Below are 144,179 nucleotides of genomic sequence, written 5' to 3'. Positions count from 1 at the left end.
ATAATTTTTGATTAAATAAATCAATTCTACCAATCAGGTCACTGAGAAAAAACAAGGCCCATAGTGTGCCTAAAGCGCAACGCTTCATAGGTTTATTAATTTTATTGCAATCGTGACACACCAACCTTACTGGCCCAGTTCTGAGTTATTAACTTGGCTGAGACTTGGCCCAGATATGGTCTGTGTTTGGCCCTTGTCTGGAAGCCAGATTTGGTCCAGTCATGTACCGTAATTCACTGCGGCATGTGGGCTAAGCAAAACCTGATTGTGCGGGCCAGAGCTGGGCCAGAGAAATTTTGCTATATGGGTTCCTTTAGCAAAATATATTATGAACTCAGAGAATGACAATGTATATGTACAACCTTTTTACTTAAAATAATACAGTAGAACAATTTACTTAGTTACTTGCTTTGTAAAAATATGGTTTGTAAATTTCCAAAAAACAAGAAAAAAATCATTATGAAAAAATATACAGTTGAAGTCAGAATTATTAGCCCCCCTGTGCATTTTTCCTCAATTTCTGTTTAACAGAAAGAAGATTTTTTTTTCAACACATTTCTACGCATAATAGTTTTGATAACTCATTTTTAATAACCATGATGATAGTAAATAATATTTTACTAGATATTTGCATTTGAAGTGCAATTTAAAGTCTCAACTAGGTTAATTAGGTTAACTAGGCAGGTTAGGGTAATTAGGCAAGTCATTGTTTAACAGTGAGTTGTTCTGTAGAGTGGTCCTTAACCACCGGGCCAGTCCGTGGATCAGTTATTACCGGGCCACACAAGAAATCATTCATTTTTTCCATTTTATTTATTATTTGAGCTTTAACGATCTTTTATTTTGAAAAATCTTTTATTTTTAAAACTCTTTTATTTTGAAAAATAACCATTCTCTCTTGCTTACATCCGATCACCTAAGTGCCAAAATCTAACCCAGAAGCTAGCAAAATTAGTAAGAAACAGACATCTTTGGAAGGTTTCTTTGCTAAGAGGAAAAGGTCTAGTTAAGGAGCCATCAAACTGCCAAGGAATGTATCTGCAACCCATTTTTCAACAAATCAGATGAATCCACTATGTCTGTGCAAGAAGATCAACAGCTGGAGAGATCGCAAATAATGGCAGCCTTTTAGGGGCTGTTCTCAAATCACGTCTTTTCTAGAGTTTGCTCAAGTTTGTTATTTCTAATGGAGGTGCACATGCATGTGGCGTGACGCGCCCAGTTAAATGGCCACGTGGACCGTACCACGACCGCACCACGAATCACGTGACATGAACTGACCGTTCAGCTTGTATGTAATTATCTTAGACAAACACAGAACACTCAAACACTGCAGTGCTTTGTATATTTGTCCATAAATAAAACCTTTATCAGTGTTCAATGTTCAATATGATTTAGGTCTGGGCTCTGGCTGTGCCACTCAAGGACGTTCACAAAGTTGTTGTGAAGCCACTCCATTAATATTTTGGCGGTGTGCTTTGGGGCATTGTTCTACTGAAAGATGAACCGTCGCCCCAGTCTGAGGTTAAGAGCACTCTAAAGCAGGTTTTCATTCAGGATGTCTCTGTACATTGCTGCATTTATCTTTCCCTCTATCCTGACTTGTCTTCCAGTTCCTGCTGCTGAAAAAAATCCCCACAACATGATGTTGCCACCACCATGCTTCACTGTAGGGATACTATTAGCCTGGTGATGAGCGGTGTCTGGTTTTCTCCAAATGTAGCGCCTGGCATTCACTCCAAAGAGTTCAATTTTAGTCTCATGAGACCAGAGAATTTAGTTTCTTATGGTCTGAGAGTCCTTCAGATGCCTTTCGGCAAATTCCAGGAGGGGAGTGGCTTCTGTCTGGCCACGCTACTATACAGCCTGATTGGTGGATTGCTGCACAGATGGTTGTCCTTCTGTAAGGTTTTCCTCTCTCCACAGAAGAACGCTGGAGCTCAGACAGAGTGACCATAGGGTTATTGATCACCTCCCTGACTAAGACCCTTCTCCCCCGATCACTCAGCTTAGATGGCCGACCAGCTCTAGGGAGAATCCTGGTTGTTCCATACATCTTCCACTTACAGATGATGGAGGTCACTGTGCTCATTGGAATTTTCAGAGCAGCAGAAATTTTTCTGTGACCTTCCCCAGCCTTGTGCCTCCAGACAATCCTGTCTTGGAGGTCTACAGACAATTCTTTTGTCCTCATGCTTGATTTGTGCTTTGACATGCACTGTCAACCCTGGGATCTTATTTAGACAGGTATATGCCTTTTCAAATCATGTCCGATCTACAGAATTTACCACAGGTGACCTTGAATTGAGCTGCTTTGCTGTGACCCTTTAATGAAGTCACGTTTCCTCAAATGATTCTTCCTCTAAAAATGCCTGACAAGATTTTTGTATAAACAACAACTGTTAAACCAACATTTTAGTGGTTGTCTTCAGTAAATCATGGAAAAAAAAAACATGTATATGATAGTCATTACAAGCATTCAAACTATATGTTTCTATTAAAAGAGCCTGGAATGAAGTCATAATAATTCTCCAAACCCTCCCGGGGCAAGAGGCAGCCATGAAAACAAGCAACAAGATGCTGGGAAGCATATGAGAAGCATACAGTAAGAGCACAGCAGATGTCAAGTAGTAGATCTGGAATAGCTGGCATCTCATTTACAAACGAAAGGTTTCTTTCATTGAGCTGAAGGCTAAAGCGGTTAGGTCAGCTTAGCAGGCCTTGAAAGAAACCCGACTCGCTGCTAAAGACCTTGTTGCCATGGTCGGTGTCCAGAAGAGAGTTTATTTTAATAAGATGTGGCATACCAGTGCAATGAGTACAGAAGAACAAAAAGAGGCTCCGGGCTCTGGAGAATACAGAGATATTTCATACAGAAATACATACACTAAGACATCTGCTACGTACCCCATAACACCCATCTAATAACGATGTTCTTCAACAGATAATAGAAAATGTCCTTCTGGATGCCTGTGAATCTTATAATGTTTAATCAAATTTGACTGTTGACTCAAAACTTCCATGACAAAGAGGTTATGAGAGGTTTTTGTGAATGCTGAAAGCTCTGACCATGATAAACAGCTCTCTGTGAGGCTCTTAAACCAAAAAAAGCCTTTAATGGATGCATTTATACTACCAATTTTTCCAGCATCTGCGTAAGATCTTGGACCTGAGTATGTCATTCAACCATCAGAGGATGAAGAAAAAAATTGAAATCAGAAAAAGTGCTTAAATTGAGCACAGCAACATGGATTGGATCATTAATAAAGCTGCAGTGCCGTTAACAATGCTATTAACCATAGTGGTTTGGCAGTATAGTTGTAATTGGAAAATGCTAACAAAGAGCTGCTTTTACCAATAAGTAGCAGGAAAGCAAATGATTTAAGGTCACTTTGATCGCACACACAGCTTGTGTGAACTGAATGAAATAATAAACAGTGCTTTCTAATTTGTGGATGAGTCATTCTGTAGAGTTGGACATTTTCAGTGAATCAGTTCACTTGGTTTATTCCCGCTGAGACTTATAAATTCTTATGAAATGAGCATTTAAAGTCTCCTGAAGAGACATGATCATTTGACCACATAAACTGGGACGACAAAACCAGTCTTATGTTGCATGAGTATATTTTTGGCAGTAGGCAAAAACACATTGTATGAGTCAAAAATGTTTTATTTTTATTTTACGCCAAAAATCATTATTCAATTCAATTAATTTCACCTTTTACAATGTAGATTGTGTCAAAGCAGCTTCACATAGAAAATCCTAGTAAGTTGAAACAGTGTAGTTCAGTTTTCATTAGAATATTTAGTAGAGATAATATTAAAAAATATATATTTTGCACGTTTTTTATAAACTATAAATACATAAAAACTAGTAATATGCATTGCCAAGCACATTTGTAAAGGTTAAAGGGTGATTTTCTCAGTATCTTGATTTTCTGGAACCAAGATTCCACATACTGTAATAAACTTTACTTAAACAGTTCCTTAAATATTGCTCAATCCTAACAAACCATGCACCAATGCGAAGCTTATTCATCCAGATTTACCAATATTAATTTGTGTTTAAATATCAATCTGAAAATAATAATAATAATTACACTAATAATGTTACAAGTGCCTAGGGTTGTGTGTTGGTAATCTGTGAAAGCTTTGTGTTTGTGCTTTGTGATGTTTGGGAGGCCAAAAATGAATTTCCACACGTGTGGACAATAAAGTTTTCTATTCTTCTATTCTGTTTCTGCTCAATTTTGGGTAGAAGCATTTATCCTATAACTTACTGATAATTGAATCGATTCTAGCTTCTGCGATTATTCACTGACATATGATCTAACAATGAACCTGGCAAAAATATGCATGCTCTTTTGTTTGTGTAAAATGTACAACAAGCTATTACAGATTGCAAAATCTACCAAGCTAAACAATGAATAACCTGATAACAACATAAGGTTATTCTACATATCTACTACTGACTGCAGGTTAGAACACAGGTTTTAACAAATAAGTAACTCCAGCATTAAAATGATTCTTTATGCTTCCAGTCAGTCAATTTAATATGCATAATTCCCATGGTGTATGACAAGTGCATGACAGAATTTGGGGTATAAAAAGGTTAGACTGATGGGGCAAAAGTTTATAAGCACATTTAATGAGTTACTCACGGCTGCAGCAAACTGATCTGGGATATATAAACATTCCATAAACACATTTATATCATTATTAAATTAATTACCTTTACTAATAAGCATGAATTTGTGCATACATGCACAATGTTTAGAGTGACAATGCTGTGTATTAAATATGGTGAATTGAAAGCCATGGAATCAGTTTTAGTGTACATTGATTCCTTCACTGTGGTCCAATTAATTTACAGCAAATGAGTCGGATCTAATGTTTGTGGCATTGTCCAATTCACCTTAGTCAATTGTTTTTCAAGATAGCTCACAGATATGATTTTTGTGAGGGATTTTTGACCTTATATAGAGGAACAGATCAACACAATATCACGGCAATTCGTAACTTTTTTATTTAGTGGCTAATTCGTATGAATTCGCACGATCTGATTCGTACAATTTAGTACGATTTGCTTATCCCCCAATGACGGTGGGGTTTGGGGGTGGGGTTAGTGCCAAGCCTCCTTTTTAAAATCGTACAATTTCGTATGCCTGAACTTGTACGATTTTGAACAAATTAGCCACTAAACTGGCAAGACGTAAAATACTTACGTTTTCTCGTGAGATCAGGCTGGAACAGATACATGCTGCTGTTCATTCCAACAAAAGTACATCATTTTCAATGACATGTAGTTTTAATACATCAAAACCATGTTTCATTTTGTTCATTTTCTATTATATATGTGACCGGCCGGTGGGGCTAGTTTAGAGATGCTACGTCAAGTATACAACTTTATAAATATAAATAAACCGACTACGCCACCCTGGTATAAAAGGGACCAGAGACCCAAAATATTAGCCAAAGCTGCTCAGGTTCGCAGAGACCGAAAGATAAAGGATTCAGAATCTGTGTAATGTAACAATGTTTATTTTTTGCAACACCATAAAATGGACACCATTAAAACGGTTCAATACTCAATTTCTGTAGGTTCCCTTAGAGTCATACACTGCCAGTCCTTCACCTCTCCAGAGCCGGAGTCCCCACCGCTACCAATTCCGAGCACTGCAACACCCGTGAGGATTAGCACTACAAAAATCACAGCACTACACTAAAATCACCCAGTGTGGACGACTCCAACTCAGCAAACCCTCCACCAAACTACGGGTAATGGAGACGAAAATTGTATGCGACTCCGTTCTGGAGAAAGAAGGAACAGGGCATAAATATCAAAACTGGGGAACACACACACACACCACTAAAAGGGATTATTCACTTGCAATAAAAGTGTCCTTGCAACAATTAAATGGCCAACCGTCAGTCCTGGTACAAACAGAAAATACAAACAAACCAAAGATGAACTCCCACAATATCCTAGAAACAAGCGATCAGTTCACATGTAAATAAACACTTTTCTTGTTCGCTCCCCCTACAGTACGAACATGGGAATCCACATTAACAATCTTTACATACACTGAACCATGATATCGGCTGAATTTCTTGTTGGCCCCGCCCCCGATCATAGAGCTGACGGACGTGTCGCAAAGTAAACAAATCGTCCGGCGGTCAGTCGGCACAACCTCTCCTCCAAGAGAGACAGTTAATTAGGAAGAGTTTCAAGCATATGCGCTGGTCAAGGCTTCAAATAGACGCTCACGTGCGAGCAGTTATGCGTCCGCATGTACACTATGGCGTCCCATCTTGAAATGGGAAGGCATCCGCTCCACCCAAAGCGTCACTGCGCCACGCAAACGCAGCGCGACAGAAGGATCGCCCATGCACGGATATAAACAAGGGAAAAGCGTGACTCCTCCAAACAACCTGCTGCACACTGGAGGTGCTCCCAGCAAAGCTGCAATGCTTTACGGATAATACAAGCTTTACGCAATCACTCACTCCCCCGGCTACATGCACAATCTCCCCAGTCTCCTGGTCCACACTGTCTTCAGACCAAACGATACGCTGAAACAACGTCCACCGAGGTTCCCCCAGACATATGGTCTGAAGCTCAGAGAAAAGCCTTTTTATATGCTTCAAAAGTAATTAAAAAGGGTACGCCGCCCTAATCTCACAACAGGTGTGGCATATCACCACATATACTAGGAACCATCTGTATCTTTTTTGATAACTGGATGTCTGGCATCCAGGCTCATTTGAAATGACATGCCTTAGGGATGATTTATCTGCTCTGGTGCAGCCTTCACGCAGTCACATAGCCCTCACTGTAGTTGTTGCCGACACTGACACGCACCTTTCAAAAAATGTAACTATATGTGGCAACGATGCATATCACAAGCTCTGTGATTGGTCAGCTTGGTAGTGATGATGACCGTGGGTGGTACTGAGAGATGCAAGCCTGATGGAGCGAGTGTTTACAAGTGTCGAGTCGCGTGAAGGAGCTCCAGATAGAAACTGTTTTGTGTTTACCTTATGATTAAAGTTGTTACACATCCACGGGTTCCCGCCTCTGAATGAGAGAATTTGAGCTACTTGTAGCATTCAGAAAAAGCAAAACATCCGTGAAGAAACTCAACACAAAGTAACATAAACACCTACTGCCGGCTAGTGTTTCAGAAGTGTATTTGCAGAGTGACACAAACAGCACGCAGAACCAAGGGCGTAGAATTGACATGAAAAGAGGGGATGTGTCCCCACCAATATCAACCAATTACTGAAATGGCTCTACCAATAATTTAATCAACTTAAAAAAATAATAATAATGCTCTGTCAACCCTTAGTAACCTATACGTGCACAAAGTCAAGTTTGTTATGAGTTTACCCTTATACTATTGACTTAGACAGTGCAATTTAGTGAAATTCAGTTTCGATTTTGGCCTCCATGATTATGAGAAACAATAATCGAGATAAAACCGTTAAATTGCATCACACACCTTTCAAAAAATCCTCTTCATTTATACTTCTTAAAGCCCGACTGCAGTAATTCATGTAAAGTGACTTTTGCAGCATGGGACAGGATTGTTATTTGTATTAGTGTTTATTTTATATTATTAAAGTACTTTATTCATGTTTTTCAAAAGCATGAAACAGAATTAGAGCTGTTCAATATAGCTTTAGGGATGTATGTCCCCACAAATGTCAAGCGCAAATCAGAGAGCCCCCTTGCCCTCCACCTAGGGGTCTCTGACCCCAGCAAGCTACCCATGGGTCCACCTCTCTCCCTGGACTTGCAGTTTGGGTTCCAGAAGGCCCCCTTGACCTCCTACTAGGGGTCCCTGACCCCAGCAAGCTACCTAGGGGCCAACCTATCCGTTTCTGGAGACCGCGATTTACGTGGCCGGAGGTACGTATGGCCATGTTTTGTTTTTTTTAATCGAGCTGCTCCGCTCCTTCTCTTCGCGCTCGCCGGCTGACGGCTCACCTCCGTGTGGAGGGCTTTCCCGCCTCAACCAGTTTGTCTGCTTAGCTCGCAGCGTTACGTCGGCGGAGCGGAGGCCCGGAGGGAGGAGGAGCCGGCCACGGCGACGACTGGGATCAAGTTCGGGGAAGAGCGGTTCCAGAAACCAGGTGAGATGAAAAGCAGAATCCAAAAAAATAAAAGCGAACGAGTTCGCGACGGGGCGAGATCCGAAAACGCGGTCAAAATCGGACGAGGGCTTTTGCTTTTTTTTTTTGATGGCTTTTGCAAATCGTCGCTTGGGTTTAGGGAAGGAGGAGGAGGAGAAGGGCGGCTGGGTCGGCCGATTGGGCGCCCGGTCCATCGTTCAGTCATTCAGCCAGTCAGTCAGACGGACGGCCGCTCTACAGTGGCCTCCGGCGGCCTTTTAAGCGAGAACAGCGTGGGCGCGTACGGCACATGCTCCCGAGAGGCGTCCGAGTCGCGAAAAAGCGCGCACAGCGGGCTCTCGCGGATTCGCGAAAACAAAAACTGCTCGAATACGTACCTCCCGGGACGTATTTCGCTGTCTCCAGAAACGTCCGCGGGGCATCGTTTCCACAATGAGCCCGGGTTGATAAATGCACGACTACATGCAAGGCAGGCACCGTAGTCATGCCAATCACTCGACGCAGAAGTATAAACCAGCCTTTAGCCTTTTGCAAAATGTGCAATACGTTGCTGCGGGTAGTTTTGCTGCACATTTCAGATGACAAATCCATTTGAGAGCATTGCCTACTTTTTTTTGCAAATCTTAAATACGTTAGGTAGATTTTGTCTTGTTTCAGATCCTTCTTATACTGTACACTTCCACAAATAGGTAGAACTTGTGAGACAGACACAGATCACCTAGTAAACCAATGACTTAAACCCTTCCCTAAACCCAATCAATAGTGCTTTCAAAAGCAAAGGTAAGAGAAAAGTGCACTGGGACCACGTAGTTTTCCTATGACTTTACGTTGCTTTTATCCCTTTTGTGGATATGTGTTTCACCAGACTTGAACCAAGTGCTTTGGATCAGAAGTACCCACACAAAGTGAGCTACCGAGCAAACTGACCATCCCCGAATAGTCAATATGGAGATAGAAAGGTAAGGTAATTCATTTTTTAAGTATTTATAAGTATGTTTTGGTGTTCTGCAATAAAATAAGGCTATATTTGTCGATAACATTTACTTGTAGATATCATTAGTGTGAAAAGAATCAAGGGCTGGTAGTGTCCTATCGCCATACCAGCATTCATTTTACCTAGAAAAAGCAGTCAAACGAAAGCTATGGCAGTTTCACAAAAAATGTAGGCAGAAGCACATATCCCAATGAGCCTGTGTTGCGTATACAGAATGTCACTGATTATTTAACATTTGTATTACAGTGGATCAATTCATTTGCATGCAGTCACTGTCACTCATCACACTCATAAATTGAGAACAGCTCTGAATGGAAGGCAGTGTTTACACGACTGCTTGTGGGGGGAAAGTATTTGTTTGGACATATGGTTTTGTTCCTTTCTGTAATGCAAACCTTCTCTAGTGTTTCCTCTGGTCATGGCTTTCAGCGTCAGCGTTCTCAAGTAAGACTTGGGTATATGAAGGCCAGCAGAGACCTTTATAGAAACTGTAATGTCCACAGCTGTGCAAAAGGATATTGCCGTCTGACTATGTCCAAGATGTGATTAACATCAGCATCCGTTGATCTATCCATCGTCCACACCAGGTCTAAATCATCTTTTATATGACACGAGTGAATCTGGGATGGATTTAGAACAGCCATGGTAAGGAAATCTGAAATTTGCCACAGCATGCGAAACCGAGGGAACAACACCGGTAGGACAGCTGCTCATATTTATTGGTTAAATGGCTTTATTTATTTAAATGATTGGTTTTCATAAAATAAGGAATAGAATAAAGGTGTGAGGGATGGGTAATAGGTTAGGTCACAGAGTATTGTCACAATGAGTTTAATTAATAAGTAAATTTACATGTACTTTAATAAACTGATCAATCGTGTAATGAACCTTATTGACATTTATGTACGTCAGAAAAACACCACACACGATGTAACGTACAAAAGAGTAAATGCTTTACTTACTTTAAGAACAGGGGCCAATCAGATGCGTGTACCAGGGCGAGAGACATAGACGTCAAAGGCTACACGCAATTATCACGCGTATTCCTTGACACACAGTGAGTTTAACACATTCCTACAACAGTGTTTCGAATAGCACCCAACACCTTAATCTACACTGCACACAAAATAAAGGCGCATCCCATATAATCATATCTCCCCCTGACTCGCCCCCCGCACTGATCATCTTACACGCACATAACAATCACACTCTACATACAACAGGCATAAACACAAATAAAGGTTTAAAAAGACTTCCCTCCTCACAGCCTTTGCGACTTAGTCAAGGAGAAATGCACCAGTGTCATCACACAGAGTAGGGAAAAGCGCACTTCCACAATCAAACAGGCCCGCTATAGGATTCAACCATCCACAGTCTAAAGGCGGGGCCAGCCAGGCTGCTCAGTTCGTTCATAAAATGGGCTAGACTCCATGACTCACCCCAACACATGACTTTGTGATGAGAGAGGCTTAGGCCGAGGTAGTGGTCATCTAAACATTTATTATCCCCCCCTTAACTCGACTACCTCACATAGGAAGCCCTGTCTAACTAACTATCTTCATCTCCGGAGGGCATACTGCCCCCGAGGGACAGCCCAGCGGAACCCACAACTCACCATCACGGAGCTCGTGTCTCTTTCCCGCATGCCTCTTTTAAAGAGTCTCATCAAAAGCTTTCCACAGGTGAACCCATTCAGGAAAATCACATGGTCCTGAGATCTCAACATTTCACAATCGCATAAATCACTTATGCCTAGTTCAGACTGCGTGATTTTAGCCCCGATTTTGGCTCGCCGACAGGTTTTGAGAAATCGCCAACAAATGCCTGAAATCACAGGCAAATCGGTGCTCGTGCACGTGAGTGACAATCACACAGTATGAACTATCAAAGGTGCCATCTGAGAGAATCGCCGATGAGTCGTCGATGCCTGTGAGATATTTGGCGTGCTAAATATCTGGAGCTGTCGGCGATTCAAATCATGCCATGAGAATTGAGTTTTGACTGAAAATAACATCAGCCATTGCCTACAGCCAATGAGAGAGCAGCTTTCACTTGTGTGTGCGTATGTGTATACCTGCTGCAGGCCAGCGGGAGGCTGGAGGAGAAGTTGAAAGCGCTCTTTTTTGGTTTATTTGGACCCACGAAATGGAGGAAAAACTAGTGGAGGTTTGACAGGACTCAGGAGCAACCGTGTCTGTTTGACATTTCATACAGAAAGAAATTAGTTTATCATCAACGTTGAGGAGAAATGGCTAATTCTCTTTAAACCCAGGTGAGCAAATATGGACATTTTCTACCCCATTAAAGGCTTCTTTCTCATTATGTAGTTAATAACAAAAGATATACTACGTGTTTTTGGCTATGAGACGTAATTTGGACGAAGTTGTCGGCGATTCTTCCTATAGTAAAGTCATGCAATGTGAATGTCCCTGTCACCGATCCATCTTGCAGTGTAAACAAAGCAGCGACGAAACACTAGCCCAGATAGTCATGCAGTGTAAAACATCTGTGACATGACTACTTTGAAAATCATGCAGTCTGAACTCGCCATTACTCATACCTGACAAAAATCTTGTTGCAAGTTTTAGGAACAACAAATAATAACTTGACTTCTAGTTGGATCATTTGCAATCAGAAGTGGCTCATATGAAAGGCAAATGCCTCTAGATTACACTTATTTTACCAAAATAAAATATCTTGCCTTGATGTTTACTTATTTAATTAGGACAGTAAAATCTGGCTTTGCTCAAACAAAAGTCTTGTCACTGAACAGAAATAGTGAACATTATAGAATATAAAAACATGTTGCAGTTGAAAAAGAATGAATCCTATGTACTTATTACTACTACTGTGACTTTGCATTTCAATTTGTAATTGTCTTAACCTGTGAATTAGACTAAAAGCTTTATAAAAAGCCTATAAAGTACTGACAGTAATTATTAGCATAGATTGTTAAGGTGTCAATGATGCCACCATTTGGCACAAATCCTTTCTGGCTGTTCTTTCAATAAGAGAATTCGGGAAACACAGTCCAGGCTTGACTCCTCGTTGGTTAATAATGCTGTATTTTACTGCACAACAATTATCTGGCATTTTGACTATTAAAAAAAAAAAGAGCGGGTCAGCAGGAGATAATGTTTTAGCTGCCAGGGGGCGTTCCTCTAATGGTGCGATGTCAATTTAAACATTAAATTAACGGTGGTTGTTAATCACAGCTCCAAATGTTTGAAGACGTAATAGGTGATTTAACTTTTTCACATATTAATCTTGCCTATGACTTGCATGAGATACTGATTAAAAATGCTATTGCTACGACTGTTGATAGGCTTGATGCTTGTTAACACTGTACAAAAAGCCTCCATTTCAGGAGTTCACACTTAGCTTATGAGCCCTGAGCTCATAAGATCCTCGAGCCTGGGGCTCCCTCTTGTTTTCAAGGCGAGAGGGGAGTAGAGCTCAGGTAGATCTCGAGACTACTTACTAGGAGCATGTCTATGGTGCCGATTTGGATTAGTCCATTGTTACGTCCCAGGACATTTTTGTTTCTGTTTTGTATTTTCTTTCTCTCTTTCTCTGCTACACCCTAATAGGTGATGATGAATGTCACCTGCTGCCACTAATGACCCATTCAGTGATTGGAGGACGAGTGAAGTCGTGGGCTTTTAAGCAGCTTGTCTCCAATGGAACAAGGTGTTTTTGTGTGTGTGTGGAGGCTCTTTTTGAGACTTTAAAAATACGCTTTGTTTAATCCTTTAAGCATTATTTGTTGATTAGGAGCTTTAATTTGTTTAAGTTCTGTTGATTCTATTGACCACCTCATACAGCCTTTGTTTCAACCTCTTTTTGATTTTAAGTTTATGTTTTCAATACTAATTTGTTAAACACTCTTTAATCTTTGTTAATCAGGGATTGGGTTAGTAGAGAGGGGGTGCCATTTTCCTTTTTGTAACAGTTTTCTCCTGTTTATGTTAGTAAGGGAGTGAGAGTATTTTTGATGTATTTTTCTTTTCTTTTATAGATTATTTAGTTCTTCCCTTTCTCTCAGTTAGAGAATTTTTGTTTGTTGTTTTGGCTTGAACCCCCTCTTGAAGTTTTTTTTGGAACCCTCCCTTAATCCTTCAATAAATTTTGTTAATCTTCATTCAGGTTGTATTTCTTTTGTTTAGTCCTTTGAGAAGTGTCTCATAGGACCTCAATGCTGACACACACACACAAAACTCCATTAACATTCTGTTGCGTTCCCGTGTCCCCCTAGACAGAGTTGAGGGGAACGTAACACAATTAATTTAAGTTTCATGTTTTTGGATGGTGGGAGGAAACCAGGGAAGCCGGGGGCACAGAGAGAATGTGTAAAGTCCACACAGAAACGTCGGCTGGTTTGGTAAGGACTAGAACCAGTGACGTTTTTGCTGTGAGGCAACAGTGCTAACCACAGGGCCATCATGCCAGCAAAGGGGGAGGACTAGGGGTGGAAGGGGGGATTCTTCAAAACGAAAATGCCTGTTGTATGGAACTAATGGTATTTATAGTGGCTTAGGAATCGTCTGATTGGTAAATCATAAATTGAATAATGTGGCGGCGGCTGCAAGCAATTATAAGCACATGATCCTCTCGAAATTAGTTTATAAATAAACTTCAGTTGTTAACATTTGCAAATTTAACATTAGTGAAATCTTTAAAAACAGTTACTGGTGAGGCTAATTTCTTAGTCAATGACTAATAACCCATTACAACTGTCACTGTTACCAGCAATCCAGCCCCCTCGGATTGCTGGTATTTACACTGATCGCCAAAGGACTACAAAACCCAGTCATGCACCACATGCACACAACCGGTTCCTGATCCTGACTGATTACACTCTCATATCTGAGCTTAATCAGTCAGGATCAGGAACCGGTTGTGTGCATGTGGTGTAATTGTTTTATTATACCAGTTCAATAACCCTTTTTACAGCTAAAATCAATATCATAAAAATATTGTATATTGTATTAGAAGTTTCAGGAATTAATCACAACAAGACAATTTGCAACCGTCAAGTTCAATAAATCATTAATAACCCTTAATGAGTATAGCTCGATGGAAAGACTATGGTTCAAAGAGTAATTGTCTTTATAAGCCTTTTGAATGTAGCACTTTTGTGTCTACTGCATGAGAACACATTTTAATAACTCTGTAATATCTCAAGAAAGTCCCTGAGTTTGTGATATATTTTCTATTCTATTACCACAAATCATTAGCTGTCTCAATGTGCTTAAATCCACAGTTAGGACATATTCCTTCCACATATACTATGCATACTTCCATAAACCTAAAGAGAGCTAAGCTAATGCTAATATAGGTATATAAATCTGTCTGTGTTTATGCTTAATCTGTTTATGCCCTCACTCTGATAAAGGAAAACCAATAAACACATTTACACTATGTGCATTGTCAGCTTAAGGAGCATAATCAGGTTAGGAATGTTTACTGTAAATGCACAGAATGCAGAACTTCAGCAGGCCTGAAAAGTCCTGCCATGTGTTTGGTAGGTGATCCTCATGCACACCGCGACCTTTTAACACACTGTCCACAGCTCCTAAGAGCCTGTTCTCAAGTGTCTCTTGTATGCACACAAGCACATTCACTCACAAAGAGGTTTATTAACCCCTGACCGACCGGCCTTGCGAAAACTCTGACTTATTTTTGTGATGACAGTTTTTCTGCAGAGACATTTATTACCGGATAAACAATAACAAGCCACTCGTTTTATTTCTAGATATTAAATAGATTTAAAAAAAAACAAAAAAACAACAACTTTGTAACACTTTATTTTAATGGTCCATTTGAGCATTAGTAGATTGTCTGCTTATTATCTGTTGATACTGCTCCTTCAACAGACATTTAACTGACTATAAGAAACTTTGCAAGTTACACTAACCCTAACCCCAACCTAACAGTCTACTTATAATTTAATGAGAATTAGCTGACATGTGAATTCAATGTAACAAACGGACCATCAAAATAAAGTTTGACCAAAAATAATAATAAATAAAAAACTATAAAACAACCACAAATCAGAAATGGTTGGAATCTCATAGAGATTTTGGAGCACAATGTGCTGCCTTTATTTCCAGGGACGCCGTGCATAGCATACAGAGGATAGAGGTACTTGACTGACCTGCCTGCAATCCCGACCTGTCTCCAATAGAGAATGTGTGGTGCATTTTGAAGCACAAAATGCGACCACGAAGAGAGCACACTGCTTAATATATATATATATATATATATATATATATATATATATATATATACACACACACACACACAGTTGAAGTCAGAATTATTAGCCCCCCTGTTTATTTTTTTCCACAATTTCTGTTTAACAGAGAGAAGATTTTTTTTTAGGCGCCCTTTGAATTTATTTTTCTTTTTTAAATATTTCTCAAAATTTTTTACAGATTAACCTAAGACTTTAAATGTCACTTTAAGCTGTATAGAAGTGTCTTGAAAAATATCTAGTCAAATATTATTTACTGTCATAGTCAAAGATGAAATAAATCAATTATTAGAAATGACTAATCATAATATAAAACTATTATGATTAGAAGTGTGTTGAAAAAAATCACTCAGATAAACAGAAATTGGGGGAAAAATAAACAGGGGGGCTAATAATTTAGGGGGGCTAATAATTCTGACTTCAACTGTATATATATATATATGTTGATGGTCAGTGAACTTTTGCATATACCTATATCTTAGGGTAAAAATCACATCTACCTAGTCCGATTTCATGTTCCTGTTAAAAAGATGCTAGGCACACTGTGAGACAGTTATATTGTACAGAGGAGATGAAGTGGTCATAGAAAAGTGTCAAATAAAGCTGATCGGTGGGGTTGATCTGTACTGTCATGAGCTCCTTCAGACCAGCCAGAAACAACAAGTCAGTGCCAGAAGAGATGGTTTTCAGCTGACCGTGAATCCTTGTCTCGCATGTCTTTAATACACTGGAGGTGGCAAATGTTCTCAACAGAAGAAAATAAAGTATGAGAGGCAGCTGTTGTTCTCCTGCTGAGATAAAACACTCTTCAGCCTGCTTGAAAAACTGGATCCCGCATCCCGACGGCTCCTTAATGCTACTTAACACTGAATCCCCAGTTGAAGACACTGGTGTATTTGAGGTATGGTGTGTGTTCAAGACACAGATCCTTTGCATTCAAATCACAGCGATGCATGCAAACCATTCAGTATGTGAGGCTGTGAAGTGATCCTTTGCTTCTTAATTTTGATTAACATTCATGAAAAAAAAAAAAACTACAGTACATTGTGCACCGATTTGCAAAATAAATCAAGGCACTTTAAAAAAAACCTTTATTTTAGGGGTGTTTAGTGCTGGGTTTTTTAGAGTCGACAACGATTCTCGACACCTAATTTTGGAGTCAGTGGAATGGACTCCGGAATCGACTCCATTTACATTCACTTAAAGTAACACAAGGATTAAACATCCTGTATCATATTGTGCTTTATACAAAGCTACTGCGTGAATTGCAGCTTTACATTGTGCAGTTCTCCTCTGGTCAGACAAAACCAGCAGTAAATCATCTGCAGCCAAAAAAATAATAATTGCTACGTTTTTAACGACATATTTTAATTCTCTAGTTTAGATAATTTAGAAAATTACATTGCAATCTTGGAGAAAGTTAAAACATCAATTTATTATTGAGATGTTAAATAAAACATGTGTAGCAGTTCATTAACAAAAAGGTAACACTCCAATTGTTTTTTAAATGACAATGTTTTTAAAAAATATAAAATGGTCTAAATACATCGTAAAAGTTCTATACAAATAAAGGTAAATTGAATTAAATCTGTGGAATTCTGCGCGCAAAGAAGAAAAGGATCAATCAGACTATTACCAGCAACAAGTCCTAAAGTCAGGGTCTGTCATGGTATGGGGTTGTGTCAGTGCCCTTGGCAAAGGTAACTTGCACTTCTGTGATGGCACCATTAATGATGAAAAGTACACAGAGATTTTGGAGCACAATATACTGCCTTCTTTTTCAGGGATACCTATGCATATTTCAACAATACAATGCAAAACCACATACTGCACAAATTACTAAGTCCTGGCTGTGGAGGAAGAGGATACAGGTACTTGACTGGCCTGCCTGCAGTCCCGACCTGTCTCCTATAGAGAATAAGTGGAGCATTTAGAAGTGGTAAATGCTTTACTGTTACAAATTTTAAAAAATGTTTTGCAAGAACCAAAATTGGATTTATATATATAAAAATTGCCTTTAAAAAAACTAAATCATGAGAATCATTGTTTTGTCTGCACTAAAATACAATTCAAAGTAAATTTAGAAATCACTTCTTTATTTTTTTTATTTGCGTTTTCCATACTGCCCCGACTTTTTCTGATTTGGGGTTGTCTATTTTAAAATTACACATATTATAAACCGTAAAAATAAATTACTGTTTTGCTAGTTGACTAAATTAATCCATGTTTTTTTTCTCCAGATAAAACTTTTGGGTCCTTTAATAAAAAGCAAAAGCCTATAAATAAAAAGTGATAACAAAATTATGAGTCACACAATATGTTTTTGACTTGAAACATGAAATGCAGACTCCCAAAGGCAGAATAGATGTAGATCCTTTGGGAAAGCCACAGTAGTGTCGATTAAAGGCGCTTGATCACAAAGCCAACCAACGCCTCAACGCAAGATGAAAACAAGAGTACAGATTATCCAGCTGCTGCCCATTTACCTCCAGCTGCTCGGGGACCACAAATTTCACCACCCCCATGACTATGACCTCCTACTATCATGGCCCTTTCACAAAAAACTCTCATGCGAATTGGAGTGGGAGCACAAGAAAGTCCAACGCTAAAGAAATAACACACATCTCTCGCTGGGAGAACTGCTTGTTTGGAAAGTACCAGCCACTCAAACACTAATAACAATTTCCAATGGGCTTATTTTGAGCAGCAGCTATTATGTGCCCTCAAGTCAGTATGCCAGTGTGTGATAACAGCTGTGGGATGGGGACTTATTGCCTGAGAGATAAGACAGCTGAGAGTGAGTGTGAGTGAGAAAGAGTAGCACTGGGGACAGTTTCTTTGAAGTCCATTGGTGGTGTACAGAAACTCATGGATGTTCACTCACCACTGGCTTGACCGCTCGATAACCCTTATAGTTCATGAAAAGTGGCAGTGCGCATGGCATGTTGGCCTTTCAGCAACACTTTTAGACGTTTAGGAGTTGTTTAATGCTAAATTTACCCAAACAAACACCAAATTAAAATGGGGATATAGATTCACTGTTCATAGATTCACTGCACATTTTGATCATCTGCATTTGTGTTACAGACAGAGTGAAGAGTCTGTATTATGGCCCCAATACATACACTTCAAACTGTTTTTTTTCTGTTCTTCGTTCGGAAAGACTTTGTGATATTATACTGTTTTCGAACTCTTTGACACACACATGCTCCAAAAGGCAGGGTTGAAAATGTGTTACGCTGCTCACATGTACCCCTAAACACAACAACAATAGTGGCTGTGAGAGAAAAGTTTCACTTAAGGCCTTGTCAGCAAACATCCGTGTCCAGTCTGTCCCATGAGTTTTACTCTGCGGTAAAACACAAACTGTATTGTTTTTTATTTACCGTGAAAGACATTGAATGGAAAGTATTAAGAACTTTGAAGGTCCCATGACATTAAAATCAAGTTTTTTGATTTTGCTATCAGTATTGTTTGTTTTTAGGTTATCTATATGTTAGTTCGCACCAAAACAGAGACAAAATTCATGTTAAGGAGATATAAACATGTAAAGCTTGTAGTTTGTCTCTTCTGCCTAAATGGATCAATGGTTTTATTCAACTATTCAACTATTTATTTAACTATTTATTTAACTATTATACTATTTATTCAACTATTTATTCAAGTTGCCCTTTGTAGGGCAACTTAACAGTTTTAACTCAAATATGACCAGGTCGCAAGTTCCGTTGTTACAAACATAGTTCATTGATTTGGCATTTCCCAAATCTGTCGTTCCAACGAACATTCGCAAACTGTGTCGCAGACTTGTACGCTTGCAACTACACCTCTAGAGCTGCATTTATAAACATAGTTAATTAATGCTTTTAATTTATAGTTGTTACCACGACTGGGGTGGAGTGACAGGAGACCACAGGAGGTAAGATCCACTATGCAGTTTATTCAATAGTCAGGCAAGCAATGGTCATCAGGTGCAAACAGGTATATACAGGCAGTCCAGGATTGTAGTCGATATAAACAGGCAGAAGGTCAAAAGGCAGGCGGCTTAACAGGATAACTGGGATACAAGGCTAAGATCGAAACACGGAGAAACAAGACAGGGAAACGCGTTGTAATGTTACTAGGAGAACAAGACTCGGCAACCTGGTGGCGTGAGAGAGTGGCTTATGAATGGGATGTAATCAGTCTGTGAACAAGGATCAGCTGGTGTTTGCAATCAGGATACATGAGTGAGCAGGCGTGCGTGTTTGGGAGCAATGCATGTATGAATGTGTAGTCCTGGGGAATGCGGAAATAAAGTCCTGAGTTCGTGTGAGAACCAGCGATCCTCTGGGGAGCGATCGCTGGTTGTGACATAGCCCCCCCTCTAGGAGTGGATTCCAGACACTCCACTTACTGTTCAGGCGGGAGGCGGAGCAGAGGCAGAACAGGGGGAGGGATGGAGGGCCAGGACCATGCAGCTGGGGCGTACCTGGGGCGTGGAGCTGCGGAGGGCCTGGAGACTGGAGCTGCTGAAGACCCGGAGAGTGGAGCTGCAGTGGTCCTGGATCGCGTGGCAGCGAAGGACCTGGAGTCCTGCGAGGAGCTGGCAGGGCTGGAGGCTTGAAGGGAGCCGGCAGGGCGAGTTGTCTGGATGGCGCCGACAGGACGAGGAGTCTGGATGGCGCCGACAGGGCGAGGAGCTGTGGCCGTTCTGGTAGCTCCGGCAGCGGCGGGCACTCGGAAAGCTCAGGCGGCGACGGCGACCACTCGGGAAGCTCAGGCGGCGGCGGCGACCACTCGGGAAGCTCAGGCGGCGGCGGCGACCACTCGGGAAGCTCAGGCGGCGGCGGCGACCACTCGGGAAGCTCAGGCGGCGGCGGCGACCACTCGGGAAGCTCCGGCGGCGGCGGCGACCACTCGGGAAGCTCAGGTGGTGACCACTCGGGAAGCTCAGGCGGCGGCGGTGGCTCTGACTGAGGCATCGGCTCTGGCTGAGGCGCTGGCAGCGGCGTCGACTCTGGCTGAGGCATTGGCGGTGTCGTCTCTGGCTGAGGCGCTGACTGCGACGTTGGCTCTGGCTGAGGCGTTGGCTGCAACGTCGGCTCTGGCTGAGGCGCTGGCTGCGGCGTAGGCTCTGGCTGAGGCGCTGGCTGCGGCGTCGGCTCTGGCTCTGACTGAGGCGTTGGTTGCGGCATCGGCTCGGGCAACTCTGGCGGTGGCAGCTCTGGCGGTGGCAGCTCTGGCGGTGGCAGCTCTGGAGGGTCTGGCAGCACTGGAGGGTCTGGCAGCACTGGAGGGTCTGGCAGCACTGGAGTGTCTGGCAGCACTGGAGGGTCTGGCAGCACTGGAGGATCTGGCAGCACTGGAGGATCTGGCAGCACTGGAGGGAATGGCAGCTCTGGAGGGAATGGCAGCTCTGGAGATGGCCTTTCAGGAGCAGGAACAGACTTTGAACTGGAAGCCATCTTGTGAGCTGGCTGACTGGAAGCGGCCATCTTGTGAGCTGGCTGTGGACAATGGGTCGCAAGCCCCGTAGCCAGCGGGTCTTGCTCTCTACAGCCCCCCCCCAAAAGATTATTTGGATTTTCGTCCACCTCTCCTATGGTGAACGAAGATCCACTCATTTGGAGAGCCAGATCGATAAATTGTGCCAGTGTCCAGTGGGGATTGTGGAGTGGCATGTAGGAGTACAGTGGTTCAGCAAGTCCTCCGCGAAAGAAAATCATTAAACATAACTCACTCATAGATGTCAGATGTGAAAGTTCAATGAATTTCTCCACGTACTCCTCAATTGACCAGGCATCCTGACGGAGGCGTATGATTTGAATACCCGCTGGATCCATGTTCTGGCCGAGTCTTCTGTTACCACGACTGGGGTGGAGTGACAGGAGACCACAGGAGGTAAGATCCACTATGCAGTTTATTCAATAGTCAGGCAAGCAATGGTCATCAGGTGCAAACAGGTATATACAGGCAGTCCAGGATCGTAGTCGATATAAACAGGCAGAAGGTCAAAAGGCAGGCGGCTTAACAGGATAACTGGGATACAAGGCTAAGATTGAAACACGGAGAAACAAGACAGGGAAACGCGTTGTAATGTTACTAGGAGAACAAGACTCGGCAACCTGGTGGCGTGAGAGAGTGGCTTATGAATGGGATGTAATCAGTCTGTGAACAAGGATCAGCTGGTGTTTGCAATCAGGATACATGAGTGAGCAGGCGTGCGTGTTTGGGAGCAATGCATGTATGAATGTGTAGTCCTGGGGAATGCGGTCAATGCGGGAATGATATTAGAAAACATGTTAGCTTTTGTAAGTGATTTTATAAAATTTGTAAAAGAAACAAAGACCCTGTGTGCCATTTACATTTATTTCAATTAATATGGAAAATGACTGCATTAGTTTACTAAAACTAATATTGGATTTTTTTTTAAATGCATGTGCGTGTACAACAATATAATTTGCACAAAAAAATGAGGAGGTTCTTTTCTAAAGAAGTTGTTACCACCCAGTTTAGAGCATCATTATGTGCGTTTTACTTTATAACTAATGTGGTTCAAACAATGGATCTGTGAGAGAGAAACTATGGGTTTTCATAAACACTCCTCACAATAGAGCTGCACGATTCTGGCTAAAATGAGAATCGCGATTTTTTTGCTTAAAATAAAAATCCCGATTCTCTTGCGATTCTGCAGATGTAAAATAAAGCTTAATATGAGATTATTGTTTTTTCTCAAACATATGGTAAAACAACATTAATATTATGTGTAGGTGTACTGGTTTCTATAAATAATTCTATTCTACTTATAATAATTCTGGTGTTGAATTATGTTTGAGATATATGCCTATGCTTGCAATCTGTCATTGAGAACATCATTAGACCATTTGATTCACTGGTAAAGTCAACATTATATAGGCCAGAGTAGACATACTGACACTGTAAACATTTTTTTTCATGCACAACTCTGTGTTTGTTCGCAATGAAAGAAAAAAACATATCAAATGCTTGTCGCAGTCATAGCTCTAAAATGCGATATGACTATTTAAAATATGTGCAGGCTAGAGCTGCACGATTCTGGCTAAAATGAGAATCGCGATTTTTTTGCTTAAAATAAAGATCACCATTTTCTCACGATTCTGTAGATGTAAAATAAAGGTATGGTAAAAACAAACATATGGCACAACCTTTATAATAATATTATGTGTCTACTGGTTTCTATAAATAATTCTATTCTATATTAATCTAGTCTTATATTAATTCTGATATTGAATTATTATGTTTGAGATAAATGCTTGCAATCTGTCATATTAGACAATTTAATTCACTGGTAAAATCAGACATTTGCCATTATCAGATTATATTCAACAATATATAGGCTAGAGTAGTTACACTGACATTGTAAACATTTATTTTCATGCATAACTGTGGGTTCGCTATGAAAGAAAAAACATAGGCCTATCAAATGCTTGTCGAAATCATAACTCTAAAAAGCGATATGATCATTTAAATGAAGTGGACACTTTCGGTTTCATTTTGACTGCTAAGTGCTTGTTCATACTTCGCACGCGGCTCCCAAACGATCTGTGAAGAGCACAAACTGAATATTATTTACAACTGCATTACCTGTTACTTGCAACATATGCAGGTTCTGTTCACTAAAAAGACTCGTGCGGCCGCCTTTTCTTCTCTCCTGAACTTGAAAATATGATTGACAGAATCGTAGAAATGCTGGATTAAGATCGTCTAGGGCAGGGGTGTCAAACTCAATTCCTGGAGGGCCGCAGCTCTGCACAGTTTAGTTCCAACACACTTACCTGTAGGTTTCAAACAAGCCTGAAGGACTCAATTAGTTTGATCAGGTGTGTTTAATTAGGGTTGGAACTAAACTGTGCAGAGCTGCGGCCCTTTAGGAACTGAGTTTGACACCTGTGGTCTAGGGCAGTGGTTCCCAACCTGGGGTCCGCGCCCCCCTAAGGGGGGCGCCAGAGTTCACAGGGGGGGCGCGGAAGAGGATAAGTATTAAGGTAGAAAAAGGCATAAAAATGCTCCACTATTATAAAGGGCTTTGCAATTAATCGAATATCCGATTTAGATTTCGGTTTCAAACGATTATAAAAAAAGCATTAATCGAGATAAATGATTATTGCATCATATTTTGCCACGTTCCAGTTGTACACGCTCTTAAATGGCTCTTAAAAGCGCGAAAAAGCTTATGTGTGTGTGTGCAGCACGATCACGCAGTCAGAAGCATATGCGGCCGGTCAGCATTCACTCTCATTCACACACTGAGACGAGCAGAGGAGCGCAGACATCTAGTCATCTTAACGTAAGCACTTTAATGGTCAAATAGGTGTCAAAACGCGGTGTTTAGTGATTATGTACATTAACACTCATTTGTGTAATAAACAAACGAGTTGAGGATCAAAAGACGTGAAAGAGAAACCATTAAAGAGACAGCGCGAAATATTCCCGCTGCCGCCTGTTTTTATCATTATTAAACAAACATAACGAGAAAACCCTCTAAATAACTGTATGTATACACTTGAAGTCAGAATTATTAGCCCTCTTTTCCTGTCCAATTTCTGTTTCATGGAAAGAATATTTTATTAACTTATTTCTAAACATAATAGTTTTGATATCTCATTTCTAATTACTGATTTCTTTTTGTCTTTGCTATAATGACAGCACACATAATATTTTACTAGATATTTTTCAAAATACAAGCATTCAGATTAAAGTGCAGTTCAAAGGCTTAATTAGAGTAATAAGGCAAGTCATTATAACGGTAGTTTATTCTGCAGACAATCAAAAATATATATTGCTTAAGGGGGCTAATAATATTGACCTTAAATTGGTTTCAAAATATTTAAACCTTTCTTTATTCTAGCTAAAATAAAACAAATAGAAGAAAAAATATTATAGGAAATGTTGTTAAAATTCCTTGCTCTGTTAAACATAATTTGGGAAATATTTTTAAATTATTTATTAAAAAAAAAAAAATCTCAGGAGCGCTAATAATTTTGACTTTAACTGGCAATGGTGTTGAATAATCGTGATTACAATTATGACCAAAATAATCGTGATTATGATTTTTCCCAAAATCGAGCAGCCCTACTATTATATATGTATTTTTAAGTACCAAAAAAATAAATAAAAATCTAAACGCATGCTTAAAATTCCAACATAATAGTGAAAATAATTAAAATAAATAACTTTAAATAATTATTTAAATTTTGCTCACTCGCGCAATCTGCTTGTCAACGTGTCGTAAAGGCAAAATCAAAACAAAAATGGCAGACAAACGTAAATGCAGTGATTCTTCAGAGGCGAAGAAAAAGATTAGACAGTATGACAAAGCCTACCTAAATTTTGGTTTTATTGAAGGCCAAGACAAGTTAAAACTGATTAATTAATATTTTCTATACATATTACTATATATTAATATTACACAAACACACACACACACACACACACACACACACACACACACACACACACACACACACACACACACACACACACACACACACACACACACACACACATATATATATATATATATATATATATATATATATATATACACACACACACAGTACATATGTGTGTGCGTGCGTGTGTATTTATATGGTGGGGGGGCTCCAATGTTCATGGGGGGGGCCCCAAAGAAAAAGGTTGGGAACCACTGGTCTAGGGCAGGGGTGTCAAACTCAATTCCTGGAGGGCCGAAGCCCTACCTCACAACATCGTTCTTTTCCCAAACAATGCATCGTACTATGACAGTTCAGCTGCGAGTTATGCCGTTGTTTGGAAAATGCACCCCAGTTTGTCAGATGAAGAAGAGCTGGGCTGCTTCCGAAATCGCATACTTCCATACTATATATATATACAGATATGTATATATATATATATATATATATATACATATCTATACATACATACCTGTATATATATATAGTATGGAAGTATGCGATTTCGGAAGCAGCCCAGCTCTTCTTCATCTGACAAACTGGGGTGCATTTTCCAAACAACGGCATAACTCGCAGCTGAACTGTCATAGTACGATGCATTGTTTGGGAAAAGAACGAAACAATATATATATTTTAAAATCAGTATGTGAGCCGAGAAGTATGTCTGAATTCATAGAGCTCAAAAATCAGTATGCAAGAAGTACCCTGATGACCTACTATTACTGGCGAGATACTTCTGGCGAGTATCGGATAGACGCTACGCTATCCCATGATGCAACTCATGCAAATGGGTCACATTATCATGATAAAATAGCGCATGTAGTATGTCCGAGTTCCATTCACACTACTGACATACTGTACATTCTGTAGAGAAAATACTCTTCTAACGGCCGAGTAGTACGTTTAAATTCAAATGCAGTACCTACTGAGTAGTAGGTGATTTCGGACGCAGCCCCGGAGTCAGAAATTCAATTAAAAAAAAAGTTTTCTAAAATAGTATGCAGTTTCATTAGCAGAAGCCAGCTTCAACATTCATATAGAGTTCATAGGTCGCTCTGCTTACAATCTCAAAACAACAACAACAATTATACTCTCTCAGAACGTCATAATTGTGTCCTATAGACCATTTCAATCTGGTGATGTCACTGGCCCATGAACATTTTCTGCTTGTTGTCAAACTATTTTGTAACTGTATCATGAAGCAACTTAATCATATCATTTAAACAGCTGTCATCACATTATCCATTAATATGTGGACATTTTTGGAATCTTGGAAACTATGGAAATTATGATGTAATACAGGAAATGGGTTAGGACCACTGTAATTGTTTACATCCCTCAGAATGTTCTATAGATGTTTTAACCTGATTGGTTAACTTAGAAATTTACCATACTTTGTGTGTGTGTGTGTGTGTGTGTGTGTTTTCTATTTGTTTGTGGATTAGAATTACAGGTCTGGGGCCAGCTCTGAATACCCTATTGGTTGTCTGACTTCTGTATGTGACACCTAAGTAATCATTGGAAGATATTGTTCAGAATTACGCACACACACATAGAAATTTTCTAAGTCTATGTTTTTAGCCAATCAGGTTGAAACAGTAAGATAGCAGTGGTGGAACTTTAACAATCTCAGAGTTAATGTATTCATTCATTAATTTTCTTTTCAGCTTAGTCCCTTTATTAATCAGGGTTTGCCACAGCGGAATGAACCTCCAACTTATTGAGTATATGTTTCACACAGCGGATGCCCTTCCAGCTGCAACCCATCAAAACACTCTCATTCACACACATTCACTACGGCCAATTTAGCTCACCCAATTCACCTGTACCGCATGTCTTTGGAATTGTGGGGGAAACTGGAGCACCCAAAGAAAACCCACACAAACGCGGGGAAGTTTTTTTTTTTTTTTTTTTAGGTCTAATAGTGTGAAAGAACATTCATTCATTCATTTTCCTTTTCATTCATCTATGTCCAGCTTAAACCAGGCTGGTCAAGCTGGTTTTAGCTGGATTTAGTTGGTCATTTTCCAGCCTGACCAGCTAAGACCAGGCTGGAAATGGCTGGAAACCAGCCTGGAAGTGGCCAAAACCCCTCTAAAACCAGCCTGGTTGACCAGCTAAAACCAGCCAATCAGCCTAGGCTGGTTTAAGCTGGATTTTTTAGCAGGGTAATCCATGTATTCATCAGGGGTTGCCACAGCGGAATGAATTATCAACTTAACCAGCTAATGTTTTACACAGCGGATCCCTTCCAGCTGCAACCCAGTACGGGGAAAAATCCATACACACTCTTACACTACAGACAATTTAGTTTATTCAATTCACCTATTGTGCAAGTCTTTGGACTGGGGTAAAATGGAGCACTCGGCAGAAACCCACGCCAACATGGGGAGAACATGTAACAACCCGACTCTACACCATAACTTTTCAATCCAGATGGATGGGGCAACCATTACTGCATCCAAAATGGTGAAAAGCCTTGGAGTAACGATTGATGACCAACTAAACTTCTCTGACCACATTTCTAGAACTGCTCGATCGTGGAGATTTGCACTCTATAACATCAGAAAGATCCGACCCTTCTTATCTGAACATGCAGCTCAACTCCTTGTTCAAGCTCTTGTTCTCTCCAAACTGGATTACTGCAACTCTCTACTAGCTAACTCTATCAAGCCTCTTCAACTGCTCCAGAATGCAGCAGCACGAGTTGTCTTCAATGAACCTAAACGAGCACATGTCACTCCGCTGCTAGTCCGTTTGCACTGGCTGCCAGTTGCTGCTCGCATCAAATTCAAAACTCTGATGTTTGCCTACAAAGTGACTTCTGGCCTAGCACCTTCTTATCTGCACTCACTTCTGCAGATCTATGTGCCCTCCAGAAACTTGCGTTCTGTGAATGAACGTCGCCTCGTGGTTCCATCCCAAAGAGGGAAAAAATCACTTTCGCTCACGCTCACGCTCAATCTGCCCAGTTGGTGGAATGAACTCCCTAACTGCATCAGAACAGCAGAGTCACTCGCTATTTTCAAGAAACGACTAAAAACTCAACTATTTAGTCTCCACTTCACTTCCTAATCTGCAATTGCCTCTGAATATCACACTAACTGTACAAAAAAAAAAAAAAAAAACTACTAACACTTCCCTTCTTAGACTTTACAGACCTGAAACTTGCCTTTAGTACTTATTCATTGTTGCTCTTAGTTGTGTAAATTGCTTCCTTGTCCTCATTTGTAAGTCGCTTTGGATAAAAGCGTCTGCTAAATGACTAAATGTAAATGTAAACGCTACAGTAATGCTAACTAACCCAGCCGTCACTCGAACCAGCGACCTTCTTGCTGTGAGACGACAGTACTAACCCCTGAGCCACCGTGTTACCACAGTAAGAATATGCAGTGTAAAATGTTTTCTATTTTGTTATTTATAAGCATCAACAAAGAATGTAATATAACATACACCAGAAACAGACACAAGCTCCTTAAAAATCAATAAAGAGAAACTGTAATTGGGCTATATAATCTTTGACCTGTGGGGTAAATCTTGTGGGTCAAATTGACAACTGGACATTAGCAGAGGAGCTCCAGAACGACTTTGAACAGATAACAGGCTGTAAATCAACATGTCAAGTCTTTATGGTGTGTTTTCCCAACCCGCACACCCCAGCTATTCCAGGAGCGTCTGAGTGACACGACCTTACTATGAAAGAGCCTCTGTCTTCTTGTTTCTATCACATCTTTGCCAATCGCTCACCTTCCAGAGCTCACATCCTTTGAGAATTAATTCCTCACATTGGCTTCGCCTTCATGCTATAACTCACTCGCTCCTGACATCGGCCTAAATTTAGCCCCCCTTATTTTTCCCGGGACCTACAATTGGAGCGATCCCCACAGCAACAACACAATGTTGAGACAAACCCGTCATTTGCGGGTCCATCTAAAGTTACGAGCTACGCTCGGCCGGAAAATATAGCCAGTCCCATACTTCACATACTTCTTTGAAACGGAGGCAGTGAAAAAAAAAAAATGTTGGCAAACCTGTCTGAATGTCTTCGGGTGAGAGAAACTTGATCGGTGGGCTCACACATACATGTTGATTTGCTGCCCTCTGCTGTGAATGAATATGACAAATGTCTCATTTAATGGACGATAGTGAACTTTAACCTCTGACAAAGTACGTGGTCTGGGTCACAGAACTTACCTCAGTGGCTTCAAAAGAAAAATAATCTGGATGAGTTTGGAAAAGCGTGCTATTTTTCAATGTCTTTAATATAGTGTTAATTTCGCATAGGCATATGGTGAAAAATATTAATTTAATACCTTTATTTTATGACTGAAAAGATAATATCGCCAAACAGTAGCCGCAATAGCAAGCCTGTCGGTGACAAAAGGCGGCAATGTTGACTAGTCAAGATGTAACATCACTGCTAGTGCTAAAATCCATTCATGGAGTCAGCAGAGGAGAAGATATTTTATTTATTTACCTATTTATTTTACTTAAAGTAAAACTATATGCCTACTACAATAGTGGTAAAACTACTTGACCAAGACTATGGTAAAATTAAAATGGCTAAACGTGTTAAAAATAGTAACGCGTGGGTCTAAGACTGAGATTAACTGAACATTGCTCACAAAATGAACTGCTTCTGAAAATGAACCGTTGTAATTGCGTTTAGTGGAGTGCTTTAAAGAGCGGAATAAGGGTACAGTATATACGATGGTTTTAGATGTCATTAAATAAGGCATTAAATAATTGTGTAGTTTTCAATGCATCCTGTAACTTTTCCCCCTAATTTTAATCATATTAAGATATTTTTACTTCAGAAGCAAAATATAAATAATATTTTTTTTAAATAAATGAAAGGTGAAATTTTCTGAACATTCATCTTCACTATGAAGCTAAACGAATTACTGAATGAAAAAGCAACAAAAAGAAGACAAATGTCTTCTCTATGGAGTTAAATATTTAGCATGTTTAGAATTTTTTTTTTCTGGATTTTTATTTATTTATTTTTTAGCAGGGGTGCCCAAACGTTTTCTTATAAAGGGCCGAAAACCCAACTTGATTTGAACATTTAATTGAAACATTTCAGTTTGCTTTTTTTTGTAGCTCAGCAGTAAAACAAACTAATTACGACAAGTCAGAAATCTCCCCTCTCCAGAAATCAACCCTCTTCATCATACTCTCCTCTCATATGGGATGTTTGGCCAATTCAAAGTTACAGTGGGCCAACTTTGGCCCACAGGCTCTAGTTTGGGAATCTGTCTTAGAATGTGAGAGAATAATCAAACAATCAAATTTAATGGAAATTTTCTAGAGCACAATTTTTACTTTTATCTCAATTTATGAATGTTTAGAGTTTTCAGCTGAAAAATAAAGGAAAATACACATAAGAGAATTATTTCTACTGTTAAAAAACATTTCAGAACATAAGCTTGACTTTAAAATTTTTGACTTACTAAAATGACTTTCACCAAATATGTATGGAAAATAAAAAGCCACGTATTTATCCAGCATATTATGTATTACTCCAGTCCAGAGTGACTTTGTTTCAAAGAGGTCATCAATAAAATATGCTTGATTTCAGCTCCTCAGAATGGCCCACAATTGTACACCCTATATTTTACAGCCTATGGTTTACACCAATATCCAAAACTAAGATTTTGAACTCTCGCAGTCTAAAAGAGGTCCAGAGTAGCTATAAAATGGTTTAACTTGGCAACAATGGGAAAAAATGTTCCAACAATTTCCTATAAACTTGACATTGGAGTTGAATGCAGAGTCAATCTGGCATGTGACATCTTTTGGGCGTTTATAATGCAAGTAGACAACTAGGCAGAAATCAAAAACCTGACGCTAAATGGTTTTCACTCGGACAAAATGTCTCACAAAACGCCAGCCCCTTTCATTCTGTTTTATTCACAGATCCTCTCCTCCCATTGTCCAATTTACATTATTCACATACAACTGTACCCAGTAGTTACAATTCTCTTCCAGTTAAATAACTAAACACTGAAAAATAAAACACCCAAAGCACTTCTCCAATCTGCCCACAAAAGCATGAATAACGACAAGGATTAAAGTTTATCAGAAGCTTTCTCTCTTTTTTTTTTTAGAAAAACTAAACATGATGTTGTATCGTGGTGAAGTGTGTGTGTGTGATCGGGTCTGATGGATGGTGATTCTGGTGCAGTTCAGCTCGGCTTGATTGTTGTGTATTTTCCATCATGCACCGTGAGCAAGGGTTGCTCTGTACAGTCTAAACAGAAGACAGTTTTTGGGTTTGGCACAGGTCTCCTTCATGCTGTGCTTCTTTCCATCGGGTCCCTCAGGCAGACGGGGGTGAGGAACTTGCAGGTTTAAGGCTTTATCCTAAAGTTTAAGACCTCAGAGGACCTCTGGAGGACAGAAGAATATAGAGATTAGAATTGTACGTTTACAAAGCATGATCAAACTAATGTTTTGTTTTTTAAACCAAATGCAGGCACTTGATCCTCACAGCTCATGAAAAGATTTTTGGGAAGTTTAGTCAGAGATTTATGTATTCAGTTATATGAATAATATATTTTTTTTTGTTGTAGATAAAAAAATCTGAATAAAATCTCTTTTAAACACTAGTATAAACTATATAGTACTACAAACTTTACAGTACTGTACTAAACTTGAGTATAAACTAATAATGATTATTTCAGGAATTCTGTAGATTTTATGAAGAAAAAAACATTCATAAAAATTAAAAACCAATGTTTTCAAATTGTAAATATCTACAATGTGCATGATAAATTTTCAAGTCATTAAAAAATTCAAAAACATTGCCAATGTGTAGAATTCAAAAAACCTAAATATTATAAAGGTGCTTTCACACCTACAGATCGATTGTTTTCTTCTTAAACAGGGATTAAAATGGTTACAATGTTTATTTTTGTTCTTGGTGCGGTTCACTTTCACACAGCAATGTTTCTAAACGGACCAAAATAGCTAAAACAAGTCACATGCGAGTAAACTCTGGTCAGAGTTTCACAGTTTATTTTTCAGAGTCCTGCTCAGCTGTCACATGTCCTTATTTTAATATATGACGATGAGCAATAAGACCGTTTAAACGAAAAGCTGCACTTTAATTTTTAATGGTGACACCCCGTTGCGTGTGGCGTTCACTCCTGCCCTTAATAATTACTTTCAATTGATCTTGTTTGTCCTTTTCCCTTTTCAGTTTTCTATTGGTTAATCTGGTGGCGTCAGGCCTTTAAAACGAACGGAAGCGGACTTCTACGGCCCCTCATTCCTCCACGTCACCACAGTCTTTGACGGCTTTATTGTTGTGTTCTCCTTTATGCTTTCCTTTTGATATTTGTTTGGAGTGGGGAGCTCCAACCTGCTTTAGGTTTGTTTGGTTGTTCTTTATTATGTTGTTGGGCTCCCCATCTCTTGTCAATTTGGATTGTTTTGTTGGTTATGTTATTAATAAATAATTTAGCTGGATCCCTTTGGCCGTTGTTTATTATGTTTCGTTGTCTTTTGGTCACGAGTCTTATTTAAGTTAGGGACCGTAACACACCCACAGACATCATCACCAAATATAAATCTGAGGTAAGACTTTCTTATACATCGACATTAGCTAGAATTATGCATTACTGGCTTTACATTATAGAGAGAAATATCAGATAAACCAAGACTGCAGTTCAGTCAATTTTCCTAACGGATAAACAGATCTTAATAGTTCAACATGCTTTCATGTTGACATGTTTGACATGAAGCACACATTTACAGGTTAGTTGATGAAACCCCATCCTTATTATCATTCTCTCTTCATATAGCCATATATGCCTATTACATATCCATAATACACTGTGATACAGCCTGGTTCGTTAGTTCGTTGGATCGTATTGTTTTCTCACTACAATCGATTTGCTTCAGAGTTTGTTTTAATTGAGCTGAGACTACCTCTTTCAGGTGATCTCAGACTGATTGTTTTGGATGCGACTGCTGGATTCACATATGCCAAGCGAACCACGCTAACTGGAGAAACACGCCAAGTTCCGAAACCAAAATCTAGGAGTGGAAGCACCCTTAGACTAATATATATATATATATTATTTACAGAACAAAGCCTTTAACCTATGTTTTATATTTTTTTTATTAATTAATTTCATCCCCACCAATTAATCTTTCTGCTTTCTCTTTTTATTTCTTCAGATTTTTCTAGACTCAATTTTAATGGTTAATCTAAATTGTATTAATCAGGTGTAACAAAGCGAAACTAAGTGTAATTGTTGCAAAAAATAAATAAATAAATAAATAAAAATAGGTGCCTTGATATATTTTAAATGATCTTAAATTCTATTCATTTATTTTATACCAAATCAAAGTTTAAAATGTAAAGTTTTTAATTGTATTTAAATGACTTAACTAATTTATTTTTTATTTAAAAGCATGTCTAATTAACTGAATTTATAAATCAACTCAATTTATTCATTTTTGTGTCTGATATGCCAATAGTTTTTATCAATCAAATGTTAAAAATGTCATAGCAGCTCTGGAGATGAAGTCTGTTTATTCTTGTTCTCATAAAGTGTAACAGCAGATGCTGAAATCACCACGAGCACCACATGCATCTGAGTATGTGTGTAGTAGGCGAAAATGTGTCTGTGACATTCATTCACACAGAGAGAGACACACACACAACATGCAGGATTTATATTTAGATATGGTTTTTGAAGTTTACCATTCAGATTCTGATTGAAAATGCTGCATAGTACTGACCTACATTTGGGTTTAAGGCCTTAAATTGTGGCAAGAGTTAGAGTTATGAAGATTTTAGCATGGTGCAAAAAAAAAAAAAAAACAATTGTTCAATGCTTCAGCTCAGTACAACTTAATACAATCATTTTTAAAAACATTTTTATACCAAAGTGCACTGAAGTACAGTTAAAATGAATGAACTTTTTTATTCTTTTATTTGTATTTTTTACTTTTTAATGGGAGAGTTTTTGTTTTTAACACATTTTTTAACATGATCATTTTAATAACTAATTTATAAAAAACCTACAACATTTATTTTGTCTTTGCCATGATGACAGTGCATACTATTTTTCCGAGTTATTTTTGGAAGATATTAGCATTCAGCTTAAAGTGCTATTGAAAGGCTTAAAATTAATTAAATAAATAGGCAAGTTAGTCAGCCAGTCATTAGCAGTGTTGAGCAATAACGTGTTACTGTAACAGGATTCATTTTGACAGTAACTAATACTGTAATCATTACTTTTCAAAAATATGAATATGAATCTGTTACCGTTACAATATGATGCGTTTGTCCATTACTCGGTACATTAATTAATTTTGGCTGCAGTCTAGCCTACATCTTCCTGTTTACAGTGGCGACACATTGTGGGATTGGTGAATGCCAACCAATCATTGTGAAGAACACGCGTCGTGTATGAGGCGCCAGACTGGACAAAAGGCAAGCAAAAGACCGAGGCGGAGTGCACACGAGAGAGAACGAGTGCGCGCGAAGTGGAACGATTGTGTGCATGAGAGAGACCGAAAGACTATTAACATTACTATTATTAATTACTATTACTAATACTACTATGTTTGTTGTTTCAAACAAATAAGCACACATTTGTTATCTGTATAATACACACGTTATTTAAAATATTTAGTGTTGTATTGCTCAGAAAGCAATGCTTTCACCATATTGATTCTGAATGATAATTCAGATTACATTCATTCATTTATTTCATAAAGGTTTTGTGTTTGTTGTGTATTGTTGCTAGTTTTCATACTCAAGCTGTGAAGGAACATGTTTAACATGTTTAAATACAAACTTTAATGGTGCTAAAGCAATCTTAGTTTTTGCTTTTTTGTTTCTGAATATATTATTCAGCTGGGTTATCACCTTGTGATATTTTTATTTTTGTGCTTCTGGTCTGACTTAATAAATTAGTAACCTTTTTGTTTAAGTTTGTTTTGTGTTTTAGTTGTGAGAATGCAAATTAATTAAAACTGTGAAGTTGATCAACGGTGTATTGTCCATGCAGCACCAAAGTGATGCTATAAGGGCATTAATGGGGGCATTAAAATAAATAAAAAAATTACTTTCAACAGTAATGAATTACTTTTCAGTATAAGTCATAGATAAAGTAATTATCAATGAAGTTAATTTTTGAATGAAGCAACTAGCAACTTTAACTAGTCACTTTTTTTTGTAACTAGCACAACACTGGTCATTAGACAACAGTGCTTTGTTTCATAGCCAATCAAAAATATTTATTTTTGACCATAATTTTTTAAAAATAAGTAAATAAATAAGATTTCCCAGAGATGGGTTGGGACTGGAAGGGCATCCGCTGCGTAAAGACTTGCTGGATAAGTTGACGGTTCATTCCGCTGTGGCGACCCCGGATTAATAAAGGGACTAAGCCGACAAGAAAATGAATGAATGAATAAATAAATAAATAAGACTTTCTCCAGAAAAAAAAAAATATTATAGTATTAACAGTAAAAGAAATGTCCTAGCTCTGTTAAAAATCACTTTAACAAAAAAAAAAGAGATAATTTCACTGACAATTTTGACTTCAGCTCCATATTGCATGTATTGTCACACGATACATCCCTGTTAATTCTATACTTAACACGAGATGAGAGTCCCGCTCCAGATATGGCAAAGCAGAGATCCTGGATATCAATTTGGATTGATAGCACACGTCTCAAGTTTCGGGAGCTGGCATGGAATGAGGCGAAGCCCCTTGTGTTTTCTTTGCCAGATGATTAATGGTGGAGGTCTGTCTGCAGGAGGACAGGTGGAGGTACGTGCTGAGCGGAGCGGGACCAGCCAATGCTGAGCAGGCGGGGGGAAAAGAGGGGTGAAGAGTAAAGCCAAGGGGTCCGGTTTCCAGTCTCGGGTGCCAGCAAGGCCAGATCAGGTCTTCCCGACACCATTTGAGGAATCCAGCTCAGTGCCAAAACCTGTCAGACTCTTCACCCCCTTTACCTCCTGCCTGTGTGTCACATACGACCAATATGACACCCGCATCTAAGACAATATTAACCCTCCAGACTCAAAAACAAGTCAGAAACACAAAGACAATGTTTCTTCCTTGACAAAACAGTTACTCAAAAATGATATTTCCTCAAGTGTTTCTATGCTTTTAGCTATTTATTTCTTCTGTTAAACAAAAAACAAGATATTTTGAAGAATGTAGGGGGCAAAAGAGCCACTGGCCTTCATAGTAGGAACAAAAATACTATGAAAGGCTGTTTTTTCCCCCAAACATTCTTCAGTATATCAGCCTTTGTGAAAGAAAGAAACTTTAGAAACAAGTGGAGGATGAGGAAATTATGAAAGTTTTTATTTTGGGGTGAATTATCCTCTTTAACCGTTAACATGTTATTCTAGAAGGGCTGTGAATAAGTAATGGACCCCTAAATAAATAGGAGTAACTTCAAAAGATATTCTGAAATGCCTAAAAGCAGAATTATTAGTTTTGTTGATGTGTATTTCACTGGGAAAAAACAGACCCCCAACACACATTTTTAAATACCTAATAGGGTTTTGTTTGGTACAGATGTGATAAACAGCTTATTACAGTCACAGGCTAATACTAATTCTGACATGACAAAGTGAATCCAGAATTCATTCACCCCAATGGAAAGCATATTTTCTCTCACTGAGTTGTTGAGGGGTACTCAACAGACGTTGGCCGGATACATTTTGTGGCCCTGCACTATTATGAAGATTAATGTATTTTTGATTATAATTTGTGCTCAAAGTAGAACAAAATATGTGTAAATGCAGTTGATACTCCCACATAGCTGAAAGACAAAAGCAACGCTACACCACTTTCTTTACCATTTTCAACATGCAGTGTGGCATCTAACATTTCTGCTCAATGCTCAACATATCTGCTCAGAGTAGGGCTGGGCGATAAACTTGAATGTAGGGTCGTTTGTGGTTATTTCGATACCAGTGCTACATCGATACTTTTAAAAGGTACCTGTGCCAAAATGGTGCCTGAACCAATACTTTTGAGCCACAAAACTATTTGACATAAACTATTTTAATCATTATAAGTGAACAATATAATTATATTTTTATAATAAGTTTAAAGTATGCATCAATTCATATTTTATATATTTGAATTGCATTAGTATATTTCTTTTGGTCGTTTGTTTGTTGCCATGAATGCATTATTCATGGACTTACATTACAATTAACATTACATTAGCTTACTAATGAAAAAGCTTTCATCATGTGACTACATTTACTTGGACATCAGTAATCTAATGATTTGACTTAATCTAAATAAGACAATAATATGATGAAGGTGTTTACATAAGTTACTTTTAGAATGTTCCATTTTCCATGTTACATGTTATAGCACACAGATTCATTAACGTCAATGCGTCCTCTTGCTATTCACATGTCCTCCGGAGTTTCATGTATTTTGAAATTTGAATTTGTCGACTTTAACTGCAGTTCAGCAGTTTCAATTTTATTTAGGAACATTTCAGTCATGCCCCCCGACGAACTGAGGTGTTGAATGAGAACATGAAGTAAGGACTGGTGGAAGAGTGTTGTTTTAATGGAATTTGATAGTGCACGCTGAATGGAAAGAAAAAACCTCTGCATTTCATGACACTGGTGCCTGCGCTCCTTTGAGGTAATCAAAAATCTGTTTCCATGGTATACTTTAATTAGAGTATTGTCTTAATCATATTAAAATCAGATTATTGGTGTGCATGTAAACAAAGTCACTGGAAGTGTCAGATGATGTTGCAAGTTGTCAAAGACGGTGCATTCCTCTGCCTTTAAGTTGATTACATGTGCCCTCAAATTTAATAAGTTTGTTGTGTTTCCCCCCTTACACACAATTTTTATAAAGCATCTGCTTCACGTTGGTATGGCAGAATCCTCTCTTGTAAAATATAGCCACACTTTGAATCACTTAGTTTAAGCAAATAAGATGAATCCGATCATGCGTGTTGATGAAGGACGTCGCTCACTGGTTGCGCCGTACTGTACACTTTGCCTTCTATATCTAAGCAGCAAGAACAAACGCCTAACATCGCCGACGGTGTCTGTATCCCTCAAAGTTGTTCAGAATTTAATGTTTGAAGATGGTGTAGCACAACACGTACCTATGTGTGCCTTTGATGCACCCATGGCTTCTTACACCCTTGTCCCAGCAGCAGTGGCACTGAAATTCACATGCTGATTCGGTCCAGTACATACCGGTTACTAGTACCGAACCCTACTTGAATGTGTAGTTTACATGAATTGGTTTGAATGAAACTCTGTATTATTATTTACGGAATATATTAATGGAAACACTGAACTTACCTCTCGTTCACACCATCTTGTCACACACAGGCAATGCTCCCTGACGTTTTCACTACTTTTTTTTAAATAGTTCATTTGATAATATTATTATTATAAAAGTTTTGTATGTATTTGTAAATAAAAATCTTGTTAAATTCGATTTTTAATAACAGCAAGTTTCTTGAGGAAAATTTTGTCTTTATAACATTATAATAACCTATAATTATAAGTTAATAACCTTCAACAACTCCATGCTATTTATTTTAGTAGTGGGGGAAAACCTATTTAAATCATAAATCAGATTAATTTGTGAAAAAGGATTTTTTTTTAAAGTCATAAAATCCAGTTTTAGCTCAGAGTTAATTTTTCTGAGTATAAATACATTTTTCATTGTGTTAATCCCCCTTTTCTATTTTTTTATTACCATGTTATATCAAAATAATATCAGTATTATTTTTAAATGGACAGCATTTTAAAGTCAGTAAAACAGCTGAAATTATCTTAAATAAAGTATTACAGTGCACATTCTAATTTGTGGCAATTCACATTTTATGTGGTTTAAATGCACCCCAAACTTAAGAACCCCTGCTCTAGGAAGTGCACTACTAAATGATTCATCAATCAATCAATGGCTCAGTATCAATGTTTAATGTAAACCATCAAAATAACCCGGTACAGAAACTTCTTTAGAATCTCACCTGCCACATGCTGAGGCTTAAGGGGGCCTGTTTTTTTTAGGAATGATTCGCTGCTTTCGAAGGCCATGATTGGCTCATCGGGTCTGTCAGACTCCGATTTCTCCCGCCCGTTGTTGTGATTGGACAGCTGAAGGATCTCTTCGAACTGAGATGCCTCTCCTTTTGCTGACAGGCCATTCTCGTGTTTGGAAGTCTGAATGCCGTTCAACACAGGAACAGACAGACTGCAAAAGAAAACAGATGCTTAAATGAGTGTTAAACTCTTACAAATGTAATTCATGCCCAAAAACATCTGAATAACAATGAAAACTATTCATACATAAAGCAACTATCTGCAAATGAAAGCATCCTGTGTGTTTAAAAGTACAAAACTGTCACAAAACTGGTGAAACTGACAGAGGATATTAACGGAAACACAGAACTTACCTTTCGTTCACACCATCTTGTTTCAGTGCTGTGTTTGGCTGGTAGTCGGCAGCTGCTAGGAAAGAGACAGCATGTCAAGCTAATAGATTTCTTAAAAAGGCATTTGTGTTTGTTTTAGCGTTCATTTGCCAATGCAATGGTCCTTTCCCAGATGGTTGTACAACTGACAGAATACACATTTCAGCAGTTCATATGGATTCATTTCCCTGATTCCCAGTGCTTACAGTGTTTACAGCAGCTTGTTGCTGTATCTTAATACATAATTAGTTATAGTGTTGCTTTGTATGCGTATTTACACTACCATTTGAAAGTTTGAGCTCAGTAGGATTTTTTTTTGAAGAAAATTAACACTTTACTAACGATGCATTAAAGTGACTACATGCAAGACACTGCTAATGTTCATTTATAACTATAATATAACTATTATATATATATATATATATATATATATATATATATATATATATATATATATATATATATATATATATATATATGTGTGTGTATTAGGGTTGGGCGATGTTGACCAATTTAGCATTGTACGATGTCTAATGTGAAACATCGAGATGGACTATGGCATTGTCATAGTAGGTGGCAGTGAATTAATTACTTATGAATAATTAATTAATTCATAACCAATTAATTTTTTGTAGCCTACCATTCCAACTACCTGACCCGCATGATCTTCATTTTACCCATAACCAAATCATAAATAAATAAAAATAAGTTACACACAAATTACCACCTGTCAATTACGTTTTCCGTGGGACTCTGGCATGAATAGGCAGAGTGATCTGTGACGTTATAATGGCATCGACAAACCTGGTTGGTAAAAGTGTGCGCGTGCGTGTGTGTGTTGTCACTTGATGTGTGCTTTTAGTGGTATAGTTTGGACGGAGATCTTTTCAAAAATGCTAGATGAAACGCCAGTGTGGACATGGATAATTGTCATTTTAGAAAATGACATTTAAAAGCTAAGATGTATTAATGTAAACAGGGCCTAAGTGTGTATTTTTCGCAAGCAGGTTAGTGCTGTCACGGGGGCAGGGTAGAGGATCGCGGTGCCGGCTCAGCATCATGAAGTCTATCGGCCATTGGCGATGGCATCGTCTATTGACCCAACCCTAGAAGAACCATGAAAGTGGAACCACGAAAGAGAATCATTTTCAAAGATTCAGACTGTTTAAAAAGTTTTAATAAAATTTGTTTAATTCAATATTGGTGATATTCAAATGCAGTTTCTAAAATATTGATAAAAATGTCCATTATTTGTCAGCGTTATTGTAAAGGATTGGAATTAAAATATTTAAATTTAAGAATTTATTTGTTTTTGACAATTGAGTACAATGGTTAAAATAAAACCATAAACTAATTTAATTAAAGCACTTTCAATGATCTATGTTTATTTTTAAGTACTTTCAAAGGACTTGAATTCATATGGCTGAAATTTAAGTGCTTTCAAATACTTTCAAGAACCATGGGAACCCTGAATAATGCATTAAAAAAGCAGGTTTTAAAATAGATATAATACTTGTTATATTTCATCTGTAATCACGAAAATGCCATTTTGAGCATAGAATATTTTTAGAAAATTCTTAAAAGATTTAACCCTCTAATGCACGCATTATGATAGATCTATAAAATATATATATTTGACTGTTTTTCTTTTCTTAAAATGGCTAAACTTAAAAAATTTGGGAAAATTTTTTTTTTTAAGGTACTTTATGACAGTGGTCCCCAACCACCGGGCCGCGGACCGGTACCGGTCCGTGGAATAATTGGAACCGGGCCACATAAGAAATCATAAATTATTTCTGTATAAAATATTCCCCCCTGGTTTCTTCCACTCACCCCCACCATCTCACGTGAAATAGACTATGACAAAATCCACCATGGAGCGAGAAGAACGATCGCTAGAATATCTCAGTGGTGGTTGTTGATAGTTTAAAGTTATAAAACAGGTATTATAGAGCCCAAGTCAGCAGCGCATTTAATGACTGTGCATATATGTGTGCGTGCATCGCTAAGTAAGTACCCGAAATCATTGCAATATGTATCTAAATGGAGTTTCACATAATCATACTCATTAGGGCTGTAACATGCCAATGCATACATTTAATTCGGCTATACGGTTGTATTATTGTTAATATGTTCGTCAGTTGTTTTGGAACAGCAACACATACTCAACAGTGATGCAAGTGAGAAGCAGTAGTGTAAACAAGCTTTAGCATGCCATTCCCTCTCTGACTGACTACATGAAGCAACAAATCTATCTTGCAGCCTAGAGGAAATAAAAAAGAGGTGTAAAAGAGGACAACGATGTGTGAGCTCTTATTTATGCAGTTCTTAAAATTTGAAAAGCTAGAATTGAAGCTTACGTACATGTACAATGACAGAGTCAAGGGAAATATAAATATGTTGTGAGACTGGCATAAATTGGATGATGAATCAAACAGACTTGCATAAAAGTTTCAAATGGAGCTGAAAAGTGCACTGAAACATTTTGTTTAAACAAACATAATTTTGTACCTTTATTCATCTTTGAATCTTTCCCATTGACTTGAGCTGGACTTGTCGAGTCTTTCTGCATGAAAGAAAGAAAATTACACAATTAGATCCGCAAAGAGAAATTGGAGCTGTGCTACTGCCACAGCAAGGCCGTTTTAAATGAGAACGCTGCTCTACCTTCTCAGCGGCATCTGTTTTTCGTGTTCTTTTCATAATCTCCTCCAGACGCTAAAAACAATGAACAGAAGAGACAAAAGGAAAACATGGAAAATCTTTCATTAGTTTCACAAAACAAATTTGAACCTGGAAATAAATTCCGTGAGTACCAAAGTCTTAGGACTCTGAAAAATGCAAAACAAAGGAAACATGATGACGTACAATGAAGGAATACTTTACATTCTGTGCTCATTTTTAACTATTTATGCATTATTTTCAATTCTATCTATCTATCTATCTATCTATCTATCTATCTATCTATCTATCTATCTATCTATCTATCTATCTATCTATCTATCTATCTATCTATCTATCTATCTATCTATCTATCTATAAATTTATCCATCCATATCTGCATTTACCAATCCACCCTTAAGTGTCTTCATTCATCTGTCTATCCATCAGTCCGTCTTTCTATTCATCCATCCATCCATCCATGTCTATTTATCTATCCATCCATTCCCACATCTATTTGTCTGTCGTTCTATCTATCTATACATTTATCCATCCATATCTGCATTTGCCCACTCATCAATTCATCCACTCATCCATCCTCCTATCTCTCCATTCATCTGTCTATTCATCCATCCATTAGTCTGTCCATCCATCCATCCATTCAGCCATTCATCTTTTTTCTGTCCATCTATTTATTTGTTTATTTATCCATCCATCCATCCATCCATCCATCAATCCACCTATTTATCTGTCTGTCCTTCTACATTCATTAATTTATATCTGCATTTAGCCATCTGTCTATTTATCCATCCATCTGTCTGTCTGTCCATCCATCCATCCATCCGTCCATCCATCTGTCTGTCGTTCTATATATCTATACATTTATCCATCCATATCTGCATTTGCCCACTCATCAATTCATCCACTCATCCATCCTCCTATCTCTCCATTCATCTGTCTATTCATCCATCCATTAGTCTGTCCATCCATCCATCCATTCAGCCATTCATCTTTTTTCTGTCCATCTATTTATTTGTTTATTTATCCATCATCCATCCATCCATCCATCCATCCATCTGTTTATACTGTACATCTGTCTATTTATGTCTGTCGTTCTATGTATCATTGTTTAATTAATATCTGCATTGCCCACCCATCAATCCATCCACTCATCCATCTTACTGTCTCTCCATTCATTCAATTCAATTCAGCTTTATTTGTATAGCGCTTTTACAATGTAGATTGTGTCAAAGCAGCTTCACATAAATGGTCATAGTAACTGGAACAGTGTGGTTCAGGTTTTAGTGTTTAAGTTCAGTTCAGTTCAGTTTAGCTCAGTTCAGTGTGATTTAATCATTACTGAGAGTTCAAACACTGAAGAGTAAATTCATCGATGCGTAGCTCTACCAATCCTGAACCATGCGAGGCAGTGGCGACAGCGGAGAGGGAAAAAAAACTTCACCTGATGGGAGTGAAGAAAAAAAAACCTTGAGAGAACCAGACTCAGTTGGGCACGACCATTTTAATTTCTCCGCTGGCCAAAAGTCTTGTGCAGAGCTTCAGTCGCCGTGGTGGAGGCTGGAAGATGGCCTCAGCGAAGACTCGTCTGTCCCTGGAGCGTCACTGGAATCAGACTCATGTTCTCCACTCCCCACGACCATCAGCGCAGCAGCAGCTCAGGATATGGCTTGGTCCCGGATATGGAATCCTTGGGATCATCTCGTCGCTGGTCTTGGATCCAATCAGTTTATTTGTCCATCTATTTATTTGTCTCTTAATCCATCTTCTTCCTGTTCATCCATCTGTCTGTCTATTTATTTGTCTATTTATCTATCCATCTGTCTATTTGGCTGTCTGTCCTTCTACATTTATCATTTTCTGCATTTACCCACCCATACATACATTAATCTATCTATCACCCTGTCTTTCTGTCCATCCATTCATCAATTTGTCTGTCCATCTATCTATACATTTATCCATCCCTTTCCACATTTACTCTGTCTGTCTGTCCATGCATCCATCCATCCATGCATCCATTCATCCATCCATCCATCCATCCATAAATCCATCCATCCATCCATCTATCTTCTTTCTATTAATCCATCTCTCTGTCTATTTGTCTGTCCGTTTATGCATCCATCCATTCATCCATCCATCTGTCGGTTTTTCTACATTTATTCATTTATATTTGCATTAACCCAAAATCCATCCATTAATCTATCTATCACCCTGGCTCTCCATTCATCCGTCTATTCATCCATCCATCCATCCATCCATCCATCCATCGGTCTATCTATTTATCTATCTTCTTTTTGTCCATTCATCCATCTGCCAGTCTATCCATCCATCCATCAGTCTACTCATCTGTCTGTCCATTTATCCATCCACCCATCTGTCCCTCTATCAAGCTATAGATTTATACTTTCATATTTATATTTATCCACCCATCCATCCATCTCTCCATTCAACTGTTGATCCATCTGTCTATTCATCTATCCATCCATCCATGCATCCATCCATCCATCCGTCTATCCATCTGTTTATTTGATTTATCAGCTGTGTCATTCTTCATTACTTTCACATCCAAAAACTCTGACTCTCACAAATTATGGTCTGCATTTGTAATAAAAAATTATTAATTATATTATATTAAATTTTATTCTAATAAATTTCTAAAATTTATACTAATAAAATTCTAAAAGATGGTGCAGCATAAAGGATGACTTGCACTGTATCAATAGACATCTTTCAATCTTTTGATTTTCTTTATTATTTGCTAAATTCTACTGATTATTATTCAGCTTTAATAGTATTTTTTTAAATCATTGCATCAATTGATATCTCGTCCTTTATATATCTTTCACAGTTCTAGAAACCTAAACTTTATATTGCACCTCCGAGCACTCTAAACCAATACAATGTTCAGAATTTAAATAAACTCCCCCCATGTGTACCGCTCTGAGGACACTGTTTCTCTCAACACTTGCAGCAGGAGCCGAGGACAGTTGAGATGAGTTGAGGCTCTGATTAACTGTCATGTAAAAGGACGTAGTGTCCTGCTGGTGTAATACCACTTCAACACAGTAGTCCAGGTCATCCTCCATTCAACCAGTTGACAGGAAGAGATCAGGGCTTGAACTTTAAGGTGTTTTATGATTTACAACAGTAACATGAATCTCGACAGCTCCCTCTTCACTACACTCCAATTTGGTGACCTTGAAAAGTCATTTCATCCGACCACATTCTGTGCCTTAAAGCTACTGTGGGCATGTGTGACTTGTTAGGAGAGGAAATGAAAGGATTTAACTGCTTAACGCTGAGCTCTCTTATATAGAGATGGCTGTTATACGAGGTTTAAAGGAGCCTTGTGCCTTTAATGTAACCTTTTAGAGAAAAAAAGATAAATGTAGTTGGATTACCTTCTTTCTCTCCAGCCTCTCCTGCTCCTCCTTTTGGAAGTGTTTCTCTCGCTCCAGGCGCTGCTTCTCGGCTTCCTCTTTGGCCTTTGCTTCAGCCTCCTCTTTCTACACACAACGATCAAATGATCAGATTCACAATGAACATCAAAACTTTTAAAAAATATTGCTTCCTTTGCAGCTATTTATTCACCTCAAGCTGATGGATTGATCATATTGCATTTGCAAAAAAAAGATGCCATGTTCCCTAACCTTTTTTCATCATTGACTTTTAGAGTAATTTCTGATTAGTGGATGATTTTCTTTCTTAATAATGAGCACTTTCTGCCCAAATTAACTATCGTTCAGAAAGTTTACATTGCAAATGTATGATCTACATAAATTCCTATTTTTTTTTTTACATTTTTTAAGATTAGGTTTGTTTGATTTATTGAAGTTATCACTTCAAAATTCCCTTGTATTTCTATTTTGCAGGACTGTGTAAGCCTTGACATCTTAATGGGATAGTCCAACCAAAAAAATGACCCTTGTGCCATCCTTCACTCATTCTCCACTTGTTCCAAACCTGTTCTGAGAATCTTTCTTCTCTTGGACACAAAGGAAAATATATTTGAGGAAAAAGCAAAGCCATTTATTTCCAATGTACTATTTGCTCCTATTATGAATGTCAGTGACTGATTTCATTACTCAGAATCTTGTTTTGTGTTCAACAGAAGTTTAAGACCACTTGAGAGTGAGTAACTGGTAAGGAGATTTTCATTTTTGGTTGAACTATCCCTTTGATATATTAAAAATATATTTTAAACACCAGGTGGTGGTAAAACCTCAAAAATGCTTCTGCACCAAATGCCAATGTTGATAACTTACAGTGTTGGTTGTTTTATCATAGCATTGCATGTGCTGTAAAATTGGAGATCTGTGATCGCTCATATTTGTTATATTAAGGCATTTAACAGAAATGTTGCATCAAAATATATAGGGAAAAACTATATATATATATATATATATATATATATATATATATATATATATATATATATATATATATATATATATATATATATATATAGGCTTGCCACACAATGAAAGCATTCAGAAAGTCAAGGTGAAGACCAAGTACAAAAATTACTACAAACTAACCCGATAAAAGTGTACAGTATACAAAAATATTAACAAAAATTAATAACGAAAATGAATAATTGTAAATACAAAAGCAAAAGATACAAACTAGGCCAAACTGAACTCATGTTTCCAATGTGAGCAAAAGGCTTAACACATCTAGAGGTAACAGAGCACTTACGGTAATATATGTGCTGTATGTGTTTGTATCAAGGGTATTGCAGTTTTGCATTTTCAATACTATTTTTGAATTTGCTATCCGTTTTTATAAAGTTTCATTAAGTTTGTTTTCATTCATGGTTTTGTTAGTTTTAGTGTAGTTTTTATTTTTGTGAACACATTTGACATTTCTATTAAGGCTTTATATATTTAGTCTTTAGTCATTTTAGTTTAGCAGAGTTTTAACAGAACATGACCGGTATCGACCAAAGCTAAATTTAGTGTTTGCACAGCTTGCTTTAACTCTGGTGCAAACCTCTTAGCAATAAAAAAATAAAGATTAGTTTGAATAAACATTGATTAACTCAATACAAAATCATGCAAAAACAGCCTAAATGAATACAAGTAAAATTATGATAAGAACAAACGTTTTCATATTACGCATAATATACAGTTAAACATGCCTAGTACATTTTTTGACAGAAGAAAAAAATAATTTATATTTTTATTATTATATACATATTTAAATTATGTGTTTGGCTGTAAAAGTGGATCTACGGGCATTCTCTAAATTCCACCACAGAACCGCACTGTAAAAACTGCTGGGTTCCACACAAATTATTTGTGTTGGGACAACATGAAGGAATTAAGTTAACTTAAAAGTTTTGAACATAAAACAATTAAGTTGTCTTCAAAAAAAATTTGTCACAGAAAAGTTTTGAAAGAATTGTGTCGTTTCTAGCTCATTTTGTAGTTTGAACAAACAGCAAGCACACACTTAAAAATGCTGCTCTAAAACACTTATTTAACACTCAAAAACGACTTATTTAAAATGAACTGAAACACAATTCTTGAGGGGTTTTTTTGACAGCTTAATTGTTTTATGTTTAATTCACTTAAATTTGTATAAGCTGATCGGTTAACTTAATACCTTCATGTTGTCCCAACAAACTCATTATGTGGAACCCAGCAATTTTTACAGTGCACATAATTCATTCATGTTGTCCCAACACAAATCGACTCATTTAACTTAAATTTAAGTGGAATGAACATAAAAAAGTTATGTTGTCCCAAACAAATCTCAAGAATTGTGTTGTTTCAGCTCATTTTAAATAACTAGTCTGAACACAAACCAAAAATAATTTTGGTGTATTTTCGAAGTGCAGAGCTTATTAATTTTGAAAACAATAAGACTTACTTTCAGTAACTATTGCTAGTTTTGTTTGATTTTATTTTGTTTATGTAAGTATTTTGATCACTGTGAATTTTTATTCAATTTTTTCCCAAAAATGTTAGTCTTCGCTTTTGTTTTCGTTTACTGAAACCACCTTGGTACATATAATATATGAGTGCGTGTGTGTAGCATTCTAAAAGTTGCATTAATGACCTGTTTCTGAAGGCGTTCGTTCTCTTCTTGTTCAATTTTGGCTCTTTCCAGTGCTGCCTCCTCCTCCTGTAGGCGCCGGGCTTCCTCTCTTAACTTCTCCTGCTCCGCCATCAGCCGAGCCTCTTCCTCCCTGCGCTTCCTCTCCTCGGCCTCCTGCACCACCCTTTCCTCACGCTGAATCCTAAATAATAGAAAATCATCCCTCATCATATATACAGTTAAAATCAAAATTATTAGCACTTCTGTGAACTTTTTTTTTCCAAATATTTCCCAAATGATGTTTACCGGAGCAAGAATTTTTTTACAGTAATTCCTATAAAAAAATAAATAAATAAATTCTGGAGAAAGCCTTGTTGCGTTTATTTTTTCTAGAATAAAATCAGTTTAAATTTTTTAAAAACATTTTAAGGTCAATACACTTAGCCTCTTAAGAAATATTTTTTTATAGTCTACAGAACAAACCATCGTTATACATTAACTTGCCTAATTACCCTAACTTGCCTAATTAACCTAGTTAAGAAATAAACAGAAATGGGGAAAAACATACAGGAGGGCTTATAATTCTGACTTCAACTGTACCTAAGATTTTTTTTTAAAGTTAGCAGCTCCCATTATGGACTGATTTTTTTTTTAGAAACTGAAGTGAACTTTGGTGTCTCTTGCAAAATTGATCATTTCACAATCCGATGAAACTTTAAACCACACATAGGCTTCCAAGCATTACAAAGTGACACATGCGAAGTGGACGGAGAGCGTGAATCAGTGAATCTTTTTTGAGTTGTGACCGAAATATCCTCACCCGTAGTTACCAGCGGCACTGAGGCATAAACAGTGTGGAACTGTCATTACGCTGTTGCCAGAATCCCTTTTGGCTCATAAACGTGTTAAACTCATAAAGCATCACCATCATCGGCTCTGCACCGCAGATCTATTCCAGGACATGTTTGAAAGCATACCCAAGTCCCCTAAGGTGAAGTTTGAATTTGACGACAGGGTTAAGAAGGGTCATACTTTCGAAAAAGTTGACATTTCATAGGCTGTATTTACTTTATTTTGGATATGCGCATAAAAAAGGGTTGATGGAGACACCAAGATGCTCATAAATTTTAAAATATGTGCATAAAAAAAACATATGCGCATAACTGAGTAGCATAAACTTTTTATTCGATAAGAAAATATGCGCATAAACTATGATGGAAACACTTTTACTGACCAAATCCAGTATGCACATTAAAAATGTGTTATTTTGATACAAGAAATCATGTGATGATAAAAATGTGTGTGAGTGGATAAACCAGCAGGCTGAGCACACCGTAAAACATCTGAAATGTTGTTTTGGTCATTCTAAAATGCCTTAACCATTCAGTATTAGTGTTATTATATTATTAATGACCTCCAGAACTGTCAAGAGCGTCTGTGCTCTGCGTCTCATGCCTTCAAACGCCACCGCACATTCACTGCATGTCAGGATTGCCTTCTAAGGCGCAAGTCATTTATTAAACGAAAAAAAGATTCGCGCATCTTCTACTATCGCAGCAAACTCCATTTTTACTGTTGATATTTGGCGACAGATAATTAGGATGACGATTTTGTTCTCTTTGACTAGTTGGATGGAAACGCTGCTTTTTCCACAAGTCTTTTATGCAATAATACTGTTTTGCGCATAAAGTTAATTCACATTTTTGGATGAAAACAAAGCTAATGTGAGTCACGTGCCAATAAAAACTATAGTGAGTAAAATCAACTCTGGCGCTTTCATTTCGGAGCAGGCTTCAGCAGAGTAGCAAACCTTAAATCTCATATACAAGGACTACAAAAGCTTTTATATTGTCATGTAGCACAAGTATTTAAGCATGTTAATGAGAGAGCACGAGCACAACATCTGCCACATAAACAATATAAACTAACATAAAACTACTGCACACAAAATGTACAGAAATCACGCCATAGATATTACATTAAAATGCCTACTGGTTTTACAAAGCCTCAAATGAGAACTTTTCTGTCATAAAATATAGCAAAACAACTTGTCCGAATGAAAATAAATAAATGAAGCCATGCAATCAGATTAAATAGAGAAATGGAGAAAAGAGCGTTCTTATCAGCTGTCAAGCTGGATTTATACTTCCGCCTGGTGCTACTTAAGGCATATAAACAACAAAGGGCAGTAAATAGAAACTGACCATAAAGTCAGACGGATAAACAGAGAAGTAGAAAGTTTCAGGAACTACGTCATACAATTAATAACATTAAATATTTTTTAAATAATTCTTTTTACTATTATTCTATACTAATTATTTTTATTTATCACCAATAAAGCCTAGAGAAACAGGCATCAGTATATTGTAAACCGATAAGTTGAAATTCTTTCCAGTTATCAAAGAAATAATTTGTTTTGTAATTATAGTTTTATAATTAAATATTAAATTAATTATAATTGGATATTAAATTGTTTTAGATTAAAATTTGTATTACATACATCAGTGTAAAACCCATGACTGGTGAAAAAACATATTTCTGTAATTGTGTACCTGGTATCTCCACTTTTGTCATGGCCTCTTTGGCTCTTTTTTGGCGTATCCCTCAGGTTTTTCCAAACTTTTAAACAAAAACTGTCCTCTTTCCCACGGCTGATTTCTAGCCAAGAATTATTGATCATCTGGTTATCTCTATAATCACGGATCATAAAGATGTGTGCACAGTCATCCTGTTTCAGACAAAATTTCTTCACAGTGTTTCATATACAACTTTCAACTTTTTGTTTCATAAAAACATGTGCCCGGCCAGACGAAATCATGTTGCATGCACCCAAAGCGAACCTCTGCAAACACCGCCATGACATCACATTCGCCTTACGCACTCAAGCAATCTAGCAGGCGTGTCAAGTATAAACCAGGCTTCAGTCATCACCTGCTCTTTTTTTTTCCCTGGTCATTGCATCTTTGCAGTGTGCAGTGTAAATGCCGAAAATCAGATACGAGTCACTTTTAAAAGAAAATGCAGCAGGTCATCAAAAAAAAAAAATAAAAATAAAAAAATTCAAATACAGTCACAAAATCGGAATTAACCATCAAGATCTGCAGTGTAAATGCAGCATGTTACAAGCTGGACTCGAACCAATCGAACTATGTTCCATTCTGGCTAAGGGTTGTGGGGTTTGTAAATGTGTAGGCTTGAAAATCAATAAAAAATATATTAAAACTAAAATATACACATAATAAATAAACAACAATATAAAAGTAAAATAATTATTTGAATTAATAAAGTAAAAAATAAAATAAAATGTAAAAAAGAAAAAAATGTAAATCTAAATAGAAACATTTGAATATAAAAATAATAATAAATAATAAAAGTAAATATAAATGTTAAATAACACATAATTATATCAAATGTAAAGCATAAGGGAACCATAAACACACATAAACAAAGTAACCAACCTCTCTCTCTCCAGCTGTTCTCTCCGTTCTTCCTCCTCCTTCTCTCTCTGTTCGCGAGCCTGTCGTCTCTTCTCAGCCAAGATGCGGGTGGCCTCCTCTGGGTTGTTTGTGCCAGCCATGGATTTGCCAGGAGAGGGCGCTGGAGACGACACCTGCGGGAGGGCGGAGACAAGAGGAGAGTCCTCGGGCACAGGGGACGCAGAAACCGACACCATTGGAGCACTGGTGACAGGGGGCGTGTCCAGGACTGATGACACCACAATAGAGGGGACAGGAGACGAGGCTGGTGCAAACACAGAGAAGCGGAGTGGGGGGAAAATAAGGACTGGTAGAGAGGAAATGGGGTATGCACACAGACTTTTAATTTTCAGTCAGTCAGCCCAGGCGCTTACAGGGAACAATCTTACCATTACAAAAGCGTCAAATCTGATTTCTTTAAAAATCAGTGATCTTCACTGCCTGATTGATACACGATCTTAAGTGGGTCTCAGACCGGACAAGAAGCACTGCAATAAATAAAAATTTTCCCAACCATGTCTTTTACACATGTACAGTTGAAACCAGAAGTTTGCATACACTATAAAAAGGCACATAACCAAAAAAAAAAAGTCAGATGTTAATGTGACTAAACTTTTTCTCTTTTAGATAAGTTAGAATTATCACATTTGTTTCAGTAGTGCTTAATAGCAGAATAATGAGAGACATTTTTTGAGAAATTGTTATAACTTTTTTTGAAAGTCAAGTTTACATACAATAAGATTATTATGCCTCTGAAAAAGCTCAGATGATGGTGTCAAGGTTTTGGAAGTTTCTGATTGGCTAATTGACAACATTTGAGTTAATTGGAGGCACAACTGTAGAATAGTATTTAAGGAAAATCTCAAACACACTGCTTCCTTGTGTGACAACATGGGAAAATCAACAAGCCAGAATCAACGAAAAAAAAGCCAGCCCTGTCCTGCGGTCTGATGGAACTAAGATTGAACTGTTTGGCCATAATGACCAACGTTACATTTGGAGGACAAAGGGAAAAGCTTACAAGCCTAGGAACACCATCCCAACTGTGAAGTATGGGGGTGGCAGCATCATGTGTTGGGGCTGTTTTGCTGCAGGAGGGACTGGTCCACTTCACAGCATAGATGGCATCATGAAGAAAGAACATTATGTCGAAATACTGAAGCAACATATCAAGACATCAGCCAGGAAATTAAAACTTGGCCACAAATGGTTCTTCCAAACAGACCATGACCCCAAGCATACTGCCAAACTAGTTCAAATGCGCTTAAAGGATAATAGAGTGAATATTTTGGAGTGGCCATCACAAAGCCTTGATCTCAATCCTATAGAAAATTTGTGGGCAGAATTGAAAAAGCTTGTGCGAGCAAGACAGCCTACAAACCTGACTCAGTTACACCAATTCTGTCAGGAGGAATGGGCCAAAATTCTTTCAAACTATTGTGAGAAGCTTGTGGAAGGATACCTAAAACATTTGTCCAAGGTTATACAGTTATAAAACAAAGCTAAAAAAAAAACAAAACAAGGAAAGGTATGTAAACTTTTGACTGTCTGGAAATGAAAAAAAAATTCTCAAAAAAAAAAAAATCCTCTTATTATTCTGACATTTAGCACATGTAAATCATTTAAGTAATCCTAACGGACCTAAAATAGTAAACATTTGGTATGATTTACCATCAGACATTATTTAAAAATGGTTATGTTTCTTTTTTTTTTAAGTGTATGTAAACTTCTGGTTTCAACTGTACATATATTTTACCAGAGTATTTACAATGGAGTTTCTGCAATAGCCTGCTGCTATTGACGGCGCTAGCATTTACAAGTTCTTTCATCTCGTTTAATGCTTGAACAACTAAATGAATGCTTAAGTCTATTTAACAGAACATATTTTAATCAGATTACAACATCGATGCTGTAAAAGAAACTTTATGAAATTGAAAATAGTCATGTTAAACGTTCATCTGAGGTTTATCATTGGCTAAAAAAAAAAGCTGTGCATATACCCCATTGTGTAATACTATAGAAAGTTTGTGGTAAATTACATGGCTACAATGATGATCTCTGCACTCACTCTTTGGTTGTTCGGGTGTAGCCGGCCTACGGGGCTCTCGAACCCTATCGATGGCAACAGGAGAGGCGGTGCGGGTCTCCACACGGGCAGGGGTCCTGGCTCTTTTGGGGCGGGCTTTAGGAGTGCTGGGGCTTGCTTGTGCTGCTGGAGGTTTAGGAGACACTGCAGGACTTGGGGACGACACACGAGCCTTGGGCGTAGCAGGAGATGCAGATCTCAGTTTAGACACTGGACTCGGACTGGAAACATCAAGAGAAATGATCACTCATACAGCAAAAAAAAGGAGAAATGTTTTAGTCAGAGACAGCATCACACAATATCGGAATTACAGAATTAAACAATGCCCGGAGCTAAAAAGTCCATTAAAAAGCTTGGTTTTGAGTGTGTGTGTGTGTGTGTGTGTGTGTGTGTGTGTGTGTGTGTGTGTGTGTGTGTGTGTGTGTGTGTGTGTGTGGTGTGTAACACAGTGCTTCTTGAATTTGAGCATCTAAACCTGTTTACATGCTTTTAAGAGTCTAATACAAGCATGAAATAGTTTGACACGTAAGGAACACAATCGTAACATAAAAACAATTTAAAATAAATAAAAAATGAATAAATAAACATTTAATCATCCAAGTAGCTTTACTCTAATTTATATACACTCACCGGCCACTTTATTATCTACACCTGTCCAACTGCTCGTTAACACAAATTTCTAATCAGCTGATTACATGGCAGCAACTCAATGCATTTAGACATGTAGACATGGTCAAGACGATCTGCTGCAGTTCAAACCGAGCATTAGAATATAGAAGAAAGGTGATTTAAGTGACTTTGAACATGGCATGGCTGTTGGTGCCTGACGGGCTGAGGATTTTCAAGTACAACCATCTCTAGGGTTTACAGAGAATGGTCCGAAAAAGAAAACATTTCTAGTGAGTTTCAGTTCTGTGGGCGCAAATGCCTTGTAAATGCCAGAGGCCATAGAGGAGTGGCCAGACTGGTTGGAGCTGACAGAAAAGCAACAGTAACTAAAATAACCACTTGTTACAATCGAGGTATGCAAAAGAGCATTTCTGACAGCACAACACATCAAACCTTGAGGCGGATGGGCTACAGCAGCAGAAGACCTCACCGGGTGCCATTCCTGCTAGCTAACAACACGAATCTGAGGCTACAATTCCACAGGCTCACCAAAATTGGAAAATAGAAGATTGGAAAAAAGTTGTCTGCTCTGAGTCTTGATTTTTTCTGTGACATTCAGATGGTAGAGTCAGAATTTGGCATCAATACATAAAAGCATGGATCCATTCTGCATTGTATCAATGGTTCAGGCTGGTGGTGGAGGTGTAATGGTGTGGGGGATATTTTCTTGGCACACTTTGGGCCCATTAGTACCAATTGAGCATCGTGTCAACGCCACAGCCTACCTGAGTATTGTTGCTGCCCATGTCCATCCCTTGGAATGTGGTGGAACAGGAGATTCACAAAATGGCTGTGCAGCCGACAAATCTGCAGCTACGAAGGATTAAGACAGTTCTAAAGGCAAAAGGGGGTGCAGCCCAGTACTAGCACGATGTACCTAATAAAGAGGCCGGTGAGTGTATATCATGGAAATAAAATGTATATAATCTAATTCCAAATTAACAATAATATCTATATTTATTATATATACATATTTAACTGAAATCTGCCTAGGTGTGAGAGACTGTATCATTTCTTAAAAGCAATGCAAACTGTAAGTTCTAGTCACAGCTGTGTCTTTTGTCTCCATGAATGTCTGGGTGATGCATTTAGACTGTTCAGGCCAGATGAAACCCCAGAATACACAAGACCCTGAACAATACTTTCAACTAAACCTGTCATGCCGTTTCTTTTTCTCCAACTATAAACTCTGCCTATATAATAGACAACACTGTTCAAGTTAGACTCTTGTAGACTTCTTTGAAGATGCCTGTTTGAATGTAGAACAACCGACACGTTGTCAATAAAGAATCTGAAACTTCCTATAATATACATGTAGCTGCTCATCTTACCTGGACTCTATTCTGGTTTTGATTGAAGGCATGGACTGTCTCTTCTTCAGCACCTTCTCTTTGGTGATGCTATTCTTCTCCTTTTCATTTTCTCTCTCCTTGTCCTTCTTATCCTTCCTCAACTTTAGTGAAATAATGTGGGGCAAAAATGAAACATATCCTTGAAAATGACGTTAGTTTAAAATGTAAAACCTTGTTACCTCTACATTGCAATTTGACATTAACGTATTTTATACTAATGACAGTGTAATTTCTAGTCAATTTTACAACAATAATATAACAATAATAACAGAGAATTTGTACAACCACAAAATCTGCTCTGAGTTTAAAATATGTTTAGTGTGATTTATGTGGCAACACTAAAATGTTTTATGAAAAACAGTTATCTATAGATAGAGCTGTGCATACGGTTAAAAATCTACGACTTGGATACATGATTCATGGTAGTGTGGATAGAGTGAAGAATGATTTATTTTCACCTTGCCTTTTATGTAACACAGCAGGAAAATATGGAGCGTGAAATAAAGCTCAAAGAACTCACAGGTGTGGAGTCTCGCCTGCGCTGGGTGATATCAGGTGTGCTGGTGGTGACCCTCCAGCGCTCAGAGCAGCGGTGAGGCCGATGAGCACATACTGACAGAGGACTGGCAGACGCTGAGCGTGGGCACAATGGAGACTCTACATTAAAAAACAGACATCCAACTCGAGTTACATAACATGTTTGCACCTTGCATTAAGCAGCATTTGGGTCGATCTTTATGAGAGACAGGTTTCACTCAAATTCCCTGACTACAAAGCTGAATCTCTATGACCTATCCACCTTATTTTTCAGGGTTATTGTAAATTAAAATGCGTCAAGATTTTCTGTCATACTCACTTCCGTTCATTTTCTAGCAAAACAAAACAACTTATGCTGCTTGATGTTGAAAATCAAAATGTTTTAATATATTTGACTGACAATTGACAAATGGGAAAGGAATAAAATGGCATGAAAACATAGACTAACCATAAAAATAGAAATTAAATGTAAAAAAAAGAAGACATTTTTATAAATACAAAGTAAAATTTTAAATGACATGAAAAAATAGACAAAAAATAAAACATTAGGAGCCATGACATGGAACAATGTAAAAATATGTAAAAAAATGTTAAAAATTCATAATTATTCACAAAATAGCTTTTTAAACTTATGATTATTAACAGAAAAGTTTAAATCCCATCTGGCCATCACATTTTAGCATGTCCAGTAATGTTGAAAGTCTGCATAAACTCTGAGGTTTCAGAGATTTTTATTTCAGTATATCAATGTATTTCCATCTGAAATAGCATATTGAGTAGGGGGCAGGGCTTTTTTTGCACATCATACTCTCATTGCAAACTAACAGTAAGAGGGGTGTAGATAAGTAGTCACGTTCAAGTAAGTAGTTGTGATTCCTAAACTCTGGAATAGATACCTGATAGTACCTGATAACATCCGAGGCTCAGACACACTCTCTCAGTTCAAAACTAGATTAAAGACCTATCTGTTTAGTAAAGCATACACTCAATGCATCCCTTAGCGGGTTTCCACACATGTTTCTACATCTTGTTTATATACACTATAAACAGCAGCTACGCTAATTATTCTCTTTATTCTCCATTTCCACCTGGGGATACTCATCCCGAGGTCCTCAGATTATGCGTAGTCACTGATTGGACCCAAGATCAGCGACGAGATGATCCCAAGGTGTCTATATCCGGGACCAGGCCGTATCCTGAGCTGCTGCTGCTGCTGCGCTGTTGGTCATGGGGGAGTGGAGAGCATGAGATTGATTCCAGTGACGCTCCATGGACAGACGAGTCTTCGCTGAGGCCAGCTTCCAGCCTTCACTGCTGAGACTGCAGCTCTGCACAAGACTTTCGGCCAGCGGAGAAATTAAAATGGTCGTGCCAAACTAAGTGTGGTTCTCTCAAGGTTTTTTTTTCTTCACTCTCCTATTGGTGAAGTTTTTTTTTCCCTCTCCGCTGTCGCCACTGGCTTGCATGGTTCAGGATCTGAAAAGCTACTCATCGATGAATTTGCTCTTCAGTGTTTGGACTCTCAATAATGACTTCAAACCACACTGAACTGAGCTAAACTGAACTGAACTTAAACACTAAAAACTGAACTACCCTGATCCAGTTACTATGACCATTTATGTGAAGCTGCTTTGACACAATCTACATTGTAAAAGTGCTATACAAATAAAGCTGAATTGAACTGAATTTAATTGAATTTATCAATGACCCACACTCCAAACATGAAAGCGAATAGTCACTTAGATTAAACCAAAACAAACTCTTTTTTTTCCAGTGGATTAACTTAAATTAATCAGATTTATTGTTCGCCTAAAGAATAACAATATGCGCTAGCAAAATAAATATTGTAAATTTTAATTTCACACAGACTTCAAGAATGAGGTCTCAGCAGAGAGTAGATGGTCTTTAGTAGCTGCTTGAACATAATCTACATAAAAAGTGGTCAAAAATGGAAAGTTTTAAGACTGTATTGTTTACAAATTATTCGGTCAACAGAATGTCTAAATTGACCCATTAAAAAAACGGTAGATATGTTGTTGTTTCTGACTTACCCAGGCTCTAAAAATGTACCATGAATGCATCACATTATCAAAATGCCAAACTTCCTAATCGTCATTAACGGATGCTAATAACACAGATAAAAGCTGTTATGATGGTTTGGTCACTCACGGGCATCTCTGGAGTTGTTCAGCACACTGGCGGCACTGCGACTGCGAGCCAAGAAGGAGAGAGTGGGTGTCATCAGCCTGTCTACAATGCTGCTCTCCCATGGACTCAACTGCAAGCTGCGAGCTACAAGAAAAGGAAAAAAGTCTTCAGTTTTCACATAGTATATATGCAAAGCAACAATCACTTACCACCTCTCATTCTTAACTTCATGTGAAATCATGTTGGCTAGTATTCAAGATGAACAATGAAAATGTCACCTTTGACACAAATGCAATGTAATAATATGCACCAGCGTTGTGATAATATTTATTTCTATAAAGATCACATGGTGAAAAAAACAAACATGTTTGTCTCCCTTGCTGTCAATATGATGATGGTGAGTCCGTGTGAAGATTTCACAACTCAGAAGGCAGGAATGGTGACCCGTAAATGAGATTTGTGCACAAATTAACTAAATTGAAGCCAATAAAAAAATACTTCCAGAAGCTCGTCTACTCCTGTGAAAATGGACCAAGTTTTGCAATTCATTTTTAATGCGTTTTCTTGAAGCCAATGTTAGATGTCAATTTGACATCAGTTTTGACATGAAAGTACATGCATTGTTGGGATACAAAACAAGTTTTGTAAATCGGGATAAAAGCTATCAGATGCATAAAAAATTCCCTATATTATAATAATTCTAGTGTCGGGCTAGCACTTTAGTTAGCACTGTCGCCTCACAGCAAGAAAATCACTGGTTCAAGTCCCAGCTGGGCAAGTTGGCATTTCTGTGTGGAGTTTGTATGTTCTCCCCATGTTCGTGTGGGTTTCTTCTGGGTGCTCGGCTTTCCCCCACAGTCCAAAGTCTTGTGGTATAGGTGAATTGAATAAACTTAATTGGTCGTAGGGTACGACTGTATGTGAATGAGAGTGTATGGGTGTTTCCCAGTACTGGGTTGTGGCTGAAAGGGCATATGCTGAACATATGCTGGAATAGTTGGCGGTTCATTCCACTGTGGCGACCTCTGTGGGAATGTGGGGCATTGTGCAACTGTGGCAATGTCAAAATAGACGTCAAGGATTCGACATAAAATCTATTTGCATTTTTGACGTTTTTTTATGATGTTTTTAAATCAAGCTGCTCCCTGGGGATCCACCCTCACATTGTTTAATATAGATTATATTTATTAGGGGTTTTTTTGTCAATTTTTTTGTTGTGGTTACTATGATTTAATGTAAAGATCAATCAAAATTACAAATTTCCAACAAGTAAATGATGACAGAATTAATTAATTCTGGGTGAACTATTACAGAGTTAGTTTATCCAAAAAAACATTAATTCAATCATATTCTCGTATCAAAACAATAGCATGTCTTCAAACTCATTTACGATTTCTTTACCAATGTTTAGAAGCGTCAGAGTTTTGGTTGAAAGGTCTTTCAATAGAGATTTCTTTCAGATTCCATTGAATTCTCTTCACTTTTGTTGAGAGGATAAAGGAAAGTCTTTTGGTGGTTGGAAAGATAGTAGGATGAGCAAATTATTAATAACTTTGGGATGAACAAACAATTAAAGAAAAAGGACAAATAAACGAACAAAAGAATATCCAATATTTGGCAAAAAAGAACAAAATATACAATTAAATATGAGTGCTGCACAACATATCGCTTCAGCATCGGTATTGCATTGTGTGTGTCTGCAATAGTCACATCACAAAACATGCAATGTTGAATTGGGATTACAGTTGATCAGCACAACAATTGACAATACATGAGATTTGTGGAATCATGCAAAGTACTGTAACAGAGTGAAACGTTATAATTTGTTTTAAAGGCATTTCAAGAGAGTTTAAAGCATTTGGGCATAAAAAAAATACTTTTAATGAAGAATAATTTTACTGAATTATTAATACAATGAAAACTATACAGTGTTATTTTACATTACATTATTCAATTTCTGTACCTGAATACTGTTTAACTCTCCGGAAATCATACCGCCCTGTTTATTTTAATTATTTGCTCTATTGTAGTTATTCTTGATTGCATCTGTTTATTTATTTTTTATTTAAGATTCACACCCATTTATGAAAATCAACCCAATTAATTGAAATTCAAGATTGTTTTTCAAATAGAGCTATTCCAGCCATCTGCGAAAACTGTATTCATGTCAATATATAGTGCAGAAAAACAAAATATAACAATCTCAGATTTTTTCAATAGCGTGCAGCAATATTAAAAATGTTAATCAGACTCACTAAACATAATGATCATTCCTAATTTTAAGAAAAGATTACATTGCATACTCAAAACGTAGAGAAAAAAAGAATGGGTAAATGGATAATAAGGTGAAAAAATGAGGGGATAGAAAGCCATTTTAGAAAGAGAGATGGAGAGCAAGATATTGCCCATAGCTGAACATTCATCAACAGTCTGCAGTATAGTCTCTGCTCATGGAAAACTTCCCAGATTCGATTAGCTCTCAGCACAGAGCGTCAACCCAATTCCATCTTTTGTTGCAGGGAGCACTCACAAATAGAGTGTGCCCTCCTTACAATTGATTTTTTATGGCCTCGGTACGCCCAATAAAAGAAGCACCAGTGATTTCTGGAAAAACAATAATCTACTGTAGTAGATTACATCAGTACATCAGACACATCAGTTTAGCAACCTTCTCTGCGGAACACGTATCCATTAACACATTTCTCATTTGGAACATACCAGCAGATTCAAGGGTCATAAAAAGCCTTCAGATACTTACTTTGAATAGATGTCAACGTTAAACAATAAAGACATTTTACACAAGCACACATTACACACACAGACACAAAGTAAGGCTTGTTAATCGAGAAATGGTAACACTTTATAATAACAATAATAATAAGCATCAATAAGTTAATATATTAACACTGATTAATGAACTGTATACGATCAATAATTGTACTGCATTCACTTCTGTGGGTTGATGTTGATTTATACAACTTATATGCAGCAAAATTTTACCTAAATGAATAAAGGAAGTCAAACTATAATTCATTCTTTTGTTAATTCATTTTTTAAAAATTAATTAACAAATGATAACTATTACTATTATAAGGTGTTACCGATTAAACAATATTTTTTCACATTTATAAAAAGGTATCTGGACACTTTGTTGGCTTGAAAAGATTTTGGCTGGAATTGTTTGAAATAACAAACATATATTATTTTCTTTAAAATGATTACAGTAAAACAAAGAAAAAAATATTTAATTATAAAATATTTATAAAATATTTCATTTATAAAATAATTATAAATATTTATTTATAAGTATTATGTGTGGTTTAAATGGATAATCTACCCAAAAAGAAAAATAGCCATCATTTATTTGGCCCCATGTCATAAAAATAAATAAATAAATAAATAAATAAATAAATAAATAAATAAATAAATATACATTTCTGTTTTAACAATACATTTCAAATAATTGTAACAATTGGTTTTAGATCTCTTTGACTTCTATTGTGTTTTACATCCATACAATGAAAGTCAATAGTAACTAAAATGGTTTAATTATCAAGATTCTTTAAAAAATATATACCATTTTATGTTCTACAAAAAGAAATTGAAACAGGTTAGGGATAATAAGAGGGTGAATAAAAACAGAAATGTAATTTTTGGGTGAAATATCACTTCAGGTGTCCAAATACTTTCTGTGGCCATTGAGTATCATCATGCATCAAATGCATATGAAAACATGAAAGATGGTTACATCTAAACAAAAACCAAAAACAAAAAAACAAAACAGAAATCCACCACCAAAAACAAACCAAAAACAAGCACCATTGAGGAAGGTCGACGATTGAAAGATGATAACGATTTTCAACATTCATATTCCATGAAACTGAAGACGGTGACGTGAAAACGGAAGAAGGGAATGATTGATTGGTTGATCACGCAGGACGAGCAGGTGATTGGTCTCAAGGGAGAAATCAAAAAGTGGAAGGAGGAGATCAAATGGAAAAACTCATAAATGTGCGAAGGGAGGAGCCTGTGGTGATGAAGGGGAGGGGCTAGATCCAGAGGCGTGGCCTTACTTCTGCTAGGGGTGTTCCAGAGAGTGGCAGAGGATTTGGAGAGCCTCTTGTTTATGACTGAGTCCACATGTTTGGGCAGGTTGACCGCTGATATTGAGCATCTGCCTGCAAAATCCAGAGAACACCGCATACATGTATACAATGCTGAGAAGACCAAGACGACACGATGGGAAACAACCAATTCATTAAAACAATTCAAAAACGCACTGGTATATTGGCTAAGGACTTGAGCAAGACGAACGTTTGTTTATTTGCAGTGTTTGAATATTAACTTGACTGCTACTTTTATGAGTTTATTATCTTCAAGTCTGCAGACTTCATAATGAGGCCACAGCCTTCACTTCTCTAGAGACACCATCAGAGATTACAATTACTGTGCACAAAGTTTTGGGAGAAGAAAAACTAAATTAAGAAAGTTTGAAAATAAGATCCTTGGAGAAAAAGTTTTAGCTGGACTGTAAATTGAGGTCTTGTGTCTTGGGGGAAGTGATATACAGTGGCACTGAAGTTCATTACAATATTTCCTAGCAATTTCAGCAAGTCGTTCTTTCTCACCTCTCTTATATGCATCATTAACATTTCTAAAAGCTGGTAAGTGAAGATTTTGTATAAATGTTTTCCCATCACATTTTGCGTTTCTGTACATTTTTGGTCTCCTACCAAAACTAAATAAAAAATACTAAACACTGACTGGAATGAACTGGAAATACTAAGATATATAATAAAAAAAATGGCCAGTGGTAACATATGATGGTAACCAGGGTGTGATGAATGCAGTTGGACATGTGTCCACATGTGAAAGGAATCCCATGGGAAACCTAACTAATATTTGAGATATGAAGGGACACTACAGTGAAAATAGAACTCAGCATTTGCATTTCCAATTTGGCATTTAGAGTCCATGAAAACCACTAAGAGAAGTGGTTGATTTCTTGGTCAACACATTGGTAAAGAGCATTGGGACATGTGTTAGCAGAATGCAATGGTTTTTCTATAAAGATGGACAAATATGAAATTGTAATATTATGCTTATACATTGTTTGCATAATCTATTCCAAGCATATTACAAGGTCAAATGTGCAACAAAAAAAAAAGACAAAAAGAGAGATAGAACAGTACATTAGTTTTAGAAAACTCCATAAATGCACGTTTCACCATCTTAATCACGTCTAATGAATGCAATATCTTCACTTTCATGCAATATATTCCTTTCTTAACGAAAATGATAAATGCAGAAAAAGGAACAGTTCATCTAAAAATGAGAATGTTTTAAATATGGACATATTTTCAATAAAAAATTAACCCAAAAGTATTTATTAACCCATTGGAATTTTATGGATTACTTTTATGAAACACCATTCAATAGTATTACAAAGCTCAGGAGAACAAGAATAATACTGTGTTCAATTGAAAGAAGAAAGTCATATCCATATAAAATGACTTGAAGGTCTGTAAATAAGGGTATAATTATTCCCTAATCTTTTTCCATGACCTATTATTTTAACATGACAAATTTACCAATAAGCCAACTCTACAGGTAGACGTGCGTGTTTTGTGCAACTCACTCTGACTCTGGCTGGAGTTGCCGCTCAAGCCTCCGGCCCAGGACCATCTCTGCTGCCGAATCTCTGCCCACGTCTTCTTACCAGACCTCTGGATGGCAGCCTCATATCGCTCCTGGAAAAAAGAAGAAAAAAAATACTCAAATTGAGTATCCCATTAAAACAAAACTAAAGTGTAGCAAATACGTTATATGGCACATTTATATATAATGACCACTGGGAGGAACAAAGCAGACTGTATTGATCATTTCGAGTGGAAATCTTTGAGCCCTGGTATAATGTGCTCCACTTTCCCTGATAAATAACTCATATAGTATTACTCAGAGAGCTAAAAGGGAAAACACTGCCTGACTGCTAAGTTTGGCAGAAAACTTCAGACTCTTAGAATGTACAAAATGAAAAGATACAACCGATTACGTCCCATGTTTTTAGCACTGACCGCTACAGTTCCTCACCTTGTTCTTCTCCAGTTTCTGTTTCTGTCTGTCCTCCAGCTCTGCCCGGCGTCTCTCTGCCTTCAGCCGCTGCTCCTCCAGCTTCCTCCTTCGCTCCTCCAGCTGCTGTTCCCGGACCTGCCGTGCCCGTTCCTCCTTCTCCAGCCACTGGGACTTTTTAGCAGCTATAAAAAGAAAAAGTGAGAGAGAGGGCAAGCCTGTGAGTTATCAAAAGAAAGCCAGCGTCTTGACTTAGATCAGCTCTTGTTTGAAGAATACAATTGCTAAATGCATTATTCACAAATTTCTATTTCTTCCAATTTTTAATTCATGTTTATTTATTAGATATCTAATTACATGCATTAGGCTTTAAAAAATAAAAGCATTTCTCTTTGGTACATTTTACCTTTTTCATCTGATTTACTAGGAATCTTTACAGATGTCCAGAAATTTTAGAAAAGGTAAATTTTTGGGTGAACTGCTCCTTTAATATACACCTCCTTGGGTACAGACTTGGGATGCACCGATCCCAATACTTGGATAGGATATCGGTTCCATACCACATATTTTTGCTGGATCGGGTATCGGCAAGCTGGTACCGATCCAAATTCGATTCGATCGATAATTTATAAGCCAACAAAAGCCTTGAAGGTAGCCTATTATAAAGCACTAGAAAGTTGTCATGTATGCCTACTATATCCCAAATGTTCTGAAGTCATTTTAGTTTAATGTGAAGTACAGAAGAATATTCATGTGCTTAAATTCATGTTTGTTGCAGCGCTTCCCTTTACTGCGCCTGGCAATTATTCTCCATTCATTCACAATTCAAACTGCGTGTGTTGTTCTTGACAACTCGAAAAACTTTCTCCAAGACTATTTGTTCCTGTTATTATAAATGATCAGTGGATAAATGCATTTACTTTTGCATTAAATGGGTTCATTTTGACCTGCAACGAGTTCATTGCTTTTTCAAAATCATGTTGCGCTGTGTTTGTTAGATCAGCAGATCGCATTCGCAATACTGGAGTAAAGAGGGTTATTACCTGCTCTTTACACACAAAGTAGGCCTACCTGAAATGATCAATTAGAAAAGGCTCAATAATACACTGGACAGATCCTCAACGCTGTGTCTCAGTGATGCATCAGGCGCTTCATTTATGCACCGGCTGCGCAGATGCGATGTGCCCTGATCCTTAAGATTAATCTGTATCATTGAAAGTTTCTGTTCTCTCATCCTTCCGACTGAGTTTATTCTTCTAAGGGGAATACTTTCAGTGCTGCGAATAGTTTGTAAAGCATGGCTCATTGTGGCCAAAGTAGTTGATTAAATTAATAAAAGTGAAACTGACAGTCGCAATATGGATTGTCATTAACAGAAAAGGGAAAACTGGCCTGACAGTTTAGTTGAGTCTGCGTCAAACCTGTAGGAAAATATCACGCTTTGCTAAAGTGCTGGCTATGTTACCATTGATTAGGGTCAATAGTGATAGCCTTTTACAGATTTCAGTGAAAAATCCTGATAGAAAACAAGGAAACATAAGCTGGACCACAACGGATCAATGTCATGATGAATGCTCAAATAATGTAGCCTAGTTTACAGCGAGCATCATGTTTTTAGTTAGATTGTGTCGTCTGTCATATACAGCAGGCCTATGGGTCTGTTATTTTTACTAAAAAATGTTATTATTTGAGTTTATCACCAGAAGAATAGAAACTTTAATATGCTTAAATATAATTACAAAACAAATAAAATAAAAAAACTGCACAGTATCGGGTTCGGATCGGTTCCAAAAAATGGTATCTGTGGATCCCTAGTTTAGACATAGATTTTAGTTTCTTTTAAAGTATGTAATGCTCATCAATTGTTGCATTTATTCGACCCAATCCAGTAAAAACAGCCACAATTTAAAATTCATGCTAATTTTAAAAAGTCATTTTATAATGTGATGGTAAAATGCATTTTTCAACGGCCATTATTGTCTCATGATCCTTCATGAATTATTTAAAAATACGCATTTCGTTGGTCAATAAATATATATTTTTTTTATTATCAGTGTTATATCTGATGTACACAGTACTAAACAACAGTGTTTATCCAGAATAGTTTTTGCAATTATGCAATAAGTTTTTATTAAATCTTAATAATAATAATAATAATAATAATAATAATAATTTCTTACATTTATTTAGCACTTTTCTGGACACTCAAAGCACTTTACACATTGGGGGATCTTCTCGTCCACCACCAGTGTGCAGCATCCACCTGGATGACATGACAGCAACCATATTGAGCCGCACACCACACACCAGCTGACTGGTGGAGAGGAGACAGAGTGATGAAGCCAATTATGATATGGAGATGGTTAAAAGGCCATGATGGACTGAGGCCAGTGGGAAAATTTGACTAGAATGCTGGGGTTAAACCCTACCATCCTGGGATTTTTAACAATCACATAGTCGCAAAATCTGTTTAACATCTCCTTCACCATACTGGGGCGTTAGGGCCCACACAGACCGCAGGTTGAGCAACCCCTGCTGGCCTCATTAACACCAATTACAGCAGCAACCTAGCTTTGCCATGTGGTCTCCCATCCAGGTACTGACCAGGTAAAGCTCTGCTTAGCTTTAGTGGGTGATCATGTGAGAGTTGCAGAGAGCTAACTGCCGACCAAATCTTACTGTGCCCTTACTTCTGAATGGTTTTTCACATTTGATTATTTGTTAATAATCTTAATAATAATACTTGTCAAATATTGTAAAGCTTTTCCACTGATCTGGTTCAACTCTCTCCCGAGAAGCCAGAAATTTTGTCTCAAAAGTTTTTTCATATTCTAGCCATGCATTATTTTTACTGGGATAAAATTAATAAAAACTTTCATTATTATTATTATTTTGTAAATAGGATAGATATTATTCAAATAGTAATTTATACAATCTTAATATCCTTTAAATTCACGACATACAGCATTTTGTTATTAATTAATGTGTTATGACGTCAAAAAATAACAAAGACAGAGACATGACTTTAAACAAACATGTGATGATGATGAAAGAGTCAATAATATGTTATAAGCTCATTCTTTGAGCCACAATCCTTATAGAAAAAAAAAATAAATGAAAAAAGATAGAAAAAAAAAACATTTCATGCAATTAAAACTAACAAATTCAAGCTGTCCAACATACTAAGAGTGTCAAATCCGAGTAAATGCTAAAGCGTGAGGCTTTTAGATGATAGAAAGCACTTATCAAATCATTTATGTGGAATATCTTCTGTCACTGCAATTAAGACTGAAAGCAAGGCTCAACATGAAAAGATTCTCCTTTGGGAGCCTTCATTATTCTGCAAGGCAGGCGGTTTGGAGCCTTCTTTTCTGACTTCTCCACAGTTATAAAATAGTGATGGCATGAGAGCGCCCGGGTGAGGCTCTTCATCAAACTTTCATAATCCTGCGGCCAGAAAGAGGAGAGGGAAGAGGAACCACAGTCTGAGGCAAATAAATATCCTAAGATGAACATCTGATTGGATTACCGTAGACCACAGAAATACTACACATTAAACTGGATGCTTGAAGAGGATCAATACGTTCGATTGACTTTGGCCTGAATAGTTAGGGCTAAATTACACACTTTGCGCTAGCACGACTGGAACGCAGCAGATTGTGTGTTTATCTTGATTATATTGCCATCAGCCGTGATTTATTCACATTTCAGTCCAACGAAGACAGCAGTATATGTTATTTTTGGGTGTAAACGAATCATGCAGTTTGTAATTATGGGAAACTTATAAAACAAGCTTTGGAAAAACAAACAAATAAACTGAGAGGTGAGGTTTAACGGTCAAAAGTTCAAATTTGGTGCAATCGTGACCTATAATAAGTCCCCCCATTGCTAAACCATAAGAATATTGTGCACATTTACTAATATAGTATAGTGTATTCTCAAACATGAACAAAGAAATATGATTTCTGGTTTTGACGGACACGCTGAAAAAAAATGTTAATGTTATTTAGAATATATTTACAGTGCTTAGCATAAATACACCCCTCACAGATCTCTCTTTTATGTTAATATTTTCTACTTTCTTATGCTTTACTATAATATATTCGTGCATATACGCTCACCGGATACTTTAAGTACACCTGTCCAACTCCTTGTTAATGTAAATTTTTGATCAGCCAATCACTTGGCAGCAACTCCATGCATTTAAGGATGTAGACATGGTCAAGGCGATCTTCTATAGTACAAACCGAGCATCAGAATGAGGAGGAATGCTGATTTAAATGACTTTGAAAGTGGCATGATTGTTGGTGCTAGACAGGCTGGTCAAATTATTTCAGAAACTGCTGATCTACTGTTTTTTTCACGCACAACCAACATTGGGGTTTACAAAGAATGGTCCGAAAAAGAGAAAATATCCAGTGAAGGGCAGTTCTGTGGGCACAAATGCCTTGTTGATGCCAGAGGTCAGAGGGGAATGGCCAGACAGGTTCCAGTTGATAGAAAGGCAACAGTAACTTAAATAGCCACTCGCTGCAACCGAGGTATGCAGAAAAGCATCTCTGAATACACACATTGAACCTTGAAGCAGATGGGTTACAGCAGCAGAGGACCTCACCGTGTGCCACTCCTGTCAGCTAAGAACAGGAAACGGAGGCTACAATTCACACAGGCTGACTAAAACTAAACTAAACTAAAAGTGTGTTTCTTACAAAAAGTCAAAGCTTGTTTTGTTTCACAGCTGTCTTTTTCTTTTTTTCGCTCGACATTACGACCACTGCTTGGTTTGAGCCCTCGCAATCTGCGTTTAGCCGATAGAGCTCGCACTGAGCGGAGCTCTCAGTAAGGGACCGTTGAAAAAGGGCTTATTTTTTTCGGGGGTTTTTTGCTCCGTCCTGCGTGTTTTATTTTAAACATTACTAATTTTCTCCTAAATGAGCACAAACAGTTACTAAAGTAGTTGAATGCTTCATTATAGATCTGTGCATTCTTACAATAACACCTCTGTTATCAAACAAAACACAATTAGAGATTCATTTGCTGCTCTTCGCTAAATAACTATAGTAACTTTAATCAATATGCAAATACAATTAAAAGTGAAACAGGTTTTATAGCTTCATTTAATTTCTGTATAGGCCATTGATTTTACTAGGCTAAACCTTTTATTCATTCTATCATTTATCATTCTATCATTTAAAGCTATTTGTTATCCCAGATTTTTTACATCCCAACGTTGACAGATTGCTAATCAATAAATAGCTATAGTGCTATCTGTTAGTTTTAACGTCAGCTAATATTATGGAAGGGCATAGATGTTATGAAAAATAGTAATAGTAATGTAACTACCCCCATCATTCCTTCCTCAAGCAAATGTGTAAATATTAGATCTATTCAGCTATAACATTAATTGCATTGGCATATTTATTTGACGTTTTCCCAGCTTGTAGTAGTCGATCAAAAAGCTATTTAGTTTCTTATGACTATACACTAGCAGTGGAATTTACTGCGATGTGACGGGGCTCGATCAAAGGTTGATCATATTCTCTTTTTCAACAAAAAAAAAAAAAAAAAGATCACAGTTACAGCCAGCATCCCACAAAAAGCACTTCGAGCCTCATTTTGTGCATATCAAATCGCAAAATCCAAAAAGCCAAAAAATATATCCAAAATCCAAAAATATATTTTTGACTGCTTTGAATGGATACATTTTTTTACCCATTTTTCCATATTAAAATATTACGGTGGGTCTTCAGATTGAATAACTTGCCTAGGTGGGTCCCGCAATAAACAAGTTTGGGAATCCCCGGTCTAATATGATAAGTCTCAATTTCTGCTGCAACATTTGGATGGCAGGGTCAGAATTTGGCATCAACAACATGAAATCATGGATCCATCCTGCCTTGTATCAATGGTACAGCCTGGTGGTGGTGGACCCATTAGTACCAATTGACCATTATGTCAACGCCACAGCCTACCTGAATATTGCTTCTGACCATGTCCATCCCTTTATGACCACAGTGTACCCATCTTCTGATGGCTACTCCCAGCAGGATGACGTGCCATGTCATAAAGAGTGAATCATCTCAGACTGGTTTCTTGAACATGACAATGAGTTCACTGTATTCAAATGGCCTTCTCAGTGACAAGATCTCAATCTAATAGAGTACCTTTGGGAAGTGGTGGAACGGGAGATTCGAATCATGGATGTGCAGCCGATAAATCTGCAGCAACTGTGTGATGCTATAATGTCAACATGAACCAAAATCTCAAAGGAATATTTCCAGCACCTTGTTGAATCTATGCCACGAAGGATTAAGGCAGATTTGAAGGCAAAAGGGGGTCCAACCAGGTACTAGTAAGGTGTACCTAATAAAGTGTCCAGTGAGTGTACCTTAGATTTGTCAAAACTGAAACTAAAGATTAGATTTTCTTAAAATTTTCTTAAGATCACAGTGCAAAAGTTAGTACACCCAAATTAATAGGTTGGGGAAAAAATACTAAATACAATTTTTGAAAAATCATGAGAAACATAAAAAATTTAATTAATTGTTGAAATAGTTAAAACTTTGTAGTTAGTATTTTCTGTTTTTAAAAAAATTTGTTTGAATTCAAATGATCTTGGTATTTCTAAAGATATTAGTTGAACAAACTAATTTAACAAATATACCAGTTGAATTTTATGTTTTTTAATAAATATAAACAATTTTGTTTAAATGCTTGAAAAGTATTAGCTATATTCACTTAGAAACAAATATAAATATTCACTTTTTAAAAGGGAGTTTACTAGTATATGCTGAGTACTGTAAATGAAATGATACAAAATAAACATTCAAGTAATTTGCCTACAAAAAAAAAAGTGTGAATTGGGCAATTTTCGATTGTCTTTCCTTTGATTATGAAGCAGACATGGCCATCTTGTGTGGCGAATGAATTCACAGTGGGCGAGTTGTAAAAGCAAAGCATTAAGATTAAATCAGGAACACTGCTGACCCTGCTGGAAAACAAATGCAGACCACATGGTGTTTACACAGAGTGATTCAATTTACAGACCAATGACTCTAATCAGCGCTCTTTCTTTTCACAGATCGCTCAGAAGATGAATCAACCAGCATGCTAATAATTACAACTGAAGCAGAATGTAAGAATTGAGAACTGAATTTTATGTGCTTGAAACTGTTAGCAGTTGACATTTCCTGTAGGGAAAACATATCAATCAATTCTACAATTTTACAACATTCTTCAAAATATCTTCTTTTGTACCAAGACGAAAGAAACTCAAAATAATGATGATTGAATGATGACTGAATTAAAATTTGAAGGTGAACTATCCCTTTAAGATTAATTTTCCAACAAATGGGAGCGACAAATATAATCACAAATCATCATTTCGCAATTCAGACACCCAACAATCTGTCACTAATTATGATGATGAAGCACGGAGGAAAAGAGAAAGCAGCTCTTTAAGGGGAGATGTAGCTGAGAGAGAGAGAGAGAGAAAGGGATGAAGATTGAAAAGCGCATCAGTCCCCAACACCACCAGAGACGGAGGAGTGGCTTACCTTGAGTCTGGCTACGCTGTTCTGGGGAGGGAAGGTGAAAGAGAAGACAAAAACGTTCTGTCAATCATGCATAAGCAGTGCAGCAGCCATGATGACAAGCATAGTGATATTATAAAGAGCTAACAAAAAGCACAGCATGTGAGGAAGGTATTCATGCTCCTCGCCTGACAGTCTTTAGGGAAAATAAAGCAGCAGCATAACATTTAGAATGTATTTCATAGTGATAACTGTTAGGAAAGTATAAATAGTAACACTAGTTCCGTGCAGAGAAGACCCACAGGCGTTTCCTAACATGCATGTGTGTGTGGTTGTGTGCATGCATGCATCTATATAGAAATATGTAAATATAACATGTATTTTATAAGCATTTATACTGCTATTTATTTCATAAAATAAACATATAAAAATAATAAATATGAATATATTAAACAATGAAACATATTTTTGTAAAAATTTAAATATTATTAGTAGTGGTAGTAGTAGAAAATAAAGATTAAATTTTTTCCCATATTTAAATTGAAATTGCCAGCAATAAATTTATATTTTATAAATATATACATTTATATATTCAAATATATATATATATATATATATATATATATATATATATATATATATATATATATATATATATATATATATATATATATATATCAGTTGATCCGTACTGGTCCCTTTATTAATCTGGAGTCGCTACAGTGCAATGAACCGCCAACTTATCCAGCATGTGTTTTACACAGTGGATGCCCTTCCAGCTGCAACCCATCACTGAGGTTTCATTAAAGATGTTTTCTGTCACTACTTGTTTGGTCTGCATCAATGCATTCAGTGTAATCATTAAATCGATTAATTATTAAAATATCGGGATCTCAACACCCTCACAACATAAATTATAAATGATGGTCATTTGCATATGTTTCTTGATACTTCTAATTGCTGAAATTTCAAATCTGAAACCGCAAAAATCAAAAAAGAGATTCAGTCTTCAGTCTTTTGAGTTATTTATGAAGATACAAACAGTTAAATAACACAGAAGTACTGAGACAACAGGTTATAGTTTAGATAAAAACCACTGATGTTTATGGTAAAGATTAAAATCACTATTAAATGCATTTAACGATGCTTACATCATTTAACCAACAGGTGGCGACAACCAGCCATCAAAAATATGCCACTGAATAATTCTTCACAAATTACACATCTAGCAATGAAACATGAAGTTTTATGAGTGAATAACTGAATCATTTATTGTAAATGATAAATATGGATTGTACATATTATGTTGCTAGATTTATACATTTAGCATTATCAGCAACAGTAGTAGTAATAGTGAATTTTTCACAGTACTGAATAATTTAATATTTATTTTTATTCAGCAAATTTTTTTTTTTCATTTTATTTTTAAGAAAATTACAGGTTCTGAGCTTGGTTTGTTAAAGTGTCTTGCAGTACTGTTTTTTGTAATAAATGGAAAGCAAATAACATTTTTCTCCTCCCCTTTTAGGATGTCCAAAAAATGGTCTGATCCGTGATTAAAAACCATTATGTGATCTGAACCGAGAGATTTGTGATCCACTAGACCACTATATGTATATATACAGTTGAAGTCAGAATTATAAGCCCCCCTTTACATTTTTTTTTCTACTTTGTTTTATTTCGGCTAGAATAAAGGCAGTTTTTTTTCTTTTAAGAACCATTTTGTAAGAACCACCTTTAAGCTATATTTTAGTTTGATAGTCTACAGAACAAACTTGCCTAATAACCCTATCCTGCCTGATTAACCTATTTAACCTAGTTAAGCCTGTAAATGTCACTTTAAGCTGTATAAAAGTGTCTTGAAAAATATCTTGTCAAATAATTTTTACTGTCATCATGGCAAAGATAAAATAAATCAGAGATTAGAAATGAGTTATTAAAAATATGTCACTTTAAGCTGTATAAAACAATAGTTTGTTGTGCAGATTGTCGAAAAAAGTTAGTCTAATAGCCTAAAAGGGCTAATAATTTTGACCTTAAAATGTTTTTTAAAAAATTAAAAACTGCTTTTATTCTAGCTGAAATAAAACAAATAAGACTTTCTCCAAAAGAAAAAAATATTATCAGACATACTATGAAAATGTCCATGCTCTGTTCAACATCATTTGGGAAATATTTGGAAAAGTTAAAAAAAAATTCCAAAGGGGGTTTAACGTGTCTGTGTATGTTTGAACACATCTAGACCCTAAACAGCAGGTGGCACTGTCTCACCGCCTCTTATAGAGTTCTCTTACCGAGATATTTGGCTTTTTCCTCTCTCCTCTCCTTAGCCTGTTTCTGCCGTTCATCATACTTCATTCCATCTGAGAAAAAAAAGAACAATCAAACGTTTAGTTTTGATAAAGTGTTCTGAGTTGCTCTGAGGTTGTCATTAACTCCACTATAGCTCTTCTGAGCAAAGACAGAGACAGATAGAGAGAGAGAAAGTCAGTCAGACAGCAGGGTGCCGGGAATGAGAGAGGTTATTGTGAGGTAAAGGCTCACATCTGCAGCTCTATAAAGCACTGGAAGCTGGCAGAGGCACAGACTGGCAGTATTCACACGCTCCGGCTGACAGCGAAAAACCCAGAGGACTTACACACAGACACAACAACACACAGTTACCAATCATTCACCTGGGCTGAAAGACACACTGGCAGTTTTTTTTTTTTTTCATTGGTTATTTGTTGTTTTGTGATATTATTATTGAACGTTACTACAATCTAGCAACTAGTGTTGTCACAATATTTTGGTATGATTCCTTAAAAATTCACTAACAAAACAATGGAAAAATAATTATATAACATTTATTTAAATTATTAAAGTATGTAAATATTTAAGTGTCTTAATTTCTTTATTGATGATATTAAAACCTTAGGCACTGCTCAGTTTTAAGAATTATTACTATTGGTCTCGTCAGATTTACTTGCTCTACCAAAATTTCACGGGCCCACCATTAAAACAAAATGTAACATTCAAAAAAAATATATGACTTATTTAATATTAATTTAATTATTAAATAAGAAACTAATACCATAACAAATGCCTTATATTGTTATTATTATTATTATTACAATTTATTTTAAGATACAATTCCCACTATTAACAAACCATTAACTAAGGCTTATGATTCACTAAACTCCTAGTATGCAGCTTATTAATAGTACTTAGTTGTTAAGGTAGTAGGTTCAGTATGTTCATTAGCAATGTAGAATAAGATCATGCAGAAGATGTACTTCATAAGCACAAACAAAAAGCCAGTATTTTATTAATATATGCAGGTAATAAACCACTAGTTAATACAGAGTGAAATTCAATACCTTTCCAGACTTTTTTAAGGGTGCTTTCACATCTGTAGTTCGGTATATTTGGTCTGGACCAAAGGCAACAAATGATACATTGTAGCATTTTCTGCCGTGTTTGGGTCCATTTTACACGACAATGATTGCTTTAGTTTGAGCCAGTTGAAAAGCACCAAAATGCAGTCATGTAATGAAATCCACAACATTCATTGGCCAGATGTTAATGAACGAATTTCCTAAACTGCTTTTCGATTGGTCAGAATTAACATGCTGAAAAATGACAATGGAACTCCTGCAAGTAAACAAACCGACAGACACAAAATGTTGCTTTTTACAATGGAGCTACGACTGCGCTGGCTGATTGTATCGCTGCTCATAGTATACTATATATTTTGTATATACATCATATTAAAAAACTATACATTTCAAGAATGAAGCTCGGCTGCGGTTGGAAAACAATGTTTTAATGCATTGCAAACGGCAAAGGCGCATCGCTAATCACTTCAGGAGGAGGCGTGAATTAATTTAGCTAAACTGCGACATGGTCACCTTCCGGAAATATTACCAAAGATCCATCAGGTAATGTTTTTTCCTCTTTCTTTCTCTGTTTAAAACTGTTGGTAAAACGCTGTCAACAAATAGTTTTCCTCCACATCTCATAATGCACAGCTCATCAGACTACCGCAGCTGGATTAGTCCAAAAAAGCGCAGTACTTTTTGTGGTTGGGTCTGTTTTAGTTCATGGACTCACCACTAACGAACCGCTCCAGGGTTCGTTTGAAAGCATACCGAGACCACCTCTTGAAGGAAGTATCAGTACACTTTTTTGGTCTGCTTTTGGTGCGCACTCGAGTGGGACTGCTACATTCACACCTGCCCAAATGAACCGCACCAAGAGGGAAAACAAACTCTAGTGCGATTCAACCAAACTAAATAAGGCAGGTGTGAAAACACCCGAAGACTCTAGTTCCTATACATTTTAAGCCACTTTATGTTTGACCGGTAACATAGGTGACATTTTAACTCACAGTATATTACTGATCATGCAAAAAAACACAACTAAAGAGCCTTAGCTTAGATAGTGATTTAAAAAGACTGAATAATCACCACTGTTTTGGTGAAATTATGCTCCATAAAACATACCTGCAGCTAAACTGAAACATTATTCATTAAAGAGCCCATATCATACATGAAATAGGGTCATATTTTGGTTGTAAGGGTCTCCAACAACTAATATGCATGCAAGGTCAAAAAACACTTTCATGGTCTTATAATCTGCATTTATTTTTACCTAATTATCCCAGCGACTCCTGTATGAATCGTCCAGTGATTCATTTGTTCCCAAACCCCTCCTTAGCGCGAAGCTAATCTGCGCTGATTGGACCGATGACAGTCTGCTGCGAATGGTTGAAACTGACTGCTTTCAGCCAGAGACAGAGTGAATAGCCAGCAGCTAATCAACAATATAGAAGTAGTCAGAGTGTATACACGCTCGATAGTGTAAGGCATGGAGTTTAGCTGCCAGTGGATGAATGTAAATACAGACGACTAACTATTTTATTGAGCAAAAACTCCCAAGAACTGGCGAGATCTCCTAGCTTGTCACATTCTGCTCTTTTCACAGACACACACACACACACACACATTTTGCCCTCGTCCTCGCACACGCGTCCACACACACGCACACACATATACACACATACATTTTGCACGCGCCCACACACACGCACACACACGCACGCACACATATATTGCCCTCATTCTCCTCAGGACGGCAACGCATGCACGCACGCACGCAAACGCACACACACACATTACACTCCTCCACGGGAACGTAAACAAAACAGCACGCGTCACGTTTTTAACGTGGCTTTGCACGCGATATGAGAATATAGCGAGTTAACCTGAGACAGTACACACGGTTAAAAAGTAACAAATCACAACTAAATACATTTTTGCAAGCTAGAGTAAACGAGGCAACAACTTTAATCGCACGTACTAACACTTGAGAAATGGAGGAAGAAACCGATGCATGTCCTGACATGTCTTTACTGATCCTTCCTTTAACAAACGAAGTATTCTTTGTAGCATGTAGTTTCCAGTAGTTTCCAACTGCTTAAAGCTGCATGCTGAGGTTTCATCTTTGGGTAGAGACTCAATAATATCCATCTGCAGTGTGACTTCAATCCACCGGCATGTTTGTGTGTGTGTGTGTGTGGGTGTGGGTGTGTGTGTGTGTGTGGGTGTGTGGGTGTGTGTGTGTGTGTGGGTATCTGTGTCAGAGGGCGGGGCCGCAGGTCTCAAATCTCCCGGGTTTGCACGTGCACGTGAATAACTTGGTTTCATTCGTACGTCATGGCGAAACACCTAATGACTCGGTATCAAGGCGACTCGTTTGAAGCACCATGAGTCGACTCTTTTATAAATGAATCAACAGGTTTAAACACTGTACTCTTACAGATTTAAGCCTTAGCTGGATATTTCACTTCACTTAGAGCTGTGTTACACACTACATGGAGGGGCATTTTCAAAAACCCATATTATGGGCTCTTTAACTGAACATGAATACCAATTCATTCTCTTCCAGCAGATGGCGCCTACAAGACAGCATGAATAATAGTGTTTGCCTCGGTTACTGCTGAAAGCAAAGCACCACGATGTCAAATCTGGCATAAATTTGATCAATTTCATAAACTACACAGCTGCCCAATACTCGCTGATTAAATGTTAGCATACAACAATACATTGCATAATCAAAACTCATACAAAACGTTATACATTGTAAAATAGAAATAAGACTTTTTTTTTTTATTAAATTGCTATAAATTGATTAATCAACTTTTAATATTTTTAATACTCCACATTCACCCTGTAATAATGAGAATTGGTAATAATAATAATAATAATATTCAGGTTCAGAATTATATTTCATTACAAAAATGCCATGCCATAATTGAGCACAACCCAACAATATTTAGCATATAGCCTTCATCATCATCACCTTCTGATTTTTGTCCACACACGTTCTAAATTGCTGTACACCAGATTACACAACACATTAAGACAGCATTAAGACAGTCATCGTTTCCAGTTAACACACCTTTCCAAGCACGTGTAGAGCGGAGCTCAGAAAACAGCTTTAAACCAATCACTCATTCAGAGCAGTTCACTCAGAGTTCATCACTTTAACCAGCACCCCAATCTAAAAGCTCTCCGCAGGCCCCATTGAGTCTTTGAATCTGCATCTCATGACCCACAAAGTCTAGTACAACTTTGATCTGATGACTCAAGCTCATTAATAATGATCATAAGACTCCAACGTTCCTCGTCATGATCTTTGCTCCACTTGGTCTCAGTATTTATAGATCGCAGGAAGCTGAAGATGTTCCCACTGATGAGTCACTGGGCAGAGCCAGAAAAAGCAGCAGACTGACCCAGAAACAGACACCAGAGGGTCTGAGGTGCGAAACCACTAGGGGTGGGCAAAAAATGTAGAAATAAATGCTTCATATAATCTCTTTGTTAAATAGCGTATAGTTGATTCAATACAGATTCACAAAAGCATTGAATTGTTGTCTTTTCTTCTATATTCTGTAATCCAGGGACTTTCTAAGTGTTGATTGCGGCTCCCAGAATGAGAGCTTGCCAACGGCAATAAATAGGAATGTCTTTTGCTGCTAGAAAATGTCTTTTGCTGCTTGTTCAGACTATTTATCTAAAATAAGTTGAAACAACACAATTCTTAAGGTTTCTTTGGGACAACTTAATAGTTTTATGTTCAATCTGCTTAAATTTGTAAACACGTAATTATAGTCTGCCTGCACATCGATGTAGTGCTTGTATACAATAGAACTGCAAAAAAAACACGAATGAATGTGCAAAAAAAAAATATCATTTTGTGTTTGAAAAGTAGTTCAAAAAAATAAAAACAAAAGAGAGTGATGAGCTGTTCGATGGCACAGTTTACATCCCTTTTTTGTGGCTACTTGCATTTTGAAGGTTAAGTGTTTTTAGATGTTAATATCAATAAGATAGGTTTAAGGAAATCGATTAGCTAGTGTGCTCGAAAATAGTGACAAAATTCACATTTAAAAAGTATGAACCGTGTTTAAAGATCTGAAACTTGCAGTTTGTCACTTCTGCCTTAATAGATCAACAATATATTTGAGGTCACCTCATGCTTTTTCTCAAACTTCTGACCAATGAAATGCTCTCTAGTATCTGACATGTCCCGCCCCCTTCAAGACTTATCATATTTGCTCTAACCTTGATGTACTTGTTTTAAGCCACTCCCACTGTCAGAGCTGTGGTAAAAATTAAACACTATTGGCTGTTTCTATGTTTCAGTTTCAGTAAAAACAGACAGTACTTTTACTACTACAATTTCATGACTTTTCCAGGACTTTCAAGTAAATTTTCATGACATAATGTTTCATGTTTATAAATATATATATATATATATATATATATATATATATATATATATATATATATATATATATATATATATATATATATATATATATATATATTACAGCATAAAACACAAAACAAAAAACAAATCTATTTAGTTTGAATTTATTTTAAATATCTATTGTATGTAAAATGTATTTAGATAATGCTTACACATGGTGGTTCATTCCCACCGTGGCACCTCTGAAATTGAGACAAATCCAAAAGAAAATGAATGAATAAATGAATAAATACTTACACAGCATTCATAATGTGAGACTATGCTTTTGGCCAAAGATAGAAAAAAAGACAACTAACCTTTATTCAAGTTTACAGATATTTGTTAACTAATTTCCATGACCATTAAAAAACTTTGTTGGGCTTTTTTTTCCCCAAAACTTTTCCAGGCCTGGAAAATGCCATGTCAAAATTCTTTGACTTTACTAGGTTTTTATGACCGTATGAACCCTGTTAAAAGTATGTCAACTTTCGGGGAAAAAAAATGCACATTTTAAAGCACTTCATGAGGTCTTTAACATAAAAGCTTATATGTGAAAATGGCCATCTTGCCAAGTGTTCAGGTAAATAGTCAAGTCTAAAGAGAAAGTAATATGTATGTAGTATGTTTGAAGTATTATGTATAAGGTCTTAAAGGCACATCAGCATAACAATACACTGCTGATGCTGCTGATGCATAATAATCTCTTGCCTAAATAGGTTTTACAGCTTTATTAATGCAAGTAGAATAAGTAGAATTTATAATTTTTCTAAAAACATGTATTATACATCTGTCCATGTGGTTCTATATTTACACATCCATTACATGCACCTGAAAAAAAAAGTGTTCACTGATCATTTTTAGAAATATCTATTGACCTTTTTCTCCAAGTATAAGTGGCCGCAGATATTAGAATCTTTTTGGCTGGAGACTTCCTGTCTCATTCACTTTCATTGATTTTTATATGTTAAAAAAAGCATGTTAATTTGCTTCATGTTGCAAACTGATGTTTTGTTACTATATTCTTTTTCTTTTTATGCATAGTCATAAACACACTTGTTTGTGGAGCAAGTAGTTTGATCGTTTACTGAAGTTTATTATTCCTAGCAATTTCTCCCATAGGCAACTGAATTGAAAATTCTAAAATGAGCACAAAAACAAGGGCACCTCCGCATTGCAGAATAAGATCAATAACATTTGTATTAAATCTACTTTGAATGAACTGTAATTGGAATCAAATCGAGAGCTTGTGAATCAGAATTGAATCAAACTAATCCCCAGCCCTTATAATCACTGATCTGCCCAACTCCTGAAGAGCATGCAGAACCTGCATGCTTTGAAAGCTGTATTGACGAGTCAGCATTCGTGACCAGAACTATCCAAACTCAAGTGCAAAATCGAAGTACAAACAAGTTTATAAAGGTTTTGCTGTTCCAATAAAACCACTAAAAGAAAAATGACAAGATCAACAAATGGTGAAGCCTAATGGTTATGGATTCTGGCACTAAGTGCATCGTACCCTAGAGCAAGAAATAGACATGGGTATAAATATCATGCAAACAACAAAAGAACTCATCAATAGAATATTGAAAAGCAGGTAATATTAAAAGTTGTTTAACAACATGATACTAAAAATAATACTATTGAAAGCTATATAAAAAATTAAGAAAAATACTTGAAATGGCAAAATAAAAGGAAAGAAATAAAAAAGTAAATTATGATAATATTATAATGTAGAAAATTCTATAAAACTCTACTTATTTTTGAAATCAGAAATAGATAAATAAACAAAGTCTATTAAAAATAAATAGTAAAAAAACTAATTAATGAAATAATACAGATAAAAGAGTTTTAAAAACAACACATTTATAAACAACTGTTTGCATAATTAGAATTAGCCGATTCATCGCCTTAATGACATGAGCTAAGCAGGGCTGAGCCTTGTCAGTAACTGGATAGGAGACCACATGGGAAAAACTAGGTTGCTGTTGGAAGTGTTGTTAGTGAGGCCAGCAGATGGCACTCAAGCTGCAGTCTGTGCGAGTCCTAATGCCCCAGTATAGTGAAGGGGACACTATACTGTCAGTGAGCACAGTCTTTTGGATGAGACGTTAAACCGAGGTTCTGACTCTCTGTGGTCAATAAAATCCCATGGCATTTCTTGAAAAAGAGTATGGATGTAACCCCGGTGTCCTGGCCAAATTTCCTCCATTGGCCCTTACCATCATGGCCTCCCAATCATCCCCATCCACCGAATTTGCTCTATCACTGTCTCTCCACTCCACCAATAGCTGGTGTGTGGTGAGCGCTCTGGTGTCCTTGTCCTGTGGCTGTCGTCGCATCATCCAAATGGATACAGCACAGTGGTGGTGGTGTGGAGAGACCCCCCTGATGATTGCGAAGCACTTTGACTGCATGGCTATACATGATAAATTCACTATATAAATATACATAACATAAATATTTCCTATATTATAACAGTAAATATAATAGAAGCTTTCAAAACAGATCATGAATGGAAGAGACAGAAGAATTTGAAAGCATAACATATTAACATATTAACTAGTTGACTGTTTACCAGCCTTCAAATGACTACATTCGATACTAACAACATACATTACTAATAAAGCCTTATTCTACATATTCTAGTATCTGTATCTACATATTACCATATTCTAGATCTCTTACCTCATTTCTTAAAAATGCTACAAAACCAACTTTACTTCCAATCACTAAACAGCAATTAGATGTTTATTGACAGAAACCTCTAATCAGTTATAATGTGTTCCCTTCCCTAATGTAAATTGTCACTGTAAACTGATTAATTTAGAATGCTGAAAGCTCTTTTTTTTCAGTTTTATTTATAAAGTGGTCTTCACACAAGTGAGTGGGCTTGACAAACCACCTGTAGAAACACTCTTCACTCTTCTCTCTCTTTAAAAAAACACTCTCCCTTACTTACTCTAGCACCTAATTCTCTGAGAACAATTCATTTGTATAATTAGCACTTCTTGTGTGTATTGCCTCTTCTTGTTGAATTGCTGAATGCCTCCTTAATTGTAAGTCGCCTTGGACAAAAGCGCCTGCTTAATGACTAAATGTAAACCTAAATGTATTTTTCAGACAACCAGAATAAAGGTGAGCTGCAACAGGTTAGGTGAGGGGCGAAAAAGAGATGACTCATCCTTGAAACAGCCTAAAGTATGAGTCAATGTCTGAACTTCAGCTCTACCCTTGCTTCAGGTCTCCTGGTGTTTTTTCACACAACTAATATATTCTGAGTGAGGCAGCAGGATCGATGGAGGGAAATATTCAGTGGAACACAGTGTTCGCTTTTTACAAGATGTTCAGCCTGACAGCAGCAGTATATTTTATGATGACATGAGCTAAACTGTGCACAACCGGTAGTGTGAAGGAGTTTAAAACATTAAATCGCCCTTGACTGAATGATGAACCAGAAAAAAAAAAGATTAAATATAAATAGTCGACTGAAGATATAAATCAAAGCTAAAACTTAAGTCACTTGACTTGCTGCTTACTGTTAAATACTCTAAACCAGGGGTCTCAAACTAAATTTACCTGGGGGCCGCAGGAGGCAAAGTCTGGGTGAGGCTGGGCCGCATAAGGGATTTCACAAAAAAAAGTCCTCAAATGTCATTATTAACAGTTTTAATTATTTCTTCTGAACATGAAGTGTCCTGAACATTAATAGAACATTGAGTGAAGATTATGAACAGTTCTTCTGAACATGGCATCTTTTGCCTACATCTTGCTGCCAGAGACTTGACAGCGCTTCTTCTCACAAATCTGAACCACATTTGGCTTTAGAGCGGAAGCAGTTGAGACCCTCAGTATGGCTTGAAGATGATCATCATTAAGTCTAGACCTGTACTTTGACTTATTGAAGTTTAAGGTGGAGAATAACTTCTCACACAAATATGTGCTCCCAAAAAGGCCAAGTCCTAGAGAAAAAAGTGGGGGAACTCACTCAAAACTTCCATTCCCTCACCTAAAAAAAAAAAGGCGTATATATCTATAAATAAAACACCCCCACCCCACTCCAGTAACATCAGTCTGTATCTACCTATAATATATATAAGATGCAGGATGTGGCCAGGTAGCTAAGTGGAAGGCAGGGGCGGGAACAGCTTACCTTGGTTCTGGCCGGCGCGATTTACCTCCTCGCTTCCCACCCGTCACAGCGTCTAACAAAGGGGCGGGGTGCGTGGTGACGTCACCGGCATCCCCGCCCCTTTGTTTACACGGCGGGCGGGGAATGCCAGTGACCGCTGTGTACGGATAGAATCAGCGGAGCGGGGAGCGCTCTCTCTCCCCACTCCGCTGATTCTGTCAGTGTACAGCGATCGGCCCGGCCACAAAACATTGCACCGAGGGCCGCAAATGGCCCGCGGGCCGCGAGTTTGAGACCCCTGCTCTAAACAATGTTAAATGAATAATTGTTAATATCCCTATAAATAAATAAATAAATAAATAAATTCAAATCTATTATTGTATTATTATAAGGAACACCAGTTGTGTATGTGTGTTTTTTTATCTACATGTAGATTTAGAATTTTTGCCATTATTCCATTTAACTAAGAAATTTTATGAACACTGACATGTATAAAACAATATTAATTCCTCTTTATTTATTGTAATGCTTATAGATGCATGGATTAGTGTGAATTTATAGAAATGTGTTTACATAATAATACTAATTACATAATACTAAAGTCCTTCCATACTACGAAGCATATTCTTTTTTCTCTTAAATATTTTCTGTGATGTTCATCAGTTTATGCTTGATTTGGATTATTTCATGGTTAATTCAAATCTTTCCAAAATGTCACACCACTACAGTTTTCCCCCCAAACTTTACTTTTAGTTAAGTGACTCCTAAAGGTGATGCAAATCATTACAAGGATAAAACAGATCAAAACAATGATTCTTTTTTTATGGACAACATTGAGATTGAGTTTTGAATGTATTGCTATATAATTTTCTCAGGCTATTTCATAGCAAAACCAGACATTCTATAAATATCACTATTTTATAGTTGTGTAACGAATCTCAAATCCAATGGTTCGGATCACACTATGGTTTTTGTTCACAGATCGGACCACTTTTCGCATCAGCCAAAAACGAGATGAAACCATAAACATCAGTGTTTTTTTTCTACGCTATAAACTGTTATCACAGTACTTCTGTTCTTCTTATTTGACTGTTTGTAAACTCAAAAGATTAAAGGCTAAATTTCTTTCTCGATTTTTGCGTTTTTCAAACACAGATTTGAATGTAGCCATTAGAAGGATTTTTAAACATATGCAAATCACCATTACTTACAATTTATGTCACGTGGCTGTTGAGATGATGATCTGTTAATGATTAATTGTGCAGCTTACCCTACAAGCATTAAGGCAGGCTAAACATGTAGTGACAGAAAACACCTTTAATAACCTAAGAAACCCACCACATCCTGAATAATCATCATATTTTACAGAACAGCCTAAATGCTTTGATATGTGATTTGAATGAGGCGAGGCGATCTCTCTGCGATCACTACAAATTTAGGATCTACAAGAAAAAAAAATATTAATCTGCAGGTGACGTGTGTTCCAAACTGTGGGTTGTGATCCATACAAATTAATCAACTGTGATCCGATAAACCTCTACTTTTTATATAATACTAAAAAAATCATAACAATAAAAATACAGCGATAGTAAAAAACAACACATACAATAAAATACATAACTAATAATAATAATAATAATAAATAAGATAAAAATCCAAAACAGTTTTTTAAAGTTTGCTTTTGAAAAAAAAAATAAATAAATTTGAAAGGATTCACATTCAAAAATAATTCATTTAAAGTATCTGCAGATAAAAATTGTTGTCTGATAACATTAAAAACAGGTAATTCCAAAAGAGTATGTTTAACAAATTGGCTTCTGTTGCTTATGGACAACATAACACTACATTACAACTGACATTATGGCTCTGCGATTAATCTAAATCGAATCGTAATCGTGATTTGAAATGTTGTAATTAGCTGCGATATGAATTATATATGCATTATATAATTTCCCCCACCCAGAGGAAATGTGTGACTGCCATCTATGCGTGACAGTTTTACTATCCAATTGAGCGAGCACACTTTTGTTCTGCCCAATCAGAATTGCGCGACCAAACAATGCGGAAAGCCCACAATAAAACAAACAAACAGGAAACGCGGACAAGTGGGCTGCTGGCGTCTGCCACTTCAGAATTTGTTAGAGCTGTCGCAGAATTGTTGCCAGAGCATGAGAAAATACAACAACTAGCACCTAAACAAGCAGCACAGGCAGCTTTATGAGGAATGTCTTGCTAAAAAGTAAACTAAAAGTATTGCCAATGACACTCAATCTGGTGGCAAGCAACAGCAAATTACAATTTCAGAGTCATTTATAGCCGTCACACCATTTGAAATAACATCACAAAGGCACCAGAAGATAACTAACGCCATAACTCACAACTGTTTGCTCTAGACAAAAACTAGTGTTTAATTTCTGAATATTTATAAACAAATTTGAATAAACGTTGAAGTTAGTCAATATCTTTTCAGTTTTTTTTCCAAACTAACACTCAATGCTTTTTATCAGTAAGAAGGTACGATACAAAATATTGAGCTGACGCTTGACTACAAAATTAAATCGCAAATCAAATCGAAATCGCCATATCTGTCCAAAAAATAAAAATAAAATTGCACAGCCCTAACTGACATTAAACTCAATATAAATATCTAGTCAGGCCCTGGCTGAACCTGCTTTAACCACTAAATTAAACATTCACCAAACAATGTACAACCACATCCTTGGTTATATAAAGCGACAACAATGAAGCAGGCAAAGAAAAGCTGCTTACTTTCTCCAACCCAAACAACTCTCCCATTAACAAGAATGTACATGCGCTCGTACAAGTGAAGGCATTATACTATGAACGTGACAGAAGCAGGCAGGAGGGTTAAATCCCTTCGGCTGGCAGAGCTCCGTGAAATGTGATGCCCAGTCAGGTTTCATTGCTCCACCTCAGCTGATGACCAGAGGCGATTAGGAAGTGCCCGTCGCCAGCCTTCACAAATCAGCATTAGCATCAACATTTACCTCACTAGCCGGATCCGATTCAAACATTAATGTAACGCAGTCAAAAGTAACTCAATTCTGGGAGCATTTACAAAAGGCATGACTGAGGAAATTCTTTTTGGGTCAGTAAACAAATGTCCCTGTTAGCTTTCAAGACTGGCAAACCTTATCCCACAATGACGGTCTTCTTTCTCTGAAAAATTCCCCAAATGCTTCACATTGAAGGAAAATTATTTTAAATGGACTGGAGCGAATTGTTTATTACAATTAATGTTGTGTTGGGAAAAAAAAAACAGGTAATGTAGGGGGGAGAGCCAGCAGGTTTCATGTTAACACCTTAAAGGGACAGTTGACCTAAAATGACAACATAAATTAATTGTGTGGAGCGCAGCATTTTCTTTACAGTGTTTAGGGCTGCACAATATATCGGAATAATTATCATTATTACAATAATAGTATATATATTATCCATAACACAGGGAAAGTGCAATAAATTTAATTAGTTTTATGTGTTAAGCATTTGTGTGATGCATGCATAGGTTGTTTATTCAAATCTGAGCAATCATATGGGGGCTTTCTTATTTTCATCCCCACCTCTGTTTGCACCTTGACTTATCTTAAAAGGTAAATAGCTCAGAAAAATACATGTTTATTTTAGCATGATCATGACATAAATGTACATTTTTTCAAATTGCTGATAAAATTGTGTTATTGAAGTTAGTTACATGATAAGAAATATCGTTATCGCAACATTTAACAACAATATCACATATCTAAAAACAACCAGCAATAGGCGAAATCCGCGTAGTAGTCAGCTTTATTTATTTATTTTTTACAAATATCATAGATGTTTTAAGGTTGTAAAACCCCTCACTACACACTTTATACACTTTTCTCAGACAGGCATTAACATTTTGACACATTTCTTTATTGTTTTAACACTCTCAAACTTTCATAGAAAAATAAGTCCAGTATTATAGAATGAAACCAAAGATCAAAACCTGGGCCCGGTTTTTCAAAAGTAATCCACTAGGATTTTGGATAACGTATTGGATCAAATCTTGAAAATGGGTTTTTCAAAAAAAAAAACGGATTACATAATCGGATTAGATCACATGATCCAATCTTGATTTTGATCCGGATCAAGCCTTTAGTTTGAGTTTTTCAGATCTTTTTAGTAGGATTTGGATCAGTTTAATCCAAAAAACCTGGATTAAACTGATCCTATCAGAAGGGTGGATTCAGTGTGGATTTCATGCCCAAAATGTAATGAAAACTTTAAAAATGTATCAAACAATATTATATTTAGATCATGCAATAACTTCAAAGATATCCTATTTATTGATAAGGTTTTAATTGTACTTGTTCATCCGTCAGGCTACAGTGATTAGATAGGCTTTAACGTATTCAGCCTTTCAGTATAGGCCTACAGCAAAGTAGAAACAGTTTGGCCTCATAAAACAATCCCCCAAACAGCTGTCAAAATTGACCAAAAACAATACATTTTATTCTGTCACTAATTGATATATATATATATATATATATATATATATATATATATATATATATATATATATATATATATATATATATATATATATATATATATATATATATATATTCATCACAAAATATTTTTGTTTTCAGAATATTTATTCTGAAAATCAGAATGACCAAAAAAATGCAAAGAATGGCAATCACTGATTTTTGAAATCACTTTCAACAATTGCAGAAAGAGATTGAAAGTGCAGAAGCACAGCTTCATCTGGCAGAGGAACAATTGACTCTGACCAAACTGCAGCAAACCAAGCACCTCCTAAAGGCTCCGCTCAGACAAGCTGGTCTCTCCACATCAGATGAGGAAGTCTGAAATTATTGTGGAGGTTTTGACATTAAGTATTTTTTTTTTTTTTAATTCAATACATCTATAATTGAAACTTGTTATAAATATCCTCAATGTACAGTGTTTGTGTTGTAGGTCTCAGATGAGTGGACTGCTGGAGGAGGATGGAGTGTTTTTTTTTTCTAGTTTTTAGTTTTTTTTAAATGTGTGTGATTTCATTTCAAATAAAAATAAAGTTATATTGACCCCACACTGGCTATTCTACTTGTTGCTCTGTACATATCTATAGTTCTACATTGTGATTTCCTATCCTGTTTGAGCACTGGTTATCCAGATTTAGTGATCCTGAAAAGTTCCTATCCGGATCAGATTGATCCAATCCGATGTTGCTTTGAAAAACTGGCTCAAAAAGTAAGCTGGATTACGTGATTACGGATTACAAAAACAGGATTACTGAATCCGGATCAATTTTATCAGGATTAAACCTTTTGAAAAACCAGGCCTTGTTGTCAGGTACAAAGATTTATCACTATCAGCAAAAGGTTAATAAAGCTTTTTAGCTTTTGTGCGGATAATGTGGGCATACAGGGCAGGGTTTAATGCTAAGGATTTTTTAAACGGGTCCGATCGGGCCATTGGTTGAGATTTTTACTTGCTCTGCCAAAATTTTCACTAGCCCCACCAAAAAAACTAAAAAGTTAATAGCCAAATATTTTAAATAGTGGCAAAATTATGCCTGTGAATCTAGAATTTAAACATTTTAAATATGTTAATAAACATAACGAGCAAAATTCAAGATTTTATGCAAATGAAAGAGCGGTAGGAAAAATGTGCTGGTGTTTTAATGCAATTCTAAATAATTTTTATAAAAATGGCTTGATAAACTGACAACTGTTTTTTTTTTTTTTTTTTTTTTCAGTTTCTTAATTTTGTACCCATGTATGGTTCTAAGCCTTTAGAAACAGACATTTTCTTTTAGCCTCATTGTTTAATTTTGCCGCCATGTTGCCATCTTTTCGCTGTACTGGTTGTTACCAGGCTACAAAAAAAAAAAAAGTAACTCATCGTTACTGGCCGATAGGGGCCAGTGACAATCTTGTCTACTGTCCCGAGTGTCTTTCACGCTGGCCCCGGGACACCGGGCAGTCCTTATTGTTGAGCCCTGCAGTGTAATGTTCTTTTTCCTGCAGTCACTGATCCCCAAAACTAAAGCAAACTCCATCCTTAAGGGGGTCGCACAACGGAGGCACCACGCAGTAGGAAGTAACACACACCGGCGCTCTGTGGTATGACATAACAGTGTCCTGAGTTGTAGCTGGGCACCACAGACAGCTGCTGACTAGCGGCACCATTGTGCGTACTCTGATATAAACCTATGTTTACAATTCTAAAATGCATGACACTGCGTGGCGTGTTGTGGTGTATCTGGTGTGCGACCCCTTTTACGATGGTCTTGCTGCAGACAGATACAACCTTTTTTGCACCCTTGTTGAAACTCACATTGCCAGCGATCGAAGTTTTATGTTAAATTGGCAAGCTGAATGCACTCTGTACTGTACAGGAAACATGGAGGAGATTGACCGATAATGGACTACAACCATTTAGGATGTAGAACCTAAAAAAAAAAGCAAAAAAAAAAAAAGTCAAATTGCAGTGAAAGAAAATCGGTGAAACTGCGAAGCCATTAAAAGTGAACCACATTAAAGAGAGGGACTATTGTACACCAGTATTGCACAGCCCTAGTTAATTATACATTTATTATTGTCATTACAAACCTCAAGATTTTATACTAACCCAAACTATAATGACCAAGACTACCAAACTGATTCGGACACCATAAAGCGACATAAAAAGCAGCAGAGCTTTTATTATGCCATAGTCAATTGCTTCCAGCTCTTCCTGTTGTGATTAAGCAGGGAGAAAGCAGCACTGTTTTCATACTGAATATATTTTGGAGTTCTGTTATAATGCTGCTTAGTCCAGTCTGACTAATAAAATATACAATATATTACAATGTGTTTGAAATTGAATTGCTTTCTATAAAACCAAACTGGAAATCAAGGGTGTATGACATCATTAATGTGATGACACAATGTCAGTCAATAGCCCCTTTCACACATTACAGACCTTTGCGGAAAACTACTGGAAAACTTCCTGATAGTGATCATGTGTGGACAGGCCCTTTTTGAAAATACCGGTAAATTTGTTTCTGGAATGAGAAGTTCCTGGAAAATTCCTGGAAAGAGCGTGTTCACGATTAGGACACACTGACGCGAGATGTCTACTCCAGCCAATCAGAACATTCAGACGCATTCACATCCGTGCTGTTTATGAAAACAAAGCCTTTCAATACCATTAAATAGTAATGATCAACTGATCAACTTTATAAATGAACTAAACGACCAGCTTCAATCAACCAGAAACATGCAAACCCAAACACCTTTTATGTTTACACAAATAGCTAGCATTGTTAGTGTGATTTCACCAAGTAGGACATCTATGTTGATGCTGGAACAACATTCCAATCAGAATTAAGAGACAAGTTTACAGTTTATGTTAAGTTTAGGATTACAGTTAGGTGTATGTACTTCTATATAAATGTATCAAACTATGATTCCCCTCAGATTTTCAGAATAATTTACAGTTAGGGTTGGGTAGAGGGTTAAGGCTGATTTATACTTCTGCGTCAAACGCCTGCGTATGCTACGGCGCTGACGCATAGCCCTTCGCCGTGGCCGTCGCTGACGTGCACCTCTCAAAAACTGTAACTACACGTCGCAATGACGCGTAGCGCAAGCTCTGTGATTGGTCAACTTGGTAGCGCTGACGAGTATGGGCGGGACCGAGAGCCGCATGAATGGTGCGAGGCTGATGGAGCGATTGTTTACAAGTGTGGAGTCCCGTGAAGGAGCTCCGTATGGAAAGTTTTGTTTTGTGTTTACCTCATAGTTAAAGTTGTTGCACGTCCGCCGGTTCCTGCCTCAAAATGAGCGATTTTGAGCCACTTTTCCATCCCGGAAGTGTTCAGGAAAAGCAACACAGCAGCGAGGAAACTCGACACAGAGGAACATTAACACCTCACTGCCAACTAGCGTTTCGGAAGTGTTAATGCAGACCAACAGAGACAGCGCGCAGAAGTATAAATGCACAGCTACGCGCGTTGCATGCGCCGTGGGTTACGCCGGTCACTTGACGCAGAAGTATATACCAGGCTTTAGGGATTAGGTATCGATTACAAATTACTAAAAATGATGTTCTAGAATCAACACAGATGTTAATCCAGGATCACATCGTACTTGGAAAAATCACAACCACCATTGAAGGAGAGCAGGCAGTCTTGAAGGTACTGACCTTTCTTGGGGTGAAGGCTACCGCTTGACCTCGCGGGGGACTTTGGAATGACGTCTGGTTGCGTTGGAGTAGATGGCTTCTGTGCGGCATCCATCTTTGTAGGTGTGCCAGCATCAAGGCCCAATTCTGTTCTTGAAGAAGGGATAACTTCCTCTGAACAGGGATCGCTCTGATTGGTCTCTGAAACAGCTGGGGGATCTGAGACATAAGACAAAAAAAAGGATTGAGAAACTTCAACCGAGAGACCAGTCGAACTTCATTCCAGGACAACAACATGTGTGATTACGCAGAAGAGTCATTCACAGTTACATTCCGCTGAGATTAAATCCAGATCGATTTGTTTGATTTGCACAGATGATTACAGAATGTTTTGCTACAGCAAAGACAAAACGATCAGAAGTCATGCCTCTGAACCGCTCGATATAAACCTCAACAGCTCTACAATGAATTGATTATTGGTAGTTTGAAGGATTGCTCTGCGGACACAAGCAAACGGTGGTGATCTTGCCACCTTCCACATCCACATCAATTTTGCAGTGAAAAGCAGGCTTAATTATCAGACCATTTTAGATGCTTAAGGCTAAACCATAAGATTGTAACATTGTAAAATCTTCCAGCAACTGGCAACTCAAACATGACAAATGTCACAAACCATCAGTAGCTTGTTGAGAGCTTATCTTATTTATGAGCAATCTCATCGTAGAACTTCACAATGCACCACCTTGACCCACAACAGATCATTACTTCCTGAGTCAAAATTCAACTGTAGAGATTTGTAAAGATTTAAGGATACCCAGACCTACTAATGAATGTTTTGCTTACCTGGATCCTTGAACAGACTAAAAGTCAAAATAGAAAATTTTCACAGAAGAAAATTGGCAAGTAAACAAATGATATGTCTGACACCTTAAAAGCATGATGTCATGTCGAGACAGTAAACACACAGGGAGGAGGTTCGACAGATCACCTGTTTTTTTTCACTGATAAGAGTGTGACTTAGGTTAGAGTCCGATTTGATGTTGGCCAACATTACAGACTGGGTAAAGTGATCAAGATTCGAGAGATATCAGAGTATAGCTAGGCAATATAGCTTAAAATAGAAACCTCTACACTTTCCAGCCTTAATTGTTGCCATTAAATACATTTTCAATCACATTCAATCACCAATCACATTTAAAACGTTTTAAGCAAGAACTAGGAGGGTGTTTACATATTTTTGAAATCAAAATGTAAACATCCTTATTGGCCATTAATTTACATAACCAAGATATTTTGGGGGTAAGTATTCTATATCTAAGGCACATTTTCCACACTGCTTTTTACTTAAAGGCAGAGTGTGTAAATTTTATCTACTAGAGGGCGAACATTCACAACTAACAAAGGCATATTTTGATGATGCCGTGACTGAGGGTGGAATCGTAGGAATTGTCGTCTTAGTTTAATCTTACAGGACTCCTCAGATGATGTGAAAAATCATGTTCAAAACTTATTATCATGGAAGTAGGGATGCAACGATTATAGATTTTGGTTGTACGATTATAATGAGAAATAATTTTGTTTTCACAGATATCACGATTAATATGCATTTATTAATTTCAAAATACTACTTGTTTAAAAAAAATCTAATAAAAACTTGTTACATTTTAAATTGTTATTTATTGCTGCTCAGTAACTAAATAAAAAAGAGCATAAAATAATAATAATAAATACCAAACAATAGTCCATTTCTCTTTGGACTGACAAATAAAAGAAAAAAAGTTTGGCATTTAAACATAAATAATAATTTTATACTGAAAATAAATAACAGAACAATGAATACATAAAATAAAAATAAGAATCAATTTAAAAAAAATGTAAATTAAAGCATCAAAGTAGCTAGTCATTTCTTTTCTTGCACTTGCAAAAGACGCAACATTAGCCTCTGTTTACAAGCTCGGAATTTTAAACTAGCGCACAGTTGGCATAGATTTTTTTAGCTGCGGCAGTTGGTTCAGTGCAGAAACATGGTGTTGAGAAGCCTTCACGATTGATTAACTGTGACGAATTAAAGAGGTAATCATTGCATCCCTACACAGATGTACATGTATGAAGGAGGGAAAGGCTGAAAGCCATTAAAGTATGATAGCGGCATGAAAGCAGCAGAGCTTTTATTATGCCATAGTCAATTGCTTCTGGCTCTTCAGGTCATGATTAAGCAGAGAAGCAGCAGCACTGTTTTATCATACTGAATATATTTTAGAGTCCTGTTATAATGCTGCTTTGTACAGTCAGACTAATAAAATACACAATTTATTAAGCCGACTTTGAAAGAATACTGTTCAAAACCAAACTGGAAATCAAGGGAACATGACATCCTCGACATGACAACACAATGACAGTCAATGTCACTAGTTAAACTTGCTTATTTCTCTGACTTTGAACATTCTTCCAAACATTTGAGATAACGCAAATACATAAGTCAGCAAAACACTCAAAACTGATCTAGTGATTTGATATTTTAATGAAAAATATTACATATTATGCCTTAAACACAAGGATAAATTCACAATTATATGCTTCATTATAAGGACACTTACCAAGTTTATAAAGTACTTACATAAGCTGAATAGAGCTTTCACATGTAAACAAAACAAAAACTAATCACTGGATCAAAGCTCTGACTCAGTCTATAGATTCAAGCAGTTTGATTCATTGATATTATTCAATGTTGCCATCTATAAAAAGGTTTAATTAGAAACAACATAAAAAAAAACTGAATCTTATCATCTCTTACTGGGCAGATCTAATATCTTCATAAAACTTAAAGACAGGTCAAATAAGCACAACTAAATGTGATTCTGCTGTTGTAACACAAATTTATCATCAACATTCATCACATCTGCCAACCCTATAGTAAGTACATCAGCTTGGTTGAGCAAATACGAAAACATCCTGCTTTAACTCGAGGGACGGCTGTGTTTTCTCCACCGCAACATGTCTATTCAGTTGCCATGAGGCGGAAGAGTTATTCTGACCAAAAAAAAAGTAGTGCAGTGGTGGCCTGTTTTAGAGAATAGATCAGCATATAGGCCTGTCAGTATATCTTTCTTTGTGCGATATATTGCACCAAAATATATAGCGATAAATGATATTATTGTCATTTAAAACCATTTTAAGCCACTCATTATATAATGCCAGAATGACAATTTAATATCATCACATTGGATGTACACTCCTCTAGAGAGCACATGATATTTCATTCTTAAGAATATTGGCTTTACTTATAGTCATTTAAAAATGTAATAATTAGGCATTGAAATCGCATTTCCTAAATAAATAATAATAAATCTTAACAAATAAGTGCAAGGTAAAAAGTAACAGAGGCTGCAGTATCTGCTGCCATTATTATTTGTTAGACACCCACATGAAAATATACTAAAGTAATTTATAGTAAATACTGTAATGTTCTTTAACCATACTGAAACCTCCAACAGAGATAGAGATGTTGCACAATCAGCTAAAATGTTGCTAGAATTGGTTTGCATGTATGGGTATACTTTATAAGGTACACCTGTCCAACTGCTCTTAATGCAAATTTCTAATCATCCAATCACATGGCAGCAACTCAATGCATTTAGGCAGACAAAGTCAAGACGATCTGCTGCAGTTCTAACTGAGCATCAGAATGAGGAAGAACGGTGATTTCAGCGACTTTGAACGTGGCATGGTGGTTGGTGCGAGACGGGTTGGTCTGAGTATTTCAGAAACTGCTGATTTACTGGGATTTTTATGCACAACCATCTTAGGATTTACAGAGAATGGTCTGAAAAAGAGAAAATATCCAGTCAGCGGCAGTTCTGTGGGCACAAATGCCTTGTTGATGCCAGAGGTCAGAGGAGGCCAGACTGGTTCTAGCTGATAGAAAGGCAACAGTACCTCAAATAATCACACATTACAACCAAAGTATGCAGAAGAGCATCTGTGAACGCACAACACATCCAACCTTGAGGTAGATGGGCTACAGCAGCAAAAGTGCCACTCCTGTCAGCCAAGAACAGGAAACGGAGGCTACAACTCACACAGACTCACTAAAAGTGGACAATAGAAGATTGGAAAACGTTGTCTGATCTGCGAGTCTCGATTTCTGCTGTGACATGAGAATGTAAGGGTCAGAATTTGGAATCAACACCATGAAAGCATAGACAGGATGGATCCTATATCAACAGTTCAGGATGGTGGTGGTGGTGTAATGGTGTGGGGTAGAGCTGCACAATTAATCCAAAAAAGATTGCGATCTCGATTCGACCCCCTAGACGATCTTAATCTAGCATTTCTACGATTTTGCCAATCATATTTTCATGTTCAGATGAAAAGCATAAAGGCGGCTCCACGAGTCTTTTCATTGTTTCACATACATTGCTTAGCGACATGGACACCTGCAAATGATGTTAAAAGAGTCACATACTGTATTTATAAGGTATAGCTTAATTTAACTAAAAATGTCCTTTTTGTCTTCATATAATACTTTATTCGCGGCCAAGAAATCACACGTGAGCTGCTGACCGTGAGCTGTTACCACAGAGAGGGAGGGCGCGCGCTCTACCTAATAATAGACGCACACGCATCTACTTTAGTGAGCAGAACCTGCATAGGCTGTGACTGTGAGTAACAGGTAGCTAATAAATTTGTAAATAATATTCAGTTTGTGGCACAAAGTGATCGTTTAAAAGCCGTGCGCGAAGTATGAATAGTACTTAGCAGTGAAAATGAAACCAAAAGCATGCACATCATTTAAATAATCATATCGCATTGTAGAGTTATGATTGCGACAAGCATTTGATATGTTTTTTCTTTCATAGCGAACACACAGTTGTGCATGAAAATAAATGTTTACAGTGTCAGTATAACTACTCTAGCCTATATAATGCAGGGCTCGAAATTAACTTTTTTACTTGGTAGCACCGGTGCTCCCAACTTCAAAAATTTAGGAGCACCAGAAAAAATTTAGGAGCACCCACCAAAAATGATTGAGCACTGCTGCAAATTGTATTTAAAGGGACTTATTGTATTTTAAAACAACATCAATTAGGACTAAAAAAACCAGAAACAACTATAACTAATGCTGAGATTACATTGATATTTGTGTGCAATAATTCCAAAATGTGTATGTCTAATAATTCTAGAATATTAATGATGATGAAAATGACAATAATAGTAACAATGAATTACATTTCTCATCATCATGCTGCCTTGAATGTGCTTGAATGCAAGTTATCTGCTATAAAAAGTCTGTTACTTTATGAAAAATAAATGTATAGTTTGCATCAAACAAAAATGAAGCATTGCAGTAAGAAATATTTATTTTGTACTGCTAAACAGCATATGTATGCATGTCAGTTTAATAAATAATATTTCTGCAGCAAAACAAACAAAAGATTATAATAAAATATTAAATTCAAGGCTGAAAGCTGCAAAACAGTCATCAGTAACTAAATAAAAAATATACACCTCAAGAAAGAATAGGCAAAAGAAAGTAAGTAAAGTCTCACTTCTATCACTCTTTAAAAGTTTTGGTTTCAGTTTGTGTCAATTTAAATGTTCTGTCTGAGCTGATTTTCATTTTTCTGTGTTTGTGGAAAAGCAGGCGAGTCAGCCGACCCCATTTATGAGCAGGTTGAGCACCGGCGCAATACCGCTGTTTGTTATGAGACGCAGTTTCAGTGTAAACTTAGTAAAGGCGAGCTTCTTTGGCGATGATACAGTATTAGATTTGACTTTTAGCGGACATTTGCGCTGAACACGCAGTGAATGCAACCCATCGAGATTCGGGCACCTTCTCCGAAAAGCACGTACTCGATTGATCTCAGCTGGCGGATCAATATTCACCACGTGTCATGATCGCTCTCATCTGCGCCTCAACTTTAAGTGGGCAAACCTGTGTGCTTTAAGTTTTCACAGCCGTTTGCATTTCCCGTGGACATAAAAGCTCCCTCCCTGTCATCTAACAGTGGAAAGTGAGTGAATGACAGCTAATATGAACCAATATAGCGGCAGGGAAGAGCGATTCAGCACGTTTTAAAAAAAATCAAAACAGGTCGCACTAATGCGCCCAAATATATTATGAGGTCGCATCGATTAATTTTCGGCCGCATATGCGACCAAAATGGTCGCAATTTCGAGCCCTGTAATGTTAAAATTTACCAGTAAATAAAATAGTCTAATAATGTTATCAATGAGATTGCAAGCATAGGCATATATCTCAAACATAATTCAACACCAGAATTATTTTAAAGAGAATAGAATTATTTATAGAAACCAGTAGACCTACACATAATATTATTATTGTTGAATTACCATATGTTTGAGAAAAAAACAATAGTAATTGCGGACTCATATTAACCTCTATTTTACATCTACAGAATCGTGAGAAAATGGTGATCTTTATTTTAAGCAAAAGAATCGCGATTCTCATTTTAGCCAGAATCGTGCAGCTCTAGTGTGGTGGATATTTTCTTGGCACACTTTGGGCCCATTATTACTAATTGAACATTGTGTCAATGGCAAAGCCTACCCGAGTATTGTTGCTGACCATGTCCATCCCTTTATGACCACAGTGTACCCATCTTCTGATGACTACTTCCAGCAGGATAACACACCATGTCATAAAGCGTGAATAATCTCAGACTGGAACATGAAAATGAGTTCACTGTACTCAAATGGCCTGCACAGTCACCAGATCTCAATCCAATAGAGCACTCTTGGGATGTGGCGGAATGAGAGATTCGCATCATGGATGTGCAGCAGACAAATCTGCAGCAACTGCGTGATGCTATCATGTCAATATGGAGCAAAATCTCTGAGGTATATTTCCAATACCTTGTTGAATCTATGCCACGAAAGATTAAAACAGTTCTGAAGGCAAAACGGGGTCCAATCCTGTACTTGTAAGGAGTACCTAATAAAGTGGCCGGTGAGTGTATACTGCATCACCAAAAATGATAGAGGTCTTGTCCATGTGTTGTGCAATAAGTCGATATAATTAGTTTTTTTGAGACAGGTCTAACAGTATAGCAATTAATTTCAGAGATTCAAAGTTTTACAGAGATAATATTACGAGGTTTAACTTCGAAGCCTCAGCTCAATTTCTCAGATGTGTTTGAGGCCATATTTGACTTTTTCTAACCCAGCCTGGCATCGCTTTTCTTCTCAGTCCTGACCTTGCATGCTATCCAGGGAGAAATGGGAATAAAGGCTGCCATGCATTGCATTATTCACGTCGAGCTAAAAATACCATTACCACCAGACATGAAATAGTAAAAACACATTGAGAAGAGATCTGGGTCATGTGCACGAAAGGTTGAAATTCCAACTAGAAGATCCCAAAACAACAATAGGAAAAAAATGTAATGTGACTGCTGATTTCTGTTGCATTATGCATTTGTTTGCTACTCATTTTAATGTCTAAATATAGACTGGCACTATAGCAATGCTCCAGGCTGTCAATCAAACAAATGACTGATATATGCATTTGAAGAAAAACAATGACATGATATTAACAAGTTAAAAATAAACAGTTTAAAAAATAACTACAAATTTAAAGAAAAATTAACAAACAATGTGGTTTGTGCACACATATTTTTCATTTTCAGTCAGCCAGACCAAGTGCTTCCTGTGGACTGTCTTTCCATTACAAAACCGCCACGTTTAAGATCTGATTTCTTAAAAAATCTGTGATCTTCACTAATAAATAAATGAAACCGTCTGTCATCTTGTTTTATCCTTAAACAACTAAATGAATGCTTAAGTCTATTTAACTGAATGTATTTTAATTACATCACAACATCAACAACATCCTCAGATGATGAATAAACCTTATAAAATTTAAAATTAAGTCACATTAAGCTTTCATTGGTAGTTTATCATTGGCTGAAAAACATTAGCTGTGCATTTAGCCAATTATAAAGCCTGATGCATCCATTCATTCATTTTCTTCGGCTTAGTTGCTTTATTAATGAGGGGTCGCCACAGCGGAATAAACCGCCAACTTATCCAGCATATCTTTTACACAATGGATGCCCTTCAAGTTAAAACCCAGTACTGGAAAACACCCACTCTCACATTCACACACATACACTACAGCCAATTTAATTTATTCAATTTATCTATAGTGCATGTCTTTGGACTGTGGGGGAAACCAGAGCACCCGGACGAAACCCAAGCCAACACGAGGAGAACATGCAAACTAGACTCTAACCAGCGACCTTCTTAGAACTATACGTGCAATGGTACTATTAAAATTAAAATAAAAGCAATATATATCATACAAAAATACTGGTTTATCTGTTAAAAAATAATAAATACATAAAAAAAAAGATTTCTTAAAAATGTAACACAAAAAATTATAAATTATTATTTTTCCTTCCAAAAAATAAAGAATAAATACAGCTTGTACATAAAAACACTTTTAAATACAAAATCAAAATCTTTAAAAAAACAGGAAATTTATGATTAAAGGTGCAGTAGGTGATCTGCCTAAATACTAACCGGTTAGTATAATATCTATCAAATACAATCCCTTCGCTGTCGTCCAAAGTCATGCCACCTGAAATCGCAAATGCGCATATTAAAGATGACAGACACCCACTAGATCATGTCATTTGCCAGTTGGAAAATTTTATAGTACTTCATAATACAACGATTCTGGATGGAAAAACTGCATCATATACAGCACATTTTCAGTTATGTAGTTAGTGATCAAAACTTGTCATCACTATCTTGTCAGTCTCACTCTCTTACACGCTGTCCTAAAGCTACTACTGTATGCTTAGTGGTTGGCTGGCAGGTTGCAGGAATTACACTTATTACTTAGCCATACTTGCATGCTTTTTCAGATCGAATAATAAGAGCAGCATGGTAAACAATACAGGGAGTGCGTCACAGGTTGTCATTATTCAGAAATGAACCAATATGTGAATATAAAACCAACTTCACCTCAGGAAACAGGATAGGCAGAATAGCGCTGTTTACTGATGTTTTGTTGTTAAACTAACTAAAAATCTACATTATCTATGCTGTAAAAGGTTCCTTACAAAACTAAAAATAGTCGCATCAATCTTTCGGCAGGAGATTTCAGTGGCTAAACAACACTTCTATGCATATGACCCATTCATAACAACAAAATCTACATCAGCTCTGCGTGACTAAAAGAGTTTTAAAATAGAACATTACCTTTCTAACAGAAATACTTCAGCCATGGTGTCATCCTTCCTACAGTTTGCAAATTTCTCCATATTCGAAAAAAAGAGCATTGCTCAAGCTCTCAGCCTGCAGGATCAATGTGTTTTTTTCATTTCACTGTATCTCTGTGCTTTTAGGGCAAGCAGAGTGGAATGTTGTGCTTGAAAAAGAGTGAGAGAAATGTTTTTTTATTTGAGAGATGTTAACTTTTATTTATTATTTCTATTGTACGTTTTAAATTTATATGAAGTTTTTAAAATACATTTTCAGTGTAACCTTTATATCAAAATATAAACTTTAATATTGATTCAGGATTTTAAAAAGTTTTGATTCAGCATTTGTTTTTAGCTCTGTCACTCATGTCCACGTGACCGCGGCCTGCGTGAACACGCATCGGCGGATCTGCATGAACGTGTGTGCAGCTGTTCAAATCTACATGCTGTAGACAGTTTGGGCTAGGGCTGCACGATACATCGTTTCAGCATCGAAATCGCGATGTGCGCATCCGCGATAGTCACATCGCAGGAGGGTGCGATGCAAAAAAAAAAAAAAATTATATATATATTATGGGTGGAGCCGAACCGGAATACGGTATTCGGAAAAGCAGGAATAGCGTGTTTTTACGAATACTTATTTCAAACAATACTTGATAAATTATTTGTATTTGGGAACAAGAAAAACATTATATCAAAAAGCTGCGTTTCCTCATGAGACCGCACTGCATGCCCGCGTGAGTGAGTGAGTGAGTGAGTGAGTGAGTGAGTGAGACGTTCAGGAGTCGGTGGGCGGGGTGGGGCCGGGGTAAGGAGACTGAGCAGGCTGCTTCTCTATACAGCAACAGAGAAGGCTTGGCAGAGCGAAAAATACTTTTCTGCATTACTATTTTTGTTTATTTTATCATACTAAAATAACACGTGACAGAAGTTCACTCAAAAGTGAAAGTTCTTTCTGTTATTTACTAACACTCCCGTCATTCCTACTACTTTCAGAACATAAATTTTGATATTTTACCATATGAAAATGCAATGCAGTTATGAAAATTGAGAAATTAAAGCAATACAGAGATCTGGTCCCCGTGTCAGGTCAGGGTGCACCTGTAACCTTAAAAACGCAGACGCGGCGGAGGCGCAATAAACTCACACGGGAAAGAACTGGGCATTCAATTCATGTTTTAGTGAAATAATTATTTAAATACTGCTCTTTTGATCTATAAAGGGGAAAAAAGCAAAAGAAATTTGTCGTTAAATTAATTTTAGCAAAGACGCAACTGCCTGTCATTTTCACATTCGTTTTTCAGTTAGGGATTAGGTCTATTAGAGTAACCTAATAAAATTGTTTTGTTGAACATTGTAGTCTACACAATAATCGATATTATAATTTATTATATACATTAGCTATTATTAAAACTAAACTATACAATTGATAAAACAAAACCATTTTTAATGTTTGCTTTAATTTTGACACCGCTAACAGTTGTAATAAGAAACATCACATTATGCAGAAGCATGCAGTCTCAAGTTAAAAACACCTTTTGAGTTTAAAGATGATCAGCCTGCCAAGTCAAGTTTACAGTGTCATAACTGAAATGGGTAGCATGAGTAAAGGGGATTTGCCCAGCACACAACCTCATGCGCTACAGGTAGGCTGAATGATAATCTTTAAAAATATATAGGCTATGCAATACAAAACTTTAAACATTTATTTATTTTTTAATGAAAAGAAAAGAAATCAGGAGAGTAAAATATAATTTAAACCACTGGTCTGGCGCTGATACTTTATTGTTTGTATCCAGAAGAAGGGGAAAAAAGCAGATGAAAACCTGGCTGGGGAGACGGCGATAACATATCAGTTCTTCAGCAAAGATCACGACATCATTGTGATGCGTTTATCATACAACGCAGTTCGTGTTTATAATCATTAATATTAACTAGTATTAATTCTCTCTCTAGACTTAGTTTTAGGGCTTGTTCTTGTCGGCGCAATATAGCCTCGGCTTATTGCACGTACGAATCCGATTGTGAAGAATGATTAAGCGCTGGCATTTTTTATTGCATCCTTTTCGCAAGTTATTCATTTGTTTTGTTTTTTAAGTGGTGCGAACATTATTTACTGGCAAACATGTTCCTCGATCTCGTACATCAACAGATAATGTAGCCTACTTAAGTTAATTTACCTTTTATGTAAAAATTAAGGAATAATCGAATTTAATATTAATAAATAAAACAACCGTATAAACGTACGTTTATTTTTGAACTTTCGTTAATAAAACAACACAAAACTGTTTATAAATATTGTAGTTAAATATTACATTACTTTAACTGCTTGAAACTGTATAATAATAACAATTAAACGTTACATTTTTAAGAACTTAACAAAAATTCTAAATGGCACTTTCCTAATCAGTGTAATAATAATATAAATATTAATAATTATACGTAAAATGAAAATATTAACCTAGTAACAATATAAGTCAGATGTTTAAAAAAACAGCGTAGTTTCTCTCCACCTTTTGTAGTCATATTTTAAATTATTTGCCAGAAAAACTAACATGTTGACTTTGTCCGGTTTAAGTGAAGAATGGGGTTATAATGTTTCCAGCTATACACTGTCAGACGGTGTGCTTGTAGCGAAAAATGCACAGACAGGCTACTTTTTCACAACCATGCGATAGAGGGCTTCTCCTTCTGTTCCGCCGCCCGCATTTCTCGCAACGCAGGTTTCTCTACTCTGCGGAGCGGCGCGTTCTTAAGTAGTTACCAAATAGCCTATGCTCAATTTCTCGTCAATGTCTTCCATTTATCACTTTCTCTTTTGTATCTGGCCATTTTTGCAAATGCCTCTGCCATGCCTGGCTGAGCTGGGCAATCGCCACTAGCTTGCATGGTTCAGGACCCGTGGATCTGCGTATCGATGGATTTGCTCCTCAGTGTTTGGACTCTCAGCACTCAGCAGTGAATATTAAAACACACTTTACTTAAAACCCCCATACAAAAAGCTTAATCCAAATTGATTCGTTCACCTTTCTAGTTCGGCACGAATCCAAAATGTTCCCAGATGTAAGAGTTCGTTTTCTAACAAGATTCATGGTTGAACTTGAACTTGCTGAATCGCGCCTAATGTTATATTCTAACAGATATGTAATACTTGGCAACATAACAGTAATTTGTGTTTTAAAGTGCGTGACGTCACGTACTACGGCCGGTGGCAATGGACAACCGAGGTGGCAATGACCACCGCGGTGACGCGGTTGTCATGGTGACCGTCACAGCCCTAGTTTTAAGTAAATATATATATATATATATATATATATATATATATATATATATATATATATATATAAATCGCAATATATATCGCAGAGGAAAAAAATATCGCAATGTCAATTTTTTCCAATATCGTGCAGCCCTAGTTTGGGCAACTTTTCAGAATTATGGGAATTATCGGCCCGACTATATTTAATTGGATGAACATTTCAAGTCGTATGCCTTATCCAGAATATAAAAATACATATAAATAGATTTAGATCATTTACTTTAACCACTACTGTTGGAAAGTGAAGAGACTTTCAACCAGCACAACAAAAAATGTTTCTGAAGACAATCACCTACTACATACTTAAAAGAGATTAATATTAGTGATTTAATTAGTCTTTGTTTTTGTTTTTGATTATAAATATGCTATGAATATATTTAAAGTGAAAATAAAATAATAAGATTAAAAAAATTAAATACATAATAAAACAATATATTAAAAGTTTATATTTTCATATTAAGTTTACACTGAACAATGTATTTGAAAAAATGTATATAAATTTAAAGCGTATAATAGAAATAACAAATAAAAGTTTACATCTCTCAAATAAAAGCCCATTTCAAGGACAAAATTCCACTCTGCTTGCCCTAAAAACAGAGATCCAGTGAAATGAAGTCTCGCCAAAAAAAGGACGCATTGATCCTGCAGGCTGAGAGCTTGAGCAATGCTCTTTTTTCCGAATATGGAAATGAGACTAACAGGGAGCCGGAAGTGGAAGCAGGCAAGCGACTATTGAATCAAAGATGGGAAGAGGTGAGCGGGGGGCTGGGGGAGAACAGAAGAGCCGGGAGGCTGAATGAGAAAGGATCTGCATCTCATTTGAGGCCTAATGAATGACCTCATCCTCAGCCCCCCCGGCCCCTCGCCCTTCACCCCGGATGGATGATGTAAGCAGGCAGGCAGGGCTCCTCTTCTGGGGGAGTGAGAGGGAGAGCAACAGACTCGTTGGAAGCCCAGAGTAAACACCAGCTACTGGGACAGAGCCAAACAGACAGACTGGCAGTCAACTGTAATGCTGCTCCAAAGTTCTGGCCGTCTGCATTTGCAAAAATTTGATACAAGACTAAACAGGTTTACTTTACACTCAGATTTGAGACTGAGAGTGATCGAGTGGTCACTGCAAGATAGAGGAATACACAATACACTTGAATTCATTTTCTTTCTTTTGAATGGCTCGCACTGGAGCTCAAACTTGTTTTTCGGTGAGTGTGTTTGTGTGAGGGAGTGTCTGAGGAAGCTTCAGCAGTAGTTAAAGTTTGCATTGTGCGTTATTTGCTTTTTTAGAGGAATGGATTTCTGTTATGTTACACTGCAAAAAATGCATTAAAAATTCTTTTTTTTTTCTCAACACTTTTTTTGTTTTGTTTCTAGTCCAAATATCTAAAAATTCTTATAATCAAAAAGCATTTTCTAGGCAAGCAAAACATATTGTCTTGTTTTCAGAAATAATATGACAATATCAAGGGAGTCATTCCTTAAAACGAACAAAATAATCTGTCAATGGAGTAAGCAAAATAATATAGTTTTTTTCTTTTGACATAAGATTATTTTGGGCGGTTCATTCCGCTGTGGTGACCCTAGATTAATAAAGGGACTAAGCCGAAAAGAATATGAATGAAGATTATTTTGCTTATCCCATTGTCAGAATATTTTGTAGAGAAGAAGGCAGTTTGTGGCATTGTTTGGCGACTGTAAACAATTCAATCCTATTGTGCTATGACAGCGATATACACAAGAGACCACTTTTATTCTTAAACTCTAGTATTGCTTTTCTAAAGATATCAACAGGATAAAGATGACAGTGTGTGGTTTAAACCCATAGAAGTTCCCCTGGGTATGCAACCACAATGCCCCGGCATGTTTTTCTCCAAAGGACGCTCCTCACAGGAAGTGACAAGGCCATATGTGGCGATCCTTCACTCGGCTGAAGGCCAAAACTGACATGCAGAGAGAGATGCCATTCATAACTGCCTGTGCAGTCATCAAGCACTCAGTCAGTCATCCTTAAAGACTAGAGCAGCGTGTTAACAATTCAAACACTTCTGTCATACCAAACAGATACTTCAACATGAGAAACCAGCATGAATTGAGTGGAAAATTCATCTAAAAGGAAAATTTAACCGGTTCAAAAGAGTCTGGAGATTGGTCTGAATTGAGCGTTTTGGTTTCCAGCACCACCCAACGATCTGACAGTCATTCCTGCAGCAGAAGCCTAATTATGGGATCCACATGCACACCAAGCTCAGCGCTAAAACACTTTCATGCACCGTGAACTCACTCACACTACAGCAAAGTGCAGGAGGAAACCAGAGCCAAAAAGGAGATCTGCAAGCTGAGAGCCAAACCATCACATGGGGAATTCCAAATGAAAAACACAAAGCCTTTACATGTTTGATCAAATCATTAAGCAGTCAAAATTTATTTACAAATTGTAAGATCTACATATCACAAAAAAATGATCATATTGAACCTATACACGGAGGTGAAAAATCAATTAATTAAAAACACAACTGAACTTCAAAATCGCTGGCATTCAATTGCATCAGACGGGCTCTGAAATTACAGCACAGATCAGCTGACTATCACTGTATTCACACTTCATGATATAATCTTCACAGCCTCAGTTCTCCAGGAAAAAAACTGATTGTGATGACAGCCTAACACACACACACACACACACACACACACACACACACACACACACACACACACAAAGGGCTAAAATTAGGACAAATAAGATGGTCAATACAAGAGATTTTTAAAGAGAAAGAGTAAAACAGATGAAAGAATGATGAACAGGAAAGTCCCTGATTGCATTCCAGGGCAATTAGGGTATCTTCCGTCCATTTCATATCCATTTTCAAACAAAAAAAAAAAGACAATTAAGAAAATGGCCATTTTTCAGTTTTTCTTTTGTTCACAAAAAATTAAACAACAAGATTTTGGCTCAATTTTTTATTTTTTTTAATTTAGGGTAGGAACACGAATAAATGACTTTAAAATTCATTATACACATGTAGGCCCTGCTGAAATGCCCATTTTCCTCTGATTGGTCAACCAAATCTGAGCTTGTGACGTCATCCTCAAAATAAGAGCCCTCTACGGACCATACCCAGGCTTTTAATTATTATTAATTATATATATATAAACTAAGTTTACATATTCTGTCATTTGAATAGTTATCAGGCTTACATTCATTGCGCCTTTGACGCACACGATGTAAAGCTCTGACAAGGTACCTTTATTTAACCTTTAGCCTATATAATAGTTTAGATTAGTTTTACATGTAATGTTCCATTACTTTAAATGTATTTATTTTTTATATTTATAGTTTATATAAAAGTTTATATAAAATATGAAAATATTAGTTATTGCACATTTGTCTTGTTCTTCAGCAGATCCATAAATTATGTATTTTATAAACTGATCATTAATAAGGACTAAGCTATTAATAACCGTAATTCTCTAAATGGAAAAGTCTTGATTAAAGTACTGTCATTTTAAAGATTTTCTACAATTTAAGCAGAATTAGGTTAAAGAGAACTTAATTCGGCATAGTGCACTCTGTGCGCATCATGCACTTTACCGATTATTGTTAGTAATAATAATAATAATTTAGTCCAACAGTAGCTCTGAAGCAATCATGAAAACAAGGTGCTGCTCGCAAATGGTTATCTTTGCTCAGCATCAGGTGCACAGCAGCAAGAAGTTTGGAGGCAAACTATAGGCATATATTATTATCAATATTATAATTATTATTATTCAGTGTTTCCTATAGGATTTTTTTTCAGCTGTGGTGGCAAGCCTTTTTTTCACAGATCTACCAACTACCTGTGGGGTTCTTTCAATGACAAATGATGTGAGCGCAGTATTACAATTCGAGATCGAATTTATGTAATAGCCTACGAGCATGCAAATCTCTTTGCTTTTGAGCCAATTTCCTCTGCTTGTGCACAAAACTTCTTGCTCACCCTCAAATATACGCTGCTCAAGTGCAGATCTTCTTGTGCGCGCTCAAATAAACACTGCTGAATCCGATTTAGTGCGTTTATTTAACAAGTATGTCTCCGTATATTATTGTATATCCGTATATTATATTGTATTAATAGCCCCTTTCACACATACAGACCTTTCCGGAAAATTACCGGCAATTTTCCGGAAAGGTTGTATGTGTGAACAGGTCCTTTTTGAAAATAAATTCGTAAATTCGTTCTGGAAAATAAATTCGTAAATTCGTTCTGGCTATTTTCCGGAAAGAGAAGTTGTAACATCACCGGTAATTTCATGTTCATATAAACACTATAAATGAGGACTTTTCTCTCAATATCCGGTCTGAATGCAGACTCAGTGCAGCAGGTCTCTTTCCCAGCCTATTTCCACCATTAGCCCTGCTGGTAATCTTGAGGATTTAGTTGAACACAGCAGCACAGTGATGTGTCTAAATGTGAACAAACTCCTTTGATAAAGGACAAAATCCGCCATTCTCCGCCATACTCGTACTGCTCTCCCGACAAAAATGCTTGCTGCACACAAACAGCTTTGTTTGCTGTATCTGCCCTGACAGGACCGTGGGGAAAAACATGCAACAAACCACGTGGATCATGGAAACAAACATACAACCCTTCATGAATGTCTAAATACTGTGCGACATGGGTCCGTGGATAAGAAAAATCCGCTATGAGAAACCAACGCATCATCTTTGCGCTACATCACCGATTTTGATCCCGCCCCAAAAATCATCAGACATCTGCTAAAGTGGTCTTAAATGACGCTCCACACACACAAATCTGTTAAAATCGTAAAAAAAAAACTCAAGGGTTTTTTGAACCTTTAAAGGGGAAATGAAGCACTCCAAGTTGAACTTTGTATTGTACATTGGATTCCACTTTAATGAAAATATATTAAACAAACTCGATTAATGTAACCATTTAGCAGAAAACAGCATGTTTTACTAGAGATTTTAGACCTAGGGTCACCGCCATCTTGGAATGTCAGTGTGTCTGAAGTCACGGGGTTGGTTCAGTTCCCTCAGCTAAACAGACACAGTCGAAGTAAAGGAGACTGTAAAGCCTAATTTAACCCAATGCGTGAAGTTGTGGACGTGGAACTGCTGCAAATACAAGCATCAGATGTGTGTCTAATATAAAAGTATATATATTTATTCTATTTTTTCCCCCTTTTAATGACTGATCATGTATTTGCTTTGCTCCACTCTCTGTATTACACTGTCTGTATGGGTTTCAACAATGATAACCTTAACTGAGTGCTTTATTTCGCCCTTAAAGTTAGGTGAACTTTGCATACTTCGCAGAGCTAAAAGCAAGACAATTAAATTGTATGGCAAGTGTAAACACATGAATCAGATATGGGTCACAATTAAAAGAATGTGTAAACGGACAGGCAAAAAAAAACTGATATAGGCAATAAATCGGAATTGGGAATCATAGCTGACAGTGTAAACGCGGCCTAACACATAAGTTTGCATTCAGATCTGCCTCCGAACATAGATTTTAAAAAAAAAAAATTGTGATAAACCAATTCAGATTTACATTAAAAATTTGAATTAAAAAAAATATTTTAGAATCTATTGAATTTGAATTCTGTATATGTTCTTTAGTTTAAGTTAATTCTTTCGTTTAATAGTTTTAGTAGGACTAATCCTGAAAGGAATCATTCAATTTAATAATTAATTATCAAAATAATTTTAATTAAAACAAGGATAGGCATTAATAGGATATCCCGCGCTTTATTCTGAAATTTACGGCAGCGGGAATGCAGACTTATAGTTTGTATTTACAACACCACCCTTCTCGTTTGGTCGAAACCAGAAATACTATCAAACTGCAGAGGTTGTGTTCTTTTTCGAGAACAGGTCACTTTGTGAGCGACTCGCTATCTTACCTCACCTTTCGCTCTCTCCTCCACACTATCCCGTGATGACATTCACGCATACGCATTTTTAGGCATTAAATAAATAATATTTAATATTTAATACTTGTCTCCTATAAGCGCATTGTTTTTTATGACGGTATAACGTAATTGAAACTGACACGCTGCTATTTTTAGATCCCGCAGTATACCATATTACCGTATTACCGCCCAAGCCTATCACTAAGCCAATGTTTTAGTTAATTATGTAACTAAGGGTTCATTGGTCTTGTTTCGTCCTAATGAATCAAACCCATGTTCGTTTACCCTTTTGGTGCAGATTATTTGGGCAGGAGTAAATACGTACGTAGAAATCGTACTCTGGTGCACACCTAACAAATGGATAAAGACCTAGCTGAAGAGATGGTCTCAGTCCGCTTTTAAATGAACTCTGGTATGGTTCATTTAAGGTGCGATTATGATACAACACATTTAAAAAAAAAACCTGCACTTTTTGAGTCATCTAGGACCAGTAGTTTGAGAGAGTCTCTCCAATTCACTTGCAAATAGTTCAGTATAAAAGTGAACCTCTCCAAAAAAAACATAACATATAAAATTCAACACTGTCTTTGGTATTAACGAACATATTTTGTGTGAATACATCCTAAAATGCTCCTATCACTTCACAAGACTTTAAACACTGAACACAGAATCCGCTTTTGTGTCATTCATCTTACAAACCAAGATTAATGAAGTGTGTAGTGACTAGTGAGCAACCAACCAATACACACAAGTGCTTTAAAATAATTTAGAAGAACTCATTAAAATCAGAAGCATGTAAAGAGACTAAGTTCAATTCATTATTAAAAACAGTAGGCCTCAGGATTAAAAGGTCTTGAAGAAAAAAAACGTATTTGTTTCTATTCTGTCGTTTTCTGCTGGTTTGGCTGAAAGACTGGCTGAAACAGCAGTTCAGGATGGTTTACAAATGTACACATTTTTAAACAGTATATTCTCATATATTCCCAATTTGCATTTACAATTCCTAAGAATCCTTGAAAAAATAATAATAAATCAACATTGTTCACAAGTAAAGCCTCGCCAAAATATTATTAACAAGTTCATGTCCCAAGCTAATGTCCTTGGAAAACGAGTAGTCTCAAAACTTAGCAAAAATTGTACACCACAGAATTAAAATGCACCGCTTCCATTGACTAAAACAGAAAATAATAAAAGTTGAGCTGGTGTTTCTGCTGCGCAAAAACCCTTCGGTGGACACAAAGGCTCTTCACTGCTGGTTTGGCTAAAAAAACAGTTAAAATTTTCTAGATTATTGTAAATAAATCTGCATTTCATAAATAATATATTCATATATCCGCATCTAAAGACCCACCTAAATATATTTTAAACAAATTGTCCTGCCCCAAACTCATGTTATTAATAGAGTCATCTCAAACTTTTCGAACTGGAAAAGGTGATTCTTTTATTGCTTAGGGCTGTCATAAAGACTTTGATTTATCAAGACAACATGTCAGTGTAAACCGTGCAATCAGTCATATGCACACTGTAAATGTGGCATTTCAATAAAAGCAGCTTTAACAAATCAGACCATCATGTTCCTTTAAAAAGCATGCGAGCCTTTAGGGCAATGGCGAGTTTAAAGAAGGAGTGCTCTGGCATATTCTGTTACGGATGGATGCTTTTATATAAGGGGAAGGGGAACGCGCTGTCCTACAAACACTTCATGTCTGAGGACCGTGATTTACACCATCTGGGTGCTACGCAGGAAAGCAGACCTGACGTGATTCCATCTGTATGCAGGCATGAGCTTTGGAATCTTGTCACACCGTTGCTTACCCGTCCACTCTCTCTTCCGTCATTTCTCTCTATCTCTCGCTCCTCAGCCAACAGAAGACACACATTCAGTAAGGAATGTTTAACATTCCTAGCACTTAGCGGCCCCACCAGAAAACACAGGGCCTGCTGTCAATGACAAAAATGAATGTTGTCTCCAAATAGGAGTACTTAATCTCAATATATAACATAACTAAGGCATATAACACACTAAATTACATACCCACAGTCCTATAGAGGAGATTTCCCAATGCATTTCTTGATGAACGCAAACAATTAATGCAAGTCTCGCAATTAATGAATTAATGAATGCATTTCTAGTAAATAATGTAAATAAAGGAATGTAGGTGACATTCTTTAAATAACAAAACAAGAAATTTAGTCTATGCATGGCTGAATATTATTTTGGACCCCAGTAGACTTCACAAATTGATAAAGATTTTTACATTTTAATGCTGTGTGTTTTTCTCAGGACATTTTTTTTTTCTACCAACAAACGTTGCATTCACTAGCAGTATTTGTGTGCTTTCAAATAAATATTGTGGGGACATTATAACATATGTGTGCTTTTGTGAGCGAATACAACGTCTCTAATGGGTAGTTGTTTTCTTGAGAGAATGCTCCAAGACGTGTCAGCAGTGCAAAGTTATCAGAGGAATGCAGAACATTTTTCAAAAAACACAAAATATTTTGTTTCTCGGCAGAACACAAAACTTTCTTTGCATTCACTGTTCTGGCTAGGAAAAACTATGTTAATAGCATTACAGTAATTTTGATGCAAAAGGTTATAGAGAAAACCAAGATCATTTGAATGTGGACATTTTCTAGGGGAAACAATTATTTTTTTTTTTGCTCCAATACAACTGCAAAAAATAGTATTGCTTTCCTTCATAAACATGTTTAGCATAGAATAGGCAAACGTTTTCTGTGAAATACAAAACAAGAAAAACTAGGGGTGTCAAAATTAATTGTTTCTTTGATGCACCGCGATGCAGACATGGACAATTCGGAATCGGTTGAATAATGGATCATAATCGGTTATTACTGAAGTCATTTAAGAAGGAAGGAAACGAGGGCGAGTAATTAAAATGCTCCAACTACTTAAAAACAGACAGCTGTGCACAATTAAAGGTACAGCACTAAAGGTACAGCAGAACCCAGAACACCTATTTCACTATTAAGCTGGATTTATACTTTCGCCTGGCACCTCCGCTGATCGTGCAAGCACCTCGTGAAACGGACAAGGCTTTTATTCTTGCCGCTTCGCCGTTCCCACATTACTGTCTGGCTAGTCTCTGTACTTATGCTAAAAGGCAATAATGGTCCAACATTCCTTACCAATATCACCAATAAAGTCCAAAAAACAGGCATCAGTATGTTGTAAACCGATAGGTTCAAATAATCCTTTACAGTTATCAAAGAAATTATTTGTTCCTTAATTACAGTTTTGTAACCATTGAATTGTTTTAAATTCAAAATTGTAACATACACATCAGTGTAAAACCCATGACTGGTGGTAAAACATATTTCTGTAATTGTGTACCTGGGTCTCCACTTTTGCCATGGCCTCTGTTGGCTTTAACAAACTTATCACTTAGGTTTTCCAAACCTTTTAACAAAAACTTTCCTCCTTTCCTACAGCTGTTGCAATTTCTAGCCAAGAATTATTGATCGTCTGGTTATCTCTATAATCACGGATTGAAAAGATGTCTGTACATTCGTATGGTTTCAGACAAAATCTATTCATAGTGGTTCATATTCAACTCAAATCAAATGCGGCGCCAAAAAATATCATGCGCTCCGCCGGCCGAAATCATGTTGCGTGCAGCCAGAGCGAACCTCCGCAAACACAGCGATGACGTCACATTTGCCATGCGCACTCAAGCGGACAAGCTGAAGCGTCAAGTATAAACCAGGCTTTAGGGAAAAAATGAAAGCTGTAAAACTCCATCTCTCTCTCTCTGTCTCACTTTGGACATTTAAACTGTTGACATGTTTGTAATGTAACTTTTTCTCTCTTCTTGGCTGTTACAGCGATACTTATGTTTCCACATATGAGGGTGTCTGCAGAGTGAGTTTTCTCCACCACGTCTATTCTTTAGTGAACAACGATGACAGTTTTAGAGCCAATCACAGCCCTTTCAAATGAGCATGTGAACGCAATGACCAGTCATAGGCATTTAAGTACTCGCTCAATAACGTTTAGAAAGTCAAATTTACATTCGTTTATTTGCTATAAATGCTCGTACAAAAGTTCAAACAATATTCTTCAGTGCATGTATTTGAGTTTTGTTTAAAACATTCAAAAAGGGTGTTTTCTTTGAGCAGGTAAAATTAAAGGTACATTTTATATATCTTACTGCTTGTATTGAAAGACAAAATTGTATTATAAGTAATATATAAGCATATTTACATTTTAATAAATTTTTTTCTTGTGTAAAGAAAACATATTTAATGGTGGATGGAAAGCATCGTCAATGCACTGAGATATCAAAATGAACCGAATCAATGGCATGATAATCACAACTGAATCAAACTGTGAGACCAGTTTAGGTTCACACCCCTAAGAAAAACACTATGGGCTCTATTTTGAAAGTCCATGCGCAGAGCGCAAAACGCAGGGCGCAAACGCTTTCAGGGCGTGTCCGAACACATATTTGCTAATTTAAGGACGGGAAAATCCGCTTTGTGCCATAGCGCATGGTCTAAAAGGGTTGAGTTTATCACCTTAATGAGTTATAGGTGTGTTTTGAGAATAAACCAATTACTGCGTAATTGGCATCTACTGCGTGAGAATGAGAGATAAAAGATCACTTTCACTTTCGCTCTTGGATAGAGAAACCTTTACGCACAGACATTAATTAGTCTATAAATAATTAATTGCGTTTGTTAAGCGCAAATATTCGTTTCAAAACTATTTCTGAATTCAGTTCTAATTTCCAGCAAACGAACAACAACGAACAACAATGAACAACAATAACGAAGTGTGCTCAAAAACCAGAGTTATATCCTAAAACACATGCTGTGCTCCATATGGGCTAAAACCTGCAGGTGGGCAATTCTAAGCTTGTTTTTAATAAAACAAATATAAATATGGATATAATAAATAATACTGCTAATAATAATAACATTATACAAAAGATAATTGTTATGAATGAACTGAAAAAGCCTCCCGAGATGAAGAAGCATAAAAGCAGTGATTTTTCATTTTTATGTAGGCTAGAAAATAATATGTTTTGTAATATTTTAATCTATTATATTTATATCCTATATCTATTCTTATTATATCCTATATATCCTTAATATTTAATTTTTTTCATATGTAAAGATATTTGCCTATTGCTCTCTTGTGCGTATAAAGCAGTGCGTAAGCGAGGCACAACTCTGCGCCAGAGTTTAGACTGGGTTTGTTTTGGTCTAATGAAAAATCTATTTTAGTTTCTCAAAATAGCAACGCGCCAGCAATGCGCCTCAGAACGCCTTCCTTTATAGACCAGAACGCCTATGGGCGCACATCTGAGCGCAAATGCATTGGCTATTTAAACAGCGTAGCGCAACGCCTCAAAACCACTCTTGCGCCATGCTGAAACTACCAAAAGACTATTGCGCCACGCCTCGCGCCACATTGCGCCGGGTGTATGATAGGGTTCTTAAACCTAATAATGACATTTCTCTGTATCCCCTTTATGGTCTTTAAATTTCATAAAACAGTGTAAATGATGACAAGGTTTACTTTTTTTCAGTCAGCTAGCTTCTCTTTCTCTAAGCACTGGAGACTCCAGCATTTTTGTTATGTAGAGGAAAAGATTACCACACCTCTACACCAAGGATTTACCAGATCATTTATTCAATGCAAACTTTTGTATGCATTGTGGGAAGCAAAACAGATGAATACATTGAGTAAAGCTTATTTGACGTGCAATATTTTGAGGTCATGCAAATTGGATTATCAAGTGTAAAGCCTTCCTATTATGAATGCAAAGAAAGGGGAAAATCTGCATTTAGATTAGAAACAACATTATGGAAAAAAATATTTAAATAATAGTAATAATCTGGAGTACATGGCCTTGAAAATCCTTCACATTTTCTTGCCATTTTCTGGGTCTGACAACATTCAAATCTTCCAAGAGGATTAATTACTCCAGAGACACACTTTCTAGGCCAGATTTGATGCAGCGGAGAACCGGTCTGCATCTATTCCTTAGGCTGGATGTGCTTCATTTAACACTGGTGCATTTGTGGGTGTGTGTATGTGTGTGTTTGTGTTTGTGTGTGTGTGTGTGTGTGTGTGTGTGTGTGTGTGTGTGTGTGTGTGTGTGTGTGTCAGTATAAATGATTGTGGTTGGGATTCATAAAATTGTATCATTTGATCGTTACATGCCAATTAAACACATTTTGCCTGTAGGCTGCCACGCTGATTTAAGGACAAAGAAATAAGTACTTCCAACCATTCGAAAAAGGAATTAATTGGTAAATAATATGTCAGTGGACTAATGAGATAGCATGGTATCTACATAAGAGTGAACTGTATATTTTGCAAAGTCATGGTTTGTTTGTTAAGCTAATTAGGAGTTATTTTCTGTGTATTGCATGGTGGAAAATTTTTAATCTAAATGATATTGTTTCATGGGTGTGACAGAAAAGAGTGTGCATATGAATGTGTGCGTGTTGGGGGTCACTAGACATGTTACACAACAGAAACTGGCCCCTGTCAGTCCCTTTAACCTCCACAGGGCTGACATGTACACACACACACACACACACACACACACACACACACACACACACACACACAATAAAAAGGATTGCTTGTGACAACAACATAGTATCTTCCTCAAAATAATGCTTCTTGAACACAAAATATATAGTGGTGCATACAAATTCAGGATGATCCAAAGATGATGATCTACAGTCCAAAGACATGCGGTACAGGTGAATTGGGTAAGCTAAATTGTCTGTAGTGTGTGTGTGAACGTGTGTGTGGATGTTTCCCAGAGATGGGCTGCGGCTGGAAAAGCATCCGCTGCGTAAAAACTTGCTAGATAATGGTGGTTCATTCCGCTGTGGCGACCCCTAAGACTAACCCGACAAGAAAATGAATGAATGAATGAATGAATGAATGAATGAATGAATGAATGAATGAATGAATGAATGAATGAATGAACGAACGAATCACTGACTTGTCTATTACAGAATAGGGCTGCACTATTCTGGCTAAAATGATAATTGCTTTTAATAACATAAGGTAAAACAACAATAAAAATATTAGGCCTATGTGTAAGTCTACTTTGTTTAAAATGCTACGTTTTGTATAGACTTGGAATGGTGGACTTGAATAGACTTTAAATTTGTCTTGGTCATTACTGCACAATACAGTGATGACATCAGAAAGTTGGATTATTATGTTTGAGATATATGCTTGCCACTCGTCATTGACAACATTATTAGACCATTTTTTCACTAGTAAAATGAGACATTTGTCAGTATCAGATTCCCTTTAGCATTATATTTAACATTATATAGGCTAGAGTACTTATTGTATACCGACACTGTAAAACATTTATTTTCATGTACAACACCTTGTGTTTGCTATGAAATAAAAACATATCAAATGCTTGCTGTAATCATAACTTTACAATGAGATCTAATCATTTGAATGATGTGCATGCTTTTGGTTTCACTTTCACTGCCGAGTACGGTTCAAGTCATGGCTGCCGTCACTTTAAGAGAAAAAAAAATACATGCAAATCATATTTTCAGCGCGGCTCCCAAACGATCACTCTGCGTTATTTACCACTTTATTACCTATTATTCACAGACTATAAGCAGGTTCTGTCCACTAAAGTAGACCTCATTCACGGGCACGCGCACATCCTCTCAGTAGTAAAGAAACAGTGCATCAGCTCACGCGTGATTTTGCAATCAGTGTGGTGTGAAAAGGACCCAAAGACAAGGCCCAATCCCAATTCTACCTCTTAGCCCTTCCCCTTACCCCTATCCCTCGTTTTGCGCATTCCCGTGAAGGAGTAGGGGTGTTCCAATTCTTTTTAGCTTGAAGGCGTAGGGCTAAGGGAAAGGGGTAAATAACCCTTCGAACAAAGATTTTTCAAAAATAAAATTGGGGTTGGGCCTAAATGAGTAAACTCGTAGCCTTAAAAATTTCAAGTAAATAAATGTGCATAATTACAAAAAATTAAGTTAAGTGAACTCAACTGTTCCAAATTACAACAAATTTACTTATTTTTCAAGTAAAGTAAATAATCACTTTTAAAGCCTACTTTTTCATGATTTCACACATATACTCACATATACTGTTAAATCACCCTATGATACCACAAAAGGCATATCTGAATGCAGAGGGGCATTTATGTGTATTCAGAGAAGCAGTTTGATGAATCTTAATGAATCAAGCACACTAGAGGCCGATTCTCAGGTTAGCAAAGGGAGATTATAATGATAGAGAACCAAACAGTGCCGACAGCTGGGGGGTGTAAAACGTAAAGGCAGGGGAACCGAGCAGCACTCGTGCCTGAATGCAGATCTAAAGAAAAGAGAGATTAGAAGATGCTCTCCAAAAGTCCTGACAGGGCAGAACTCAACAGAGCAGACCTCGTCAGACTGAAAACGCCTCAACTCCCATTCAGCGCACGCCATTAACATCAGAGGACTTCAATTTACTTTGTATTTTCTCTCAAACAATTGAATAATGGGCTCCTAAGTGTGTGCGAGCATAAAAATGGGCCTTGCTTTGTCTTTGGGACAAACTGAAAGGTGATTAATCAGTCTAAAGCCACAAACTGAGCTCTCTGCTGAAGGATAAAAAAAAGAAAGTTAATGAGTAACAGTCGACTGTGAAAGAAGTCTTCAGTGTAAAATACTCGAACAAAAAAGCCACATCTTGTTTAGGTCAAAAGGAGAAAGAAATTCAAAACTTTTTTGGGACAAAAATGTTCAGTTAGAAAATCTTGTAGGTACTGTAAGGACATCAAGTGCTTTAACCAGACGTGTTTCTATAATAAAATCACTACGGATGCTTCTGAAATTAAATGAGCAAGATGTATTCGTAACCGTATTTCATATTATCATTATAAGGCATATTAACAGTGAATTCCACATAAAAATAAGCCAGTCACTACTTTTACTCAACATTTTTAGTGTATACACATGTTGGCCCGCTAAGATGCATAAAAATCTAACCTTTTCTTCGAATTATTAATTTTTTACAGCTTCAAAAGGGTGCCTGTTTTATAACAATCATCTTGCATAGCTAGAAATTTAATCTGATGGCACTGGTAAAGGACTGTCCAAGTGGCCACTTGACTAACATATAGAGAATATAAATCACAGAAGATTTGTGATCTTTGTTTAGAGTCAAGTTTGGTAGATTGAAAATATAAGTGTATGACAAAAATGGCATCCTCATTATATGTAAATACATTAAAAGGTCACGAAACACCAAAACACATTTTTCGAGATCTGTACAGTCATATATTTGCCCGAAGCTGCTAAAAACACTATTAGGACACATATATTTTACTAAAAAGTACAAATTGATTGTTTTTGCATTGTCAAGCAAATGCACTCTTGAGGTTTGAAAAGAAATTTTGAAGTTACGTCACATCGTATAAATTCCAGCGTGAAGATTGGCTGTCTAAACGGCCGGTACAAAGTGACGTGACTTTTCAGCATATCTGTGCATTAATTCATGAGAAAGACTTGGTTTGAATGAATCAGCGTGCTCTCTTGTGAATAATATGCAACTTCATTAATATAAATGATATAGGTTCGAAGACCTGTTTTTACCTGTTACAGTGTTCAGAGAGACGCAACATTGTGTTGCCAACTGTAATTCAAACAAGTGGAAAAAGAAGAATTGTTCAGAGATATGGGTCGTCAGTGTTCCGATGAAAGCACAGCTTGTGTGTGGACCCACATGTGTGAATTACAGTGGTTTCCAATCTGTAAATGGTGAAATCCAGATTTGCCACTTGTCTTCTTTTAAAAAGATGTGGTTCCAATTCATGTTGATTGTCCTGTCTCTATGAATTTGGTAAGCGCGTGATCAAAGTTTGTTGTTTATGTTTCTTTTCAACCATGCAGATACATTATGAACAGCAGCTATGCTAATTCTTTTATTTTTTCTCAATTTCCACCTCAGAATGGCCACACTCAAAAAAATGTCAAACTACTAATTCAAAATGAGCTAAAGCAACATAATTCTTTGAGACAACTTTATTGTTTAATATTCAATCCACTTAAATTTCCTAAGTTAACTTAATTTGGGTTGGGATAACAGGCATTTTACAGTCCATAGATTGTAGAGTCAAATGATGAGAGATGATGCCAGAGAGAGGCATCAGGAGAGGATGCCAACTCCCCCGTAAACTTTAAGGACAGCAAACTAAACTTCATTGAACAGGCAGTATTATTATTACTACTACATGTAAACTATACATGTATACATTTCTTGGAAGGACGCTATATACTGTTTACCTGTAGGTTAACTATGTTTAAATACTGCCCACCCTATACACAACTGCTTAACTTTTTTGATTTTGACTAATGATGTGAACAATTAGTGAATCTGCTTTGAAAAGCACTTTAAAAGTAAACTTGAATTTAATTTAAATAGTTTTGAAAGTCCAGCATTTATTTATTTAAATGAGTACTCATCGTCACAGTTCAAAAAAGAGGTTTGGAGTAATGACAGCTAAGTGCAACAGATGTTCAGCCAATGGTCTACGCATGCAACGTCTGCAGCTGAGACTGGAATGTTCAACAAAATACAATCTTTGTAGAACAGGGCCTGGTTTAAATCTAATTTCAAAATATTTTCAATTTGAATGATTCTTATAGAAAGGCCTATTACTAATCATTTGCAACAAATGGATGAAAATGAGCAAGACTGATTACTTCTGAATGACTTTTAGTAAACAAACTGATCACTAAACTGCAAAACATTGATGGATTAATGCATTCATCTCTAATAACTACATGGAGTTGCATACTACAACAGTCAACATGAACACAAAAGAAAAATTGTGAGATACCTCAATTATAGTTCAGGACTGGAATTGATCCCCTTCAATCTGAGAAAATGGTGCAAAATGTCACAAAACCAACCAAACTGAGGTAAAAGCTGGTTCGCATATTTGTTTATTTTAACAGTCCCTATATTGTTTTCCATTCTACTTTGAATATTGGGTGTGAAATTGCATGCAAGAATGACTTCAAACCACATTAGCACTATTTAATGGACTGAACAATGTTGTACGTTGATAGTCATTGGCTGCTAATATGATTTCCCTATTTGGGATTTGCAAAAAAAACTTTCATGAAATTATATTATTAAGGAGAAAGAATGAATGTGTAAATATAAAACCAACTTTACTTCAATACTAACCAATAGCATCCTAAACAAGAGCACCAGCCAAACCTAAACACCTAATGATCCACTCCATGTTCTCAGGATCTCTACTAAATGACTGTAATGTGAGTTAAGAAACGGACTGACTGTTGTGTTACAGTATATTCATGCTTATCAGGACATGCATAATTGCAGGGTGTTTCCAAACCCAATGGTTGATATTTTTGCATTGGCAAGCCGTTACCAGGGAATGCATCATCCAAATTACTTTCAATATATTATGATTCTGTTTATTGGGTCATTATGGCGTCCTTGCCAAGATGATGTATTCACTATAGGTTAAGTGTTCATTGCATTGCATGTAATGTAACCAGAAGGTTTGTACGTGTTTGATGATCGACCAATCCTGTTTGCCTTTAAATCATTTAGTATTTTCACATTATGGACTGCAAGAGTGTCGACACTGGAAGAAGGAGGGTCAGAATAATCCATGACACCCGTAGATGACAGCAAAACACCATGCTAGTGTACACACCATAGATGGTGAACTAGTAACCTAGCTAATAACTAACAGTTAACGTTAGTAATATAAGAAAAACATTATGTACGCGTCAGATACTCGTTATTTAATCAACCGGTTGTGAAATTTCAGCGTGAATATCTCATGCTTGAGCTTGAATCCTTACAACACGTCACATATGCCCCCATACACACGTCATATTTTAGATTTAAAAAGTACTTGGATGGTTTGACAACATACACATTAAAATATGTTAAAAAATAATGTGTGTTTGCTTCTTATAAATATATATATGAGTGGCATTTTTCTTATATATTACGTTAAGAGGTATCTGCAATTGCTCACTTTGTCCAAGTTTACCTTCACTTCCATTTTGCTAACATTTAAAGAAAGATTTTTCACTTGATCATACACTGACCATCTTGAAGAACGACGGTTTTATTAACGTTAAAGCAAACATAAACACCAACTTACGTGTTTCTGAGGGTGTCATCTGATTTAATCCAGATTGTGTGTCGATATGGTTGAATTCCATGTTTTTATCCCCTTAAATCATGCGGATATTTCTTTCTAAAATGTATTCATTCCTTCCGTGAGACAGGGAAACTTTCTTCGATAACACCGGATTTCCACAGGCACGAGAAACCGATCCCAATTTCTCCTGAGCGTATAAAAATCCCCAATACACTCAGCCGAGCCAAAGGGTCTTGCGGGAAAATATTATGGATACGATGGATGCATGTAGAGCCCTTGTTTAAAGTCCAGTCAGAAAACTGTATATTTGTCCTGGCCTCGTGGAGCGGTGAGACTGTATAAAGTTTCTGACACACACACACAGCGGATGCGGACTCTGTGTGCTCCCTCTGCCGCTCTGAAGGTGATGGCATGCAGCTCATTGTGAACCGAAGACCGTCCCAACTCGGCCTCCGGTATGGAATATACCACATTGTACATAGGGGTGGATTTAGAATTAAAGTAGTCCATAATTACAGACACTGGTTTATTAATACGATTTAGAAACTTCAGAAGAGTTACAATGAATTTAAAACAATATACTTTTGTTTTTGTGACTTCAAAAGCTTGAATCCTTTAAACACTGTATTATATTTTACCAGTCTAACCTGTTTTTCCACAGAAGGTTTCGTCGGCCTGCGACTTCGAAATGTTTGAGACTCAATGGACTTAAGACTTGTTTTATTATAGAAAGATTATTTAGTTAGGATTTCTTTCTCTGTTGAGAAACTGAAATTGAAACTACAGATTGTATTACATGCCTACAACTTGAGTAAAAGTTGAATTCTCATACTGTTAAGTCTAAAAGGGTGTGTTCACAATTGGCAGGTTAGGGTTCCAAATCTGGTGTGATTGCTGATATTTGAACTCACAGGTACACAGCAAATGGACAGAGATAAACCACTTCGGTGAGGTAAGTCAAAAATATAAATGCATCAAGAATCAAAGACATCTAAATGAACCAACATTAGGATGCCACAAGACGTATCCATAAAAAGGACATGTGCTCAAGCATTTTGTTTTTGACAGCCATGTTGCCCATTACATTTCGTTGCACGTGTTGGAAATGCATTTCTTTGCAATAGCCTAAAATGTTTTTGTCTCAAAGTAGTTATTACACAATTTTTAATTCTTTACACATTTTCTTAGCTGTTTTGAGTCCTCAACAAATACAAATACCATCACATATATTCACATGAGCTACAAAGAACATGTTTAGCTCAGCACACAGCATTGTTTTGGATGTTTGGTAAGTTCCATTGCAAAATATACAGATTTTGCCAGATATCCGCAACAAAAATTTGAGTTTGATGACTCCTGCACTCACTTATTTTTAGAAAATTTATCTCTATATCATAAGTTCCTCCCCCTAAAGTCGCCCACACTGACATATAAGTGCCAATAGACAATCAAAATGAATGCATCAAAATGAAAAGCAAAATATAATAATAATAATAAAGAAAAAAGGATTTCCTCTTTATCTATGTGGGTTACGGCCATGCAGGCTTATGCACAATTAAGAGTCAAAGCAGAAGTGGACAGCAATAAAAATTAACTGCAGTTTGTGCATGTAAAAGGGACTGATCACTCAAAAATGAATATCCTAACATAATTTATGCACACTTCACTAGTTCATATTTTAAAAAAAATGCTAGCTGGCATTTTTTCCTATAAAAGTCAATGTATGCCAGCATCATTTAAAACATTATTTCATGTTCAACAGAAGAAAGAAACTCATAATGGTTTAAAAACCACATGAGGGGAAATCATTTATGAGTTAATTAACAGTTTTGGTGAATGGTGATTTTGGTAATAACTTTGGTAATCGCTAAGTTGCTGTTTGTTAATAATTATTTTAGCATTTGAGTTTTCATTATAAAAATGATGGTGCAGGTGCATGTATGGTATTCCAAAAATAAAACTCAATAATAATGTCAAAATGATCACATCTTCTGTTCAGAACGACATGACTTGATAATATATGCTGAGGAGCAAAACAACATTAACGGAAAAAATCTGAAAATCATGAAGCTGCTTGCCACCTGTAGAGCCCAGCTGGCATCTGCTCAAGAAAGGATAAGAGTGGACGCTTTAGTGGAGAGAGGGGGGTTGAAGTACTGAGATGGGGAGGGGGTGTAAATGGCACGCTTGAGAGGGGACATCCCGTCCCCCGAAAACACCAGTGGGGCTCCTTTGTGCAGCTGTTGGCCTGTGCGACACAAACCCCCAAGAGCCACCTGTCACCGCTACTGGACTCAGAGGTTTGGGGGATTTCTTTAATTCTTTAAATGATCCATATTTTACTTGTCCTTGTCCTTTATTTCATGTACCGTTGAAGTCAGAATTATTAGCCCCCCTTTAATTTTTTTTTCTTTTTAAAATATTTCACAAATGATGTTTAACAGAGCAAGGAAATTTTCACAGTGTGTCTGATAATATTTTTTTCCTCTGGAAAAAGTCTTATTTGTTTTATTTCGGCTAGAATAAAAGCAGTTAAAAAAATTTTAACACTATTTTAAGAGTCAATATCATTAGCCCCTTTAAGCTATTTATTTTTTCGATAGTCTACAGAACAAACCATCGTTATACAATAACTTGCCTAATTACCCTAACCTGTCTAGTTAAACCTAGTTAAGCCTGTAAATGTCACTTTAAGCTGTATAGAAGTGTCTTGAAAAATATCTAGTCAAATACAACTTATCCAGCACACATTTTATGCAGCAGATGCCCTTCCAGCCGCAACCCATCACTGGGGGACATCCACACACACTCATTTACAAACATACTCTATGGCAAATTTAGCTTACCCAATTCACCTATACCACATGTCTTTGGACTGTGGGGGAAACCGGAGCACCTAGAGGAAACCTACGCAAACACTGGGATAACATGCAAACTCCACACAGAAACGGCAACTGACCCAGCTGAGGCTTGAACCAGTGACCTTCTTTATATCATACGTTAATGCTTTTAATTTACCAAGGTGACTTATGAAGAAATTTATCTGTAAAAGTAGACATTTCAATAAATAAATAAACAATATCCTATTTATACTACTATTAATGATAATGATTATTATTATTGTTAAGTAGGATTGTTAGTGATTTTATTTAAAGAATTCACAATAGTATTTGTAAAGGAAACATATATAGGCCCAAATGTGCAGTTTACATATATTTCAATTAATATGGAAAACGAGTGCATGTTTTTAAAAAAAATAATGTTAGATTTTTTTTTAAAATGTGTGTGCATGTGAAACAAAATCATTTGCACAAAATATGATGCTTTTTTCTCTAAAGTAGTTGTTATAACTAACGTGGTTAAAACGATGGATCTGCGACAGAGAAACTACGGTTTTGGGAAACACTCCTCACATTGTTCTTTTCCCAAATGATGCATTGCACTATGATAGTTCAGTAGTTATGCCATTGTTTGGGAAATGCACCCATGATTGTGCTCGAAATGAGAAATTCAGCTTTTCAAGTGTCTGCAATGCAAAAACATGAAGAAAAAAAATCTAAACATGTTATTTGAAAAAATACAGTTCAATTGGTATACCTTACACATCAAGCTCCAATGCTAACTTGGTAGTTTTATGTGCTTTGTGAGGCTCAGGTTCAATAGAGTCAGTCTCCAGAAGCCTGTCTATTGTCCTGGAGAACCCAAGGGTCAGCATCTCTGCATGCTCAGGGTCATCGCCGGCCCCTTAATGAAACCACAATAACAGGAATGTCCAGAATGCAACCTTCAGTCTTTCATAAAAGTGTTTCTTTGTGAAGAATGTGATGTCTGAAAACTTTAAAGCTGTGTTAGTGAGAAAATGACGTATTAAAGCCTGGCCAGTCTCATCCGTTCACTGTTTGAAACATCTCTGCCAGGTCTGTTCTGCCTTGGAGAGAAGCAACTGGATGGGCTTGACAGATCATAAATAAAATGATGCGGCATTAATTTAATCGTGCTATATTTTGTTTTTTAGAGATCACATGCGTTGCGGAATGAGGATCCAGTCAGTCAGCATATAATGTCATTCATCTCAAGGCATTTTCCTTCAGTCAGCCACAGCTCTAGTGTAATGTTGCATGATATTAGATATTACCGAGTGAGGTGAATTCATTAAACAATGTCAGATTTTGAATGTGTTTTCCAGGGAAGGCAAGGAAGAAAAGTCTGAACATTAAAAGGATAGTTCACACGAAAATAAAAATTCTGTCACAATTTATTCACTTTTTATTTGTTTTAAATCAGTTTAAGTGTGTTCGGTTGAACACTAAGGAAGATATTTTGAAGAATGTTGGAATACAGTTTTTCTACTATGGATTTTAATGGGTAAAATGCCTACTATGGTTTCCACAATTCTTCAAAGTGGGTAAATTTTCAATTTTGGGAGAGCTATTCCTTCAAATACCGCAGAGTTTCAATTACTAAAAATTGACTATACAAAAAAAGAAAAAAGGGAAAAACATTAACAACTGTTAGTCACAAAGTGGCGATACAAAACAACCCAACATTTTTGACAGGTATAATAAATTCAATGACAAAATGTAAAAAGCTAAAATGGTTTTGACATAATAAGCATCATCATGACATTTTAAACATTATTTATAACAGTTGATCCCACACAGCAGAACCCTCTGAGCAAATTTTACTCAATTCAGAATATTTGTTCCCTCTTTAAATAAGGGCAAACAGGTTGGCAATAAGTAAAGCTGCTGTTTGTGAGGTTGCTTAATGATCCTCTGCTGAGAATTTGAGAGATTCAATGTATTATATTTCAGCTGATTTCATCTAAAGCCCTGCTCACCCTGTGAGATTTCAGCCATCGTTTTGTCATCTGAGACATATTTGGGAAATCCTAAAAGATTCCTGAAATCCTATCAGGATGGATATCATTGGTTTGACATGTTCACAGACAGCTTAGTGCCCGTTGCGATCAGATTTTTCCTCCGATGCAGTTCTGCTGTGTCAGAAGATTTCAGACACTTTCCTGCAGTGTGACAACAGCTGCGATGAGCGTCAATCCAAGAACCAATAGGAGCTCCGAATTTGATGACCAATCCATGCGACAATTAAAATGACTGTGGGGAAATGTAAAAAAAAATGATTTTTTCTTCCTGGTTTTCATTATTGAGACATGCTGTGTGAAAAATTGCAGCTCACATTGTTTACGTTTGCTGTAAGGAACCATTTCAGATCTAGGGATAGTGTCACAGAAGACGTTAAACTCCGGGGGCATTCTCTTTCGTGTTTGGCATGCCTTCATTGATGTTAAAATAAAATAAAATAAAATTAAAATTAGTGTGAGCTGACCTTAACTTTAACTCAATTTAGAGAGGGACCAAATACTATCTAAACTGAGTAAACTTTATGCAGAAATGAGGCTAGCAGGACAATGTGGTGCAGGGGTGTAGGGGTTGTGTAGGGGTGGTCGTTTGATGACTTCCAAAAATCAATTAAATTTTATTTAAGTATTAGAATTACCATATTTTATCCATAATAATACAACCATAAAACCTACAGATAAAAGCCATCAGCTTTCGATTTTTATTTATTTATTTATTTATTTTTGCGACCCCTGAGGTGATTGTTTTATATTAAAAAGACAGCACATTGATTTGATGGAACCAGGTTAAACTTTCTGACACCTTTTTCGGTACACGTATATTAAAAATTAATATATGCCACAACTAAACATGCATTGTAATTTAGTCTCTGACATTGTAATTTAAGGGGTCGTGGGCTGAAAAGTTTGAGAACCCCGACCAATGTCTTATTGTTATAGTTTTAGCAGATTCAGGTTTTTTTTAAAGTTTTTTTTGGTGTTAAAAAACTGATTCTCTTCAGTCTCATCTTTGTAAAGATTTCTTATTTTGATTTCTTATTACTAGAACTAGTCAAATATAGGCAGAAAGTAGTTCAGTTGTTTTTGGATATGATGAAACTTTATTGCCATTGTGTTTTGTTGCAATGTTTAAGGAATGTGCATTAACTTACATACTGGTAATATTTTTTTTTCCAGGACATTATGCGTTTGTACAGATTGGATAATGTGTGCATGCTAAACTGAACATTAGAATTTAATGCACAAGCACTAAGCAACTGCAACTTGAGAATTGAGAATGTTTGACTATCTGTGTTTTCTTTGGTCATACATGTGACAGTTTATATTGTGCTGGTTTAGATCTAACTCTCAAATAAGAGCTAAAGCTTGTGTTCCAGTTTACTTTCAGAGCGCAGTGCACATGACGTATTACTAATGAGTGTGTATATGGATGTTTCCCAGTACTTGGTTGCGGCTGAAAGGGCATCTGCTGCTTAAAACATATGCCCTAATAGCCGGCAGTTCATTCCGCTGTAGCGACCTCTGAAATAGAGACTAAGCCAAAGGAAAATGAATGAATGAATGAATGAATGACATATTATTATTGTCATACAGCTCAGCTATATCCCTATGTAATGGCCTATGACAGCCATAAAGACATAAACCAGACCACGCAAAAGATGTCCACCTCTCAAGGGCTACTTTCCAATGCCATGAACTTTGCACTGCAGAAACTATAGCCCTCCTTTTCTACACCTTCACATAGGCCCCACCCCCTCCTCCACCACCCAAAGATCCGGCCATAGACCCTTTCATTACCATGACAAATATTGTACTTACTGAGGACTTAAAGAGAGAATGAAAAAGGGACAGAGTGGGTGAATGACCCACAGTGACCCTACTGGATCAGTTAAAAAGCTCTCTTTAAAATGTCCTTCTCTGTTAAAATATAGCCTATTGGTGTGTTTTCAATGACAATGTTTTTAAAAATATAATAGTAGCCACCTGAAGTGGAGCCTTTATGCGGTGACCATTGTCCATGCACATGAAGATGTAAAGGGAACGGTTTTAGAACATTCCATTAAATGCAAAAATATTTTTTGGAACATTCTTGTAGCATTTATAGAAAAACATCTTTAAAACATTAATATAATATGGATGAACAATTCTCATAACATTTTAAATAACATTGTTAGAACATTAATATAACCAAACCAAGCTCATTCTGATAATTTACCTCTAGATGCATTTCTGGAGAGTGCCAAATACGTCCCAGGAGCTAAGTTTTTTGCAGTTTCTGTTTTTGCAAATCCACCAGAGGCCGCTGTGTACACTTTCTGAGATCTTAAATTTCTCTCGGGAGTGCCATTCGCACCTGTTGTTCTTGCTTTACTCCAACAGAAGCCGCTGTTGACTGACTGAAAGACTGACTGATCGACTGACCCACCCACCTCCTTCCCAAACCCATCCAATAGTGTTTTCAAAAGCACTGATTGAAAACAAAAGCTGTTCCTTTCCCCAGTAGTTCTAGGAACTACATAAAAATGTTCCTCTGGTGTAAAAGGCTCTTACAGTATGGCACAGCTAGTTTGGATAATGTGCTACTCAGAAGGGTCTTATTGCTACTCCACATAGCTTGAACGGTCAGTTTTTATTTATTTGTGTGCTGTAAGTGTGTCTGGCAGTTTCTATCCATTTACCAAATGTCATTTTTTTTAAATTGAGGAGTGCAGGAGAGCTTTAGAAAACCTGAGGCCATAGAGAGCGATAAGAGAGCATGACTTAAGCCAGTGGAAAATCTCATTGACAAAAAGGAAGTTGGTCAAAACTTCACAATCCCTGTACCAAATTCCCTGTTATTTCTTATTTAATGGATTTTTGGGGGCATCGGCCTTAACAAGAAGAGAGGTAAAGAGATCTTGAAAGCTAACGGAGGAAGAATGAACTCATTAAATACATAGACAAGGGCAGGAAGGAAGAGGAAACGTATGGTTGTGAATAGAACGATGTGTGGAGTTAAACTTACAATCTCTGGCCAAAGCACAGTGACATCTGCTCCACCTGCTGCAAAGCTCCACTAGCCATGCAGAGCCCTGGACCACAACCAGATTTCAAGGGCAAGCTATGCTCTTTTAGCCAAGTCATTAAAAAGCTATTGACATTTCATCAATCAAGGCAAAGTGTGACATTGGACCGGCTTTGTTTACTGTAATATGATTAAAAGTAATATGATAATTAATGCTTTAATTTAAAAACAAAAGAAAAAAACTTTTAACTTGCATTGAAAATCATTACAAAGTCTGGAAACGTCTCTCAAACCAATAACTTCCCAGTCATTTGCCTTGCCAGTGAAGTATACTAATCAACATGTATAGAGATTTTTTGGCCCAACTGCATTCAGGATGAGTTGATGCTATAATGCCATTTCGCAAACATTAATTGGTTCTGTTAGATTAGGTCTGAATGAAATCACTGAATATGTCTTTCCACATCCATACAACCTTCTAGTATCCGTTTTCAATCTGACAAGTGCTTACATGTCTCCACGATTGAATCAGAAAACGATTAAACCATCTCTTACAAGCATATTAAAATTTCAGCCGGATCAAGTTCCATTTGGCACTGACATGATGTTTGCGTGGAGTCTTTTCAGTTTGATCGAGCCATCAGTCTAATAACTACCGATTATTTGATTGCATGTAAACATAGAAAGTGATACTGTTTTTTTACTTGGGCTTAAAACCTTTAGTTTGAAACTGGCCCTGATATCATTTTGGTCTCAAACCAGGGAACCCGTGATGTCAGTATGGTGAAAAGATGGTACACAATATTGTAATACCTAGGTCATACCTTTTGACACTATACAAATTTGTGTCTTCATAACCACCAAACCAGTACACACATCTTGCATTGCCAGTAAGGGTTAAACCACATTTCTGAGGAATGAGAATAATGACCCATTCCCTATATTTGTTTTCAATCTGACAAGTGCTTGCATGTCTTCTCAATCAAATTAGAAAGCGATTAAACCACCTTTTATAAGCTGAGTAAAATTTTAGCCAGATCAAGTTCAGTATGGGACTAATAAAGTTGTTTACGTGGATTATTTTCAGTCTGATCGAGCCAACAGTCTGATAACTGTCCATTATTTGATTGCATCTAAACATAGCAAGTGATACTGGTTGTCTACTTGGGCCCAAAACCTGTTAGGAACTGATACCGTTTTGGTCTCAAACCATGGAACAGGTGATGTCAGTATGGTGGAAAGATGGTATGAGTTACCCCTGTTGGTGTTGCACATTTTAACCAAACAAACTTTTATTCTACAACTCTGTCAAGTCGTGGAACATTTAAGAAGTGATGAACTATAATCTGCGGATTGTTGGTTGGCATCTGTCTGTGAAATGAGTGTCGAATTCTGCTGCAACATTTGGATGGTAGGGTCAGAATTTATTGTAAACAACTCAGAGGCGCGGATCCAGCCTGCCTTGTACCTGTGGTTCACTGCCTGTGATGTGATGGGAGATTCTCTTAAACTGCAGCTCTGCCCAAGATGTTTTGTCAAAGGAGAACTGGGGCCTGTTTCAGTAAGGAGGTTCAAACAACTCGGAGTTTAAACTTGAACTCTGAGTTGATTTACCGAGAGATTAAAAACTCAGAGTTTTCGGTTTCAGAATAGCTGATCTGAGCTGGGTCAATCAACTTTGAGTAGACCAACTCAGAGTTAAGCGCGCACACCATGACTATAAAAAGGCATTATCAATAGAGTGCAGATATTACGAGTGACCATGGCAACATCTTAAAAAAAAAGAGATCACCATTTCTTTCTCCGGATGAACTTGATCTGCTCATGCAAAGTTATAGCAAATATGAGTGTATATATTTAAAAAGAAGCAGCAATCAGTGAAACAGAGACAGTTAGCGTGGGGAAACCGCTGCTCAAGTTAATGCGTAATTTTAAATTTTATTTAAACATTTAAGTATATTAAAATAAGTAATGTAATGTGTGACGTTTATACTTTTTTCAAAACTTTTATACACTTTTATCAGTTTTAGATTTAACAGTGCACTTGTGTGTCTGCCTTTTTATTGATAAAGTGATAGAGGTTGATATAACATTAAGAAGGTAAGCAGTAATAAAATAATTTTTAGACAGAATAATAATCCCATTAATCTAGTAACAATGCATGTTGAAGGTTAAGCTAATTATTTATGAAAAAAAGGACAAGCCTCATACTTGACTTTGCTCTGTGTGTGACAAAAATGTAGGCATTAGCTGTGTTTCCATCATAATATAGGCTATTACATAAATTTGTGCAAAACTGGAATAACGCCTAAAAATAAAGCAGCATTTTTATCCAAAGAGTCGAAGAGAACACAATCGTCACTTCATGATTAACTTGCGCCAAATATCAACAGTAAAAACAGAATTTACTGCGGTAGAATAAGCTGCGTCAATGATGTTTTATTTAATTAATGTACTTGCGCCTCAGAAGACAATTGACAAACAATGAACACGTGGGGGCGTTTGAAGCCAGACGCGGAGATCTTGACATGCTCCAGACGCTCAGAGGTAATTAATAATATACACTAATACTGAAACAGTAAAGGCATTTTAGAATGACTAAAACAACATTTAAGATGTTCTGCAGTGTGCTCAGTCTGCTAGTTTGTCCATTCATATTTTCATCATCATCTCTAACAAACCATTTTTAATGTACATACTGTAATTTGTTAAGTGCACTTAGTAGTTTATGTGCATCTTATCAAATAAAAGTTTAACTTACTCAGTTATGCACATGTTTTATTATGCGTATTTCATGACGTTTCCATCAATCGTTTTTATGGGTATCTTCAAAATGACCTCTAAAATAGGTGTGTGGAAACGTAAGGCTAATGCGAGAAATACGCTTCATCTTTAAAAAAGGGGAGGAGACCGACAGAAACTCAGAGTTTAGGGAATAAAACCTGCTCCGGACCAGGTTAGATTCACAGAGTAAGTTACCACAGTAACTGACTCTGAGTTAAAGTTACCTCTCTTTCAGAAACAGGCTTGACTTACCCTGATTTCTTGAGCTTAACAAACCTGCCATTTTGAAACGGAAAACCCAGAGTTTCTCTCATTTCAGGGTTAAAATACTCTTGAATTTTCACTTAACCTCCTTTCTGAAACAGGCCCCAGGTCACCCCAGCTCAGTCTGGTTTCTCTCAAGGTTTTTTCCCTCAATTGGTGAAGTTTTGGTTCCTTGCCGTTGTCGTTTGCTTCACCAGCCTAGCTTAAGTTTATCAGCCTTCAACAGAGTCATTAGCCCCTTTCACACAGACAAACCTTTTCTGAAAATTACCGGCAATTTTCTTGAAAGGTCTGTATGTGTGAACAGGCCCCTTTTTTGAAAATACAGGTAAATTTGTTCTATTTTTCGGAAAGAGAAGTTTTAACATTACCGGTAATTTGCCAGAATGCTGCGCTGTGTGAACGCAGAAGGAAGATCGCTGGAAAGAGCGCGTGCAGGTCTAGAACATGCTGACGTGAGATGTAGCCAATCAGAACACTCAGACACATTCACGTCCACGCAGTTTATGAAAATAAAAGCCTTTGAATAATTTTCCAGACACATTTAGCTGCAAGATGTTAGTCAGATAACGTTTATAGGTTCCTTCTTAATGCCAACTGTGTAAATAATTATCAATAAGATGCTTATAAGCCATTGTTTGTTTACCTTAAAGCTTTGCTTCCTTTAGTTGCTTGACGTGTCGTGTGTGCCCGTGAAGCAGCCTGTGAGTGTCAGCACACATATTATGAACATCTCGACATGCGAAAGTGTTCCTCTATATTTTCATCAAAGTTGTTCACAATACTGATCTATCCACAGAGTTTGTAATGTAGTCAAATGTTTAAATTACAAGCGCAGCTGTTTAGAGGTCATTTCTGGTTAATGATGTCAGAGTTTCCTGCTATTTTGAAATGGATGTGTGACCGGTCTTTTTCTGAAAACATCTGTAACGTCCTCGCCTGTGTGAACAGCGCTTTTTTGAATTTACCGGTAAAGTCGTTCTGGAAATTTTCCGGATATTTGCCTGTATCACTGTGTGAAAGGAACTATAGGCATTAAAATGAACTAAATTAAACTGAACTTAAACTGTGTCTATGTATACTGAACCCGTGTTTCTCAACCACATTCCTGGAGGACCACCAGTCTCCTTAAACAAACATATCAGATTCAGATCATAGGCTCATTAGCAGAGATTGAAAGACTGTAATGGTTGAAGAGATTGTAATGGGTGTGACAGATAAAGGACACAACCAAAACATACAGTGCTTGTGGTCCTCCAGGAATTGTAATAAACTGAACTGAATTGATTTAAATTTAGCTAGAAATACACCAATATTCTATCACTACTCTCCTGTTTGCCTGACTTGCTGAAATGTTCAATTATCCAAAATATTGTGATGGATTTTTTTCCTCTTTTCTTCATCAATATGAAGCTGCTTTGGCACAACCTACATTGCAAAACATGCTATAGACATAAAGATGAATTTAACTGATTTATTTTTGCCACAGCTTGAACAGTTGCTACCAACTAAGCAACTAAGTCACCTTCTAGCCGAGAATTGCTGTTGACCATGCCTATTTATAACCACAGTTTTTCCTCATCTTGTGATGGCTATTTATTGCAAGATGCTCTCAAACTGGTTACTTGAACAAGTCAGTGAGTTCACTATACTAAAAAAGGCAACCCAGGCTCATTCTGAAAACCTACCGCTATATACATATCTGGAGAGCGCCAAATACATCTCAGAAGCTGTTTGTTTTGCACTGTTTGTTTTCGTGAATCCACCAGAGGACGCTGTGTATGCCATTGTAGTGGCTTTTGCACCTGCTGTTCTCACGTAAATCTACTAGAGGCCGCTATCAACTGACTGAATAACTGACCGACTGACCAACCCTCCTCCTTCCCTAAATCCAACCAGTAGTGTTTTGAAAAGCACTGATTGACCTGCCCACCCCCTTCCCTAAACCCAACCGACAGTTTTCAAAGGCAATTTAGAAATACAAAAATCCTCGGCTGATTTTTACCACGTTTTCAGATTTTACCTAATTCTTACGCTGTTATTTACTTGTTTATTTTATTTTTTGTCTTCTGTTTTTGTCTTACCTGCTTTCTGGAACCGTTCCTCACTGGACTCGAACACCATCATCATGGTCAACTCCTCTCTGTGACTCACGTCCACCAATGTACATGGCTAACAGGACAAACTAGTAACAGCGGGAAAGTCGTCCATATGGAGGTAAGCAGTCAGCTGGTAAATGAGAAAACAGCGTCATGCCGTCCCATAGCGTTCGTTTTAAAGACGTAATGCAAACATATGTACTTCTAGCTACATAATTCGCGCTCTCCAGAAGTGTATATGTTTTCAGAATGAGCCTTTGTTGCAACATGGTGTTTAAAGTCATATCTGAATCTAATAGAGCATCACTGCGATATCCCGGCGCAGAAGATTCAGATCATAGATGGGCAGCAGATAAATCTGTAGTAATTGCGTGATGCTATTTTGACAATAGAGACTAAAATCTGTTAAGAATGTTTCCAACATTTCATTAAATCTATGCCACAACGAATTAAGGTAGTTGTGAAGACAAATTAACCTGTAATAGCAAGTTGCTAACAAACAAAAGGACGACTGGGTGTAAATACTGCAATAATCCATGAATTATCACAGAGATTTTAAGACTATAACTTGTTGAATGACTAGTGAAGCCAAACCTCAGCTCAGATTAGCTCATATCCTTTATGATGAAGTGGGTGATTAAGTCCTTCACGTTCACTTGACAGCAATAAAAAAAAGTTGATCACATACACACATAAACGTCAGGGAAAAAGAGAAAATTTCCCTGAGGTAAACTGATCCTCAACTTGAAGCCAGGGGTCAGAGGATGATGTAATGATGGCTGTTACTATGGCGACATCAACAGAGACATAAGGAAGCACTGCTGGAATTGTTAGTCAGCTTCAGTGCATGGCATCACTTCTTCCAGACAGGACTGAGAACCGCCCTACTCTCATTCTCTCACACACAGTGGTTTTGTTGGTTTATGAGGACTCTCCATAGATGTAATGTATTTTATACTCTAAAAACGTATTATATCACCTTATTCTATCCTAACCCCCAAACTCAACCCTCACAGGAAACCAGTGGAAAATAGTGAAGGAGAAAATGCACCTTAAAGTATTGTGGAGTAAGATTTTCAACAGTTTTGAATTACAAGGACAGATGGCATGTCCTCATAAACCACTGCAACATTGTAATACATAGGTCATACTTTTGTCCCTATACAAATTTGTGTCTTCATAAACCACCAATACAAGTACACACACACACACACACACTTTGCATTGTCAGTAAGGGTTGAGCCACATCTCTGAGGAATGTGTAGACCAGATCAAAGCTGATCTAAAGTCCAGCGCAAAGCACGTTAGTTGTGCGCCTCACTTAAACCTTGCTTATTACACAAAGGATGTACAGCAGTACACAACTATCTTTACAGATGAAAAATAATTAAAACATTACAAAAATTATTATTTTCTAGCCTACATAAATATAAAAACCACCACCTCCATGCCTTGTTCATCTCGGGGAGGCTTTTTCAGTTTATTCATAACAATTTGCTTTTGTATAATGTTATCATTATTAGCAGTATTTATTATATGCATATTTATATTTGTTTTATTAAAAACAAGCGTAGATTTGCCCACCTGTCAGGTTTTAGACCATATGGGGCACAGCATGTGTTTCTAGCTATAACTCAGTTTTTGAACACACTTCGTTATTATTGTTAATTTATTCGTTTGCTGGAAATTAGAACTGAATTTAAAAATAGTTTTGAAACAAATCTTTGCGCGTAATAAGCAAAATTGATTATGTATAGGCTAATAGATGTCTGTGCGTACAACATGTTTCCCTATCCACAAGAGCGAGAGGGAAAGTGAAAGTAAAGAATGAAAAGGCTCATCTTATCACTGTAGAGGCTCTGTTTAACTGTTTTCTTGCTAGTGAAGGGTTCAGTTTTTCCACAAAGTCCGCCATGTAAATAGTAATTGCGCTATGGCGCAACGCAACTGACTCTTAAAGGGAATGTGAGATGAGACTAATAAGCTCAACCCTGTTAGACCATGCTCCACGGTGCAAAGTGGATTTTTTCGTCCTTAAAATAGCAGAAGTGGATTCGGGCACGCCCTTAATGCTTTTGCGCCCTGCACTCTGGACTTTGCGCCTGGGCCGTCAAAATAGAGCCCAATATATTTTAAGAAATTAAATTAATAGGAATTTTGCAGATTCATCTAGGTGCATGTAAGCAAACTTGCCGTGTTTTGAAAAACCTAGAGAGACTTTCAAAAACCTGGCTTGATTAAAAATTCATCAAGAACAAAGTGAATTGCTAATAAGCTGACTCAGATGTTCAGCAGGTGCCGTCAGTGCTTCACCGCACACTTGGGTATGCTCACTGTTTTCTTGTATGACAGGCTCATTGCTTTAAGAATACAGTAATGGACAATACAGTGTGACATACAGTACATCTAAAACTATGTAAAAAAAAAAACTTTTTCTTGTGACTCAAATGAGTTAATGAAATGAATTTTTATGATCTCAAATGAACTGAAGTAGGGCTGCACAATATATAGTTTGAGCATCCACTGCTGGTGGATGAGGAGATTTTCATTCATTCTGAGTGTCCAGAAAAGCGCTATATAAATGTAAGGACTTATTATTATTATTATTATTATTATTATTATTATTATTACTATTATCGATATCACAATGTGTGTTTCTGCAATAATCACATTGCAAGATATGCAACGCACTCATTCACACACTCCTAGTCGACGGATCAATCTTCTATTTTTTCTTGTTTTCTTGTTGAACGACAACTAACTTTTTAGAAGCATTTTCTGAATTTCACAAATATGACGATCGAGACGGCCTGTGCTACGATTGCTATTCGCTACCTGAGCAATTTAGGGTTTCCCATTTCAGTGATTATGTCATTATTATATCGTAACAATCATTTTAACATCTTCGCAGTTTTGGAAGTCAAATTATGTAAAAAAATAATATAAAATAAATTGGTTAAACACTTTATTTACGTGTCCACATACACAAAGAAAACTTAATAGATAGATACTATAGAATTGTAGAATTAAAATTAATAAATTATTCAGGATCTTAATGTTGTCATACTTAGTTAAAATAGTTTTGTAGTAAAATATAAAAAACAAACAATAATGAATTAAAAATTACTATAGTGAATAATTCAAAATTTATATAGTTATAAACTGATAAACTACTTTTTCATGTACTACACTTTTACTAAATTTTTTTAAATTAATGATTAACAGTAAATAATGTTGGTTGGAACTATAATTACCACAAATTACCAGTACTGTATGGCTTCAAAACACTATATGTAGCAAAGGATCAAAAGAAAATCGGCACACTGTCACTTTAGCTCTCAAAACATGTTTCGACCGACATGGTCTTCATTAAGTGGGTCGAAACGTTGTGTGAGTGATATTACAGTCTTTTGAGAGCTAAAGTGACCGTGTGCCGATTTTCTTTGGATCTTTTGCTACAAATGTTTATTGTTGATTGAGCAAATGCCTTCGAGGTTTTTAGATATGTGCACATTTCTGTGTTTTGCTTGCTTAGAAACACTATAACAATATATTACTTACTATAAATGACTATATAATTTAACGCTGGAAACATTCATAAAAAGTTATCATAAAATTAAGCAAATAAATGCTATATTAATATAGTGTTATACATTTATTAAATGTAAATAGATTTGTATACATATAAAGATGTTTTATAGCCTATACATATTAACTTGCTTTTATTTCCTTCATTATAATGAAACCATTATACAAATTAAACCTGTCCAGTTTAAATGGTTTATATACAGTATCTCTGTAAAATGTTTCAGCAAGGCCAGAAAACGAGTATCTGCTATAATCACTCTGTCAGGTCAATAATGACTGATCATCTATGATGAATCATGGAAAACCGTTCAGTCTAATATATTAAATGGTGATCGGAAACAATGTTCCCCATTCGCCCGTTACGATCGCCATAATTGTGTAATAGTATACACTATTGTTTATTGTGTACATTAACAATATATAAATATATTGATGACAATGTCCAAGAAGACATTAATAACACTAACATCCATCGTAACCATATATGGTTTGCCTAGATTGTGCGTGCTGGATTATGTGTGCCTGAACGTGTGTGGGTCTGGGGGCTGCAGCTGGATATTATTGCCCTAAACTGAGGGTTCATGTGTAATAGGGATAATGCGCATGCTTAAAAATGGATTTATTACAACACATTTAAAATAAAGAAGAAAGAAATGTTGAGCAGTTACAGTTTAGTTTTTCTTTTTAATAATTAAAAACATAAGTTAAAAAATAAATTACTAAAATGTAGTCAGTTTTACTCTTTTAGTAGTTTTTTTAAGGTCGCTAAATTATTAGTGCACAATTCATAAATACAAAATAAGATTTTTTGTACCTTTAAACAGTTTATACAACTCAATGTCCTGCACATATTTTACAATATTTTTAGATTGTGTAAGCAAAAGTACTGCACACAGTACAGATAAATGTCTGTAAAATTCACACAAAAGAATTGATTCTCTTTCTAACAGGTTTTATCTGAGGGAGTGAATATTTCTAAACTATTCTGAGGTTGTATTCTAAAAAAGTAATGAAGATTATTCATTTATATATTGATTTAAAAGATTTCCATTAAAAATCATTTATCAAATTTCAATCCCAGATTCCTTAGAAGCATCAGAAATGTTTTCCGCATCAGTAAAAAGACATGTTTTCTAAATACCTAATGATTTCTGGAGGGTCTAACAACCCTTAAAAATGGCTGCTGAAAAAATATATATAGTCAAGGGATAAAAATCTCTAACCCCAGGTATTTGAACAGTAGTGGACATGTTTTGATCTTAGTGTCAGCTAATAAAAGTGCCAAAAAAGGCACATAGTCTAAACACTGCAAACTCACTGAGCTCATAGAATCTCAACACTGGACAGTGTGTTAGAAAAAGGTATCTTCACTGTCCTCTTTGACTGGACTGAGATGAGACTTCCTCTGTTTGGAGATGGCGGCCCACAGACGACACATCATCCCGCCTCTGAGGAACACAAACAGCACCACACATTTACTTCACATTATTATAGTCTGGATGGATACACTCTAAATACTCGCTTGTTATAACTCAACATTGGTCAAATATAGACAACCCCAACATTGTTTTTTTTGTTGTTGTTTTTTTTCCAATTTAATTTGCATGATCTTTTTAACCTAATGGTTGGGTTTGTTCATATTTGACCCAACAGTTTTTAAATTTCATAAAGAAATAGTTTTTTCCCCCCCAGGAAGCATGCTTTAGATACATTGGTAATACTTTAGGTCATAATTCATACTATTAAAGGATTATTACCTGTCTATTTTTAAGATGTTAACTGTTCGTTAGTTACAAAGTATGATCTACATCCCTAATATACCCAAAAGAAACTAAACTCAACTTCTACCTTACTATCTATTAATAAGCAGCTAATTAATAGTTTATAGACTGATTTCACGTGGCTGCCATTTTAAAAGTGAAAGCGAAGCTGCAGTGGGAGAAAACCTGGAAGTATCACCTGGAGTCACACAGGAAGGTTGGGTACCTGGCTGTATATCTTATCAACGAAGAGAAAGTGACACAAATTAATCATTTCACCACCTTCCAAATGATCCGAAGGTCCATTCTGCATGGATAGTGAAAAAAATAGGGATATCTGACCTCATTTACAGCTAAGTTAAGGTAAATGGCATTAGTTAGCTAACGCTTTCTTTCCCAAACACACGTTTGGATGCCATTTATCAAACTCAAGTTAATGAACTGATTCTTACGCTATATTACACTTGTTACGATACTGAAATTCAGTACTCAAATAAAAAAAAGTCAATTTCCAGCTAACATTTAATGGCCCAGTTCCACTGAGTGGTACGGTATGGGTCGCCTTTATCAGGCTTGCATTTACACTGCCTAAAGGGTGCCCTTTTGGTGGGCGGGGTGTACAACAGAAAGTTTCAGTCGACGTCATTCTCACTGGAGTCAATGTCTACAGTAAAGCTGTACGGGTTGTTCACATGTCATATGAGAAGCACTTCTCACAAAACAGACGCTTCATACACATAAATACTTGTGTATAAATGTTCATTACTAACTTTTCTATGAACAGGATTTGATTAAAACTGCAGATCAATGTCAATGCGAAATAGCCTTCTGTAACATCTGCAATTAGTAAAATAAATAAATAAATGCAACATTTATGAACACAAACAGACCGTTTCAGTCTCTGAGATGTTACCAATTACAGACAAACTACACGCAGCATACATTTAGTTCTTATTTGGGTTCAAAAACAGCACACAACATATAGCCCACAGTCAGTGCAAACCTCTCATCTGTATCTTTAATCTTCACCAGCACTTGTAACCTCTGTTAGAGAGTAATTCTGTTATTCCGAGTTCATAATAGTCCAAAAGACGATGATAATAGTTATACATGGCAGTTTGTTTATGTTTTAGGTTGCTGAAAGAATCATTCACTCCTTTGTTTTTTCGAGATTCTCCTTTGTTTTATGGCGCTTCACTCTCGAGTTTGTCTGTGTCTAAGAGGATCAGATGTCAGAAGCACTTCAATAATCATGCGCACGTTTTATCATCAGCTCAAGAAGTTCATTATTTTAAATATAGACGTGCGGCGAGCTCCCTGGAGAAAGTGAAACCGCTCGCACTTTTAGGCAGCCTCGTAAAATAAAAACGGGGCACGGCAGATTTTGTTCTTCATTGCTTTGTGGCTGTTCATCAAGACAACGACAAGGTTTGCTTCAGCTCAAGTCAACTATGGCTTGTTATTATATAAATATAGTATAACGATGTAATGTCTCGGCTGTGTATTTAAAAATAGTGGTTTCTTTGTTTTCATTATCCTGCTTGTGTTTGCGCGAGTGACGCTTCTCTGTAAACCAATAGCGTTTAGCTGCACGTCTAGCTCTGTCTTTTGGTACCCTTTTGCTATGCTAGGTACCCTTTACAAAGAGTGCCCAAAAAGTTGTGTTACGGTTTGCTTTTATAGGAAACAAAAGCCTACCGAACTGAACCGTACCGTACCACTCAGTGGAAACGGGCCTTAAGCGATGTTGAGCATGTTCTTAAACACCACTGATTTGCCATAGTATTCACTAGTGCTCATCCGCTAATAACTCGACTCATCTTCGCAGCCTTAAAACGCTCCAGTGTCCGTTTATCTGTCTTTGCACTCGGTAAAGTGCAATGAACTGATGACATTCATGGCCAATCACAGTCATTTCTGTTGAGCACTGGTGAACACAATGGCAAATCAGCGCTGTTTAAAAACATGCTCTGCGCTATGGAGCTTAAATGTTAGCAGGAAATGGACACTTTTAAAAGTTCAGTACTGGGACAACACTAATACAGACAATACGAGGGTGTGCTACACTGGACTGCATCGTTTTATCGCTCACCGGGTCACATAGGCTGAAGCAGGGAAGCTTGGTGTTTACCTGGTGCCATGAACTGAAGCCTAGGAGGACTCTTAAAGAGATTGTGATTTTATTTGATGCCTAAAATGCTTTTAATTGATTAAACTTAACTGAATGATAATAAAGTTATGTTTACACCACATCTGCACTTTGAAATCACAGCAACAGCTGGAGGTTTGTAGTCCACAGCATGTTGTTGCAATGTTTACAGTGCTGATTCTATACTTCCAGGTTTCTTCTCACCGCAGCCTCACTTTTGTTTTCTAAAATGGCGTGAAATAAGCGTGTTAAGCTAGTAGTGTTAATGGTTTGTAAATACCATGATTTGGGACAAAATAAAGTCTTACAGATATATTTATTACATTTTTTGAATTGCTTTTAAGTTGCCTTTAACTTTTAAAATGATTCTGCAACATAAATGTTTAAGAATTAAATAATTGCAGCCTAGGTGAACAAAGAGACGTCTATAAAAATGATATCAAAATGAATGTACAGTATGTTTGCATTCTTAAAATAAAATATTAAATTTGAACTATTAAAATATTTGCCCAATACATTGGCTTATTTTTACTGATGTAAACGAGACTCACTTGATGCCACAGTACTGCAAATCATCTTTGCAGGCGAAATGGAGGAGACTATCCAGAGTGAACTCATGAAAAACAAGCTTAAAGTAAAAAAAAAGAAAAGAAAAAACAGATATAAATACTATTAACTTTTATATTTAAGTATTTTAACGTGACTTTCAACTTTAAATGATACAACAATAAATACACATTGGCAATCAAAGCTTGTGATTAAAAGTCATATTTTTCATATTTCCACTCACTAGTTCTATAGTTTTCTCATCCACGGGAACACCTCTTAACCAGCGCACCATAGCTGAGTTTTGAGCATTATGGGATGTTTGTTTGTTATCTGTAGAAAAAAAAAAAAAAAAAAAACATTACAGACTTGCTACACTTACATATGGCCACTTTATTAGGCACAGCTGTTTAACTACTAGTTAATGCAAATATACAATCAGCCAATTACATGACAGAGGAAGAAGAAGGGGATTTTAGTGACTATGAACAGTTCTGGAGAGTATTTTCCCT

At 36.8% G+C, this 144,179-nt stretch overlaps 2 protein-coding genes and 2 long non-coding RNA genes across 32 annotated transcripts in view; 2 read left to right on the top strand and 2 right to left on the bottom strand.

Moving 5' to 3' along the window:
• Positions 1-30,728: 30,728 nt before the first annotated feature.
• On the bottom strand, positions 30,729-123,042 carry map7d1a (MAP7 domain containing 1a). Of its 27 annotated transcripts, none has more exons than XM_087286053.1 (20): positions 122,595-123,002; positions 121,284-121,322; positions 91,984-92,181; positions 74,174-74,242; positions 71,904-71,924; positions 64,369-64,532; positions 63,917-64,028; positions 62,352-62,456; positions 58,300-58,422; positions 56,114-56,250; positions 55,573-55,694; positions 53,555-53,793; positions 51,469-51,751; positions 48,032-48,212; positions 45,370-45,474; positions 41,957-42,007; positions 41,801-41,855; positions 39,272-39,326; positions 38,846-39,069; positions 30,730-31,227 (listed from the first exon to the last, which is right to left on the bottom strand). In XM_087286053.1, the coding sequence occupies exons 3-20, from the start codon at positions 92,075-92,077 to the stop codon at positions 31,217-31,219; spliced, it is 2,151 nt and encodes a 716-aa protein (XP_087142179.1). In that variant the 5' UTR covers positions 92,078-92,181; positions 121,284-121,322; positions 122,595-123,002; the 3' UTR covers positions 30,730-31,216.
• LOC141378248 (uncharacterized) lies at positions 122,597-127,071 on the top strand. Its single transcript, XR_015511713.1, has 3 exons — positions 122,597-123,049; positions 123,462-123,546; positions 124,594-127,071. It is a non-coding gene; the product is annotated as an uncharacterized LOC141378248 (long non-coding RNA).
• Positions 127,072-139,876: 12,805 nt separating this feature from the next.
• Positions 139,877-144,179, bottom strand: part of si:ch211-1i11.3 — a 52,353-nt gene continuing 48,050 nt past the window's right edge. Inside the window, exons 26-28 of one of the 3 annotated variants that reach the window (XR_015511703.1) lie at positions 143,912-144,179; positions 143,673-143,749; positions 139,877-140,660 (exon numbers count right to left, since the gene is read on the bottom strand). The exon at positions 143,912-144,179 is cut by the window's right edge and continues 277 nt beyond it. Coding sequence is in view for 2 of the 3 variants with exons in the window: in XM_087287402.1 (XP_087143528.1) it covers positions 140,564-140,660; positions 143,673-143,749; positions 143,912-144,000 (263 nt within the window). In the remaining variant the exon portion in view is untranslated. The remainder of the gene's footprint in view (positions 140,661-143,672; positions 143,750-143,911) is intronic. The other 2 variants (XM_087287402.1, XM_087287403.1) reach the window with 2 other exon arrangements.
• LOC147833400 (uncharacterized) overlaps positions 140,803-144,179 on the top strand; it is a 5,602-nt gene continuing 2,225 nt past the window's right edge. Inside the window, exons 1-2 of the long non-coding RNA XR_015511712.1 lie at positions 140,803-142,457; positions 142,956-144,179. The exon at positions 142,956-144,179 is cut by the window's right edge and continues 265 nt beyond it. This is a non-coding gene — a long non-coding RNA (uncharacterized LOC147833400). The remainder of the gene's footprint in view (positions 142,458-142,955) is intronic.

Source organism: Danio rerio, chromosome 16 (genome assembly GCF_052040795.2).
Source record: "Danio rerio strain M-AB ecotype USA chromosome 16, GRCz13ab, whole genome shotgun sequence".
Classification (NCBI taxonomy): Eukaryota; Metazoa; Chordata; class Actinopteri; order Cypriniformes; family Danionidae; genus Danio; species Danio rerio.
Note: the sequence above shows the minus strand (reverse complement) of the source record. Positions and strands in the feature narration are given on the sequence as shown.

Bases quoted from the DNA above. Each gene is read 5' to 3' on its own strand.
- map7d1a (XM_087286038.1), bottom strand. From the start codon at position 122,655: ATGGAATTCAACCATATCGACACACAATCTGGATTAAATCAGATGACA. The intron at 71,925-74,173 runs GTAAGAGAACTC...TTCCCTCCCCAG, and splicing joins GGAAAAAGCCAAATATCTCG to AACAGCGTAGCCAGACTCAA. The intron at 62,457-63,916 runs GTGAGTTGCACA...TGGATTTTGCAG, and splicing joins CAACTCCAGCCAGAGTCAGA to GCAGATGCTCAATATCAGCG.